Raw genomic sequence first — 144,179 nt, 5'->3', positions numbered from 1 at the left:
CTATGGCACTCCACCTATGTTCCCTGGGTAGTAACCTCCTGCTAATGAAGGCTACGGGTTGATCTAGGCCCTCTTCATTAAGCTGTGAGAGAACTGCTCCAATACCATGCTCTGAGGCGTCTGTTTGCACAACAAACTCCTTGGAGTAGTCAGGTGCCTGCAGCACAGGTGCTGTGCACATGGCAGCCTTCAGGGCATCAAAAGCGTTCTGGCAAGCCTCTGTCCAGATCACTTTCTTGGGTTGCTTCTTAGAAGTCAACTCCGTTAAGGGGGTAACAATGGTACCATATCCCTTAACAAACCTCCTGTAATATCCTGTGAGACCTAAAAAGGCTCTCACTTCAGTCTGGGTCTTGGGAGGCTCCCAAGCCAGAATCGTGTCAATCTTAGGCTGTAGGGGTGCCACCTGGCCACTCCCCACCTGGTGTCCTAAGTACACCACAGAACCCTGCCCTATTTGGCACTTGCTCGCCTTAATAGTGAGGCCTGCCTTCTGCAGGGCCTCTAACACTCTCCAGAGGTGTTGCAGGTGTTCCTCCCATGTGGAACTAAACACAGCAATGTCATCCAGGTAGGCGGCACTGAACTCATCCAGTCCTGCCAACACCTGGTTGACCAACCTCTGAAAGGTGGCAGGGGCATTCTTCATCCCAAAGGGCATCACATTGAAGTGGAAGTGCCCATCTGGGGTAGAGAATGCTGACCTCTCCTTTGCCCCCTCAGTTAAGGCAATCTGCCAGTACCCAGATGTTAAATCAAAAGTACTGAGGTACTTGGCAGCTCCTAACCGATCAATGAGCTCATCAGCTCGGGGGATGGGGTGTGCGTCAGTCTTGCTGACCGCATTGAGACCCCGGTAGTCCACACAGAACCTACGTTCTGGAGTGGCACCAGGAGCAGCAGCCTTTGGGACCAAGACCACTGGGCTGGCCCAAGGACTGCTGGAGTGCTCAATAACCCCTAGGGTTAACATTTTGGAGACTTCCTCCTTAATGCATGCCCTGACCCTGTCAGTCACCCTGTAAACCTTATGTTTAACAGGTGTACTGTCCCCAGTGTCCACATCATGTGTGCACAGGTGTGTGACTCCTGGGATCAGGGAAAACAGCGAGGCGAACTGTCCCAGCACATGGCGACAGTCCCTCTGCTGTTCCTCAGTCAGGGAGGGGGAGAGGATCACTCCCTCCGCAGACCCATCTTTCTCTCCTGCAGACAGGAGGTTAGGAAGAGGCTCACTCTCTTCCTCCACCCCGTCATCTGTCGCTAGGAGCATGGATAGCTCAGTTCGCTCAAAGTGTGGTTTGAGGCGGTTGACATGTAGGACCCTCAAAGGGTTTCTGGGGGATTGCAAGTCTACCAGATAGGTGACCTCGCTCTTTCTTTCCACCACCTCAAAAGGCCCAGTCCACTTATCTTGGAGAGCCCTAGGCTCCCCTGGTGCCATGACCCACACTTTATGTCCAGGCTGAAACTCAACCAGAGTGGCATTCTGGTCGTACCACCGTTTCATATCCTCCTGGCTTGCTTCCAGGTTCTCCTGAGCGAGACTCCTGAAGCGGGCAGTCTGGTTTCTTAGTGCCAGCATGTAGCTAAATACATCCTGGGGTGGTTTACTAGGAGCTTTCTCCAAAGCCTCCTTCACCAGACTGAGCGGTCCCCTCACAGGGTGGCCATAGATGAGCTCAAAGGGGCTAAAGCCAAGTCCCTTTTGAGGCACCTCCCTGTAAGCGAACAGAAGGCATGGCAAGAGAATGTCCCACTTACGCCTCAAGGGCTCTGACAGGCCCTGAATCATGCCTTTCAAGGTGCGGTTGAATCTCTCAACCAGACCATTACTTTGGGGGTGGTAAGGGGTTGTGAACTTGTAGGTTACCCCACACATCTTCCACAGAGACTTCATATAAGTGGATATGAAGTTTGTACCTCTATCAGATACCACCTCCTTGGGGAACCCCATGCGGGTAAAAACCCCCATCAAGGCACGTCCCACCACGGGGGCAGTGACCGTCCTTAGAGGAATGGCTTCTGGGTACCGTGTGGCATGGTCCACCAAGACCAGGATGAACCTGTTGCCCATGGCTGTCTTGGGATCCAGAGGCCCCACAATGTCAATTCCTACCCTTTCAAAGGGAGTGCTGACTACAGGTAAAGGTTGGAGGGGGGCTTTGCATTTCCCCCCACTCTTGCCACTTGCCTGACAAGTCTGACAAGACCTACAATAAGCAGCTGACTGCTTGGGCATCAAGGGCCAGTAAAAGTGGGAGACAAGCCTCTTATAGGTCGTGTCCTGCCCTAGATGTCCTGCCAAAGGCACATCATGAGCCAAACCCAGTAGGAAGGCCCGGAAGCACTGGGGTACCACCAGCATACGAGCTGACCCAGGCTCAGGAACCTTAGGCTCACTGTACAGGAGGCCATCCTCCCAATAAATCTGGTGAGTACCTGGCGCCTCGCCAGCCACCTGGGCTGCAGCCTGCTGCCGCAGCCCCTCAAGAGTAGGGCACTCCTTCTGCGCTGTGCAGAATGCTTCCCTGGTGGGTCCCCCTTCCTGCTGCCACTGCGACAGCTCAGGGATCTCCCCCAGTTCAGCCACCTGTTCCCCTGTAGGTTCCGGGGCATCACCCTCAGGCTCTGCCTCCTCCCGGACCGTGGGAACTTCTGGGGCTGGTTTCCCGTGCCCCCTGCCCTTCCTCTTCTTGGCGGTCCCCTGGGCCACTGTTTCAGGCTTCATGGGCTCTTGACTACCCTGATTGGCTGCCATAGACCGGGTGGATACGCATACCCACCCAGGCAGACCCAACATCTCCAAGTGAGACCTGTGTTCCACCTCCTTCCAAGGGGAATCCTCCAGGTCGTTACCTAGCAAACAATCAACAGGCATGGTTGGACTCACAGCTACTTTCCAGGAACCTGAGACCCCCCCCATTCAAAGGGAACCTGCGCCACTCTGCAGAGGTGCTCAGAGTTGTCTACCGCAACTACTTGGTGAAGTACCCGGGGATCAATCTGCTCTTCAGACACCAGGTGACTCCTCACTGTAGTCACACTGGCTCCTGTGTCTCTCAGAGCCTCCACCCTCTGTCCATTGATGGTCACCCATTGCCTGTACTTCTTAGTGTTATCAGGCACTAGGTTTCTCTGGACCATCTCACTGTTCCCTAGTGAGACAAGGGTAATTTCTGCTGGTTCCCACCCACCTGAAACCAACTCCTCCCCAAGCGCTACACTGGCCAAACCCTGGGACGGTGCACCAGTGGGTGCCGGTGTACTTTTGGGGTCCCCCCTCACATGACCCACCTGGTCATGCATAGCACTTACGTGGGGGACCACCTGCCACTGGCTTCCCTTTGGACAACCATGGCTTCTTTTCACTGGGGGGTTGGGAATCCTTACCCTGGGAATCAGTTTGGGGCCCTTTAGAGAACTCCCCCTGTTTGCCCTTACCCCCCCCTTTCTTCTGAGAGGGACCCTGCCCACCCTTGGCGTGGTCTCCCCCATACCTCTTTTGGACCCTGGTGCTCTCCCAGCGGTCCGCTTCCTGTGCAAGCTTCCTGGGGTCAGTCAGCTTGCTGTCAATGAGGTGCTGGCGCAGCTCTGGAAAACATAAACTGTACAAGTGCTCCCAAGCAATTAAATTGTAAAGCCCCTCATACGTGTTTACCTTACTGCCCTTCACCCAACCATCCAGTGACCTGCAAAAAGAATCAACACATTCCAACCATGTTTGGGATTCCTTTCTCTTGTAGGATCTAAACTTCTCCTTGTACTGCTCAGGGGTGAGACCATACCTGGTGAGTAAGGCCTCCTTCATGACAGGGTAGGTGAGATCCTGAGCATTCCCTAAGGCTGTCAGTGTGTCCCTCCCCTCTGCCTCAAAATGCTTCCACAGGGCTGCCCCCCAATGAGCTTCAGAGACCAGGTTCATGTGGAGAGCTGACTCATAACCCTTGAACCACAAGTAGATATCATCCTCCCTCTTATAATCCCTCACAAGGTCTTTTGGGATGTGTACCCTTCTCTCAGGCTGCACTGTAGGATTGCTGCGACCATCCCTACTGGGCTGACTCCTCTGATCTATCTCTTTTAAACTGAGCTCATGAGCCATTGCTAACTTCCTTTCCTCAATGGCCAGCCTTCTCTGTTCCATCTCTAGACTGAGCTTTTTCAGCTCCAATTGGTACTCCCTCTCTGCCTGTCTGTCCTGTAACTCTCCAGGTGTCAGACCCTTGGAGGATACACTGCTACTTGCCCTAGAGACTCTTTCCCTGGGAATAACAGGTCCCCCCAATATACCATTATGTACTGAATGCTCTCCCTCCTGATCCTCATCCTCCTCCTGATCCTCAGTGTGCCCTCCAGTGCTTCTGGTTGTCACCCAGGCCCTCAGCGCCTTTTTCAGCTCATCCTTCTTGGAAGAGCTCATTATGGAACAACCAAAATTTTTACAAAACTGCTTTAGCTGAGCCTTGTTATAACTATCCAATTGCTTCAGGTCAAAAACAGCTTCAACTGATGCATCTCCAAGTAGAGACATGATAAAAGGTTAAAAGAGTGCAAAGTTCCAAATGCAGAAAAGCAAGTTCTCAAATGAAGTTCCAGAAAAGTCAATCACCGGATCAGCGAAAAAAGAAACTGAATGCAGAGCAAAAACAGTCCAAATAGAAAAAAACAAAAATCACAAGACTAGTAGTATGTGGTCAAGTAGTGGTCTGAACTCAAACAGTAGTGTACACTTAATTACTGTATGTCAAGCACAAATACAAGTCCAAATCCCAACCGCTGATCACCAATGTTAGAAATGGGGTCTTTGGTTGACAGTCAGGTTACCCCCTGTTCAAGCAAGGACCCTCACTCTAGTCAGGGTAAAAGAGAATCACCCTCAGCTAACCCCTGCTTACCCCCTTGGTAGCTTGGCAGAGCAGTAGGCTTAACTTCAGAGCCCTGGGTGTAAAGTATTTGTACCAACACACACAGTAACTTAATGAAAACACTACAAAATGACACAACACCGGTTTAGAAAAATAGGAAATATTTATCTAAACAAAACAAGACCAAAACTACAAAAATCCGACATACACAATTCAAGTTATGAATTTTTAAAGATTAAACTAAAAAATAGCGCTTAGAAACAAAAATGCTTCAATGAGATGTTAACACGGTGTCGTGATGGAGTCGTTCCCAACAAGCCGACACCAGCGGCGCCGGACACGGATTCGTGTAGACCCCCAAGTACAGTACCTTTGGTGAAGAGTGAAAACAAGCCGAGGCGCGAAGTCGGGGATCGCAGCGTCTGTGCGAAACGTTGAATCCGTGCACTTCAAGCTGTGTCGGTCACGACGTGGTACGGCGACTTCCACGGAGTCGCGGACTTCAGCGGGGCTGCTGCGGCGATGGGCCTGCGAAGAGTGTCGCGTTCCAGCGAAGGTCACTCCGTCAGGTGCAGGCGGCGTTACCGGATTCAGCAGCGGCGTCGGTCCAGAGTCGTCCGAAGTCGATTTCCTTGGATTTCCACCAGCTTTCCTTTCAAGGGCCCAGGGACTGGATAGGGCACCACTTGTCAGAGCAGGAGTCTCTCCAGAGACTCCAGGTGCTGGCAGAGAGAAGTCTTTGCTGTCCCTGAGACTTCAAACAACAGGAGGCAAGCTCTAACTCAAGCCCTTGGAGATTTCTTCACAAGATGGAAGGCACACAAAGTCCAGTCTTTGCCCTCTTACTCTGGCAGAAGCAGCACTGCAGGTAAGCTCCACAAAGCACAGTCACAGGCAGGGCAGCACTTCTTCCTCAGCTATCAGCTCTTCTCCAGGCAGAGGTTCCTCTTGGTTCCAGAAGTGTTTCTAAAGTCTGTAGATTTGGGTGCCCTTCTTATACCCATTTTTGTCTTTGAAGTCACCTTTCTTCAAAGGGGACTCACACCTACTTGTGAAATCCTGCCTTGCCCAGGCAAGTCATCAGACACACAGCAGGGGGTTGGAGCCGGCATTGTCAGAGGCAGCACAGTCCTTTCAGATGAGAGTGACCACTCCACCCCTCCCTCCTAGCAGAGATGGCTAATCAGGAATTCAGGTTACACCCCAGCCCCCTTTGTGTCACTGTCTGGTGTGAGGTGAAAAACAACCCAACTGTCAAACTGACCCAGACAGGGAATCCACAAACACGGCAGAGTCACAGAATGGTTTAAGCAAGAAAATGCTCACTTTCTAAAAGTGGCATTTTCAAACGCACAATCTTAAAATCAACTTTACTAAAAGATGTATTTTTAAATTGTGAGTTCAGGGACCCCAAACTCCACATGTCCATCTACTCTCTAGGGGAATCTACACTTTAATCATATTTAAAGGTAGCCCCCATGTTATCCTATGAGAGAGACAGGCCTTGCAACAGTGAAAAACGAAGTTGGCAGTATTTCACTGTCAGGACATAAAAATCACATTACTATATGTCCTACCTTATCCATACACTGCACCCTGCGCTTGGGGCTACCTAGGGCCTACCTTAGGGGTGCCTTACATGTAAGAAAAGGGAAGGTTTAGGCCTTTCAAGTGGGCACACTTGCCAAGTCGAATTTACAGTGTAAAAATACACACACAGACACTGCAGTGGCAGGTGTGAGACATGATTACAGGGTTACTTGTGTGGGTGGCACAACCAGTGCTGAAGGCCCACTAGTAACATTTGATTTACAGGCCCTGGGCACCTCTAGTGCACTTTACTAGGGACTTAACAGTAAAACAAATATGCCAATCATGGAGAACCAATTACGTACACATTTTAAACAGGAGCACTTGCACTTTAGCACTGGTTAGCAGTGGTAAAGTGCCCAGAGTAACAAAAACAATAAAATCAGAGTCCAGCACCCATCAACAACCTGGGGAACAGAGGCAAAAAGTTAAGGGAGACCACACCAAGGATGAAAAGTCTAACAGGCCCTCATAACTTTTTGTTCACATAAGCTACCCACGTCAAATTTGCGTCTTTTTTTTTCAACATCCTAGGGATTCTAGAGGTACCCAGACTTTGTGGGTTCCCCTGAAGGAGACCAAGAAATTAGGCAAAATACAGTGAAAATCTTTTTTTTTTTTTAAATGGGATAAAAGGGTCGCAGAAGGCGGCTCGTGGTGTTTTCCCTGAACATGGCATCAACAAAGGGTTTGCGGTGGCAAGATCACCATTCTTCCCAGCTTTCAGGAACAGGCAGACTTGAATTAGAAAACCCAATTTTTCAATACAATTTTGACATTTTACTGGGACATACCCCATTTTTACTATTTATTTGTGCTTTCAGCCTCCTTCCAGTTAGTGACCAAAATGGGTGAAAAAACAATGCTGGATCCCAGAAGGCTAAACATTTCTGAAAAGTAGACAAAAGTATGAATTCAGCAAGGGGTCATTTGTGTAGATCCTACAAGTGTTTCCTACAGAAAATAACAGCTGAAATAAAACAATATTGAAATTGAGGTGAAAAAAACAGCAATTTTTCTCCACATTTCACTCTGTAACTTTTTCCTGCGATGTCAGATTTTTTAAACCAATATACCGTTACGTCCGCTGGACTGTTATGGTTGCGGAGATATATAAGGCTTGTATGATCATTGTTGGACCTTGCCCTTTGCTGGGTCATTCCCCAGACTTTTTGCTTTTTGCCTCCTTATTTTTCTGACCTTTGTTGGCTGACGTTTTGACTCTGAGCACTTTTTCACTGCTAAGCAGTACTAAAGTGCATGTGCACTCTCTTACAAATTTGGTATGATTGGATTAGACCTGATTGGCATATTTAATTTACCCATAAGTCCCTTGTAAAGTGGTATCCCTATACCTAGGTCCTGTAAATTAAATGCTACTAGTGGGCCTGCAGCGCTGCTTGCGCCACCCACTGAAGTAGCCTGTCAAACCTCTCTAAGGCCTGCTAGCGCAGAGCCTGTGTGCGCAGTTTCCTGCCACAGGGACCTGGCATCTAAATTTACTTGCCAGGCCCAGAACTCCCCTTTTACCACATGTAAGTCACCCCTAAGGTACGCCCTAGCTAGCCCTTTGGGCAGGGTGCCATGTATGTAGAAGGCAGGACATGTGCCATGTTGTGTGGCCTGTCCTGGTAGTGACAAACAGCCTAACTTGGTGTCTCTCTGCTGTGAGTGCTGCCCTCTCATAGAATTGCATTGGAAATGCCCTGCCTTAGGTGTAAGAGGTATTGTCTGATTTATGAGGGGTAGCGTAGGCATGTTTGGTATGGTTGTGACAGTGGTAAGAAATGCTGCTTACTGGTGTAGGTGTATTTTTTATTACTATCACAGAAATACCACTTCTAGAAAGTGCGCATTTATGTGTGCTTATGACTGGTGTTTTGCAGCTTGTCTCCAATCAACGTCTGGGCAGACTGACAGTTGGGGCTTTGTGCATACTTCTCAGACAGCCTGAACACAGGGAGGGGGGAGGTGACACAGGTGCATCTACATCTTGTAAAGCCTTCCTTGGCTGAGAGAAGGGAGAGGTGGGGCACACCTGCATTTGTAAAGACTGTGCCCTGGCCTTACACAAGAGGGTCGTTAACCCCCCACTGATGTTTGGAGCCTGTACTGAAAGGAGAGAGGGGGCACTCCCAGAACCAGTTGTAACTGGCTGGAACCTCCTCTCCCTACCATTGAAAAACACTGTAAGAACTGACTATAAATAAAGGGGAATTTTCCCCACAATTTGAACATTCTTGGAACTTGAAACTACACAGAACGCTGATGAATGGACTCACCAGGAAACCACCTTGGACTGATGCTGTTGTGCTGACCTGTGACCTGCCTGGTCACTAGGGGGAACTGCCATCATCTGCACCCCTTGTGCTGGCCTGTAGCTGGGCCCACCAGCCCTGTGCACTTTCTTGTTTTGGTTTGCTCCCAGGGGCAGGGTGCTCTGGCCCCTCACCCCTGCAAAACCCTCTCTACAACTTTGCCACCAGCCACCTTCCATTTTAGAGGAAGCCTCCCAGCGGCTCGGGAGAGGCTTCCCTCACTCGCGCACCACATCGGGTGCGGGTGAGTGTTCCCTCGGGCCCCCGGAGGGGTCCGAGAGTCATCCCTTACAGAAGGCAGGACACGGGGAAGGCGCAGGGAGCGCCCCCTTGCCCGGTCTCTGCACCAGGAGCAGGACGCTCCTTTTCTTTTACGGGGACATTTCGTTGCGGCAAGAGTTGAGGAGGGAGACCTCGATAGAGGTCTCTTCCCTGTTTTTAGGCCCCAACATTGTTTAGTGAGCAGCACCCGGCCCCCACCCCACGGACAGGGTGTGCGGAGGCCGAGGCCGGCCCCAACCCCGAACGGAGGCTCCCGTAGGGGCCCATTCTTGAGGAGAGGGTGCCAACCGCCCCTCTTCACCCCAAAACGTCGTGTGGCTCCCTGTTTTGCGTTCCGGAGCGCCGGGGGACCCCTACACTCCCCTTTAGGCACTGGAAGTGCCCACTTCTTCCAGGAACCAGGTACCCTTCAGGAAAACCAGGCTCTAGGAGCCTAATACAGACTTCCAACTGTTTACTATTTCCTACCTGTTTAATGGTTATGCATATATGTGCTAATGTTCCTTTTTCTAGGCATGTCTAGCTGATATGTATGTATATGACTTGTGGTATATTCTCTAATGTTCCTTTCATGGGTATTTAGGAATGGTTCATGACAAGTGCATATACTTTTCACTATACTTCCTGACTACTGCTTATGTTGCAGAATCCTGAGTACTTACGTGTTCTAATGTGACAACTGCATATTCTTGCAGAGTATTAGTAACTTGTTTAATCCTCTGACAACGGCTAATGTAGCAGGGTATTACTTACGTGCAATGTTGGTCTAATTATGTTTTGTACAATACAGATTATTTTTACATAGCTCAGTGTTGTGCTTACTTTGTGGTGTACATTTTGCGTCACGTGTGTTGTGTGTTGTGCAAACGCTTTACACATTGCCTCCAGGTTAAGCCTGACTGCTCGTGCCAAGCTACCAAGGGGGTGAGCAGGGACGTGTAACTCCCAAGCCCTGACTAGAGTGGGTAGGTTCTGCCTGGCTGAGGTGCATACCCTAGCCAACCAGAAACCCCATTTCTAACATTGGTTGTCAGCGGTGAGGATAGGACTTGCGCTTGCACAGTACCTTGTGACTAATTTTTGCACCGCAAATTGCACTTAGACCATTACATGTTTTAATTCTCTTTTCTTAAATTATTCTCCTGTTCTCTCAAGCTAGTAATTTTTGTTTTTTACTCCTGTGTTGTATACTCGCACTTTGGACTCTTGTTGTTTACGCTAGTGTTGTGCTCTTTACAAAATGAAGCCTACCTTTGACATGAATTATATATTGTTTTACACGATAGAAGAGTTAGAGGGATTCTGCAGGGAGAGAGTTATACCTTTTAGAGAGGGGGACACCCATATAGGGATCCTCAGGAGAGCCCTGTTCAGTTTTAATGAGGCTGACTTTATAGCACAGAAAGAGGCCCAAAGGGGAGATGGTTCTGAGGGAGACCCACAAGAGTAGTGAGGACTCTGAGGAAGAGGGTCCCCAGTCCACATCCCAGGGGGATAGTGACCCCGAGGAGTTGGACACTGAGGGAGAAGATGACTGGCCGGGGCGCCAGTAGAGAGAGAGGACCCCATAGATAGGGAGTCCCTTACTGGGTCCTTCCGTAGCAGCAGCGCCACCTCCCATTCCCTGTCACCTGAGGAGCTCAGAGATAGGCGGGAAGAGAGGGACCTGAAGCTGCAGCTAGCTAGGCTGGCTGTAAAAGAGAGACAGGCTGAGGTTGAAAAAATCTTAGCCCATGAGAGGATGGCAGAGTCTGAAAGGGCCTTTACCAGAGAAAGGCTCGCTCTAGAGAGCAGTCTTACAAATCTGGACTCACCGGTAATGCAGGTGGAGTCCAGTGGTGGCAGCATTTTTAGTGTTAGGCACAATCCTTACCTACCCACAGATTTGGTACCTGGGTTCAAGGAGGGAGATGACATACGTCAGTGGCTTAAGGGGTATGAAGAAGCTCTAGTTGCGTGCAGGATTCCTGAGACAGATTGGGTAACTGTCCTAGAGAGCTATATTCCTGAGGTGGAAAGGGATGTCCTACTGGCCCCAGAAGGGAGTGACAGGCAGGGGTATCCCCACATCAGAAAGGCCCTGATAGAAGAGTATGGTATCACCCTTGAAGACTACAGGTTGAGGTTCAGGTGGCAGCAGGAAGCGGTCTCACCAGTCTTGGGAGGATTTTATGGGGACTTGTAGCAAAGCAGTAACAGGATGGGTAGAGGGTAGCAGAGCAACCACTTATGAAGGGCTGTTTAGTCTCATTCTAAGAGAACACATGTTCCGTTGCTGTTTTTCAGAGCTATGCCAACACTTGTCTTACTTTAAGTTCTCTGACCCCAGGGAGCTTGCAAAGGAGGCTGACCTCTGGCTTAGTGCCAGGGGAGCTGGTCAGACACCAAGGGCCATCTTAGGTTCACCCCTGGAAGGGGTGGGAAAGGTTCTGGGTAATTCAGGCCAAATTCTGAGCGGGGAAGGTGCAGGATCCAGAGGGACCTGTCTTCTTACGCATGTCTTGCAAGGCACTGCGAAGGGGCCCAAGGCTGGAATTTAACTGTTCCAGGTAAAGATTTCAGTGGGGAGGAAGTAGGATTGTTAAGGACCTATCCTCTTACTCTATGCCTTAGAGGGCTCCTTATCGGTACACTGAGGCGAGAATTTAACCAACCCCGACAACCTTCTGAGCGGGGAGGGTGCAGGATCCACAGGGACCTGTTCTCCTCCGCAGGTCTTGGAAGGTACCCGGGAGGGACCCCAAGGCTGGAGGGTGGTCGTTACCAAAGACCAATCCTGTAAAAAGGATGTCCTAAAGTCTGAAGGAGAAGGGGGAACACCTGGGAACAGGGTTGCTCCAACTCTGGAGATCAGCAGCACCACCCCGCAGAGGGGGGTGCCGGTGCTTCCTTTTGAGGGTTTGAGGGAGGACACTCCCCTGACTCCTGTCCAGCAAAAGGGTATCATCCCTAGGTTGGAAGACCAGATCATGGGCAACCCCCTAGATCTGAAAATAGAGACTGCTGTAACCAGCATCTCTACTGATGCATTCTCTAGGGATTCAGTTCCTTCAAGAGGGGATTCACGGGAAGACACTTCCCTGACTCCTCTCCAGCAAAAGGGTAACTTCCCTAGGTTGGAATATGCATGCCCTAGGGATTCAGTTTCTGTAAGGGAGAGTTTGAGGGAGGACACTCCCCTAACTCATGACCACCCCAAGGGTACCGTCCCTAGGTTGGAGACCCAGTCCAAGGGTACCGTCCCTAGGATGGAAAACCAGGTCCAGGGTAGCTTCCTTGACCTGGAGGTGGAGAAGGCTGTCCCCAGTCTCTCTACCATTACTTCTAGGGGTACAACTCCTTCTCAGAGGAGGCGGAACCCTAGAAGGAGGGGCAGGAGGAGAGATTCTCCCCTTGGCCCTATTCAGGCTATGGGACCAGTCCCTAGGCTAGAAGGTCAGTGGGAGGGGGGTGACTCCTGAACTGGTGGGAAGGAGAGTGGAAACAGAATGCTATGCACCTGGGGCTACTGCCCCCCACTCTGAAGGTTTCAGAGGCCAGTGGCCCCGGGTTTGCCTGGGACCTGGCTCTGGCCAGAGACAACTAAGACGCCTCCATGGGTTAGCTTAGATTGTCTTGAGAGCATAGACAGAGGAATTCAACTGGGTTCAGATTGGCGTGGAACTAGATCATGTCCCTGCAGTTGCGGGCCAGGGTCCAGGTTCTATCGCCCTAATCAGGGAAGTCCATCAAGGTATTCATTGTTCTCCCCTGGCTTTGGGCTGGTAGGGGGTCATGTTGGACCTGGCCCTTTTACAGGTTCATTCCCCAGACTTTTTGCTTTTTGCCTCCTTATTTTTCTGACCTTTGTTGGCTGACGTTTTGACTCTGAGCACTTTTTCGCTGCAAACCAGAACTAAAGTGCATGTGCTCTCTCTTACAAATTTGGTATGATTGGATTATACCTGATTGGCATATTTAATTTACCTATAAGTCCCTTGTAAAGTGGTATCCTTATACTCAGGGCATGTAAATTAAATGCTACTAGTGGGTCTGCAGTGCTGCTTGCGCCACCCACTGAAGTAGCCTGTCAAACCTATCTAAGGCCTGCTAGCGCAGAGTCTGTGCGCGCAGTTTCCTGCCACAGGGACCTGGCATCTAAATTTACTTGCCAGGCCCAGAACTCCCCTTTTACCACATGTAAGTCACCCCTAAGGTACGCCCTAGCTAGCCCTTTGGGCAGGGTGCCATGTATGTAGAAGGCAGGACATGTGCCATGTTGTGTGGCCTGTCCTGGTAGTGACAAACAGCCTAACTTGGTGTCTCACTGCTGTGAGTGCTGCCCTCTCATAGAATTGCATTGGAAATGCCCTGCTTTAGGTGTAAGAGGTATTGTCTGATTTATGAGGGGTAGCGTAGGCATGTTTGGTATGGTTGTGACAGTGGTAAGAAATGCTGCTTACTGGTGTAGGTGTATTTTTTATTACTATCACATAAATGCCACTTCTAGAAAGTGCGCATTTATCTGTGCTTATAACTTTGGTGTTTTGCAGCTTGTCTCCAATCAACGTCTGGGCAGACTGACAGTTGGGGCTTTGTGCATACTTCTCAGACAGCCTGAACACAGGGAGGGTGGAGGTGACACAGAGGTGCATCTACATCTTGTAAAGCCTTCCTGGGCTGAGAGAAGGGAGAGGCGGGGCACACCTGCATTTGTAAAGACTGTGCCCTGGCCTCACACAATAGGGTCGTTAATCCCCCACTGATGTTTGGAGTCTGAACTGAAAGGAGAGAGGGGCCACTCCCAGAACCAGTTGTAACTGGCTGGAACCTCCTCTCCCTACCATTGAAAAACACAGTAAGAACTGACTATAAGTACAGGGGAACTTTCCCCACAATTTGAACATTCTTGGAACTTGAAACTACACAGAACGCTGATGAATGGACTCACCAGGAAACCAAAGCAAAACACAAACGCTGTGGGATAGCGTAACTGGATGGACGGAATGCAGAACCAATCAAACATTCACCCCCAGTCACAGATCTGGGTTTAATCCATCCATTATTTTGCTCACCATGCCACCCCAGTTTGAACCCAGCCATATGCAAATTCGTCTTGACCCTGTTCCTCATGGGAACAGTCCAGCCCGAACTGCCAGGCCAGGTTCTCCCTGGACCGGAAACAAGCATCCTGGGACCGGTTTCGGGGTTTCACCCCTCATCAGCCAGGCTAGCTTGAATCCAGTGGCACAGTGAGCCCGGGACCCACGTCTGGGCATACCCGGCGCACTTAGGGTGGCAAAAGCAAAGCAAAACACAAACGCTGTGGGATAGCGTAACTGGATGGACGGAATGCGGAACCAATCACACATTCACCCCCAGTCACAGATCTGGGTTTAATCCATCCATTATTTTGCTCACCATGCCACCCCAGTTTGAACCCAGCCATATGCTGTGCAGCAGCTGTGCAGCACTTAGTGCCAGTTGCAACGTTTAGGTTTGCGCAAGCACGCACGCTTGTCTTTCGCTGTATTGGCAGCAGCCCCAACATTCTGGACACAGGGCATTTGAGCCCCTTTGGGTTGGCCAGCTGACTAGGGGTTCCTGGTGGTTTGTAGGGCGCCAGGCCCCATTATGTGTTTGTGGTGCTAGGAAATGTATTTCTGGTAGTTTGATTTTCAGACCCTGTTCTGGCTACCTCTAAATTGTGTTTTATGATTTTGAGGTTCTGGCATACTTTGGGTTATGCTAGTGAAATTATGTTCCACCCTGTGCTTTTTGCCCATAATGATGCTGATACTTAGGAGATAAGTATCTAATATTAGACTGTTGAGATTTGGGGCGTACAATGTCTTTGATACCTATTGTGATGCTGTGCTTTATGTGGTTTATATCTCAGGATGATAAGTACAGTGATTTTCCTCTTACACCACTTCATCTCCTATTCCATCTTGTTGAATCAGCCCTGTTCTGAAGTAACAACCTATCCCTAATCGCCTCACTTTCCTGTCTCCACAATAACTCAGGTTCCTTCACCCGATGTCTGGATTACGTGCCCCCTTCTTGCCCTCATACTTCTCCTCACCACCACCGTCCTAGTAACACCCTTCCCTTTTCCCCACCACCCTCCTCCTCCACAATTTCCCAACATGGCCACCGCTCGAATGAAGTCTGGAATTAATTGCTACAAAATCATCTACCCTTCTAACCTGTCTAAAGCTGCAACAAAACGTTTCAAGCATAACACCATTGAATATTTCCCCGATTCCCTTTTTGTCGATCAGTTTTACAATGGTCGATATGGGGGGCTCAAAAATGATCTATTTTTTTTCACGCACGACATACCCTCTTGGTCTACCAGCTTTTACAATTCCTTTAACGTCACCTCCTCCTCCTCTATCCCCCATGGGAAACAGCTAAAAATTTCCCCCTCTGCGTGTTTTAACGGCTCCCTCACTATCTCACTCTATAACAACGGTACTGTTATGATCCAAGCCAAAGACACCTGTCTCTCTCTCTTTGACCGCCTCTTCCCTTCCCTACTCCCCTCCCCTGCTACCGGGCTATCCCTTGACTCTCCATCTAGCTCCACCAATTACTCCCTTTCTCCTCCCCTGACCCCCCCACTCTCCAACAGGCTGCACCCTGGGGAGGCACAGGTTGACCCTCTTCTCTCCCCTCAGACCTCCCCTCGCATTCTTCCCCCCTCACAGTTTGCCCCTCCCCTCTTCACTTCAGCCTTACCTCTAGCTAACACGCTCCTCGTCCATTCCGCACCGTCCCGGCACTCCATTCTCATCTCCTCCCCCCTATCCCTTCCAGCCACCCCCCTCCTTAGACCACCTCTCCTCCAGCCCTCTCCCCCTGTCTATGTTCCCTACGCTCCCCTTGTTCCCTCCTCCGCTCTTCTTTTCCGCCCACTCCTCCCCTCACTATGTACCCCGATTTCCCTGCAAATACATTCCATCTCTCTCCCTCCCCACTCTCCTCCAGCACTGCTGTGCTACCCCCTTTCCTCCCCTGGTAACCCCTTCCCTCCCTCGGACCGAGCAGAATCACTTCCTTTCTTCAACTTCCCTTTCTCCCAATCCCCCCCATTCTGCCCGATACCCGCTCCATCACAGCCACCTCACCTAGCTGCCAGGACCTATCCAACTCTATCCAACTCCCCCCCCTTCCTTTCATACCTCCCTAATCCCTATGACTCCTCACACTCCTCCCCTCTCCTATCGCCCCACCGCCCCACTCCTCTACTATCGCCCCATAGTTCTGCCCTTAATTCCTATCCTTCTTGCAACGCCAACAACGACAACTCTCCTCTCACCCCTGGTACACCAACTCCTGCTCTCACCCTAAACCTTTCCCCACCTCTGAACCCTATACCCCTACTCCCCTCCCGTTCCCCCACCTCTTCCTGCCGTACACTGCCTAGTGCACCCCCTCCTGTTTCCATCGAGCCACCCATTACGCCGTGCTCTTCCTTACTCTCTCTGGAAAAAAAGCTAGGCTCTCTAATCACCGCCATCTCCCAACTTGAAGCTACCATTTTAGTTTTAAGCTCCAAGATCTCGACTTTTCCACACACCTCAATTCCTTTGGCTAACACTCACCCTTCCACGAGATGCACCTCACCACCACACCCCACTATAGCTAAACATAGCCAGTCGTCTGCAAATCCACACAAGCACTCGAACGCCACTCTTCCTTCACTTCCACTTCCCAGTAACCCTGTAATCTACACTATTCCGACCATCTCCTCTGTCAGAACCACTCGCCCACCTAAATCCTCCCGAGCGCCCTCATATAAGCACAATATCCCTATCACCCCTCATAGCCCAAGTGCCCCCGTCACCAAAACAGTTGCGTCAGAGCTGCGCTGTCTGCTCCACAACTGCAGATCTGCAATAAAACACAAACTTGAAATCTCCGATACCATCAACCAGCACAATATTGACATGATCTTCCTCACAGAGACCTGGTTCAACGATACCTCTCACTCTATGTTTGATCTCCTTGTACCCACAGGCTATTCTATACTTAGAAATGACAGAATTGACAAAGTGGGGGGAGGTGTTGCGGTCATCTTTAGAAACTCCCTTCAACTTAAGGCTCTTCCTAACAGCTCCTGCCACACTTTTGAATGCCTATCACTTGAGCTTCAATTGCACCACCGCTCACCTCTCAGATTCCATGCTATTTACCACCCGCCTGGTAGCAGCCCTTCGTTTATGGAGGAACTCACGGACTGCATCAGCGACCAATTCACGCAAAGTGACAATCAGATCTTCGTGGGTGACTTCAATGTCCACTGGGGCTCGCCTCAAGACACAAATGCGAATTTGCTGGCCACCTTCCTCTCTGCAAACGATCTTATCCAACACTGCACAGAAACAACACACTCTAAAGGCTCAATCCTAGACCTTGTAATTTCTAAAGCAGGCTTGCTGACTATCGCTACCCCTATTCATGTAGACTGGTCGGACCACCTCCTCATCCCATTCTCTCTTCACCTATCACACTCTATAACTCTGGGCCAGCCTATGAGGGCTACTTCCTGGTTCTGTGACACTAAAAATATTGACCTCAGTACCCTCTGTAATTCTGCCTTGCTATCACTTCCAAGGCTAGACCCGGACCTAGAGGTCAACGAACTCACCTCCCAATGCCTCACAGTCCTTGCAGTCGAAATCAATAATGTCGCTCCTCTCCAAAGCAAAAAGAAAAGGCCCACTCCCTCAGCACCTTGGTTCAACAAATCCCTCTATGAAGAAAGGAAGCTCATAAGAGCCCTTGAGAAACAATGGAGACAAGCACCCTCCACTGAAAATTTGGCCACGCTTCGTTCAGCAAGATCCAAGTACCACAATCTCATCTTCCTTGGAAAAGCGTCGCACTACAAATCCCTCCTTGACTCAGCCAAAAATAGACCCAAAAAACTATTCGACCTCATCAAGAACCCTAACAGCTCTCCCCCAACCTCCAAATTGGAAGATTCCACAAAGAAAGCAGCGGAATTCGCTATATTCTTTGACGAAAAGGTAAAATCACTTGTAGATCAGGTCATTCATCCTACCCCCACAGAGGAGTGCAAATCCTTAACCATTTGGCAAAACTTTGACCCCATCTCTGACGATGCTCTCCTTAAATGCATCCTCGATACAAAGCCCTCTAACCATTCTCTTGACCCCATCCCTAGTGCCATTGCCATTGACTTCTATACTAATTCTCTTTCCTACTGGACCACTCTGGTCAACCTCTCCCTCAGTCAAGGCTCCCTTCCTGTGTCCTTCAAAACTGGGCAGGTCACCCCTCTGCTAAAAAAACCCACTGCTGATGCGAACGACCTCAACAACTACCGTCCCATCACTAACCTACCCTTTCTTGCGAAAATCACAGAAAAATGTGTAGTGAAACAACTCTCTCGCCATATCAAGGAAAATGATCTTCTTGACAATTTCCAGTCTGGCTTCATTCAAAACCGCAGCACTGAAACAGCCCTGCTGCTAGTGATTGATGACGCGCTGCGGATACTCGATTCAGGGGAGTCTTGTCTTCTAATTCTTCTTGACCTTTCTGCAGCCTTTGACACTGTCAATCACAACACTCTCCTTAACACTCTTCAACAGAGAATGGGCATGGAGGGCACTGTGCTCAAATGGTTTGCCTCCTTCCTCTCTGATAGATCCCAAATGGTCAAAATAGCTAACAGTCTTTCAGCTCCTGTAGCAGTCAGTCAAGGTGTTCCTCAAGGCTCCATACTTGCACCCACACTGTTCAATCTCTATTTAGAACCGTTGGGAAATCTGCTGAGTAAATCCGGGATCCACTATCATCTATATGCGGATGACACTCAGATTTACCTTAAGGTGGCCTCCAATCACGATCTCTCCTTCCTTAGCTCTACCCTCGACTCCATTCAAAACTGGATGGTAACCCATCAACTGATCCTGAATCCCTCCAAAACAGAATTCCTCCTCCTTTCCTCCTCCCTTTCTCATCCCCCAGTGCAAACATGGATGGATCAGATCAATCTAATGAACAATAAGCCCATCATTGTCGAGAGCGCAAAATCCCTGGGTGTCATTCTCGACAAAAAACTTAATCTACTCTCCCACATTAACTCCATTGCAAAGTCTGCTCGACACCAACTGCGCCTTCTGTGGGGGATTCGTCGCTTCTTCCCGGAGTACGACCTTAAAACCCTGGTCCAAGCGCTGGTTCTCTCCAGATTGGACTACTGCAACTCTCTTCTTACTGGCCTTCCCAAATCCCACCTTTCCCCCCTGAAGTCTATTCTCCATTCAGCAGCTCGTTTCATATATGGGGCCAAAAGAAGCGACCACATCACACCCATTTTATCCACCCTCCGTTGGCTTCCCATAGAGGCAAGATCTATCTACAAAACTGCATGTATCACCCACAAAGCCTTGCACTCCTCCTCCCCTCGCTACCTGGTGAATAAACTGAAACTCTCTGGGGGCTCCAGACCATCACGTAATGCAGAAAAGTTATTGCTTGAACCTCCCATTTTCAAGAAGGAAAGATTGATGGCCCAATCCTTTTCAGGCAACGCGGTGAGAATCTGGAACTCACTTCCGCCTCAGCTTCGGACCACCACCTCTTCCCAGGCCTTCAAAACTGACCTCAAAGCTCTCCTCCTTCAAAGACACTTCCTAAGTTAATTCAAGCCCTCTGTTTTCAGAAGGAAGTCCTTCCATTATAGGATATTATGTTCTCCATGCCTATAGAAGTGCCTTCCCAGGGTGTTTTTGTGTTTTGAGTGTCTGCCATTTAGTGCAGTATTTTACCTCAACCTGTATCTTGTACTCGATTGTAACATGCACACGGCACCATTCCTTTTCAACGTATCATTTGCTACCTCTTATATCTTGTTTGCTTTTGATACATGCACAACGGCCACCACTGCCTCATGTAACGTAACTATTGTTTTAGTGTTTTGAGTGTCTACCATTGATTGCAACTTTTTTACCTCTATTCGTACTTTATTTACTCTTGTAACCTGCACACGTCACTTTTTCCTCTCATAACGTATCGTTTGCTACCTCGTTTATTTTTTGCTCTTGATACGTGCACAATTATCACGATTGCCTCTTGTAATGTAACGCTTGTTTTTGTAACAGGCTCACTTGTAATTTGTCTCCTCTTGTATCTTTACTTTGCCTATTGTGAAGCGCTCTGACACCTTCGGGTAAAGTCCGCGCTATATAAAAACGCATTAAATAAAATAAAAATAAAATATGCAAATCAGTCTTGACCCTGTTCCTCATGGGAACAGTCCAGCCCGAACTGCCAGGCCAGGTTCTCCCTGGACCGGAAACAAGCATCCTGGGACCGGTTTCGGGGTTTCACCCCTCATCAGCCAGGTTAGCTTGAATCCAGTGGCACAGTGAGCCCGGGACCCACGTCTGGGCATACCCGGTGCACTTAGGGCGGCAAAAGCAAAGCAAAACACAAACGCTGTGGGATAGCGTAACTGGATGGACGGAATGCGGAACCAATCAAACATTCACCCCCAGTCACAGATCTGGGTTTAATCCATCTATTATTTTGCTCACCATGCCACCCCAGTTTGAACCCAGCCATATGCAAATCAGTCTTGACCCTGTTCCTCATGGGAACAGTCCAGCCCGAACTGCCAGGCCAGGTTCTCCCTGGACCGGAAACAAGCATCCTGGGACCGGTTTCGGGGTTTCACCCCTCATCAGCCAGGCTAGCTTGAATCCAGTGGCACTGTGAGCCCGGGACCCACGTCTGGGCATACCCGGCGCACTTAGGGCGGCAAAAGCAAAGCAAAACACAAACGCTGTGGGATAGCGTAACTGGATGGACGGAATGCGGAACCAATCAAACATTCACCCCCAGTCACAGATCTGGGTTTAATCCATCCATTATTTTGCTCACCATGCAACCCCAGTTTGAACCCAGCCATATGCAAATCAGTCTTGACCCTGTTCCTCATGGGAACAGTCCAGCCCGAACTGCCAGGCCAGGTTCTCCCTGGACCGGAAACAAGCATCCTGGGACCGGTTTCGGGGTTTCACCCCTCATCAGCCAGGCTAGCTTGAATCCAGTGGCACACCAGGAAACCACCTTGGACTGCTGCTATTGTGCTGACCTGTGACCTGCCCGGTCACTATGAGGAACTGTCACCATTTGCGCTCCTTGTGCTGGCCTGTAGCTGGGCCTACCAGCCCTGTGCAACTTCTTGTTTTGGTTTGCTCCCAGGGGCAGGGTGCTGGGGCCCCTCCCCCCTGCAAAACCCTCTCTACAACTTTGCCCACAGCGTTGTTCCAAAGTTGCTCTCTTTATTTCCAAAGGAAAATCACTGCCGCCGCCCAGGCTGCGGGCCTGGCTCTAGCGCTGTGAGAAACGCGCTTTATCTGGCCTCCCGGATCACCACCGCAGCCGGGTTAATTGATTACCTTGGAGCGCAGGGATCGCTCTCCTCTCTGTGCCCCCGGGACACAGCAACAAAGGACTCAGAGCAAGCTTGCACCTCGTGGCGCCCGAGGCACCTCCCACTTCCGGCAGCGCCCCCGGGCCATCTGCCACCTTCCATTTTAGAGGAAGCCTCCCGGCGGCTTGGGAGAGGCTTCCCTCACTCGCGCACCACATCAGGTGCGGGCAAGTGTTCCCTCGGGCCCCCGGAGGGGTCCGAGAGTCATCCCTTACAGAAGGCAGGACTCAGGGAAGTCCCAGGGAGCGCCCCCTTCCCCGGTCTCTGCACCAGGAGCAGGACGCTCCTTTTCTTTTATGGGGACATTTTGTTGCAGCAAGAGTTGAGGAGGGAGACCTCGACGGAGGTCCCTTCCCCAATTTTTGGCCCCAACATTGTTTAGTGGGCAGCGCCCTGCCCCCACCCCACGGACAGGGTGTGTGGAGGCCGAGGCCGGCACCAACCCCGAACGGAGGCTCCCAGAGGGGCCCGTTCATGAGGAGAGGGTGCCAACCGCCCCTCTTCACCCCAAAACGTCGTGTGGCTCCCTGTTTTGCGTGCCGGAGCACCAGGGGCCCCCTACACTCCCCTTTAGGCACTGGAAGTGCCCACTTCTACCAGGAACCAGGTACCCTTTAGGAAAACTAGGCTCTAGGAGCCTAATACAGACTTACAACCATTTATTATTTCCTACCTGTTTACTGGTTATGCATATATGTGCTAATGTTCCCTTTTCCAGGCATGTCTAGCTGATATGTATTTATATGACTTGTGGTATATTCTCTAATGTTCCTTTCATGGGTATTTAGGAATGTTTCATGACAAGTGCATATACTTTTTACTATATTTCCTGACTACTGCTTATGTTGCCGAATCCTGAGTACATACGCGTTCTAATGTGACAACTGCATATTCTTGCAGAGTATTAGTAACTTGTGTAACCTTCTGACAACTACTAAGGTAGCAGGGTATTACTTACGTGTAATGTTGGTCTATGTTTTGTGCAATACAGATTATTTTTACATAGCTCAGTGTTGTGTTTACTTTGTGGTGTACATTTTGCGTCATGTGTGTTGAGTGTTGTGCAAACGCTTTACACATTGCCTCCAGGTTAAGCCTGACTGCTCATGCCAAGCTACCAAGGGGGTGAGCAGGTGTTATCTTGGACGTGTAACTCCCAAGCCCTGACTACAGTGGGTAGGTTCTTCCTGGCTGAGGTGCATACCCTAGCCAACCAGAAACCCCATTTTTAACAATCATCAAGAGCCAATCTATGAGCTGCACTTTGCAATAGGTTTTTATTCTATACCGGGTATACAGCAATTCATTTGCTGAAATATAAATAGGTATCAAGAAAACCTTTGTATTTCTAAAATGGCCACAAGATAAGGTGTTGAGAAGTAGTGGTTATTTGCACATCTCTGAATTCCGGGGTGCCTGTTAGAAATGGGGTCTTTGGTTGGCAGTCAGGTTACCCCCTGTCCAAGCAATGACCCTCACTCTAGTCAGGGTAAGTCACACACAATCCAAATTATCCTGTGCCCTTAGCCTGGCACTGAGCAGTCTGGCTTAACTTAGAAGGCAATGTGTAAAGTATTTGTGCAATAAATCATACAATAACACTATATAGCACCACAATAATACACAACACAGTGTTTAGAAAAATATATCATATTTATCTGGATATTTGCAGGTCATAACGATAAAAGATGCAATAAGAAAATGTAAAGGTATTACTGGAAAGTGATATAAAGTGTCTTAAGTCTTTTTAAAAGTAAACAAAGTCTCTTTCAAGCGCAAAGTACCTGGTTGGAGTGAGAAATCTCCACAAAGAGGAGATGCGTGGAAAAATGGTGTGTGCGTCGGTTTCGCCCCTTCACACACGGACTTGCATTGTTATTTTCCACGTGGGGAAGACGTTGCATCGATTTCCACTGTGCAGACGGGTCTCCTCTTCGGGTTGCAGGGTTTTTAGACGCCCCGGGGTCTGTGCGTGGAATCCTGGGCTTGTTGACCGGCTGCGTGTTGTTCCGGTGGGCGATGCATGGAACTTTCTCCCTCACGGCAGGCGCTGCGTCGATTTACCCTCTGGAAGTCGGGGGGCGTTGTCCAGGCGGGCCGTGTGTCGAAGTTCCAGTCACACCGGAGCGGCGCATCAATCTTTTCCTCGCGAAGTCGAATGGCGTCTTTCCGGTTCGGTGTGCGGTGAATTTTTCACCGCGGAACAAGCTGTGCATCGAATTTTGCACCGCATAAGGAGTCCAGTTGCAAGAGAGAAGTCTTTTTGGTCCTGAGACTTCAGGGAACAGGAGGCAAGCTCTATCCAAGCCCTTGGAGAGCAGTTCTGCAACAAAGCAAGAGAGCAGCAAGACAGCAGGGCAACAGCAAGGTAGCAGTCCTTTGTAGAAAGCAGTCAGGTGAGTCCTTTAGGCAGCCAGGCAGTTCTTTTTCTCAGGGTGCAGGTTCTGGTTCAGGTTTCTTCTCCAGGAAGTGTCTGAAGTGGTAGGGCAGAGGCCCTGTTTTATACCCAAATGTGCCTTTGAAGTGGGGGAGACTTCAAAGAGTGGCTTAGAAGTGCACCAGGTCCCCTTTCAGTTCAATCCTGTCTGCCAGGGTCCCAGTAGGGGGTGTGGCAGTCCTTCGTGTGAGAGCAGGCCCTCCACCCTCCCAGCCCAGGAAGACCCATTCAAAATGCAGATGTATGCAAGTGAGGCTGAGTACCTTGTGTTTGGGGTGTGTCTGAGTGAATGCTCAAGGATCTGTCAACTAAACCCAGCCAGACGTGGATTGTAAGGCACTGATAGATTTAAGTGCAGAGAAATGCTCACTTTCTATAAGTGGCATTTCTAAAATAGTAATACTAAATCCAACTTCACCAGTCAGCAGGATTTTGTATTACCATTCTGGCCATACTAAATATGACCTTCCTACTCCTTTCAGATCAGCAGCTACCACTTCAACAATGTATGAGGGCAGCCCCAATGTTAGCCTTTGAAGGGAGCAGGCCTCACAGTAGTGTAAAAATGAATTTAGGAGTTTTACACTAACAGGACATGTAAACTACACAGGTACATGTCCTGCCTTTTACCCACACAGAACCCTGACTTATATGTAGAAAAAGGGGAGTTTTAGGCTTTGCAAGTACTTTTAAATTCCAAGTCGAAGTGACAGTGAAACTGCACACACAGGCCTTGCAATGGCAGGCCTGAGACAAGGTTGAGGGGCTACTTAAGTGGGTGGCACAACCAGTGCTGCAGGCCCACTAGTAGCATTTAATCTACAGGCCCTGGGCACATATAGTGCACTCTACTAGGGACTTATAAGTAAATTAAATAGTCCAATTTGGTGTGATCCAAGGTTACCATGTTTAAAGGGAGAGAGCCTAGCTGTGGATTTTGGCCTCTAGCTCAGCCGGCACCTAGGGAAGCCTAGCAAACCTGCACATGTTTGAAGACTAGACACCAAGGGGAATCCAAGATGGGGTGACTTGTGGGGCTCTGACCAGGTTCTGTTACCCAGAATCCTCTTCAAACTTCGAAATTTGGCCAAAAAAACACTTTTTCTTCTCATTCCGGTGACAGAAAGTTATGGAATCTGAGAGGAGCCACAAATTTCCTTCCACCCAGCGTTCCCCCAAGTCTCCCGATAAAAATGGTATCTCACTTGTGGGTGTAGGCCTAGCGCCCGCGAAAGGAAATGCCCCAAAACACAACGTGGACACATCAAATTTTTCCACAGAAAATAGAGGTGTTTTTTACAAACTGCCTACCTGTGGATTTTGGCCTCTAGCTCAGCCGGCACCTGGGGAAACCGAGCAAACCAGCGCATTTTTTTAAACTAGACACCAAGGGGAATCCAAAATGGGGTGACTTGTGGGGCTCTGTCCAGGTTCTGTTACCCAGAATCCTTTGCCAACCTCAATATTTGGCCCAAAAAATACTTTTTCCTCTCATTTTGGTGACAGAAAGTTCTGGAATCTGAGAGGCGCCACAAATTTCCTTCCACCGAGCGTTCCCCCACGTCTCCCGATAAAAATGGTACCTCACTTGTGTGGGTAGGCCTAGCACCCGCAAAAGGAAATGGCCCAAAACACAACGTGGACACATCACATTTTTTCACAGAAAACAGAGGTGTTTTTTACAAAGTGCCTACCTGTGGATTCTGGCATCTACCTCAGCCGTCACCTGGGGAAACCTAGCAAACCAGCGCATTTTTGAAAACAAGACACCTAGGGGAATCCAAAATGGGGTGATTTGTGGGGCTTTGACCAGGTTCTGTTACCCAGAATCCTTTGCAAACCTCAATATTTGGCAAAAAAAACACTTTTTCCTCTCATTTTGGTGACAGAAAGTTCTGGAATCTGAGAGGAGCCACAAATTTCCTTCCACCGAGCATTCCCCCAAGTCTCCTGATAAAAATGGTACCTCACTTGTGTGGGTAGGCCTAGCAGCCGCGAAAAGAAATGGCCCAAAACGCAACGTGGACACATCACATATTTCACAGAAAACAGAGGTGTTTTTTACAAAGTGCCTACCTGTGGATTGTTGCATCTAGCGCAGCCGGCACCTGGGGAAACCTAGCAAACCAGCGCATTTTTGAAACCTAGACACCTAGGGGAATCCAAGATGGGGTGACTTGTGGGGCTCTGACCAGGTTCTGTTACCCAGAATCCTTTGCAAACCTCAAAATGTGGCAAAAAAAACACTTTTTCCTCTCATTTCGGTGACAGAAAGTTCTGGAATCAGAGAGGAGCCACAAATTTCTTTCCACCCAGCATTCCCCCAAGTCTCCCGATAAAAATGGTACCTCACTTTTGTGGGTGGGCCTACTGCCCGCGAAAGGAAATGCCCCAAAACACTATCTGGACAGATCAAAATTATCAAATACAAAACTACCTGTTTTTGCAGGGGGTCACCTGCGTTTTTGGTCCTGGGCTCATTAGCCTTCTAGGGAAACCTACCAAACCCAGACATTTCTGAAAACTAGACACCCGAGGGAGTCCAGTGAGGTGTGACTTGCGTGGATCCCCCAATGTTTTCTTACCCAGAATCTCAAGCCTAAAATTTAGCTAAATAAATCAAATTTTCCCACATTTCTGTGTGGGATCACCACAGTGGTACACATTTCATACCACCCAATGTTCCCCTCAGTCTCCCTGTAAAAATGATACCTCATTTGTGTAGGTGGGCCAAGTGCTTGTGAAAGGGAAGAGCCAAAAACATGTCAATTTTGAGGGGGGTACAAAGGGGGTCTAAAAGAGCAGTTTACAAAAAAACAATTTTAGGCTGACAAGTGCAGCAGAATTTTTATCGGTATAGATGAGACAATGCTGGGTGGTAGGAATTTTGTGGATTCCTGCAGATTCCGGAAGGTTCCATCACAAAAACATGGAAAAAATGTGTGATTTCCAGCAAAGTTGGAGGTTTGCAGGGGATTGTGGGTACAAAAATGGTGTGCGGTGCATGTGAAACACACCACCCTGGAATCACCCAGATGTTTAGTTTTCAGATGTGTCTAGGTGTTGTGGATTTTTCTACATGGCAGCATCCCAAACTCCATAAAGTGCAGCCCTACCCATTCCAAGTGAGACGATTTTGAGAGTGAGCCAAGCTCTCATGGGCCAAATGTAAAACTAAAACCCAAAATAATCAAATGTCTTCTTGCTTGCTGTGGGATAAGATGTTTTAGAGTGCGGGGGAGAGCTGAAAGACTGTTACGCCCTTCAGTTGAGGTGGGGGCCTAACCATGCCCATACTGGTTGGTAGCCACCACCCCAATATTATTATTATTTTTTTTTAATTCTCTGGCATCTAGTAGACTTTTTGCCCCCCCGGGGTGTGGATCAGGGGTAATTGCCCCATCTGCCCACTGGTGGGCAGATCAACTTTGGCCCCATTTATTTGGGGTGGGGTATGGCCATACCCTCACCCTCTTATTTTTGAAAAAAACAAACTTCCCTGGCCTCTGGTGGGCTTTCTTCCCCCCTTGGAGGCAGATGGGCCTTCCAAAAATAGGCCCATCTGCCCCCAATGGGGGGCAGATATATCGAACAGTAATGTGCCCCCATGGGGAGTGACCCTTACCCAAGGGGCTGCCCCCTAAAGAAAACACATGCATACACACACACCAATCCCTGGTGCCTAAGTGGTTTCTGCCCCCATGGGGGCAGATTGGCCTAGCCAAAATTGGCAAAATGGTCTAAATACAATTTGCCCCCCAGGGGAGCGACCCTTGCCTAATGGGTCACTCCCCATCTCTAAAAAAAAAAAAAAAAAAAAAAAAAACACAAACATTTTTTAGCCCTGGCGCCTAGAGGTTTCTGTCCCCCCTGGGGGCGGATCGGCCTAATAACAATAGGCCGATCTGCCCCCAGGGGAGCAGAAATGGGCAAAAAAAAAATTGCCTCCCCACCTCCCTGGGGAGCGACCCTTGCCTACGGGGTCGCTCCCCTTGCATTACATTGGCACAAAAAAAAGATGCCCGGTGCCTAGTGGTTTCTGGGGACAGATTGACCTAAAATCGGCCGAGGGGCAGAAATGGCCTAAATACAATTTGCTTCCCGGGGGAACGACCTTCGTCTAAGGGGTCGCTCCCCTTGCGTGAAATTCACACAAAAAAACCCTCCCTGGTGTCTAGTGGTTTCTGTCCCCCTTGGGAGGACAGATTGGCAGATTGGCCTCATAAAAATAGGCCAATCAGAAATGGCCTAAATTTAATTTGCGCCCTAGGGGAGCGACCTTTGCCTAAGGGGTCACTCCCCACCTCTAAAAAACAAAACCAAAACAAAAAAACACATTCTTTTTATCCCTTTATCCCTGGCGCCTAGAGGCTTCTGCCCCCGGTGGGGGCAGAAAAGGCCTAAAATAAATTTGCCCCCCTGGGTAGCGACCCTTGGCTATGGGGGCGCTCTCCACCTCTAAAAAAAAAAAAAAATAAAAAGATTTTTTATCCCTGGCGCCTAGAGGCTTCTGCCCCTCCTGGGGGCAGATCGGCCTAATAACAATAGGCTGATCTGCCCTTGGGGGGGGGGGGGCAGAAATGGCCTAAAATATATTTGCCTCCCTGCCCCACACACCCCCCTCAACCGCCCCCCCGGAGAGCGACCCTTGCCTACGGGGTCGCTCCCCTTGCGTGACAATGGCGCAAAAAAAAAAAAGATCCCCAGTGCCTAGTGGTTTCTGCATCCCTTGGGGGCAGATTGACCTAAAATAGGCTGATCTGCCACTAAAGGGGGCAGAAATGGCCTAAACACAATTTGACCCTCCAGGGGAGCGACCCTTGCCTAAGGGGTCGCTCCACATCTGTAAAACAACAACAACAAAAAATCCCTGGTGCCTAGTGGTTTCTGCCCCCCTTGGGGGCAGGTCGGCCTAATTAAAATAGGCTGATCTGCACTCCAGGGGGCCAGAAATGGCCTGAAATAAATTTACCCCCCAGACGAACGACCCTTGCCTAAGGGGACGCTCCCCTTGCGTGAAATTCACGAGAAAAAAAAACCTCCCTAGTGTCTAGTGGTTTCTGTCCCCCATGGGGAGAGATTGGCCTCATAAAAATAGGCCAATCTGCCCCCAAGGGGGGCAGAAATGGCCTAAATATATAATTTTCCCCCTAGGAGAGTGACCCTTGCCTAAGGGTTCGCTCCCCACCTCTAAAAACAAAAACAAAACAAAAATAAATAAAAAAATTGATCCCTGGTGCCTAGAGGTTTCTGCCCCCCCCTGGGAGCAGATCGGCCTAATAATAGGCCAATCTGCCCCCGGGGGGGGGCAGAAAAGGCCTTAAAAAAAAATGCCCCACTGGGGAGTGACCCTTGCCCAAGGGGTCGCCCCTCTTATGCCAAGTTCCTATAAAAAATAAATCCCTGGTGTCTGGTGGGCATTTTAGCAGCTGGATTGCAAAGGAAATTCCTTTCCTTCCCTTTGAAGCCTCTCAGGCCTCCTCCACGTGATCGGAAGAGAAATGCTGAGCATTTCTCTTCCAATCGCGCTGGAAGCTGAGCTTCCAGCGTGATGGGAGGAGGCCTCTGTAATAGTCAGCGCGTGATCGCGCGCTGACGTCACAGGTGAGGGTGGGGGGGTCGGGGATGCTTTCGGGGGTTGGGGGTGTGGGGGAGGAACCCCACAGAGGGAGCGCTAGTACTGCCTCTGGGCTCTGTGCCCAGGACGTAATTGTTATGTCTTGGGCACACGAGCACTGTGCCGTAGGACGTAACTATTACATCCTGGGCACAGAAGGGGTTAAAACTTCTCCGGGAGAGAGATGACATAGCCGTGTGATTAGCTGTGTTCAATGGAGGCCAAGCAATATGACTCCTATTAAGTAACCTGGTCTCTGTGAGGGGCACCTGGCCATTGGAAACTGGCTCTTGCCGCAAGGTTTTCTTCAGAGACGTGAATGTGCAACAACACCAAACAACAATAAAGTTAAGAATTTAGGAACATAGGGCCAGATTTAAAAGGCCCTATCACCACTGGAGTGTGGTCATGCTTCGGTGGCGCTATACACTGCGCCATATTTACAAGATGGCGTTAAGCCACTTTTTGTGGTTTAATGCCACCATGTAAATATGGACCGTTCACATGCAGCACTTTGCTTGGAATGGGAGTGCAATGGGTGTTGCTGTGGGAATTTCAAAGCAACACCCCTTGCATTTGGATTCTGCCCCAGGTTTATGAGTTTTCGTAAACCTGAGGCAGAGCCCAAATCTAATGGCACAAGGAGAAAGGCTTTCATTGCTCCTCATTTTTTGATTTTTCTGCAGCACACATAGAAAAAGCAAATTGCCATTGACGATTGTTTTTGTGCAAGGTGTTCCTTCCTGCACAAAAGCAATCTCCCCCACATCGCAGACATTCTTGCACCAAGGCCCAAGTGTGACTGCATTGGCGCTCGGCAGCAAATTAAGTGCCAGCACAGGAGGCAACACCGGGGTGTGCAGTATTCAATTCAATATGTCTCATCCATGCATTTTGAAAATAACGGAGGGCGGTGCTGCCAAATGTGGCGCAGCGTCGCACTCCATTATTTTCTTTGAAATCTGGGATATAATTTCCAAAGCGAGTTCACTAAAAAGAGAATAAGCTATTCGAAAAATAGCACAATGAACATGAAATAAACACATTGGAATAAGGTGGAGTGGCAAAACTAAAATATTTCCCTGTGGTACTCCCTGTATGTTGTGAAGCATCATTCCCCAATTAAAATAAAGTACATTCCAGTAAATTTGATGGTTTGACTCTTAAAAATATTTCGTTCATGCTAGACAAATTATGGAAGGAAAACTGTCTTGGCATGACAAACTTGAAAGTTGTAGTTAAGAAGCATGTCACATAGCCAGGTGTTCCATTTTAATTATTGTGCTGTGTTCTCTAAATCCCCAGTCAAGATATTGGAGTGTATCAGATTTTCGTTCCTCTATAACAACGCACACACAGAGGCCCACCTTCTGGCAGCTGTGACTCTGGCTGCAATAACACAGATGTTCGGAGTGGCCATATGAGGGGAAGGGAAAAGGGCAGCTAGGAAGGAGATGCTGTAATAAAAAGACATAGAAGTGAATCTTCCTGCACTCCAGTAAGAATGTTAAAAAACTATTTGGCAATAGGAAAAGCAGTGCTATTTCAATATTATATGTATATATTCCTTAGCCCTAAGTATGTCAGCTATATTGAAAAGATTTGGAGGGACCCCCTGATGAGACCAAGAGTCCTACAGTCCTATGCACTGAAACAATGATGTTCAAGAAAAGCAATGCACAATCGAGGCCTGAAGACCGGTTTCAACTAGTTTCATTGAATCCTCTGCAAGGATAATGCTTCTCACTGCCCAGACACAGTTACATGTTCAGATACTACTGGTCTACTGGTTTTCTCACAGGAGGTCACAATTTCCTCTGACTCTATGACCTTCTGTACTCACCAATCCCCACAGATAAGTTTCATCGGATAAGCAGAGTCTTTGAAAAGCGCTTAGACTCTATGGCCCATATTTATACTTTTTGACGCAGGTTTGCATCAAATATTTTACTGCCGGCTAACGCCATTCCTACGCACCATACTGGTGCCTTATTTAAGGAATGACGTTAGCCGGCGATGCGGACTGGTCAGATTAAAAAAAAAGACTGAAACCAAGCAGCGCCGGGGTAGGGGAAAATGGGGGTTGTGCGTCAAAAAATGCCTCAAACCGGACTTGCACCATTTTTTGACGCATACCCCCCATTGAAATGACTCCTGTCTTAGCAAAGACAGGAGTCATGCCCCCTCCCCAATGGCCATGCCCAGGGGACTTCTGTCCCCTGGGCATGGTCATTGTGCACAGTGGCATGCAGGGGGGCCCACATTAGCCCCCCCTATGCCACTTTAAAAAAGAAAATACTTAGCTCAAGTTACCTGTACTTACCTGGGATGGGTCCCCCATCTATGGGTGTCATCCAGGTGTGGCCGAGGGTGGCAGGGGGTGTCCCTGGGGGCACGTAAGGGCACCTCTGGACTCCTTCCATGGTCAGAGACCATGGAAGTGAGCCCACAGGTCCCTTAACGCCTGCCCTGACCCAGGCGTTAAAAAACGGCACACATCAAGCTGCGTGCCATTTTTTTAGGCCCGCCCCCGCCTGTGCGTCAAAATGACGCTGGAGTATAAATAAGGCGCACAGGTCTTAAAGTCATTTTTTGGGCGGGAACGTCTACTTTGCATGTCATTAGCGCAAGACAGTTTCCCGCATCCAAAAAATGATGCACTCAGAGGAATTTTGACGTCCGCGGGGTCGGACGTCAAAGTATAAATATGGTGCAAGGTTTGCGAGGAATATGCGTCAAATTTTTTTTACGCATATTTCGTAGCAAACAGAGTATAAATATGCCTCTTTGATTTTGGCAGGTCCACAACAGGCTAACTCCTCTGCTACATGAAGCGTGTTTACAGGACTAAAGATTCACGTCAGACATGCAGACACTTCCCACCCAAGTCCCTATAAAGTAAATGGATATAAGAAAGCAGCTTATTCTTATTACTTCTGAAGTTCTAGTCACCTCTAAGTTGGGAGTGGGTTATATATCGGGAATGAGTCAAGCACAGAATTATAATGACCTTTGATTGGCAATGTGCGCAGAGTAAGTCAAACTAAAATCTCTGCACTGCCTCCACTCAAAATGGTCAAATTCCTGTTTCAGGGATATCATTTGTGCGAAAAACGTCATTTAAGAGTCCCTTTAACTATACAAATGCATCATGGAATCAGACATATATCATTATACCCATCTCCTTCTAACCCTAAGCCACTCCTCTGGTCAGCTTCAGTACTCCCCCTATAGATAAGTATTATCTGAGCTTCCACTTGGTCTTTCTCCTTCATTTAGTAGGTGAATGTCTCCTGTGTTTCTAGGAGAAGGGCATTTTTATAAGTGCACCAGGAATTGCCACCTGTAAGATGGGTGGAAAGCTTCCCTGGTATTTTTTTACTTTTTAATCCTGTGTGGATTTGAATCCAGCAGTTGGTTTCTTCAGCCTCAATAAAGAATACACGTGAAATGGAAACTAAGGTGTGCTCCACTGAAGGCCGGCCAAGGGTGTAAACCATGGCAGCTCAGTTTCAAGCAAGCTGTACTTAAATATTAAAAAGTTTGGCTAATAGTATAGGTAATCGCGTTCTAAATATTACTATTACTATTATAATACTTGCAAGCTGAAAATTGCTCAGAGACTTTAACAATTTTGGAGTGTTCATCCATGCAACTGTTTTAAAAGCAAAAATCTTTTCTTGCTGTTGCAGAAAACGCAAGCTTTCAAGCACATGACACTCTTTTAGAAGTTGGAGATAATTGGACTATTAGTTGTATGGCCTGCACCCTAATAGGTTCACAGTCCTCTTACTAGGACTCAAGAAAGCCATTGTAGCGCTCAACTCTCTTGCGGTAGCTGGGAAAAGCAGTCCAAGGCCTTCTCAAGCAGCTGGTGTGCTTTAGTAATCACCATTAACTGGCATGCAAGAATAAGACACACACTGCTAACAACTATGCAATAATTTACAAATATGTACATCAGCAGATGGAAAATGCCATAGATGACATTGTGTAATCACCTGTGACCCACTAAAGGGATCACACAACCACACCAAGTATGGTTTTGTTTTGGTTTTTTTTGTCAAGGTTTACGAGCAACAAAAACACATCTTAAAATGACCTTTTTGTACTTAAGTACAATTATCAAATATGATAATCCTGAATGAATCCACTTGTTATTGCTAAAAACATATATACTGTGAGCAGTAGTCACTGTTGCCATTCTGGGAACCAATAAAGCATTTGTTATGAGTAAAATCTGTGTCTTTGTATTTGTTTTAGATTTTTAACCATCAAACTGCAATAATAAAAACAACTCCTAGAGGGCATCACGTTGTAGTGATATTGCATTGCGGTCATACACTTGGCCCCTAGGAGGTGCTTCAAAACATGTATTTCCTTTAACCACCATTAGACCTTTTAGGCCACAATGAATGCAACCATTGCCGCTAGAGGGTGCAGCACTCCCAGCTGTAGAGCAAAAGCTCTATTTTTAGGAGTCCTTAAAAATGTAAGGAACATCCTGGAGTGATTAATGTTTTGGAGTCTCCCCAATTTAGGGTGGGAGCTCCTAAAATCCATTTGTGGAAGGGATTCTCCTTCCTGATGCCGTTGGTGGTGACCCTATCATTCTGTGGCCACCACAAGGGGAGAAACAGCTCAAAATACTGGCAAACCATATGAGCTCCCAGGGCATAATGGGGTGCTCCTCATAAGTGCAGTGAATAATATAGTATCAGCTCTCCTGCTAAGCCAAGAGAGCTGTAATGCTTTTTCTCTAGTTTGTTTCGAATTCTTTAATCTGCACGCCCACTCCCTTCAATTGCTGGAAGCCTCCTCCTTGTGCCATCACCTGGGCCCTGGCCTACTGTTAGAAATGGGGTCTTTGCACCCTGTCCTTTTCCTCTACCTGATTTCTAAGATGTTACAGATGAACCAACAACAAGAAGGGAGAACAGCCCACCATCTCAGAGAGGCAGAGAGGTGCATCGCAGGGTGTTGCCGCATTTTCATAATACCAGCACTTTTCGTAGTACTGGTGTTCTTCACATGGATGAGACATTGAAAGTTGTTTAAGGGGATAGAAGTCGCTTTGCTTTCTGTGTGGTGCAAGCAAGCAATAAATCTGAAAAGTGTAAAACAATAAATCATTAGTATGATTTGTATAACATTACAATTGATAAATGGCTAAGAAAGGTTTAGGACATTACTTGAGGATGGGCAAAATTTGTTGAATCATAACTTTGCTAAACTCACTACAGAAATACAACACCATAGCATGCAGCAGTGTAGGCATCACCAGCATATGTTGTGGTTTGATGTATTGATAGGATCAAGGAAGCGCTTGGCACAGGCCACTAGCATGCTGTTAGAAATTGGGTTTCTGGTTGGCAGAGGTATGCAACCTGTCCAAGCAGGAACCACAATCCTAGCCAGGATAAGTCAGATAAACACCATAAATTAACCTGTGCTCACCCTCTTGTAGCTTGGCACAGAGCAGGTGGGCTTAACCTAAGAAGCAACGTGTAGAGTATTTATGCAACCCCTCAAACAGTGACACAGTCAAAAGACTCCACATCAGGTTAGAAAAATAGATTTTAATTTAATGAACACAACTAGACCGAAATGACAAATATCCTATAAGTAGAAGCCAAGATTTGATTTTTTTAAAGAATAAACTTAATGGCAGTGCTTAGAAGCTTAACGCTCATACTAGGGTTGGTCACGCTAGACAGGGTCAAATCTGAAAAGTCAGACCAACCGCAATAGAGCACGATTCGTATATAGAGACCTGCCTCGGCCTGCTAAAACAGTACAATGGTTCTTAAATGCATTGACGTTGAGACTGAGATGATGGGAGCAGAGGAGGCGATGTGTCATGGCTGATCCTTCAGATATAGAATATGTGTCCGTTTTGAGCCACGCAAAGATGGAGTTGCGTCTGAAGCTGGAGTCGATGTGCCATGCAGTCAGCAATGAGGTGTCTGTGATCCTCCCAGCAGCAGTAATACATCAGCAATAATGGAGATGTGCCGGTTCAGAACGCCATAGATGTGCAGGTTCTGGCAGTTGCAGCATTTTATACCCACTTCCGAAGGCCCAGGACTGGAGTGGCACTACTTGGCAGGGCAAGACTTGCAGCAAGCAAAGTCTAGGTGGTGTTGTAGGATCATGAGAAGTCTTTGATGTGGATGAGACTTAGAACCAGGGACAAGCCAAGATGTTCTTGGAGTCACTCTGGGTTCAAGTGAGATAGGTCCTTCCTCAGCAGGACGGAGGTCAGAAGGCAGCAGGGAAGCACAGTGAAAAAGAAGTTCTTTCAGAGTAGCAGTCCAGAATGGTAGTCCTCGTAAGCAGCACAGCAGTGCTTCTTCCTAACCGACTTCTTCACAGGTTTAGCATTGTAGTGGGTTGGTAGGGTCAGAGGTCTAGTACTTATACCCAATTGTACCTTTAAAGGGGAGGTGACTTCAAAGAAGGGTCTTTGAAGTGCACAGAGGTCCTTTTATCCTGCCCTGCCTCCAAACCCACTGCAGGGGGCTATGTCGCCCTTTGTGTGAGGACAGAACAATGCCTATTCAGCTCCTCCCTGCTATCCTACCCATGATGGCCCATTAGAATATTTATGGCCCATCAGTCACACCTAAGCCCCTTTTGTGTGTAGCTGTCTAGAGGGACTGCACAAGCCAAGCTGTCACTCCACCACAGACTTATATTAGAGACAGACTGCAGACACAAAGGGCTAAAAAGCATGAAAATGCCAACTTTCTGAAATTGGCATTTTCTAAATCGTAACAACAAATCTGACTTTATCATTAAAGAAGATTTCTTATCACAATTCCATAGATACTAAACACAACATATCTACTGCTTCTCAATTAGGAATTACAGCTTATTAAATGTAACAAGGAATCCCCAATGTTAACCTAGGAGAGGGGTAGGCCTCACAGTAGTGAAAAACGAATTGGAAAGTTTTTCACTAACAAGACATGTAAAACTTAAAATGATATGTCCTGCCTTTTAATTACACAGCACCCTGCCCTATGGGCTTACTAGGATCTGAACTAGGGATGTCTTCAATGTAATGAAAGGGGAACACATTTTTTAAATGTCAAATTGACATGGCAGGATAAATTGCACATACAGGCTCCGCAATGGCAAGCCTGAGACATTTTTAAGGGCTACTTGAGTGCATGGCACAAGCAGTGCTGCAGTCCCACCAGAAGCACTTAATTTACTGACCCAGGCACTTGCAGTGCACTTTATTAGGGGCTTTTAAGTAAATTAAGTGCAACAATTGTGGATGTACCAATAAAACCATCTTTAGCACTGGGCATCACACACAACCTGCATATTAAGAGAGTGACTATCAAAGTGGTTTCGATAGATACATTCAATTGCAGATGGTGGACCGATGGAAATATGGGTACTATCACCACATCCAATTATATTTGAAAAATGTGCCATATGATAAAATATTAGTTTGGTATGTTGTAAATCCTGCAGAGATGCTAAGAAATGCACATAATCATTAATTTTAGACAACATAATATCAAGAAACCTATGGAAAAAACATGACAATGCCATTTGAGATACTCTCCCTGCTACTGGTGTTTCTCCCTGGTACCTTTCAGATGTTAAAAGGTGTAGGCAACACAGTACCTGCACACACAGTTGAATAGTATTGCTTATGTCTATAGGGGTCTGTAGCTGTGGATGTAAATCAGCAATTAAATACTAAGGGGCATATTTATACTCTGTTTGCGCTGAATGTGCGTCAAAATTTTTGACGCACATTCAGCGCAAACCCTGCCCCATATTTATACTTTGACGTCCGACGCAGCGGGCGTCAAAGTTCCACCATGTGCGCCATTTTTTGGAAGGGGGAACCTGCCTTGCGTTAATTATATGCAAGGTAGGCGTTCCCTTCCAAAAAATGACTTTATGGCCTGTGCGCCTTATTTATACTGTGACATAATTTTGATGCACAGGAGGGGGCAGGCCTTAAAAAACGGAGCCCAGCCTGATGGGCGCCGTTTTTTAACACCTGGGTCAGGGCAGGCGTTAAGGGACCTGTGGGCTCAGAAGGAGCCCAGAGGTGCCCTCCCATGCCCCCAGGGACACCCCCTGCCACCCTTGCCCACCCCAGGAGGACACCCAAGGATGGAGGGACCCATCCCAGGGAAGTTGAGGTAAGTTCAGGTAAGTATTTGTTTTGTATTTGTTTTGTGGCATAGGGGGGCCTGATTTGTGCCCCCCTACATGCCACTATGCCCAATGACCATACCCAGGGGACATAAGTCCCCTGGGCATGGCCATTGGGCAAGGGGGCATGACTCCTGTCTTTGCTAAGACAGGAGTCATTTCAATGGGGGTTGGGCATAAAAAAAAATGGCGCAAATCGGGTTGAGGCCAAAATTTTGCCTCAGACCTGACTTGCCCCATTTTTTTACGCCCAAGCTCCATTTTCCCCTACGCCGGCGCTGCCTGGTGTGAGTCATTTTTTTTGACGCACACCAGTCCGCAGCGCCGGCTAACCTCATTCAATAAATAAGGCGCCCGCATGGCGCTTTGGAATGGCGTTAGCCGGTGGTAAAATTTTTGACGCACAACTGCGTTGGTGTAGTTGTGCGTCAAAAAGTATAAATATGGGCCTAAATGACCTGACTACTGAGCATGTTTTCCTTAAATTTTTTCTCCTCATATTGATAGAACAGGGATACGCTAAGTCTAAAAATCCTTTCCTTTCACCTCTGTATATGTGCCAAAATTCCCATCTTCCTTGCCAGAAGACATAACGTCATCATTGTGAAAGAGCCTGCTTTATATAGATTGCAACTGGTTAACACCTGAATTGGTGGTGATTGCATATCCTAAAACCACATTTTGTGACTATATGTAATTTGTAAACGCTTCAAAAGTTTGATTCATTACTTGGAAATCTCTATTTGTTATTCCTTATTTGCAATCACAAAAATAATGGTTTCCAAAAGGAAGAAATCACAATTCATCCAGAAAAGGGCTCTTGAATTCACAAATAGGGATTTATATAATTATTGAACGCAAAAACCTTTTGTACATCTGACCCTGAATAAGTTTCATAATGTGACATAGATTTTTGTTGTTGCAGTTCCTACAATAGTTTGAACTGCACTACATGCAACTACAACAAACATTTGATTGCAACATGATAATCTCAAATTAAATTGTAAAACTGAACAGAAATTTAAGAGCATAGGCCCTCATAACAACATTGGCGACCAGTGATGGCCGCCAACATACCACCGCTGTGGCTACCAGCCATCTACGTGTATCATGACCGCCGACGGTATACTGCCAGAATGATGGCGGAACGGACGGCGGTAAGGCGGCGCTGTTGACAGCAGCACAGCCATGCCAGCAAAACACAGCAGACCGTATCATGACCAATTATTCGGCCTGGTGGTGTTTTGCTGGTGGACGCGCTTCTGACAGCAGCGCCGCGGACCGTCTCCAGCCGGAGGACCCCCTGCAAGCAGGTGAGGGGGGTGGGAGGTGTTGTGTGTTTTTCGGGGGGTGTGTATGTTTTGGTATGCATGCATGCGTGTGTGAGTTACGTTGGATGCATGCGTGAATGAGTGATTGTGAGTGTTTTGTGTTGTGAATGCATGTGTGTGGCAAGGTATGTTAGTGTGTGTTGTGGTGTGTGGGTATGTATGTGTGCATGCGTGGTGGTGGTGGGTGTGCGTGTGTGCATGTGTGTATATGGGTGCGTGTGTGGGTGTGTATATGTGCGGGGCAGGAGAGGGAGGGGGAGGGGAGGGTTGCAGTGGGGTCTGGGGAGGGGCGTGGAGACCTCTATCAGAACCAGGGAAGGAATTCCCTGGCACTGATAGTGCCTAATGCCATGGTTTTCATGGTGGTAAGTTTGTCACGAAAACTATGGCAGTCAGCCGGGTCATGATCCCGAGGGTGGGATTGTGGCAGCCTCCGGGCTGGAGACCGAAGTCTCCAGCCCAGCGGCTGTTACCACCCTGGCGGTCGGTGTGTTAAAGTGGCGGTCTTGGATGGCGGTTACCGCCAGGGTCATATTCCCATTTTTTTTCCCGACGGCCTGTTAGCGGTATTAACGCCACTTTAACACCGACTGCCAGGGTTGTAATGAGGGCCATAGTTCTTACACAACTTTCTTTCTGTTGAGTTTGCTCAGGTCCTGAGAAGTGTGGCAAAAAAACATTTAAATGAATATAGCGTAATGGAGTGCTAGAGGATTTTGTGCTTTAGTGTGCCCTTTGTATCTGTTTCGATGAGATAATGGAGATTATAATAGATAAAATGGTTTATATTTGAAAGGTGGCTTGTCCCCTGCTGTTAAAGCCATTGCTGCTGAATTCCGAAATGTGTCTACTTTTTAACAACGCATAGCATGGTGGTTTCCCAGTGGGATTCTCATCTATTTGTCCCATAATCTGCATGTTGGTAGAAAAAGCAAAAATAGGAAATAGTGATTAGTTCTTAGAAAATTACAAAAACAGTGCAGAAAAATATATTTTGTTTAGGAATATTTTCTGTTTAAAAAATCCAGGATTAGCGGATAAAAGCTATGGAAAATTTGTTATGAAAGGTTGAACTGTTCCAAAAAGAAAAAAATGTGGCAGCAGTTGGGGGAGCCTCTAAGGGTTAATCCATCATAATAATCATAGAAGTAGCAACCTGAATAAATATTTCCAAGTTATGTGTCTAATGTGTTGAACAAGTGAAAGTCTGCCTTTCTCCAATTTTTATTATTTACTGATAATGCCACATATATAGCTATTTATAGGTTATTCTAGATATGACCAATATGACCAATTTATGCACGTAAACATTTAATTCAGGTTAGGGCAAATTGTGTCTGTGGGCTGATGTTGGTCGAAGGAGAGCATAGATTATAGAATGTACTTGTTTGTTGAAGGAGTCCATCTGACCTCCTAGAAATCAACTATTTTATGCAAGATAATGGTATTTAGCAAATGGTGCTAAATAATTGTATAGGGAAGCTTTATGATTCAGTGCTTGTTTATGCTTGTCTGTATATGGCGGTCAGTTTACAGTGCAGAAAAGTGATGTAGTGTCTCTGTACATTCAATGTCACAGACAACTGTGTAAATCTCAGATAGCTTAGAGTGGTGACCAAAGTCAGGGCCTCATTCCGACCCTGGCGGTAAAAACCGCCAGGGTCGGGGTCCGCGGGAGCACCACCAACAGGCTGGCGGTGCTCCTTTGGCCATTGTGACCGCGGCGGTACAGCCGCGGCCAGAAACGGAAAGTCGGCGGTGTACCGCCGACTTTCCGCTGCCCATGGGAATCCTCCATGGCGGCGCAGCTTGCTGCGCCGCCATGGGGATTCCGACCCCCATACCGCCATCCTGTTCCTGGCGGTTTCGGCCGCCAGGAACAGGATGGCGGTATGGGGTGTTGTGGGGCCCCTGGGGGCCCCTGCAGTGCCCATGCCAATGGCATGGGCACTGCAGGGGCCCCCATAAGAGGGCCCCACTTTGAATTTCAGTGTCTGCTTAGCAGACACTGAAATTCGCGACGGGTGCTACTGCACCCGTCGCACCCCTTCCACTCCGCCGGCTCCATTCGGAGCCGGCTTCATCGTGGAAGGGTGTTTCCCACTGGGCTGGCGGGCGGCCTTTTGGCGGTCGCCCGCCAGCCCAGTGGGAAACCCAGAATGACCGCTGCGGTCTTTTGACCGCGGGACGGTCTTCTGGCGGTCCCAGCCAGGCCTGCGGCTACCGCCGCCGGCCGGGGTCAGAATGACCCCCTCAGTGTGTGTACAGATACATTTTTTAGAAAGTTAGATTTTGGGATAGAGAATTTCTATATATGCTAAAATCAGTAGCTGATCATTTGTTTCACGAATGTTTCAAAATACAGGTATTATATGTTCACTGGTAACAATCGTTTCTAAAACTATGTTATGTTCAGCAATGTGCACAAACACCCTCAATAAAGCATCATTCAACATGTTTAGGGAGCCACCAAAAGGTGTACTACTACAATTTACTAATAGTCCAGTTGTGTATTTATTCCCTAGAACAATCTGGGGCAGATTATTCAGAATGCTGACTTGGCAATTTGTACCTGGGTGAGATGCAGAAATTGGGTTACCCTTAGATCAAACAGATGGCAATTTGTATGAATCATCAACAGTAAAGCACTGCACAGGAAGGCGAATGCACCAGCTTTGCTGACAAACACCTGTCTGGAGAGGACACCATGCTTGTACTTTTAAATACTCTTTTGGACTCCTGTTTGTGGGGACATTTGAGAGTGGAATCACTGGGGACCATGAAGGAAAAGGTTCCCTTAGACTTTTGTGGACTGCTCCTGTGGTGGTAAACTCTGTCACGGACCCCCTGGCTCCTAGTGTTACCCTGCAAGTGGCCAGGAGATCATGGGGAATGGGAACCGCAGCCAGGAAAGGTAACCTGCCTAGAATGCCATGGGGTAATGCTAAAGGAAGACCCTTGGCCAAGGTGATTACCAGGATCGTAGACAGGAGAGCATGTTACAGGCTCTTTGCAGTTCACCACTGCTCGAAGGAGGCAGATATATTTTGAAGCTGTAAAAAAGAGTCTGCAAAATAGGCAGATAGGCAGAGGTCAGACATTAAGCTCTCCCTCAACAGATGAGCAGCAATTGCATAACAAACTCTAGAAATATGTGAAAAATGTACAGCCTGAAAGGTACAATTCTGCTTTTCCTCGTGGCTATCTCTCACAAGATAAGAACATTTTTTCTCTCTCTTTCTCATTGGAGAACTGCACAGCAGGTTTATTGTTCCAGTGGGCAATAGCACCCCTAACAAACCAATTATTTGTTAATATCTTAAATTGCCCCAGGAAGGACTAGTGTCTTGGGGGACCAAACCCACAATATCCATTCCTTCCCCCATCCCTCTTTTCCCTGTGGCACCTCCTTAACTCCCTGAGAAGGTCTGTACACCATAGATGTGCTCAAATCAAGCACCATTGAGCTTATAATACGGTTCCTCTGCAGACTGAAACACCTTCATCTGTCTCTCATTGGGTCTTCCAGGGCAGTGAGATGATCACTACCATTGCACACAATCACAGTGCCACTTATTTCAGGGGGCCTTGAATTTTGTATTGACAGTGAGATTATCTTGATTATCTCCCGTGCCATAGGAAGCTTCCATAAAACCAACTCTGTGCCTGATTTGGAGTTTGGCATACGGGTTACTGCGTCACAAACTTGATGGATATCCTGACTGCCACATTACAATCTCCATAGGCTATTATGGGATCGTAAGATGGCGGAAGGGATATCTGTCACATTTGTGATGGAGTAACCCCCTCCGTCAAACTCTAAATCAGGCTCTTTATCTGTTCCCTCTGCTTCACACCTGTGCCACAAAGAACTACAATCCTACCTGACATGCAGTAACGACAGAAATGCCATTGTGAGCAAGCGACTGCACCTGAAGAAGTGCTGAGTGTGGGGAGCTGGCAGACTCTACAATGGTCGTGGGGCTCCCGCACAGCCTCCAGGTTGTGAACCATTAATGGCCTACTTAGCGAAGGGCATCTAGCAGCCAAAAAAATAAATAGAAGAAGATCAGTGGATACTTGAAATCGAAAATACAAAGGGAAAAATAAAAATGCACAATAGCCACATCAAAGGATGTTGGAATGTTGCCCCATCAGGCCCCTGAGGGCTTTAAAAAAATGTGCATATTAGGAGACTGAGCTCAAGGGGCAAGGGACAAGAGGGTCTCCCAGAAACAGTGGTGGCCTTCCTCATCAGCTTTGTGTAACCAACCCTCAACACATTTTTTAGATATCACTCTATGTGTGAAATTAACTGAAGGGCTACTTGGGAAAAGTTACATCAGCTTTCCAAGAGCCGAGGCTTTTGCTTGAGGACGCTAATGTGCATAGATATTTGTTCATAGGTTCTGTGATTGCTTCCAACTGAAATAAAATGTAACTAAAGGCTCTGCATTATACTGAGTATTGAAAATGCTATTGTGCTATTGACATATCCTTGCTGAGGGTAAGTAAATGTATTTAAATGTTTAAGCACATGAAAGAGGATTGTAGGAAAGTCCTCCTTTTTGCTCTGGTCACCCCCACACTTTTTGGACAGGTACTGGTGGTTACTGACTCTTGGCTGTGCCCTGGGTACTGCTAACCAGTCCCAGGGCCAGTGCTCTGTGTAAAGTGGATATGCAAATTAGGCTAATTATAATTGGCTAAGTCAACCTACCTATAAGTCCCTAGTATATGGTAGGGCATGTAGGTTTAGGGACCCCAGCATAGGTAGTGGACCCATAGGTGCACTGCTGAGGTGCCCAGTGTCATTTTAACAGCAGGCCTGCCTTGCTGGCTGCTTTAAAATTAAAGTTATATGCAAATTCGACTTTGGAATTAAATGTAGTTCCAAAGTCTTAAACTACCTTATTTTTACGTATAAGTCACCCCATAGGTGTGCCCTATGTGCCCCTAGGGCTGGGTGCCATATAAGCAGGAACGTTATAAAAATAGTTTTATAAGCCCTGGTGAGGTCAAAACAGCCAAATTAGTTTTTCCCTCATTGTAGTGAATGGCCTACCTTGGCTGGAATGGGGAGACTTTATTTTAATTTTAAAAGATCCCTTAAGTGACAGATACAACGAGTTTGGTATCAAGTTAATTGTTATAATAAATCCCACAACTTCCAGTTGTTGGATTTAATATAACTTGTTCAGGTAAATAGTTTTAAACTTTACCTGAAAAGTTGCCAACTTCAGTCCTGCAGTGTTTTCGCTGCTGTGCTCTGATTGGCCAGGCTGCCTTGATGAGGTGTTAAGTGGCCTGGCTTCACAGAAAGAGATGTGCCTGTGGGAGGAGATCTCCCCTCAGCAGATGGTGAGGCAGTAAGGGGGAGGGCTGCCAAACTTGTCTTCAAATGGAGAGAAGGACATTTGGAGCAACCCAACAACACCCTCACATCCCGCAAACCCAGACAATTAGGTGCCCCCTTTATTACATTATGAGAGGGCAGGAGAGGGGTGTGTTTAGGATTTTTAGCCACACCAGTGGGTGGGCTCAGCCAGATGTAACCTCCAAAAATCACTTTCAGCCATGAAGGATTTTTGAGGACTGTTACCTCCTGGGATAGATTTTTGCCACACTTCCCAGGAAGTGGTCATCACAGGGGGAAGGACCCTGTACCTGATTTGGAGAACCAGGACCCCCCTGTTTTTCACCCAGGAGCAAGGATAAAACTGGCAGACCTGCACCCACACCTCAGATCTCCATCAGAGTCCAACAAGGAAGAACCACAGAAGAAGAAGGACTGCCCTGCTGGACCCCTGGCCTGCACCTGGACCCTTCACTCTGAAGGACTGCACCAGCTGCACACTTGGGCTTCACCACAAGAAGGACTTTGCCTGGCTTCAACTGGTTCAAGGAGGGTCTCTGTTTACTACAGGTGAAAAATTGCTAACCAGAGTCCCGTGCACCAACTCCTGAAGAAATCAACCAGCTGACCACTGTCCAGTGGCCAAAAAGGAGTTTGCCCCAGGTGCATTCTAGGAGTTGTAGTCCACACCCCCAAGGATCATCTCATAGCTCCTGGAACCTTGGGGTTAGCCATGGACCCCAAAAGAACCCTAAAGGAACATCTGGGAGAAGATCCAGAAGTTTTGCAGGAGTTTGGAGAACTTTTGAAAAAAAAAGCTCCATAGAGGGACCAACCCACTGCAGCAACTCTAGCCGGCTTGCCTCAACCGTGACCCGGCCTGATTTGCCGGTTCGTCCCAGTGAAGAAAATCTCCTAAAAAGAGACTTAGGGGGTTATTCCAACTTTGGAGGAAGTGGTAATCCGTCCCAAAAGTGACGGTAAAGTGACGGATATAACACCAGCCGTATTACGAGTCCATTATATCCTATGGAACTCGTAATACGGCTGGTGGTAAATCCGTCACATTTGGGACGGATTACCACCTCCTCCAAAGTTGGAATAACCCCCTAAGTCCGAACGTAGAAAGTTGACCGGGACCTCACAGCCAGCGTATCCGAGGAGGGCTCCAAGGACGTCGGATCAAGATCCAGGTTTCCCCCGGTCGAAGGATTTTCACCTCGAACAAATGACTAAGTCCGATGGTAAAAATCTCCGTGACACGTATCCGGAGAAGAGTTCTAGGAGGTCAGATTGGACTGGCAGGTTCGTCTAGCTGAAGAAAATCTTCAGAAAAACGACTAAGTGCAAAGGTAAACTTTTGACCGAGGCCTCCCGCGGGCTGTAGCCGAGCCGGGCTCCATCGCGGTCGGCCTTAAACTTTGACTTTGGACCGGACGAGGTGCGACCAGATGACCAGATTGACGCTTTTTGTTTCTAGGTGCTAGAAAACAATAATTCTTTAAAGAAATCATATCTCCTGTTCCCCTTATCCGATTTCATTCACTTTGGGTCATTTCAAAGATAAAAATATAATCTATTTAAAAAAAAAATGGTTTTGGATTTTTAAACTGTTTCCTGTGTTTTATTTAATTACTGATTTGTGATATTTGAATGCTTTACACTCTGTCTCCTAAATTAAGCCTTGTCGCTCGTTGCCAAGCTACCAACGGTTGAGCTGGGTTTAATTTACTGAGACCTAACTGGACCTAAGTGGAGGTTAGTGGCCTATTGCTAAGTGCAGGTACCTACCTGCCCTTACCAATAACCCATTTTCCAACAATGATACTCTCTTTAGGGCTTTTGAATGATAAATTGCATTGTGTTCAAAACAATCTGTTGGCTTTAACTTGTGTGTAGATACCCTGACTGGAAGTAGGCATGGCATTTATTTAATCCTCTCTTCATTTTGTGGTAAGGAATGATAGTGATGTTCTTATGGGTTAGGGCTTGATGGTACACAGATGATTAATGGTGCCTCCATTGCAGAAGTCTTCCGGGTGCCAATTGAAATTTACCTGGCACCAGGGGTGTTGTATTTATTGCATGCCTCTTGTTGATTATAGGGCCCTTTAAAAGGACTCAGCATAGACAGTTTTACTGCCCTTACACATTCATGAGTTAACTTGTGTGTAGTATTTATTAGTGTGTGTAATAAAGTACTTTTTAATAGCTAAGAAAGAATTCACTGGGCAACAAATTATTGAGCCATGTTTGTTGGGTTACTGAGCTCTGAGTCTGTAGCATCTCCCATGAGTAAGCCTTGCACTGTTTTGCATCTCTGTCCTGGGAGTCAAGTGCTAAAAAGGAGCACTTTGTATCCATCTGGGGGTCAACAGTACAGTCACCGCATAACCAGTGGCAAAAGTTTAGAGTTGTTACAATTGGGGTTAGTACCCTCTGCCTGCCTTGGGACTCTTACATACAAAATACATAATATTGTTGTTATATTATAGATATCTACATCCCTTTACAATTGTAAATGCATGAATTACAAAAATACATTTCTATTTGTAAGTCAAGTTCTTTGCATGTTTAAGTTGAACTTAACTGCACGTATGGCCATTGAATCAGCCCCATTTAATTGACCATTTTCTAAGTTGGACATCCTTTGTGTACGTTTGAATGAACAAGTGTTTTCTTCAGTTGTTCATTTCTTTTTAGACTCCCTGCTATTCTCATTTAGGTTGAGTAATTACTTTAATTAGCAAAATTAAATGCATGCATTTGAGTGCTGCGTTTAGCATATTTTACAGGCTAGCTGTTGCAATAAAAGCTAACCTCAGACAAAGCCTTATGCTAGACATAGATCATTAGAATTTTAGGACAGAGGATGACATTAGTTTGACAACAACAGGTAGTGAGTAGAACTCTGAAACTAGCTGGGATCCTGAACTGTAATGCGAAAACATTGTAATCTGAAGATCCTTCGACCACATTTATCAAAAACGTTACACAGCGCAGTGTCACCTTATTGTGCTGCATGACAGGAATAGGGCAGGAATGAACTATATTCAAAATAATACAGTGCATTACTGCCTCTTCCCAGCTCTAGTGCAGAATGTGCTGCCTTGCACCAGTGCAGGCACTCTTGCATCATGGTGGAAGGTTGCCTGTGCTGTTAGCAAGATTATGTTTGTGCAAAAAGGGGTCCCGTCCTGCATAAAAACAATCCCCTGAGGCAGAATGAAGCACACAAAGAAATATGAAAAAAAACAAGGAGAAATAAACATATTTCTTCTTGTTACACCTTACTTGGGGAGGCACAGCTGATTTAGCTCATTTCCAGGTCTACAATTTTTAGTAAATCTGGGAAATACATCAAAATCCATGGATGCCTCACTGGGGCAGTAACTAAACACAGTGATTTGCAATGCATTGCATTACTCTATATTTATCAAGCCAGTCAGGGCTGCCAAAGGTGGCCTTGCATGACTTGATAAATTGTATTTAAAGGTTGAGTAGTGCTTGCATCTCTGTTGGTTGGTGTAAAATTGATGCAGCCCATACATAAACCTACCCTTTAATATGTCATTGCATGTCCATAACCCATCAATCAGAGTGCCTTGTGTAAGCTTTTTTTCATACATGTGTCATACCAAGACAGAGCCAGATAACTTATGAGAGTCTTATTTATTGTAGGACATGCACCTCATAATTCACACTTGTTGTTTATAATAGAAATGTGAGCTGTGAACAAATGGCATAGATAACCACAACATATCATATCTCTCGCTCTCTCTCTCTCTATCTTCTATCTATATCTAACTATATATATATATATATATATATATATATATAGATAGATAGATAGATAGATAGATAGATATACATCTCTCTCTACATATATATGTATACAAATATATATATATATATATATACACATTCACTAAAAAGCCAAAGATTACAGATATGTTATAGCTAGGCTCATATTTTATATGCACAAATCTATAGAAATGCAGCTGTTATAGAGCTACAGTTATAGTTATAGTTATTTCAACTGACTATAACTTGTGCCCTATGGTTACTATGACTCGCTATAACTATGGTTACTATAATTTACTATAGAAGGTATATATATATATATATACATATATATATATATATATATATATATATGTATTACCTACTGACAGTCACCAGTTGATAGTTATATTTAAACCATGCCTTCCATAGGAAGAGCTTTTTTTGTTTTGGTTATAACTTTGGCACACCTTGAAGAATCTTCACAAAATTTTCAAACCTAATGACAATTGGTTCAGCTGTTGTGTTGAAAGTTTCAGGCTGATCCGGGAAGCGAGGATCAAGAAAAAGTGGGATCCCAAAATGCCTTCACTATGCATTTCCCATCAGGAGGATGAACGTGACTGGAGCCTGAATCGCTGGACTAAATTGCACAAAATTGTGCAGAAAGTTAGCTATTGGTCCAGAAAGTTTGCTTTTCTGACTTGGTTTCCGAGATATTAAACAAAAAATAGATATCTAGTGATGCGGTGGATCCGCGGATTCCCATGCCAAAACAAGAATCTGATTGGTTGGCCACAACCTGAAAGGGAAGTCATGGCCACCATTTGTTTTAATCTGGAAATGGTCCCTGGGGCTCAAATGTTGGCTGCAATGTACATGGAGGGGTCGGGGAGTGTCTACTCACTGACCCCATGAGAGTGATATAAATGGGGTAAAACAGTAAATTATGGTATTGAAATGCGTAGTTTTTGGTTTCCGCAAATCCACCCACGGGTGTCAGCGCGGACTCTGGATTAAGTCTGTAGGGATCCACATATTTAGTGAAACATCAAAAAAACATATCTAAGCATTTTGAGGCCATTAGTTAGTTTGTTTTTACATTTCTATCCCCTATGCGGTCAGGGAACCTTTACCCTGACCCCATAATCTACAGTCTAATCTGTATTTCAGTCCCGGGAACCGTTTTCTTGTAAAACAAAATGGCAGCTGCAACGGTCCCCAGGGCTGCAATGTGAGTGCAATACACAAAATGGGGTCAGAGTAAAGGTTACCTTAGGGCGTATGGAAATGAGTAACAGCAGTGAATAATGGATTTAAAATCCCTATACATATTGTTCTACTTTAACCAAGGTCCACAAATCCACCAGCGGGGCTCAGTGCGGCCCCCGGTGTAAATCTATAGGTGGATCTGCAGATTTTGGTTAAAATAAAAAAATATATATATATATATTCACTATATATATAAACTCTCACATCCCCTCAGATGCCTAATACAGACAGTCTTGCAATTATCTACACACCCAGAAACACATTTCCACACCCACTCACACATCCAGACACACTTTCTCACACCCACTCTAACACAGAGAGACATCCTCTCACACCTACTCTCACACTCAGTCACACACTCTCACACCCAGTCTGATAACCAGACACTCTGATACCCACTCTCACACCCACAGACACACTCACACACACACACTCACAGCTAAACAAACACTGTCACACCCACTGTTACACACAAAGGCTCTTATACTCTCACACCCAAACGCATACTCTTACAAACCACTCTCACACCTAGACACACCCTGTTACACCCACTCCCACAGACACCCTCTCACACCCACTTTCACACCCAGACACAATCTCTGGCACCCATTTTTACACCTAGAGACACTCTCTGATGATGAATAAGTAAGACAAACTGTATTCTAACATATACAAGGACCCTGTGTGTGTGATTCCTGAAAGTGTTTATACAGCTGGAAGTGCTGCAATAGATCACTAGGTGGAACTATCAGAGCCCAATCTTGATGCTGGGGTAGCAACTTGCACAATAAAACTCAAGTCTTATTGAACTCAGAGTTAGTGCAAAAATAACTTACTAAGGGGGTCATTCCAACCCTGGCGGTCGGTGTTAAAGCGGCAGCCAAATCGCCAACAGGCTGGCGGTCAAAAAAATGCAATTCCGACCCTGGCGGAAACCGCCAACAGAGACCGCCACTTTAACACACCGCCCGCCACGGCGGGACAAACAAACAGTGCAGCGGTCACCGCCAACAGGCAGGCGGGAGACAATGTACCGCCCACCCTATCACAACCCACCAATATGCCACCTTTTCCGGGGCGGTAGCCCCGCCGATAAAAACACGGCAGAAACAGACATTTGAAATGGAAAACGCTCACCTCCATACACCCCACGAGGAATCTGGACAGCATGGAACCCGAACTACACATCCTACCAGCCATTGTCTTCCTGCTCCTCTACCAGGAGCACGAACGCCAGCGCAGAAGACAACGGTGAGTACTGCACCTACGACACATGGGAGGGGGGAGGAGAAAATATTACGGGGACACACATACGCGACACACCCACCCCCACCCTCACCCATTACAACACACACATCAATGCATAGCAACAGATCACAGTTACCCCCCCAAACCCCCCGGAAGAATGCAAAGGCAAAAGGAAATGATTATAAATATAGAATTATATTGTAAGACTGAGTATAAAATATATCACACATCTATAACCTTATATACATAAATTGTCCAGTCCGATATGTCTATCAGCCATTGTTCGTGGGCCACTGGGCCAAAACACATGGGCAAAGCCCACACAGGATACCTGCCTCCAACCTGCCTGGACACTGCAGGGGCATCAGATAGGAAAACTACAGGCACCTCAGGGGGAAGAGAAGGGAGGGCACCTCAGCCAGATGAGTCCACGATGCCAGATCCACGATGGGCCTCCATGGCCACTGTGCCATCCTGGGGAGTGCAAAGCCACAGTCTCTCAAGTCTCTACAGTGGGTGGGTTGCCCACTGTTCCATCCTGGGGAGTGCAAAGCCACAGTCTCTCAAGTCTCTACAGTGGGTGGGTTGCCCACTGTGCCATCCTGGGGAGTGCAAAGCCACAGTCTCTCAAGTCTCTACAGTGGGGGGGTTGCCCACTGTTCCATCCTGGGGAGTGCAAAGCCACAGTCTCTCAAGTCTCTACAGTGGGTGGGTTGCCCACTGTGCCATCCTGGGGAGTGCAACGCCACAGTCTCTCAAGTGGATAACAGTCTCCACTGGTACTGGAGGGGGACTAGTGCCCAGAGTGCTTCGTGCAGCCCTGCCCGACACAGATGCGGGCCTGCCCCTTCCGCCCATGGGCCAGCGGTTCTTGAGATGAAGGGCCCAGTTCAGCGGTGCTTGAGACGGCGGTGCCCTGTTCAGCGGTGCTTGAGACGGCGGTGCCCAGCGGAGCAGTGCTTGAGATGAAGGGCCCTGTTCAGCGGTGCTTGAGACGGCGGTGCCCAGCGGAGCAGTGCTTGAGATGAAGGGCCCTGTTCAGCGGTGCATGAGACGGCGGTGCCCTGTTCAGCGGTGCTTGAGATGGCGGTGCCCAGCGGAGCAGTGCTTGAGATGAAGGGCCCTGTTCAGCGGTGCTTGAGACGGCGGTGCCCAGCGGAGCGGTGCTTGAGATGAAGGGCCCAGTTCAGCGGTGCTTGAGATGAAGGGCCCTGTTCAGCGGTGCTTGAGACAACGGTGCCCTGTTCAGCGGTGCTTGAGACGGCGGTGCCCAGCGGAGCAGTGCTTGAGATGAAGGGCCCTGTTCAGCGGTGCTTGAGACGGCGGTGCCCAGCGGAGCAGTGCTTGAGATGAAGGGCCCTGTTCAGCGGTGCTTGAGACGGCGGTGCCCAGCGGAGCGGTGCTTGAGATGGAGGGCCCAGTTCAGCGGTGCTTGAGATGAAGGGCCCTGTTCAGCGGTGCTTGAGACGGCGGTGCCCTGTTCAGCGGTGCTTGAGACGGCGGTGCCCAGTTCAGCGGTGCTTGAGACGGCGGTGCCCAGCGGAGCAGTGCTAGAGATGAAGGGCCCTGTTCAGCGGTGCTTGAGATGGCGGTGCCCAGCGGAGCAGTGCTTGAGATGAAGGGCCCTGTTCAGCGGTGCTTGAGACGGCGGTGCCCAGCGGAGCGGTGCTTGAGATGAGTGTCCTGGTCAGCGGATCCGGCCCAGGCATGGATGTCACTCGCCACCTGACATGTGGCTGGCGGGGCCTTCCTGCCCATCTGTCTGGTGGCTTGCGGGCCCTCCTGGGCTGCAGTACCCGGCCTGTGGATGTCCTCCTGCCCACCTGGGATGTGGCTTGCGGGGCCCTCTTGGGCTGCGGTACCGGGCCTGTGGGTGTCCTCCTGCACACCTGGGATGGGGCTGGTGGGGCCCTCCTGGCCAGCTGGCCTGCTGCCGGACCTGTCGGGCGTCCTGCCCTTCCCACCCTTCCCTGCACGCTTGTGGCCCTTTCCCACCTTTGGCGGTGTGCCAGGTGGCACCCGACTTCCTGCCGGAGCCAATGTAGGGATTTTGGTCCCTGGGGTCTTTGGTCGCTCGCGCCAGGCACTGGCAATCTTAGGATGCTTTTCCGGGGGTGGGCTGGCCGTGCCTTGGCTCCTAGATGAACTGGATGACCTTGAGGGTGGGGGACTCCACAGTCCATGGACAACAGTCTTCACAGGTCCTGGTTTTGTGGTGGCTGAGGTGCTGATTGGAGTCTTATGAGATGGACGGGGTGGGGGAGTTGTAGGAAAGAGGTCAAGTTTGGAAAAGAAAAGCAATTTGGAAAGAGAGGGACGGGTAGGTGTAGTGGGTATGGGAGTGAAGGAAGAGGATGTGGTTGTAGGAGTGTGAAGTCGGGTGTCTTTGGGTGCAGGTGCTTGGGCTGGAGGCTGTCGTGAGGTGGATGGCTGTTGGGTGGGTGGCTAGTTGCGTTTGTGTAGTTTGGAAGAGGGGGTGACAGACACACTGGTAGAGGACACAGGGGACGTGTAAATGGTAGTGGGGGTGGTGACTGCACGTGTGCGGAGTGTTCTGGTGGGTGTGCTGGTGATGGACGTAGTAGCTGAAGATGTTGTGCATGCAAGTGTGAGTGGTGACGTGACAGGGACGGAGGAGGGAGACGAGGAGGAGGGGGACACAGTGGAGGCAGTGGCTGTTGGTATGTCTGCATGTGGATGTTGCTTGTGTGAATGCTTGTGTGATGTGTGGTGCTTATGTCTGGATGAGCTTCCCTTGGGTGTTGAGGTGTGTGCAGGCTGGTCTGATGGTGTGTCTGGGATAGGCAGAGGTACAGGGGATTGGGTCTGGGTGGAGGAAGTTGCAGGGGGGAGGCTAGAGACAGGGACAATTGCTGCCATCAGTGCTGAGGCCAGAGCGTTGAACGATCGCTGATGGGCAGCCTGACCCGAATGAATGCCCTCCAGGTATGCATTACTCCGGTGCACCTCCCTTTCTACACCCTGGATGGCATTCAAAAGGGTAGACTGCCCAACAATGATGGTCCTCAGGAGGTCAATGACCTCCTCACTGAGGGCAGCAGGGGCGACAGGGGCAGGGCCTGAGGTGCCTGGGGCGAAGGAGATGCCCACCTTCCTGGGTGAGCGGGCACGGGGCAAACGCTGAGGGGCTGCTGGGAGGGCGGTGCTGGTGCGCTGGGTGGCGGCTGTACCTCCCTTCAGAGGACGAGTCGCTGTCACTGACATCAGCACGAGTCCCCGCTGTGGAGCTCCCCTCGCCCTCCGTCCCACTGGTGTATTCGGACTCCGTTGCATGGCCCTCCAGGGCCATGTGGGATGCAGCTCCCTCGTGCTCCGATGCCACTTCTCCTCCGCCTGATGATGCTAATGCACACATGAACAGGAAGACCACAAAAAAGGGGGGGGGGAGAAATGAAGAGTGTTGAGTGCATGGATTACCGCTACCGTTGGCGGACAAGACAGACACAGAAGCCCCCTGCACTACGCCGCGCACTTGGGATCCACTACGCAATCCGTGGGACATGGTATACAAGCCTATGGATGACAACTGCACACATAGATGACACAGGGCCATGGATACCTGTACTTGGCACCCTACAGAGGTGGGGGGCGGGGGCACAAGGCCATGCCTTATGGAGGGGCCTAGCCTACAGAAATCGCCCTGGCCTAGGGATACCCACAGCCCTCTTCCCCCACCCAGACACCTCCACTGCGCGCAAAGTCAGCAGAATGTATTTGTACTCACCCCCTTGTGTCTGCTGTGATGTCCTCACACACCCATCCAAATCGGGGTAGGCCACCGCCAGGATCTGGGACATCAGGGGGGTCAAATGACGACTGGCTCCCCTCCTATGTTGGGAGGCCATCCCGAGCTGAGCCTCCGCCGTCTTCCTGCTCCAGCGTCGGATGTCCTCCCACCTCTTCCGGCAGTGGGTGCCCCGTCTGTTGTGGACCCCCAGGGTCCGGACGTCCTTGGTGATGGGACGCCAAATCGCGACTTTCTGGTGGGCGCTGACCTATGTGACATGTACAGGGAGAGAAAAATTGTCATCACCTTCTGCATGCTCGATGTGAGTGGCCCCCCATCCCCATCCTTGCCATGTGGCACATGCTCTTATCTGTCGTTTGATGCATACCTCAATCGCTCCCCTCCCCACCATCTTTCATCCACCCCACTCAACCCAGGCATTGCCCACTAAGCATGGTCCCAGTATACTTATCTGTTGGTCTGGAGGACCGTAGAGTAGCGCATACTGGGGGAGGACCTCATCCACATGTTTCTCCAACTCCTCTGCAGTGAAGGCAGGGGCCCTTTCCCCAGTCGCATGAGCCATTGTCTCTTCCAGACCGAGGTCACAGCAGCACTTGCAGTGTAGGTCCTCTCCTGTCGAAGATCAGGTATCGAGTGATTAAGCAGATAGAAAATGGCGGTCACGCCCGCAGCGGTGTGTACCGCAGCGGTGTGTACCGCGACCGTTGGCGCACATCGTCATTGGCTCCTGAAACCCATAGGGTTCAATGTTAACCAATGCGGCTTTGCGCCACGGTCTTCGACCGCCTACCGCCGCGGTGTGCCACGCCAGCGCATTGACCTCACATCCCACTGTCGCACTTCACAGGTCAGGCAGCCGCCATTTCAAGGGCCCACATGGCCTAATTACCAACTGCGTCACACATACCTAGGCCTTGCACCAACACTCATACAAGCCATTCAATGCTTTGGGAATCGTGTTATGTGCAAGCTGTGGTTACGTACCTTTGGGTTGCTTGACTCTGTGCTCGCTGTTGTCCTTCAAAGGCACCATCCACTGGGACATGCGGGGAGATGGAGGAATCTTCCTGTGTACAGACCGCTGGTGGACCTGTCGACAATGGAGGAACGACATGTTATACAGACATACAGGCTTGACCGAGCCACTATACAGGAACTGTGTGCCCAGCTGGAGGCAGACCTGATGTCACCCATCCGCCAACCCACAGGGATCCCCCCTCTAGTGCAGGTGCTGTCAGTACTCCATTTCTTAGCAAGTGGGTCATTTCAAACAACAGTGGCCATATCATCAGGGATGTCCCAGCCTATGTTTTCCAAGGTGTTGTCCAGAGTGTTGTCTGCCCTGCTCAAACACATGCGGAACTACATCGTTTTCCCTGAGGTGGGGGATTTGCCTACAGTGAAGGGTGATTTCTATGCCCTTGGACATATCCCCAACATCATAGGTGCCATTGATGGGACACATGTTGCTTTGGTTGTGGTACTGAAAATTCTGGACCCGTGTTATAAACATCGTCGTATCACAACGATTTTGGTATCAGCAGACCGAGAATGATTAGAATAGTATGCACAAGCATTGTATTCATATTCGGGTAACGAAATCACCCGAATGTCAGTGTTTTCGTCCTGAACCCTCGTGTTCCATTTAAACGACAGCCATTTTGTGATTGCCCTCACATAGGCCAATGTCTAATGCTGAAAACGAGTCTGAAGGACACGTACACCTTTGCTGACTCCTCTGTGACCTGGGCAAGCTGACTCCACTGCCTGAAGCCAAACCTGTTCGGCCAGTTTCTTTCCCAGTGGCCGAATGAGATTAGTATCAAGGCACAACACATCATAAACCTTTCATCACACACAAACCATGCCTAATCTTACACACACCTGTCTCTGTTTCTTTCTTTATGACTTGCTTTACAAGGAGGAGGTGCCCGTTTATATTGGGGGTCCGTCGATATCTGATGAAAGTACTAAGCCTTGCCGGGTAATTGACTGAGGGCTGGACAAACTGAAATATGGGCTTGTCATCATAAACCTGCTATTTCTTTGCAGTGAAAACATGTGAATGGTCAACTGTAAAATAAGGAATGTTTGCCTAAAGCATAATATTTTGTATAAAAGAGAAGGTTAGCTTTGCAAAGGGAGCAGTCTCCTGAGAATATACACCGTGTTGTACTTCTAGGATACCTGTTACTGGCTGCAGCCAATAAACAAGATCTTTGACTTCACCAAGAAGACTCTGTGTTTCTGTAGTCTGAAACAGGAAGGACTCGAAGTCTTAGGGTGTGTTCCCTGGCACCGCTGGGTTCTGAAAAACCCAGTACTTCATGGTCCCCCCCAGCAGGAGTGAACAGGTGTACAGGAACCGGAAGAGTTATCATTCCATGAATGTACAGATGGTGTGTTTGGCTGACCAGTACATCTCCCATGTTAATGCCAAGTTCCCTGGGTCAGTGCATGACACCTACATCCTGCGGAATAGCAGCATCCCGTATGTGATGGGTCAACTCCAGAAGCACCGGGTGTGGCTATTAGAGGACTCTGGTTACCCCAACCTGTCATGGCTACTGACCCCAGTGAGGAATCCCAGGACAAGGGCAGAGGAACGGTACAATGAGGCCCATGGGCGGACTAGGAGGGTGATCGAGCGAACCTTTGGCCTCCTGAAGGCCAGGTTCAGGTGCCTCCATATGACAGGTGGATCCCTATTCTGCTCACCAAAGAAGGTGTGCCTGATCATCGTGGCCTGCTGTATGCTTCACAACCTGGCTTTGCGCCGCCAGGGGCCTTTTCTGCAGGAGGATGGTCCAGATGGTGGTGTTGTAGCAGCTGTGGAGCCTGTGGAGAGTGAAGAGGAGGAAGCCGAAGAGGACGACATAGAGAACAGGAACACAGTAATACAGCAGTATTTTCAGTGACACACAGGTAAGAGTACACACCGGCATATTACATTTACTTAAAGACTCCTACCTCTCTACTGTGTGACTTTTTCCCCCAGTGTATGGTAACTGTGTTGTGACTTTCCCTTCCGTTTTCAGAGATGTGGGCCCCACTGCGTGACATCTGCTTTGTTTCCCCATGGACTACAGCTGTGTGACAGCGGTTTGTTGGCATCACAATGTGAATGAACATTTTGGCACGGTCATGTCTAATACATTTGTTCTAAATCACAGCCAGACTCCAGATTGTTTTGTGCAGTAAGTGTTTTTATTCAAGTGCTCTAAATTGGATGGGTGGTTGCAAATCGGTGAGGGGTGATGATGGAGGATTGTCCATGGCAGAGTCCAGACTATCAGGTTCACAGGTGCATTGTCCAAATGCCTGTGGGAAGTGGAGCAGGGGCAGTTTAAGGTTGGACAGGGTGACAATGTGGGACAGTGGGATGACAATCAGGGCGGTATCCTTTGCTGGCAGGGGTCTTGACATCTTACTCTGTCTTCTTCCTGGATCTCAGGGCCCACTTGTGGGGTGGTTCTCCTTCTGTAGGGGGTGGGGTTCTGGTGGCCTGTTGGTCTTGTGTCGGGACCTCCTGTCCACTAGCGCCGGCGGAGGTGGTAGGCAGTTCTTGGTGCATGCTAGTGTCAGGGGCCCTTTGAGGTGCCACAGTGTCCCGCAATGTGGTGACTACCTCATTCAGGGCCACTACGATGGTGCCCATGGCGGAACTTATGTTTCTTAGTTCCTCCCTGAACCCCATATACTGTTGCTCCTGCAGAAGCTGGATCTCCTGAAACCTGGCCAGGACCGTCGCCATCGTCTCCTGGGAGTGGTGGTATGCTCCCATGATGGAGGAGAGGGCCTCGTGGAGAGTGGGTTCCCTGGGCCTGTCCCCCCCCTGTCACACAGCAGCCCTCCCAGTTCCCCTGTTTCCCTGGGCCTCTGTCCCCTGGACCGTGTGCCCACTACCACTGCCCCCAGGTCCCTGTTGTTGTTGGGGTGTTGGGTTAGCCTGGGTCCCCTTAGTGGTGGACACACCGCTGATTGACGTGTCCTGGGGACAGAGGTATGGGCCCGCTGGGTGGGTGCTGTGCTGGTGTTCCCAGAGGGGGGAAGGTCTGCTGTGGCCTGTGGCTGTGTGAGGGGAACCGATTGTCCCGAGGTCCCTGATGGACCGGGCTGGTCATCTAGATCCAGGGAGACAGAGCTGCTGTCCTCACTGTGGGCCTCTTCTGGGGGTGGAGTGGACATTTGTGGACCCTCCTGCGCGGTGACGTGGCGTTCGGGTTCTGCAGGGGTATAAAAGTATGGTTATTGCTTCTGTGTGTGCCATAGTGTGCAATGGGTGGGTGCCCGTGTACCCCAGTGCTGGCATTCCTTTGTGGGGGCTGTTGTGACGGTGGTTGGGGGGGGTTGCATGTGTATGTGCAGTGGGCATGCTTAGGTGATGGGTGTCCATGCTTTGTGGACGCATGCATGGCTAATTGTTGGGATGGGTGGGTTGTGATGGTGAGACATTTGCAAGGAGTAGGTGTGATGGGGGTGAGGGTGGGTGTATGAGTTGGCATGCAGGTGGGGTGGGGGGAAGAAGTAGTGAAGATTTGACTTACCAGAGTCCATTCCTCCACCTACTCCTGCGAGGCCCTCAGGATGCAGGATGTTCAAGACTTGCTCCTCCCATGTTGTAAATTCTGGGGGAGGAGGTGGGGGTCCGCCGCCAGTCCGCTGCACCGCAATGTTGTGCCTGGATACCATGGAACGCACCTTCCCCCGCAGGTCGTTCCACCGCTTCCTGATGTAGTCCCGATTTCTTGGGTGCTGTCCCACAGCGTTGACCCTGTCCACTATTCTGCTCCATAGCTCCATCTTACTGGCAATGGTGGTGTGCTGCACCTGTGCCCCGAACAGCTGTGGCTCTACTCGTACAATTTCCTCCACCATGACCCTGAGTTCATCATCAGAGAACCTGGGGTGTCTTTGCGGTGCCATGGGGTGGTGTGGGTGATGTGTAGGGTGGATTGTGTGGTGCTAAGTGTGGTGATGTGTATTGTTGTGTTGTGTGAAGTGCGTGCAAATATTGCTGCGTGACAGTGAATTGGGCGTCTGGGTGCTCGGATGTCTTTTCTCGGTGCGTGTTCACGAATCTCTAGGAGTGGAGGTTTGTGGGTGATGTGGATGTGTATTTTATATTGTATTGGGTGTGTGGGAGTGGTGTGTGTATGTGTATCAGGTGTGTGTATTTTGAATTGTCCAATGTGGTAGTGTTTTGTACAAGTGTGTGCATTTCGAGCGCGGCGGTGTGTACCGCCAATGGAATACCGCGGTTGAAAGACCGCCGCGTGGATTCGTGTGTCGTGGTAGTGTGGGTGTATTTCTGTTGGTGTGACAGTGGAGGTTTGGTCATCGCCAGTTTCTCACTGCCCTTTGGTGTGACGGACTTTTGTGGATGTCTGTATTTTGGCGGTTTGACTGTTGTGGGTCAGAATGACCGTGGCGGTTTGCCGCGGCCACGGCGGTGTTATGGCGGTCTTCTGAACGGCGGTAAGCGCCTTTTACCGCCGAGGTTGGAATGACCACCTAAATGTATTTTAATAAACCACAGAAATATTAGTATGGCCTGAGGGGAATACTCTATCACTAGCGTGTCGGAAATCCCATCCACCATATTATGATACCATTTTATCCTATGGAGATCAAAGTACAGTGGGCGGTATATTTGTCACAATTGTGACGGAGTATTCCCTCTGTCGAGATGTAAATCAGACCCTTAGTTGGCAAACTGCTAAGACCAAAGAGTGTTTATACTTACCACTTCTCTAACTGTTCAAGCCTTATTCAAGCTTTGGCATTCTGAAACAGAGTTATTTAACAGTATGACTGCTGTGAAAATTATTTTAATGCTGTAAAAGACAACATTGAATGTCCAATCTTTCCCAACTACCTGAAAATGCTAAATGAAGAAACTGAAAAAGAAGAAACAATTGTTACTGAGATAGCAAAGAATAGGTCACAAAGTAGGCAAAGTTTCGAACCTCTCAGTCATGATCTTCTTGGAAAGCCAGTAACCAAAACTGAAGACGCCATAGCACTGAATGAGGAATAGGCAGCAGTGCAATAAGCAATAGAAGAAAATTGTGATGTGGAACAGTTAGTTGAACAACTAAACTATGAGCAGACAGAAATATATATAGAAATGAAAGAAAAAAAGAGCATTGATTATTCCACAAAAATAATCAATGTAAATGTTCAACATTTAAGCCAATTCTATTGTACGTCAGTGGACGACCTGGCTCTGGGAAAAGCTTTTTAATCTAAGTTCTAACCACTTTCACATGGAGGACTACAGACACCATTTTGTCATGTGTAGTTACAACACCTATAGGATTAGCTGCTTGCAATAATAAAGGAATTACCTTCCATCTACTACCTATGCTCCCTGTTGAACACAAAAGTTAACTGGAGCTGGAGTACCAAAAGTTATCTGGTGAAGCTTGTTACAAAGGTTTCAGAGTTTTGATGAATTTGAAACTTTTAATCATAAATGAGGTGAGCATGGTCTCAAATGTAATGCTTGCCTTTGTCTATTTGAGAATGCAGCAGGTACTGAAGAGAGAGTAACATATAATTGATTTTGATGATTTATTGCAACTTACCTCTGTGAAAGGATAGCCTGTGTTTAAGACATTTCTACATGAAGAAACTCTAAAATCTTTAGAAAGTATTGGAAATGTATACATGTGGTTGAATTTCCAATGCAAAGAGCTAATTAGAAACATGCATTAAGCATCTGATATGCGATATGCAAATGTTCTGAAGGATATTAGATTAGGAGTACTGTCAAAAGAAGGAAAACATTGCTTGAAAACTCGAAGGGGATTACTCAGTCTCAAATGTGACGGATATCCCGCCCACCGCATTATGAGTTCATTACATCATATTGAACTTGTAATTCGGTGGGTGGGATATCCATCACATTTGGGATGGAGTAATCCCCTCCGACGAAGTCGTAATCTGGCCCATAGTTCCTTCACAAATTCTGCAGCACAGCTAATGTTTGTGTTTATTCAACAATAACAATCCATTGTGTGTCTAATACCTCCTCTTCAGAAATGTACCTCTTTTAATGAACAATTGCTACAACTGGAGAAAGAACAACTATTGGATCTCACAACAATTGATAAAATGAAACACCAAAGTTTGACAATACTGTTGACTGTCAAAATTGGATTATTTAGAGAAGTCAGTTTCCAAAACTGTGGGATTAGAAAGGTATTTACATGTTTGTTGAAACTATAGGGTAATTTTGCAGTGTAATTTAAACACTGGGAAAGGTTTAGTTAATGGTGCCATGAGTAAAATAATTGATTTCCTTTTCTATCCAAGCAGAAATAGCATTGAATACTTAGCAGTTAAGATTAATCAACTTGAAGGTGTAAAACAGTTAGCAAGATCTGTTGCACATTTCTTGCTTGTCAAAGGCTTGAATGCACTGAGGACAACGTTCCCAGCATATGCTGTAACAGTCCATAAATTTCAATATTTCAGTGTAGATGCAGAATTCATTAACATTGGTAGCACTGTTTTTAAGGAAGGTATGTCATATGTAGCATTGTCATGGATACAAACTTTTTCTGGTTTGAATCTTTTAGAGCTTGATGGCAGCAAACGCTGATTCAAGATACGTAAAAGAGTATAATTATTTAAGAAGCCTGTTTTTTCCTCATTTAGGACAGTATCCAGTTTACGAAAATCCTAGAATCTTAGCAAAATAAAAGTCTTTAAAGAATAACAGTGGAATTCCTGAGAGAAAGTGCAAAAAAGACAAGAAAGGAGATTTGGAAAAAAGCAATCAAAGTACTGGTGAAATAGTGGGTTACCAGTTGTCAAACCCCTCTGGAATTAACTGTTATACCAATGTAATTCTAAATGGTCTAATCACTTTACCTCATCTGGTTCAAATAATTAAAAAGAAAAATATAAAAGATTGTGCTCTGCACTCTCTACCTAGTTGCAACACCTGTGCAGTGATAGATCAAAAACATATTCTGTATCTTGTATCAGTGATCTTGCAGATCTGTATACTGAATTTGTACAATTAACTCGAAACACTCGAGAACATGCACAATAATTTTTGATGGTTGTACTGGGTATTTTAGAAGAAGAGATGGTATGGTACCTATTGATGACCTATGTGGGCTTGATTACCCGTGGCAACACAGTTGTGAAAAAGTATTACTTTTAATCAAAAACATGAATCAAGATTTATCTACTAAAGTCTACCAGACTGTGAAGCTGTCAGTTTTGACAAATTGTTTAAAGATGCATCACAGATTAATACATGCCCAAAATGTCACTCAGAACCTTAATCAACTTTGACCATAAGAAGAACTTGGAAATATATCATCCTAGTGCTACAGTGATACACAGCAGACGGAACTAAATTGGAAGCACAACTCACACATTTCAAAGCTGCACAAATCTCTGTTTCTAGTTAAACATATAGCTGCAAAGCCATTATTTATTATGAAGGAGTAACTATTACATCTGGACAGTACACCATCTATTTAAAATTATACAACTGGATGGACAGAGAATAATGACAACAGCTTTACATACAAGCAAGATTACCTTATAAACGACTAAACTCTTAACTTCTCTTTGTTTAGCCAAACATTTAATTTAATGAGGACTACTACTAAAAATGGAATAGATCACTTCTGGGACTTTTAATGTAATACGTTAAGACATATGGCCTACAAAGGGTGATGTCTTCATAAGGGATTCCAGACATTGAAATGCACTAACTCCTAGAACAAAACAAAACAGATATACATATATATTTTACCTAGTATCGGTTGACACTAGGTATTTATAGTTTGGACCAAGCTTCTCTAGAAAGAAACATTTTTGATTTACTAATAACTTTGGTGCTGGTTGAGGAATCTTGACAAAACTTTCCAAGAAAATACGATGCTCACTTGAGCTGCTGCTGTCCCAATACCCTTCTTCCCCATTCATTTTTCCATAGGGATTTTGAACAGTGATAGTGCCAAAAGTACTGCACTGAATTACACCAAATTTGGCAGAATAGCATGTCCTGATCTAGAAAGTGACCTTGTTTTGTTTTGATGGAAATTCATGCAGTAGTTTTAGAAATTTGTATGTATTGGGATGCAAATCTGTTGCAACTATGTAGCAGAGCGCTGTGAATCCGCAAGCCGCTCAGAGGAGTATGATTGGCTAGCATTAAGCTTTTCAGAAAGTTGTGGCCACCCTTTTATCTACCGCCAACAGTCCTGGGGGATGGATTTCTGGGGAAAAAACAATAGAAGGAGTAGAGCCGAAACTCCGTCACGGCATTCATCTGGCCCCCATGTGTCACGTTGCGATGAAGAACCCTGACATAAAAGAAAAAATATATATAAACGCATTCATTTTTATGCACTCTGTGACAGCCAGGCACTCATTCATCTAGTCACAGACATAATCTGACCATCATGCAGCCACTTTTACACCCAAGAAGACTCTCAAGTGCCCACCCACAGACCCACTGACAATTATAGACACACTCACAAGCCCACTCAGATACTCATCTACCCACTCACAGACCCAGTGAGACCCTCTAACACCCACATAGAGAGCCAGTGCCACTGATACACCCACTCAGAGATGCACTCAGACACATACACACACTCACACTCACTCCAACACTAACACATTGACTGACAGTCGCAGTTGCACACTTATTTTATACACCCTGTTATAGTCCTACTCAGACTGTTATGCACCCTCTCACATACCCACTCAGACACTCATGCATGCACTCACAGACACACTCAGATACTCAGACCCCTACTCACAGTACTGGTCACACACTCATGCATGCAGTCACAGACCCACTAATACTTACATTCCCAGAGACCCACTGAGACATCACACAGCCATTCACACTCACACTGAGACCCTAATACACCCAGTCACAGACTCACTGAAATGCTCAAGCACCCACACACATACATAGTGACACTTACACACCTATTCACATACCCACTCAGACTGTTATGCACCCAATCACAGACCCAGTGAGACTCTTTAGCACCCACTCACAGGCACTCATGCATCCACTCACAGGCACACTTAGGCACTCACACACCCACTCATAGACCCACTCAGGCACTGATGCACCCACTCACACAGCCACTGAGATACTCATGCACCCACCAACAGACCTAATCAGATCCTAATGCACTGACTTACAGACCCACTCAGAAACATGCGCATCTAGTCATAGACCCACTCAGATACTCATACACACACTCAGACACCTACTCTCACACCTAGTCATACACTCATGAACCAGTCATAGATCCATTGACACTTATATATCCCCCTAGATACCCATTAAGACTTTACACATTTGTTCACACACCCATTCAGACCCTAATACACCCAGTCACAGACACACTGAACATCTCAAACATCCACTCACAGACATAGTGACACATATACCTACTCACAGACCCACTCAGACTGTTATGTACACACTCCCAGACCCAGTGAGACTCTCAAGTACCCACTCTGAGACCCACTCAGGAACTCATGTACCCACTCACATACCCAATTAGGCATTCATACACTCACTCACAGACACACTCATACACTCATGCACCCACTCATCAACCCAGTTAGAGTCTCATGTACTCACTCACAGACCCACTCAGGTGTTCATGCACCCTCTCACAGAGGCACTGAGACATGCATGCCACCACTCACAGACCAACTCAGACCCTCATGCACCCCCTCACATACCCACTCAGAAACTCATGCATCCAGTCACAGATCCACTCAGACACTCATGCAGCCACACACAGACACACTCAGATCCTCAGATATGCACTGAAAGGCCTAGTCACACACTCATGCACACAGTCACAGACCCACTGGCACGTATACACATACTTAGAGGCCCACTGAGACTGTAGCACAGCCATTCACAGACCCACTCAGGCCCTAACAACATGCAGTCACAGACCCACTGATACTCTCAAGCACCCACTTACAGATCTAGTGCACGTATAAACCTACTCACAGAACCAATCAGAATTTATGCACCTACTCACAGACCCAGTAAGACTCTCAAGCACCCACTTAAAGACCCTCTCAGGCACTCATGCACCCACTCACAAATCGAATTAGGCACTCATACAGACACTCACAGACCCAGTTAGACACTCTTGTACCTACTCACAGACCCACTCAGGTGCTCATGCACCCACTCAAAAAGCCACTGAGACACTCATGCTCCCATTCACAGACCCACTCAAAAAACCATGCATCCAGTCACAGACCCAATTAGACACTCATGCATCCACTCACAGACACACTAAGATACCCACTCACAGACCTAGTGAGTCACTCATGCATGCAGTCACAGACCCACTGACACTTATGTACCCACTTAGAGACCCACTGAGACTGTCATACAGCTGTTCACACACCCACTAAGACCCTAATAACCCGTTTGCAGACCCACTGAAACTCTCAAGCACCCACTTCCAGACCTAGTGATATTTATACACCTACTAACAGTCCAACCCAGACTGTTATGGACCCACTCACAGACCCACCTAGGCATTCATGCACCCACTCACAGACACACTCACACACCCAATGCACCCACTCAGAGATCCACTAAGAAACTCATGCTCCCAGTCAAAGACCCACTGAAACACTTATACATGTACTTAGAGACACATTGGGGTTCATTCCGACCTTGGGGGCGGCGGCATGCGGCCGCCAATGCGGCCGCAGTCCGCGGCCCCCATTCCAACATTCCCGCTGGGCCGGCGGGAATGAGGCCGCAACACAGAAGCCGGCTCCGAATGGAGCCGGCGGTGTTGCGGCCGTGCGACGGGTGCAGTTGCACCCGTCGCGCTTTTGACTGTCTGCTATGCAGACAGTGAAAAGCAGCCCGGGGGCCCTGGTAGGGGGCCCCAAGACACCCCTTACCGCCAGCCTCTTCCTGGCGGTGAAAACCACCAGAAACAGGCTGGCGGTAAGGGGGTCATAATCCCCAGGGCATCGCTTTACCGCCGCGGTCGGAATGGGACACGAAAGCACCGCCAGCCTGTTGGCGGTGCTTTGGTCATTTTCACCCTGGCGGTCTCCGACCGCCAGGGTCAGAATGTCCCCCATTATACTTCCACTGAGGTTTTAAGAAATGACATGAAGAGAGTGAAAGAAAAACATATGAACAATATTTTGGTGTTATGCATTGAACATGATATCTTGGTTATTAAATGTACAACGAAGTTGCGACTATGAATTTTTTGTGAAAAAAAGTCCAGATTTTCTTTTTAATTTAAACAGTGTTTGGGGTATAGGGTGGTTCTAAAAATAGCCTTTGCGTTTGTTGTGTTTATACGTTTAGGACATATAAGAGCGGATGCAGAGTGTCAGTAAAGTGAATGCCATCTCACCTATATATGTCATTCATGTGAAACTGGAGGTTATTATTGTAGATATAGCACATGTTATGGTCTCTCAGGAATGCAGAAACAGTTTTATGAACATGTTTCCTGTCAATCAGTGGGCAAAATTGATTTAACCACTTCCATTTCTGTCTCTGGCATATGTTAGAAAACATAAAAGGAAGTGTATAGATAAAGGTGCATTAATTGAACAAAGGTATCCTTCATTAGAATTTTCAATCCTACACCAGTGAGTGTGCCCAAGTCATTACCACCACGGTGCACAATACTGAGGTGAGGTGGTTGGCAATTTCTAATGCTTTCAACCGAGGGAAGCAATTGATGTTACTTTAATCCTCTCTGGCCAAACCAAGAAATATCCACATTAGGCAAACCCAGGTCCCTCCTAATGTCACTCTTTCTAGCATACTCACTAGCCCAGGAAATATAGTGGTGACCTACAATCCACGCTCTGAGTATTTTGAAGGGAAGGAGCAGTAGCAGAGAGGAGAAGGCTGCAGCTAAATGAAGGAGTTTCGAAAATGTGAGGTGAAAATGGAGAGGGCACTATGTATTTAAAAAAGAACAAATTTGATTGGGTGCTGTAAAAAGAGTCATTGATAAAAGTAGGTTATGAACGAATAAAAGTGAGTCCATTTGTGATTGGTTCTATTTTGTAAACACATATTCTCATTTTCAATATGGTAGCATTTCATAGTAGTAAACCACACCTGCTAATCCATATAGTAAAGCTAGACTGCTGCTAAGAAAAAATATAGTGATCTTTTGAACTCTGATATAATAGAGTGTTCTGGAGGGGTTTGCTATGCACCTGGGGATTTTCAGTGTGGGGGTAGAGAAGTTCTTAAAGGACACATTAATGTGGAGTACTACTTGAAATTAAATATTTTTCCTAGACAAATATAGGGGGTTATTACAACTTTGGAGGAGGTGTTAATCCATCCCAAAAGTGACGGTAAAGTGACGGATATACCACCAGCCGTATTACGAGTCCATTATATCCTATGGAACTCGTAATACGGCTGGTGGTATATCCGTTACTTTACCGACACTTTTGGGACGGATTAACACCTCCTCCAAAGTTGTAATAACACCCATAATCTCTGTTTTTTATAATACAGTAAAAAAAAGTAGAAGAAAAAAACTTTAAATATATTTTTATGTGGGGGTCTGCACAGGGCGGTACAAAATAGTCATGAATCCCGCAGCACACATTAGAAAATTTGGCTTGATTAATTTATTTTTAAATGTATATGATATGGTTGAAGAGCGTTTGGCCAAATCCTTGAAAATATAAATTGACTGGTTATGTGGAAGGAGTTATGAAGAGCTATAGTTTTTATTTTATGTATGTTACTTTTGAAATCTGAGATTTATTAGATATAGGAAGAATGGTGTGTGATTATAATGAAAGGCATTTGGAAGGGAAATTGTAAGGGTATGCTGCAAAGGACTGTAGGAAGTGGTCTGCAGTATTGCCCATCCCTATTTTAACATAAGAAAAATTTCGAGTACCTATAAAATAATAATTAATTTATTACATTTGACATTGTGATGATGTAGATATTTGTGCGTACGTCTAATGAAGAGAAGCTTCGACCATGGTGCATGACTGGTTAGGTAGTGCAAATAAATATTTTTTATGGATGAAATGACAGCATCCTAGAGAGAAATAATCCAAATATTACTTTTATTTGAACAGATTGTTTCTGCATTATAAAACATTTGAAAAATGCTAAAGAAAACACAACAAAAAAATAAAGTGTGGATGTTAACTACTAACAACTTATGAAAAACAAAAACAACGTGTGGACAATGTCAGTAAAGACAAATGAGTTGCAGGTAAGCAAACCAAAACAACTATAAAAACTGTATGTGGGAATCTGAAATCTTTGCAAGATGAAGAAAAGAAAAAAGAAAGAGGAAACTTTGAAATCAGGCAGTGAAAATAAAATTAGTTATGAAAATGAAACACAAATAAGAAAGGTAAAAGCTCAACCAGAAGACACAATTTAGAACCATATTAAAAATATGAAGAAACACAGAAGGAAAAGAGAACTATTAAAACAAAAAAAAATGAGGCTATAGTTGAGAAGGCATTTGCTTTGAAGAGGAAAGTTTTCATTTTGATTATCAATAGGATGAGAGCCTTGGATAAAATGGTATTTAGGTATAAAGAGATGCAACCAAAGAAAAAGAGTTGTTAAGAAAAGTATTATTTGCCTGAGAACACATTAGTACATGCAGTGGACATATCTGGTCGATGTTATGAAATGAAGAAAGAGACTCCAATAGAAAAAGAGAAGATTGTTCCAAGAAATATGGAAGATGCTGTAGCTGAAGAGGTTCACTGAAGGGGTAGATATGGCCTTGTTTACTAGTGGAGCTGTAGCAGTATTTGTAGTGCTCAGCAACAATCTATTGACTTATTAGGATCCTTTGTGGGTTTTCTTTGTAGAAGTCTAAAGCACAAAAATTCAGTTTTGCAAGGATAAGACCCATGTAAAGAAATAAAGTTTACTAATTTACAAGGGCATTCTTTAGCATGTTTATCAAAGAAAAAAGTTTAGTTAGGAGATTGTACTATGTGAGGACTCCAGCATTATGTTTTGGTGAGGTCAATAGAATACTTTTGCATTGTACTGTTCGAGAGGTAGAAAAAGGTTGTGAGGCTGTGCAGTTCCAGTTCTTTAGTCCTGAAGAAGATTGCAGCGAGGCTGAGGAATTTGTAGGTACAGATATGGAGGAAGAGAGTGCAGGTATTGCTGCTGAGAATTTTGAACAAGGGATTATAAAGCTTAAGTCAGCTAATGCTGAAAAGCCTAACTTTGTTTGCATTTGCTGTAGAGACCCTTGCGTTAAAAGTCAAACACAAAAACTGAAGGTGAAAACAGAAAAAAGTGTCAAGAACTTGCTTTTTTTTCTAAACTTTGTTTATTGGTATTTTTCAAATGAAGTACAGTCTTTGGACAGGAGTGATATCCCCTGCTGCATGGTACATGCAAAAGGTCCGACATTTCAGCTGGTTCCTGATCAAAGTTACAGTTGTATTACAACCCTTCTGGGCTTACTGATAGCATCCAATATTTTCAGTAAATAAATCTGTATTCACATAGACCTGCAACAACTACCCCACATTGGCCAGTAATCATTTGCTATCATCCGTAATATTACCATTCAAGCCATTAACATAACTAAAGGGAACATTAAATAATGCGCTGGAGGAACAGTTGCATACTGTGGTATACAACAGGTATTCAATACTAGCCAGGTTATCTAAGTTGGGAGATCATTATCATGACCGTGACCCATCTTTCTATCCTGTAGTTGAGCAGAGTTCCCCTCGGTTGGATATAGGTGTTGTCTAGGGTTTACGGGTTGAGGCAGTATAGGTGTGGTGGTGTCATGGCAGTGGCCCCTGCCCATCTACCTCCGGTAATAAACACACCGAGTGATCTCTGCTGTATGACATGGGTCACATCACTTCCCTTATATTCCATCAATTCAGGGATGGGGCCTACTCCTAGCAGGGCATACCCTCCTCGGCTTCCAGTTCCCCACCTCCCCGGTCTCTGTGTCTCCCATGTCTCCCATGTCTCCAGCACCTTGGCCCACAAGGGGGCAATGGGACGTGCATGCACTCCCCGAGCCTCTTCTCTCCGCAGTGCATGTCGTTCAGCCTGTGCCCATATCAATGCATCTGATCTCCAGTCCACCAGAGCCGGGCCCGTAGGTGATTTCCAGGCCATGGTGATCCAGCGCCTGAGCAATACCAGGCCCAGGCCAAGAACCTGCTGCCAACCGCCCTAGAGGTGAGTCTGGAGTGTAGACCCAGTAGGCAAAGGGAAGGATCCAGCTCCAGCTGCCCATCCAGGACCCTCCCCAAAGCTCCCAATGTCCCCCACCAGTACTGCTGTATCTTGGGCCCCCCCATGTCATGTGGTCAAAATCTGAATCCAAAGCATTGCACTTGGGGCATCCCCTGGGTTCGCCGCCATATATTATCCTTAGTCTATGTGGAGTGAGATATGTTCTGTGTATATAATTATATTGGATGTAACAGAGACGTGTGTTACGCGATACCCTACGGGGTTGTGGCAGCACCTTCCGCTACTCTGTGTTTGTCATCCAAGGGTCCCTTCCAATTTCACTCTTAACGCTTGCAAATACTTCAGAGTCAACTCACTATGGGCTCTATAGAGCCTGGTAACCGAATGGGCACCCTCTCCCATTGTCAATAAGAGTTGGAGTACCTTGTGCACCTCTGGTTCTGCATTCACCATGAGCCATAGTTCCCTTATAGCGCACGTCAGCATCTGGTATAGTAGACATTGTCCCCCTGATACTCCACTCTCCTTAACCAGATCCATGAATAGCAGTAGGACCCCTTCCCGAAAACAATCCCACACTGTTGTCACCCCTGCCCCTGTCCAAGTCCTCATTTGGCTCCTCGAGAAGGTGTGAGACGGTGCCCCCAAGGGTATCCTCGTCAGTTGAATTTCAGGGGAATAGGCCACAGTCACACCCATACATCTCAGGCACCGTCTCCAGCAGGACAGTGCCACCAGCAGCATGACATTTCGTGCTGGCAGGGTGATCGGGGGGCTGAGTATCAGCACTGGCAACAGATCTCTTCTGACATCGCCCCGGGATGTGGTCAAGTCTAATCGATCCCTGTCCGTGAGCCATCTAGATACCCACTGAAGCTGACTCAACAGATAATATATAATTCAAAGTCCGGTACCCCCAATCCACCTCCATCCGTGGGGCGGCAGTGAATGGAAAGAGATGTTCACTGTCAGCCCCCGTCCCAGGGGAGCTCCCTAAAGAGCGCATCTAATTCTTTAAACCAGCTCACTCGTATAGTCACTGGGAGATTAGTGAAGTAGTACAGAAGACAGGGCAGCATAATCATTTTGGATAATGATATTCGAGCTATCATGGAAAGCCTAAGAGAGCACCAGAATGCCGTGCATGATCGTAAAGGACCAAAGCGTTTTACCCAGGTTGCCATCTCAGAGGTCTTGGATGTCATAGAGTACTTGTATTCCCAAGTATTAGAACATGGGGGACCATGGGATATTGGAAAGGAAGGCGGAAGGGTGGTCCGCACCTGCGGCAAGTGGGAAGACGCATGTCTTTTTCCGGTTCACCCTGAGGCCCGGCAGGCCGCCAAATTCGTCAATAAACTTAGCACCCAAGGGATGTGGGTGCTCCATACCGCAGATAAATTAGTAGGTCATCTGCATAGAGAAAGATTACATGATCCACAGAGCCCCATTCCACCCCCTACTGCACCCTTACAAACGGAACCGAGCTGCTAGAGGCTTGATGGCAAGTGCGAACAATAAGGGCGAGAGAGGGCATCCCAGTCTGGGATGTCCATCTGATACTGTCCTGCTAGTCCACACCTTCGCCAATGGGAGGCAGTACAATAGTTCAACCCATCGCACCTCTCCCCCAAGCCCATCCATATAATTACCGCCCGCAGATAATCCCATCACAATGAATCAAATGCCTTCTCGAGATCCACTGACAGGAGCACAGCACGAGGGTGTTGCTCGTTGTGAGGTACGTGCAAGAGTGAAAATAACCGTCTAAGGTTCAGAGATGTATTGCATGCAGGTAGAAAACCATTCTGGTCCTCATGTATGAGGAGGGGGACATGCAGAAGCAGTCGGTTAGCCGTAGCCTTACTCAGGATCTTGAAATCGCAATTGAACATAGACATGCGTTGAAGGTCAGTCACTGAGGCCTCGTGCAATTTGATTTTGGGCAAGGGGGCCACTAGTGCTTTTCTCAATGTCTCAGGGAGTATGCCCCTATCTTATGCCTCAGTGTAGGGCTCTACCAATAGGGGTGCAAGGTTATCTGCGTATGTTTTATCAAACTCCACAGGGAGTCTGCCTGTGCCCAGCGGTTTGCCAGCGGCCAATTGTGTAATGGCGGTCTTTACCTCTTCCAGAGTTATTGGCTCACCCAGGGGGTCGATGTCTGTCTGCGCAAGAGTTCTCTGCGGGAGTGACTCTAAGTGGTACCCCAGTGACTGTGGCAAGTCTTCCTCGGGCTGTCTATAAAGGGTCATATGGGATGTTTTAAATGCCTTGTTTATCTCTGATGCTGCGTGCATATGCCCCCATCATCCCCCCGGATGCTCGTGATTGGGGTGCCCTCCCCTCCGGGGCATACCGGCCATGATAGCTTTCTGCCAGATTTACCCTCTTCTGCATGCAATGACCCCAGGTACTTCTGATAATTATGACAGCTCAGCCTTTCCTGAGTCTGGTTATATGACTCTTTTGCTTTAAGGAGTCATTGTCGTACCTCCTGATTCACGCCTTGTTCTTTGTCTACATCATGTATTTCCTTCACTAGCCAGTTTAGTTCAAGCTCAAGTATTCATCAGATTACTACCAAGTGTCCCATACAGTGTCCCTGTGTCGCTACTTTTAAGGTCTCCCACTATGCGTATCGTGCTACAGTAGATCCCTTGTTAATGCTAATGTGTTGTGGGACCTAAGAGTGTTGCGTCTTTATAAGCCAAGTCCTCTACTGCCATGTCGGAATGGGTGTTCTAACTCTGGCGCAGCACCAGGTAAGCAATAACGGGCTGTGGTCTGACAGTTCGCCTTAAGTATTCGGAATGGATGATCTCAGGGCTAATGGTCCCAGTGCATAACATCCGGTCAATTCAGGTGTGCAGTTGGTGGAAGCCTGAGTAGTATGAGTAGTCTTTATCATGATGATACTGAGCCCACCAGACATCCTCCAGCCCCCAGTGTGTTACCCACTCGTTCAGTCCCTTTGTCGTCTTATGTGCTGCCGCACCAGGCAATGGGGGGAGAGAGCGGTCCATCGCAGTGCCCAGTACACAGTTGAAATCTGCCCCAAGTAATAAGTGTCCCCCTGAAAATCTAGCCGGGCGTCCCGAGAGGGTCTGCAAAAAGGGATCTGCTCCTGGTTGGGGCATACACACAGCCCAGTATGACATGTCGAATGAGCAACATGCCGTCCACTAGTACATATCGACCTTCCTGATCTGTATCTATGGCCATGGCCTCAAACAGGACCCCAGCCCTCACCCACATCAGTGCACTCCGTGCAAATGGCGAGTATGTTGTAGTAAATATGAGCCCTCTCCATCTGCGTCACAGCCTGTCCACCTCTTGTGTAGTAATGTTTGCTTCTTAAAGTAATGCTATGTTCACCCCCCTTCTTTTTAAATATGCCAGGATCTAGTGGCACTTACTAATAGTCCCCATCCCTCGGATATTCCAGGTTACAAGCTTGCGGTCCACCATCGGGGTAGTCAGATTCAGGGATGGACACCCATTCTCCCCAATAACAGAAGCCCATCGTCTGCTCCTCTCGGTCCCAAATCTGCATCAAGTCAGCAATATCTAACCTTCTACGCGCAGCAAAAACTTCAACCACAATCCCCAACACCCAGTCCCCAGGGCAATACGGCAACCGTCGGTTGGCCAGTAAATGTGAAGTAAACATAACAATAGCATCAAGTAGTATAGTGTTCTCACCATATGTGAAGTAGCGGTCAAGAAGCAGGGGGTGTCCGTGGCCGTCATGGCCCCAAGTTCTATCGGAAACCCTCTTTGTGGGGTCGGTGACATGTGGCCAGAATCATCCCAGGTCATCTGCTTTTTGCGGGGTCACTCTTAGGGGTCTCATCAGTTTGGTGCGAGTCTGAGTCCATTGGATGTGTACGCCGGTCCAATGCTCCTCCGCTAGTGTCGCCAGCCAGGTCTGTGTTCGTAGTGATGCCACTGCTTTTAGGGTTGCCTTTCTGTCCATTATATTCTGTGTCAGATTCAGTCCGGGTCTCGATCTGGGCCTATTTCGCTGTTTCCTCATTTTCCTGCATTCACATTGTGTTGTTATTACCATTTTGGTGTGACCGTCTCCACCAATTTTGTGCAACTCCAGCCATGTCCATGCTTCCTCTGGGGTTTGGAAGAAGGTAGTGTGCCTCTCTTTTATCACCCGCAGCCTGGCCGGGCCCAAGAGCGAGTACTGGATGCCCTCCTCATGCAGTGTCCACTTCACCACTGCGTAGGAGGCCACCCTGGCCTGAATGACCGCAGTGAAGTCTGGGAAGAGGGTTACTGCCCCATTTTCCACCTTGAAGGGCCCAACGTCTCTGGTCTGTTGCAGCAGTATATCTCTGTCCCTCTAATGCAATAACTTAGCCACTTCTGCATGTGGGGGGGTCGGCCAGGGGCAAGTGGTCTCGACGGCACCCAATGCGCCCTCACCAATGCAAAAAAGTGGGTGAGTTGATCTTGGGCTACCTCTGTCCTCAGCCATTTCTCCAGAAAGGCCACCATATCGACGTCCTCGTTGGACCTCTGGGAGACCAATGACCCGAACGTTATTCCTCCAATTCCGACCTTTTGCATTCTCTGCCTGTCATTCCAGCTGGTGTATATGTTCGGTCACCTGTAAGATGGTAGCTTTTATCTCCTGGTAGCCTGGAGCTAGGTCCATGAGCATGGTAGCAATGCACTGGACTCTGTCTGCTAACCTCTGGTGGTCAGCAGGCCCAATTCCACAGACACCTGGACTATTTCACACTGAAGCGTTGTTTTGGATTCCTCTATGGCTCCCAGGATCTTGTCTAGTGCAGCATGTAAGGAGCTCGGGACGGGGTTCACCATGTCCGTTTGAGCCATGTCACTTACTCGGCACCACCCCTGTGGCTTAGCTCTAGTACGGCTTTTAGAAGTCATTGGTGTGGTGAGTGGCAATGTCAAAGGAGGTCTGGTAGGAGCCTCTACAGCTTTGTTAAAGTCACTCTCTTCCCCCCAGGTTGGGCTGTCCAACGGGGGATCCGGTGTAGCTGGGCGCACAGTCGCCCCTGGCTCTCTTCCCCATTGTTCTGCTCGCTCCACTCCGGGACATCGCCCAGGAGAGCTGAAGGCAGATGCAGCCTCTTACCACTGATGTTGTCTGCTATCCACCTAATGCCCCCGGGGGAACAGCGTCATGGCCCTCATCGGGTCTCAATGGTGTTGTGATTTTTTGTAGGGTCTGAATCAGTGTGCCCCTTAGGTGGGTCCCATCTTACTCTAGGGGCTCTGTGCAGGGGCCATGCCTATCTCACAGTCACCATCTCCATTTTCCCCACACTTCAGCACTCTGACTTGCCCGGCCGTCCAATGCCCCAGAGGGCACCCTTCTCGATGGCTTCACTACTCGCTATGAGTGCAGAAGGGTCCGGTCCGGCCCGGCCTCTCCCCCAATGATCTCTGCCCATTCCCAGCCTCTCATAGACTCCCACAGGCATCGGTGAGGATTTAACCTCCGTCCCTCATTGCGTCACATCCAGGCCCCCGGGCTCTCTAATAAAGCTCTATTGCAGGGCCTCCTGCAGTGCCCCCTCCTCCATCTGGGACTCTGCCAAGCCCTCTGGCCATTCCTTTCCGGGCCTATGCTGTACTTCAGGCACGCCCTCAACTGACGCGGCTTGAGTTCATGCAGGCTCGGTTTCCCCGCTACCCACTCTCCATTCTGCCGCCTGTCCTGGGATCCCTCCTAGTGTTTCCCCTCTCCTCTCCAGCATTTGGTGCCAGTCTTCAGACCCCCGACGGGGCAGTACAGACAGGATATTTATCGCGTCTGAGTGGAGGGTGCGTTCATGTGTCCGCCATCTTTGCTGGTCATACCATACCCTACAAGTGTCAAGAACTTGCTATTTATTTATTTGTAGAAGAACATTTTGATTTGTTCATTCTGCAAGTTATTTGTAAGCGATGCTATGATGTTAGGCGATCACAGAACACCAGCTAGAGCTGTGGATAAAGTATTAGAACTTGTGAGTGTTCCACAAGAAATGCAGGACTTAAACGAAAACGTATATGAATCTATACTTATACAATCAAGACATCAATTTGAAGTCATTCTATATTTGGAACCAAAGACAGATGAATTGCATACAACAGAGTTATTGAAAGGCTTTAAAGGAAGAGTAGTGTAATTGCCATTAGACTTTAAACAATGTTGAAACTATAGGAGTAGAAAAAGGCAATGAAGAACCACTTATTATCTTTGGAAATAGTGTACCTACTAATAATAAAACAATTTGGAAAGAGTTGGTTGACATTATTAAAGTTAAACAAGCTACATTGTACCTGGTACAAAACAATGTTTATTATAAAAGTATTGATGGTGTCACTGATGTCAAAATCTTGATGATGATGAGAGTTTGCCAGGAAGTGGACAAATAGAAAAAGTAGATCTATCTCAATCAGAAAAAAATCATGAGCAGAACAGCATCCATCCATCACATTCCAAAGAAGTAATTGTTGATGCTATAGATCTTTACCAAAAGAAGCAAGCTAAGGGAGCTCCCATGAGTGAGTGGGAAAAGAGTTAAGAGGCTCGCTGCTTTCCCCACTCATTTCCCACAGTAGTAGGAGGTCGGTACGATGTTCGACCCATATAAATACCAGCAGCTGAATAACAATCAACACAGTTATATTCAGAAGATCCAAAATTCAGACAGTGTATTCCATCCATATTTCACCTTCTATTTGAGAGAGACTTAAATGGTCTTTCATATGTAATGAATCATATTCTATGAACAGGAGTTAATCCTCAAAATATGTCTGCAAAAGATTTTGTTAACAAAGTTCAAGAAAAGGATGAAAACTTGGAATACCACTTAATTAATTTATTAGCACATCTACGTGGTATCAATGAATACTGGTTCCAACGTCATGGAGAACTGAAGTGTATGCTAAGTAACCTAGGACCACCAACCTGGTTTTTGACATTGAGTTGTACAGAGTATGCATGGGATGATCTTGTTGAATTATTTAGAAAAGCCAACTCTTATCTAAAAGATATTAATTTGAAGAAAGCTGGAGAACTCTGCTCAATAGATCCTGCTAATGTTTGTAGATATGTCAACCACAGGTTCCAATTTATGCTTGCTTTTATCTGTAACAAATCCAATCTTCCTCTTGGAGAAGTGAGTGATTTATTTTGGCGGAAGGAGTACCATGCAAGAGGTGCTCCTCACTTTCATCTGCTAAAATGGATAAAAGATGCACCCAAATTTGGAGCTGAAAGTGAGGAATCTCTGTTGTCTTCCACAGAACAGTATGTTACATGTACAATACTAAAAGAGACTGCTAAAAAAGTGCTCAGGGAACAATTTTTGCATTTACAAACACATAGATATAAGTTGTACTGTTGACGTACATACAGGTCAAAAGAACAGTTTTATATAAGATGTTGATTTGGATTTCCAAAGCCTGTTACGTCCAAAGGAAGAGTAAATAGCTTTTTGTCTTCAGCGAGCATACACTGACATGGAAATCAGCAAAGAACACATATAACTTAAAAAGAAATGATCATTCCAAATATATTAATGACTACAACCACAATGATTTTAAAATATTGAATTCTAGCAAAGGCATTCAGGGCCAGATGTATGAATCTGGCCCATTGCGATTTGGTAATTGGGATTTTAAAGAAATTGCTATTACCGACTCGCAAAGGGCCATGTATCACATTTGCGATTCGGTAATTGTGATTTCTTAAAAAACGCAAATGCAGTTACCGAATCGCAAATTGCGATACTGGCCCCATTCGCAGCTATGGGCCTGTTGGCCCAAAGCTGCAAATTTTTTGCATTTCCTAAATTGCGATTTCTGAAACAGAAATCGCAATTTGGGAAATGCAAAAGGCCAGGGTGCTGGGGGCCTAAGGCCCCCTCTCCTGCACCCCCAATTTTTTTTTAACATGTAAAGTACACACATGCCAAAAGGGCATGTGTGCTTTACATACTAAATTTAAAAATGCAGTTTTACTGCATTTTTAAATTTTGCACCAGGTTACCACCTGGTTGCAGACAATGGTATTTTGCATGTGCACAATACCATTCTGCGAAAAATCGCAATTTGCGATTTTTTGCAGAATTGCCTTGCGACCTGGAGTTTGTGAATCGCAAATTGCGATTATCAAAATCCAGGTCGCAACGCAGAAAATTGCAATTTTTGCGATTTTCATTTTGTGGTCTGCGAATGCCTTTGATGCATTGCAGACCACGATTTTGCACTCGCAAACGGCCGATTTCGCAGTTTGCGAGTGCAAAATCATTTGATACATCTGGCCCTGAGTTTGTTGCAGACAATTCCATCACTGTGGCTCGGTATTTCACATCATACATTACCAAATCTCAAAAAACTGAAATGAAGGAAATGTGGGAAAAGATTTCTGCAGAAAAGACACTTAGCAAGAAATGGTATTCCTTAAATTTGAAAATGCTTTCTCATAGGGAAATGGAAAGTTATAAGGGCTTTGGCAGATTAAGTTCAGCAAGTTTGTTCTTAAAATCAAAAGGAATTTTGTGGGTTAGTCTTGTTCTATCTACCACAAGAACCATGAGCAGAATGAGACTTACATTGAAGTAAATGGTAAAATAGAACATGGATTGCAACATGAGAAAAAGGAATGCAATTGCTCATCTTTCAAGCCAATATTATTATATATATTAGTGGACAAACTGGCACCAGAAAAAGCTTTTTAAATAAAGTTATCCCTACTTATCTACAGAAGCGGACAGATTCTAAATTATTGTGCATGGTAACAGCACCTACAGGACTAGCTGCACACAATATCAAAGGAATAACTTTACATAGACTACTAATGTTACCAGTTCAACATGAGAATAAAATGTAATACCAGACGTTATCAGGTGAAGCTTGTCATGAGGTAGAAGAGTTTTGAAGAAAATTAAACTTTTGATTATTGATGAGGTGAGTATGGTTCCAAATGTAATGCTTTCCTTTGTCCACCTTCGAATGCAAAAGATTTTTTTAAGGACAGATTTATGAAAAGAGGTGCTGCACCTAGTACAGTGCCACATTTCCTGTGCCCTTTAGCGCACCCCTAACACCACCTTTGTAGCACCGTATTTAAAACATGGCGCAGCATGGCGGTATTTAGGGTGAATAGCATCATCATTTTTTCAGGATTACTGTAAAAAATTATGACGCTAATCCTGCAATGCACACAGAGGCCCATTGTAATCAATGGGAGACTCTTTTGATGCCTGCACTTAGCAAAAGAATGCCAATAAAAATGGTGCAAAGGAATCTCATAGATTCATTTGTGCCATCTTTGCGGCACCCCTAGTGCCGGAATGCCCCCCTTATATACATTATGCCTGGAGCAAGAATAATGTGGTGCATGGGGTTACAAAGCGGCCCAATGCAAGCATTGTGCCACGCTGAAAAAAGGCAAGGCATGACGCTAGTGTGGTGTTGGAATGGAGCAAGGCCACCATAAATCTTGCCTTGAAAGCAAATGTTTGGATGGAAAATATTTGCTTATTTTTGGAGACCCATTACAACCTACTCCAGTAAAAGGACAACCTCTTTTGAAAACTCTGTCACATGAAGAGACTCTAAATTCATTGGGACATATTGGTAATGTGAACATTTTGCAATATTTCCAATACAAAGAACTTGTCAAAAATATGCTTCAATCCTCTGACATGGAGTAAGTAAACATTCTAAAGGGCATTATAGTAGGAGTACTCACACAAGAGGGAAAACGTATGCTGCAAAGTCAACTTATACGAATAATATTTTCCTCCTAAAAGACGGCAGCAGAGCTCATGTATAACGTTTGAACAGATAGTTTCTTTGATGCCTACTTTTCAAGAGTGTGCTGCATGTAAGGAGGAATTACTAAAACATGAGGATGAAGAAGTTGTGGAGAAAATTGCAATTGACAAAATGGAACATCCAGGAATAACTGTAGTTGTGAGTGAAAAATTGCAGGATAAATTAGACTTTTTGGAAAAATCTGTATCTAGGACTGCTGGACTAGAGAAACGTTTATGTGTTTGTAGAAACTGCAGAGTCATTTTAAGTTGTAAGTTAAATGTGGAAGAATGCTTGGTAAATGGTGCCATGGGTAAAGTTGTTGATTTAATTAATTTTCCTAAACGTGATAAGGTTTAATTTGTAGTATTGATGGTGTGCGGCATATTGGACGAAATGTTGTATGCTCTTTGCTTGTAAAAGATTTGTATGTGCTACAAAACAGTTTCCAGTTTGTCTTGTATATACAGAAAAAATCTTCAAATCTCAAGGGTTAAGGGTTGATGCATCATTCATAAATATTGGAAGTACCGTTTTAAAGAGGGAAAGTCATATGTCATGAGTTTGGGTGTTATCTAGTTTGCTTCTATTTTTTTTGTATGGGAACAAGCCTAGTGAAAACACAAATTGCATGAAAGAGTACAACACATTATGGAAGTAAATATGTTTGTCATTTAGGACAGTATCCTGTTTTTGAAAAAAAGGTATTATGTTGTAAATGGAAATTGTAAAAAATCAGACAAGATCACATAAAAGGCAGAAACCACTGCTAAAGAGGAAGGTGTGAAGACATTAAAAGATGAAAAAGATTGAGATATTGTTGGTTACCAGTTGGATAATACTAGAGGTGTTAACTGCTATGGTAGTGTTGTTCTCTAAGTTCTCTTCCATGTACACATGTTGGAAATGCAATCCAGGAAAACCACATAACACTTTGAGCACAGCTCTATATAATTACCTTCAATGCATATCTCTTAACAGAACTGCAACACAATTTGTTTCAGGAATTAGATAATTAGTAGACCAGTATAGTGGATTTGTTGTATTTACTTTAAATACTCAGCAAGATGTACAGGAGTTTGTTATGTTGATCCTTGGAACTTTAGAAAAAGAATATGTGAATATTGATGATATATATAGACTCAGGTATACATGGAACCATGAGTGTGATAATTACTCTTTCTCATCTACAGCTGAAATCCCATCTGAGCGATTTTTGTACTTAACTCTGCCCGATTCTAAAAGTGTGTTTTGATAAATTAATAAAAAGGAGTGACCAAAATATGACCTGTCCAACCTGTAAATCAAATGTATTCTCTTCTACAGAGGAGTGGTAAATACATTATAGCAATGTTTCAACGATGCAGAGCCGATGAACAAAATTGGACACCGAGATTACAAACTTTAAAGCTGGACAGATTTAAATTTCTGGTACAATATATTGTACTATGGTTAACATCTTCCATGAAGGTATAAATATTACTTCTGGACATTATGCTGTATATTTGAAGAATCAAAGTGGATGGACAGAATACAATGATAGCAGTCTCCATTTTAAACTCAAACTACATTTCAAGCTTACTAACTCATATTTATTTTTTCTTAACCAAAGTTCTAATGTGGATCAGTTGTACGCTATTGGACACAGTATGTTTTTTATAAGAATAATTACTACTACAGACATCTTATGGCCTAACAAGGGTGATGTCTTCAACAACATTTAAAAAAGTGTCATGTGCTTAAAAGGTTTCCTAATACTTTTTCAGAAAAACAATAGGTACACAGATTTCTTTTTTGATCATTCATTAATGTTTAAGATATAATTCGGCCTATCACAAGTGATGTCAAGAAGAGCTATGAAAAAGTCAACTGTGGATGAAGTAGTTGATACTGTTTCTATGCAAAAAAATGTTTTGTACCAGGTATAATAATTATCACCAGATTTGTGAGATTTATACTTTATTTCAGTATAGCATTTATAGGATCAGTTAATTTTATTGAGGAATTATACTGAGTGCAAATTATACTTATTTAAAAAATATTGAAATGTAGACTTGTTATGCATAGTATTGTTAATTTTAAGTACAGACAATGTTGCTTATGTTTTATTTTTCAAGTCCACATAACTGTTCCCCCCACGGTTCAGTGATGAGCAGCTATGCACAATTCTTTTATAGTGAAAAAGTATAGCAGCTGAGAATAATGGAGAAGCAAACATAACATGTCTACATAATGTGAGTAATTCCTGCATTGAAAATTAAAAGATGCTTGTCATTTCTTAATAATAATATAATTTATATTGCAGGTTTTTCAAGTTTACATAGATATAATAATTATATCAAATGTTAACTATTATTTGTGTTTATTCTCTTTAATACAGACCAGAGGACTTTTTTTAGAACTAATAAAAGTAAGTAATTAATTCTTGGTTCCTTAACACATAAACTGTGCATATACTAATTCCCCCCGTCACTCACTCTTAGAGCCAGTTTTCCACCCATTCACTCACCCACTGAAATCCTTATGCACCCAGTCAATCATCTATATATCCACTCATACACCCTAACACTAATACATGCAAGAGGTCATGCACCCAGTCAGTTACCTATAAAAGCACTCATGCATCCACTCACTCACCCATAAATCTAGTGATGCCCTGTGAGTTACTTATAGAGGCACTCAAACATCCAATAGGTTACCCATGGGGCCATTATGCACCCAGTAACGCATCTATACAGGTACTTCTATATCTAATGAGTCATCTATAAAGTCACTCAAACACCTATTCACCCATGCATACACTCACTCATGCACCCAATCACTTGCCCCTATAACAACTGTGCCACACTATCACTCACCGAAGAAGCCAGTCAACCACCCAGACACTCATCCATAATACCACTCTCACCACCAATCACCCACCCACACAGCTACTGATGCATCCATTGACTCACCTCTATAGCCACTCACACACCCAGATACTCACACATTGGGCAACCCATACACCCAATTACCCATACAGCAAATCACACATGCACTCATTTACCCATACAGACAGTTATATACCCAGTCATTCCTCTATGCAGGCACTAATCGATTCATTCACTCACCCATACAGACACTTACACACCCATTCAGTCACCTTTGCAGTCATTCACACACCCAGTCACTCAACTGTTCACCCATTTGTGCACCCACTCACTCACCCATACAGCCATGGACAGTCTCAGTGACTCACCCATACAGCTGCTGATGCACCGAGTCTGTCAACTATACAGACATGCAGCCGGACACCCACCCATTCATCAACTCACACAGTCATTCACATGTACAGCCATTCACATACCGAGTCACTCATACATTCTTCAGCTCATAAATGCAGTAACTCGCTCATACACCCACTCATACACGCAGACCATTTATTCACTCACACATCCACTTACTGACCAATGCAAATATTCATACACTCACTCCACCATACACCCTCTCACACACTCAGACACTCACCCATTTAGCCACTAATGCACCCAGTCACTCACACATACAGCTACTGATAAACCATGCCACTCACCCATAAACCCAATTGGACATGCAGTCACTTACCCATACAGACACTCAGGCACCTAGTCACTCACCCATAAAGTCACTCATCCACCCAGTCACTCATGCATACACTCACTCTCACAGCCAGTCATTCACCAATAGAGCCACTCACATAGCCAGTCATATAAACATACAGACATTCATCCACCCACTCATTTATACAGCCAATCAAAACCAGGATACTCACCCATTCATGCACTCATGCTCCCAGTCACTCACCCGTACAGCCTCTCACACAACTAGTCACTAACCGATACAGACACTCACACACATAGTCACTCGCCCATACAAACACTTACACACTCAGTCTCTCACCTTTACAGCCACTCACACACCCAGTCACTCACCCATACAGCCAATCACACAGTTAATCACTCAACTATACAGATAGTCTTTGACCAAGTCATTTACCCATACAGATAGTCATGCACTGAGTTACCCACTCATACAAAAACACATGCAGGCATTGATGCACTTTTACGCATATTAATAAAGCCACTCACTCACTATTGTTTAAAGTAAAAGAGATGGTTCTAAGAAGAACCATTGTTTTGAGATTTTGAAATGTTTTTGTGCTTTTTTGTGTGTTTTGAATAATGTTGTGTGTTTTTTGTATTTACTTTATTAATGTAGAAAAAAGGAACATCACTTGCAACAGTAAGTGAGGACACTCAGAAATGTGTGTGAGTATCGTGATGGTAGAGTGAATGGGAGTGTAAGTGGATGTATAGGTGAACAACAGTGTGAATCAGTGGGTGTATGGGTGACAGCTTGGGTGTCTGAGTTGCTAAAATGATGAATAAGAAGTTGTTATAGTGGCTAAATGAGTGATTGAGCTGGTACACAATTGTCTGTGGGGACGAGTGACACAAGAATGAGTGAATCTATGTGTGTATATATGGTTGTGTAAGTGATTTTATGTATTAGTGAGTGCATGTGTAAGTGAGTGCATTACTGATTGGCTGGGTGAGTTAGTGACTCTATGAGTGAATATGTTATTGTAATAGCCGTTCTGCGGCAGAGTAAGGGTGTGTCTCAAGAACTGTATAGATCACTGAGTACCTATGATGGTAAATCTATAGTTTAGTGAGTAGGCATATAAATATCCATATGGGTGAGTAGGCAGTTGTGTCAATGACTGTGTGGGTGTGTGAGTAGGTGTGTGAGTAGTTGTATGGAGGACTGATTTAGTGTGTGTGACTATAGGTATATGACTGGGTGTGTAAGTGTCTCTATCGCTGTATGAGTGTCTATACTGGTATGGTTTCAGCTGTATGTGTGCTGCATATATGATTTAGTCTTTGCATTAATATGTATGGATGAGTTGACATGTGATAGTCTTTATTGTGCAGTGTGGAGCTGTGTGGGTATTTCTACGGGTCCTTCAGTGGATTTGTAACTTGTTCTGTGAGAGTCAAGTGTGAGAAGGTATATGGGTTGAAAGTGGGTTTACTTTACCCAATAGTGAGTGAGTGGCTTTATTAATGTGCGTAAAAGTGCATCAATGCCTGCATGTGTTTTTGTATGGGTGGGTAACTCAGTGCATGACTATCTGTATGGGTAAATGACTCGGTCAAAGACTGTGGATGGTCTCATTAATGATGTCACCAGTAATGCCATCGGTGATGACACTTGAGATGTCATCAGTGATGTCATCAGGTATGTCGCTGACCATGTCATGAGTGATGTAATCTGTGAGGTCATAAGCAGTGCATTACGGGGGTGCAAGTCATAGTTAGCTGGGGTAACTGTAAATGTTGAATTTCTTTGGTTTGTTACAATTGAGTTGTGAGCCTAACTATAACGTTCCTGTAACCTTTGTTTTTTTAGTGACACATATACATCTATATATATACATATATATATATATATATATATATATATATATATATATATATATTTATATAACCTAGTGGTAGTTATAGTTAGGACCTTTTTTCCATAGACAGAACGTTTTTTGTTTTCCCAATAACTTTGGAGCGTTCTGGTGCACCTTCAAGAGATTTTTTTAATGCACACTTTGGTCACTTAAGCTACTGTCTTGAAAGTTTCTTCGTGATCTGCTAAGCAGGGGCAGATAAAAAGGGGGGGTCTGAAAACACTTTTTCTTTAGTCTACATCAGTGGTTCCCAACCTTTTGATTTCTGTGGACCCCCACTTTAACATTAATGGAACCCCGGGACCCCCACTGAATCATCATGGGAATCCGGGGACCCCCGCCTGAGTCATTACTGGAAGCTGGGGACCTAATTTGTCAATATTTGTTAATATTTTTCAATTTTCTAGGCTCTCGCGGACCCCTGAGAAGGCTTCACGGACCCCCAGGGGTCCCCGGACCACAGGTTGGGAACCACTGGTCTACATTAATGGGATTTTTCAAAGTTTGGAAGACGACTACAGCCCAAACCACTAAACGGCATTACATCAAATTTAGCAAAAAGCTAGCGCTTGGTCCAGAAAACACACTTTTTGTGATTTTAGTGTAAATCCATTCAGTAGTTTTAGAGATATTAAAGAGTAAAAACTATAGATATCTGGTCACACAGATACTCAGCGAATCCTCCGCAGATCGATCCACTGAGTCATAAGTGAAAAGAAGGATCTAATTGGCTAACTGGAACTTGTCAGGGAAGTTGTAGCCACCATTTTCTTTTATTGGTGGATGATCCTCAGGGCCAAAATGCGGGCTGCAATGGAGATAAAAGGGTCAGGGTAGAGGTTTTTATGAACCCATGGGCTTATTTCAATGTGATAAAACATTAATTAATGGCTTGAAATTGTCTTAAACACTTTTTTTTTCATTTGCTGAAATCTGTGGCTCCATCCGCGGGGCCCAGCATGGCCCCCAGTATAGATACATGAGCGGATCCACACATTTCACAAAATATAAAAAAATATGTAGTTACTTTAACACTCACACTCACAGCCACACAGACAATCTCACATCCACTCGCATACCAAGTGAGACTCTCTCGCACCCTCTTTCACACCCAAACAGACACTCTCACATCTAATCTCACACCAAGAGAGACACTCTCACAACCACTCTCACATCCAGGCAGACACACCCCGTCTAACACCAAGAGAGCCACTCCCACACCTATTCTCACACTCACTGTCACACCCAAACTCTCTCACACTCACTCTCACACCCATAGACACACTCTCACACCCACAATCACTTTCATATTCACTCTTACACCCAGACACTCTAAAACACACTCCCACACTCACATACTCTCACATGCATTCCCGCACCTCTCTCACACCTAAACACTTTCACATCCCTTCTCACACCAAGAGATATACTCTCACACCCACTTTCACACCAAGAGAGAGACTCTAATACCTACTCTCACAGCCAGAGAGACACTCTCACACCCAGACAGACACTCTCACAGCCAGTCAGTCTCACACCCAGCACCACACTCACATACTCTCACAAGCATTCTCCCACCCAGAGAGATACTCTCACACCTACTCTCACACCCAGACTGACATTGGTATACCCTCTCTTACTTGAAGACACTCTCACACAGCCTCTCACATCCGGAAATTCTCAAGCATAGTCTCATATGACAAATGGAACTTGAACTAGTTTTGAATTGAAATGCACATAGCTGGCCACAACTCGTCAGGAAAGTTGTGACTGACACTTTGTTTTTTGGGGGAAGGGTCCCCAGAGCCCAAATAGGGATCGCAATGTAGACCTGCTATTTTTCTTTTACAAGGAATTATGGTGCTCTAAAAAACAGTTATGAACTTGTAACCTACTGCTGCAAAAGAACATTGCAAAGTAGGCTACCACAATAGTAGAGACAGAGAAACATGGGGGTATGAGGTAAAAGAATACTAGACTGTGTCTTTGTAGTTGCAGTTTTATTTTTAAAAAATTGGTTAAAAAGTGTTTAATTGTGAATAAACAATTTTATTAAAAGAGGAATGTCTGTTGGAGTATTTTACTATATTTTAGGAAAACTAAGTTTGTACTACAGTGTGAATTAGTAGATCCATCCGCGGAGTTACACAGGTGGTCGCATTGAGAGCAGCGGAGAATTCACAGATCTATAATATTTCACTTTTTAATGTCTTAAAATGAATGGGAATGAATAGGATGTCCATAACAACTAAAAATAATATAAAGGATAGCTATGTTATAAAAATAATGAAATTTAGAATAAATAGTAAAGAAAGATTGCAGTTCTCTTTTAGCACATAAGAATGAACCCTCAGCTAGCTTTTTTGGTACACTATTGAGGAGACTAGGTTGTTATTATGAGGTGAAAGAAATTCTTGTCTGTAAACACAAAATTGTGAACTATACTAGGATGTAAATAGACCATAGAGTAGGATTTCTTTTAGTTAAAAAGGTAAAATATTTATTTGTAAGTTTCACTGACTTTGACGTGCAGATACAGACTCTTATTCTCAAACATATATTGAGTCTCCAGGCCATACTGTAATTGGTATACCTATTAATAAAATTATGAATTCAAAGAGTAGGAGAGGCAATTAAACATACATGCACACACTCACGGAGCAGTTATATATATATACCATACACCCCCCTAAACCATCATCACACAAGGTCGGACACACAGGAATGCAAGCACTGGGGTACAGGGTCACCCACCCATTGCACACCATGGCACACACAGATGCAATAATCATGCTTTTACACCCCTGCAGGACCCCTACCCAACGTCACCGGACAGAAGGGTCCAGACATGTCCCCACCACCAACAGAAGAGGCCCACAGTCATGACACCAGCTCTGTCCAACTGGATCTAGACGACCAGCCTGGCCCATCTGGGACCTCGGGACAGTTGGTTCCCCTCACACAGTCACAGGCCACCACAGTGCTTCCCCCCTCTGGAAACTCCAGCACAGCACCCACCCAGCGGGCACATACCTCTGTCCCCAGGACACGTCAATCAGCAGTGTGTCCACCACTACAGGGAAACCAGGCTATCCCACCACCCAAACAACAACAGGGACCTGGGGGAAGTGGCAGTGGGCACACGGTTCAGGGGACATAGGCCCAGGGAAACAGGGGAACTGGGAGGGCTGCTGTGCGACAGGGGGAGGACAGGCCCAGGGAACCCACTCTCCACGAGGCCCTCTCCAACATCATGGGAGCCTACCATCATTTCCAGGAGATGATGGCAACGATACTGGCCAAGTTTCAGGAGACACAGCGGCTGCAGGAGGAACAGTATTTGTGCTTCAGGGAGGAACTCAAATCCATCAGTTCTACCCTGGGCACCATTGTAGGCGTGCTGAAGGAAGTCATCAACACCAGGAGGGACACTGTGTCACAACAAGGGGCCCCTGACACTAGCCTGGACGATGAACTGCCCACCACCTCCGCCGGCGCTAGTGGACAGGAGGCACCACCACAGGACCACCACACCTTCACCCCACCCCCTGCAGATGGAGAACCACCCCGCAAACGGTCCCTGAGGTCCAGGGCAAAGACAGAGAACGATGCCAAGACCCCCGCCAAGAAATGAGAACACCCTGATTGTCATCCTTTTGTCCCACCTTGTCACCCTGTCCATCCTCAAACTGTCCCAGCTCCACTTCCTATGCCCCCTTGGACAATGCACCTGTGAGACTAATAGCTTGGACTCTGCCATGGACATTCCTCCACCCTCACCCCTCACCATTTTACAACCCCCTCCAATATTGAGCACTTAAATAAACACCCTTAAATCACAAAACAATCTGGAGTTTGTCTGTGATTTCGAATTAGTGTATTAGCAATTACAGTGACAAAATGCTCTTTCAATTGTAATGTCAACATACCTATGTCACACAGCTCTAGTCCATGAGGAAACAAAGCAGATGTCACACAGTGGGACCCACATCTGTGAAATTGTAAGGGAAAGTGAAAACTCAGTGACCATACACTGGGTGAAAAGGACAGACAGTAGAGAGGTAGGAGTGTTAAAGTACATGTATTAGGCAGGTTTGTCTTCTTACCTGTGTCTCACTGGAAGTATTGCAGGATCACAGAGTTCCTGTTGTTGATGTCCTCTTCTTCTGCTTCCTCGTCTTCACTGTCCACAGGCTCCACAGCTGCCACAACACCTCCATCTGGACCATCCTCCTGCAGAAAGGCACCTGTCGTCGCAAATCCAAGTTGTGAAGCATACAGCAGGCCACGATGATCTGGCACACCTTCTTTTGTGAGTAGAATAGAGAACCACCTGTCATATGGAGGCACCGGGACCTGGCCTTCAGGAGGCCGAAGGTCCACTCTATAATCCTCCTACTTCACCCATGGGCCTCATTGTAGCGTTCCTCTGCCCTTGTCCTGGGATTCCTAACTGGGGTCAGTAGCCATGAGAGGTTGGGGTAACCAGAGTCACCTGCAAATGGCGAGGGAAAACTGTTAGACACACACTAACTCTTAGGGATATCCCCAGACCCAGACAACTATTCCCACTGATTTGGTTCCAGGTGCTCACCTAGTAGCCACACACGGTGCCTCTGGAGTTGCTCCATCACATAAGGGATCCTGCTATTCTGCAGGATGTAAGCGTCATGCACTGAGCCAGGGAATTTGGCCTTATCATGGGAGATGTACTGGTCTGCCAAACAGACCATCTGCACATTCATCGAATGGTAACTCTTCCGGTTTCTGTACACCTGTTCACTCCTGCGGGGGGACCAAGGCCATATGTGTCCCATCAGTGGCACCTATGATGTTGGGGATATGTCGCAGGGCATAGAAGTCACCTTTCACTGTTGGCAAATCCTCCACCCGAGGGAAAACGATGTAGCTCTGCATGTGTTTCAGCAGGGCAGACAACACTCTGGGCAACACGTTGGAAAACATAGGCTGGGACATTCCTGATGCTATTGCCACTGTAGTTTGAAATGACCCACTTGCAAGTAAATGGAGTACTGACTGCACCTGCACTTGAGGGGGGATTCCTGTGGGATGGCGGATAGCTGACATCAGGTTTGGCTCCAACTGGGCACACAGATCCAGGATTGTGGCACAATCAAGCCTGTAGGTGATGATTACATGTCTTTCCTCCATTGTCGACAGGTCCACCAGCGGTCTGTACACCGGAGGATGCCGCCATCTCCTCACATGTCCCAGCAGACGGTGCCTATGGAGGACAACAGCGAGTACAGACTCAACCAACTCAGAGGTACGTAAACACAGCTTACTCAGAAAACTATTCATAACCCGAAATTTGCCTGTATGAGTGTTGAGCCAAGGCCTAGATATGTGTGACGCAGTTAAAAATAAAGCCATGTGGGCCCCTGAAATGGCGGCTGCCTGACCTGTAAAGTGGGACAATGGGATATGAGGTAGTTGCGCTGGCATTGTACACCGTTGCGGTAGGCGGTCGAAGACAGCGGTGCAATTCTACATAGGTTGACATTAGACCCTATTGGTCCCAGGAGCCAATGATGATGTATGCCGGCGGTGACGGTACGCACCGCCGTGGACGTGACCGCTATTTTCTATCTGTTCAATCACTCGATACCTGATCTTCGACAGGAGAGGACCTACACTGCAAGTGCTGCTGTGACCTCAGTCTTGAAGAGACAATGGCCCGTGAGTCTGGGGAAAGGGCCCCTGCCTTCACCACGGAGGAGTTGGAGAAACTTGTGGATTGGATCCTCCCCCAGTACACGCTACTCTACGGTCCTCCAGACAAACAGGTAAGTACACTGTGAGTATGCTGTATGGGCAAAGCCTGTGTGGAGTGGATGAAAGATGGGGGGGAGAATGAGGTGTGCATGAAACTCCGGTGAGTGCATGTGCCACATGGCAAGGGTAGGGATGCGGGCCAATGACTGTGACAGTGCAGTTGATAATAACTTCTCTTTTTCCCCTGTACAGTTCCTGTAGGTCAGCGCCCACCAGAAGAAGGATATTTGGCGTGCCATCGCCAAGGACATCTGGACCCTGCGGCTCTACCACAGAAGGAGCACCCACTGCCGTAAAAGATGGGAGGACATTCGCCGCTGGAGCAAGAAGACGGCGGAGGCCCAGCTGGGGATGGCCTCCCAACGTGGGACGGGTGCCCGTCGTACCATGACCCCCCTGATGTTCAGGATCCTGGCGGTGGTGCATCCGCAGTTGGATGGGCGCTTGAGGGCATCACAGCAGCAAAAGGGGTACACTCTCATTCTGCTGATTCAGCACGCAGTGGAGGTGTCTGGGTGGGGGAGGTGGGCTGGGGGTTCCCCTAGGCCAGGGTGAGTTTGCTAGTTAAGTCCCCTTTTTTAGGCAGACCCTGTGGCACCCCACCTGGGTACAGTGCCAGCTACACCTAGTCAGGCTCCTGTGACATCCATGTGTGCAGATATCGGCCATAGACTTGTAGGCCATGTCCCAGGGATTGAATAGTGGACCCCAAGTGCGCAGCGTAGTGCAGGGGGCTTCTGTGTCTGTCGTGTCCACCAACGGTAGTGGTAATGCATGCACCCAACATGTCTTTCGTCGGTCTCCCCCCCCTTTTAAGGTCTCATTGTACTTGTGTGCATTAGCATCATCAGGCGGAGGAGCAGTGGCACCAGAGCAGGACGGAGCTGCATCCCACATGGCCCTGGAGGGCGAGACTACGGACTCCAAATTCACCAGTGGGACGGAAGGCGAGGGGAGCTCCACGACGGGGACAGGAGCTGACACCAGTGAAACAGACTTGTCCTCTGATGGGAGCTCCCTTGCGGTGGCAGGCCCATCTGTGACCCCACATCTACAGGTACAGCCACCACCCCCCCTCCAGCACTGCTGTCCCAGCAGCCACTCAGCCTTTGCCATGTGCCCACTCACCCAGGAGGGTGGGCATCATCTTCGCCCCAGGCACCTCAGCCCCTGCCCCAGTCACCCCTGCTGCCCTCAGTGAGGAGGTCATTGACCTCCTCAGGTCCCTCACTGTTGGGCAGTCTACCATTTTGAATGCCATCCAGGGTGTAGAGAGGCAGTTGCAACAGACCAATGCATTCCTGGAGGGCATTCATTCTGGTTAGGCAGCCTTTCAGTGAGCTTTTCAGACTCTGGCCTCAGCACTGATGGCAGCCATTGTCCCTGTCTCTAGCCTCCCCCCTCCAACTTCCTCCACCCAGACCCACACCCCTGTACCTCAGCCTATCCCAAGCACACCATCAGGCCAGCATGCAACACCTCGACACACAAAGGAAGCTCTGGCAAACATAAGCACCACACATCTCACAGGCACTCATGCAAGCATCACACACATGCAGACATACCAACATCCACTGCCTTCACTGTGTCCCCCTCCTCCTCATCTCCCTCATCCCTCCCATACTCGTCTCATCTCACACCTGCATGCACTACATCTTCAGCCACTACGTCCAACACCAGCACACCCACCACCACACCCCGCTCATGTGCAGTCACCACCCCCACTACCATTCACACATCCCCTGTGTCCTCTCCCAGTGTGTCTGTGAGGCCACCTCCCAAGGTACACCAACGCAGCCACACACCCACCCAACAGCCATCAACCTCACGACAGCCTCCAGCCCATGCACCTTCACCCAAAGTCAACAAACAGACACCTCCTACGACCACTACCTCTTCCTCCACTCCCAAACCCCCTCCGTCTACCCGTCCCAGTGTTCCTAAGAAACTTTTCCTGTCCAACCTTGACCTCTTTCCCACACCTTCCCCACCCTGTCAGTCTCCTAGGGCCCGACTCTCCAGGTCCCAACCTAGCACCTCAGCCACAACATCGGCGGGACCACTGGTGCCAGTAATCACCGGATTATGGAGTGCACCAGGCAGCAGGGCAGCCAGTGTGGCAAGGAGCCACAGCACGGACAGTCCCCCACCTGTCAAGCATCAAAAGTTGGCCAGTGCCCGGCAGGAGAGGGGGAAGACACCAGCCACCAAAGCCGTTCCCAGGGGTACTGGTGGGAGTGTGGAGTCAGCTGTGAAACCTTCCAAGGTGGGGAAGGGGCACAAGAAAACCGGCAAGTCTGGGAAGATCAGCACGGTGGAGAAGACCGCCATCAGGCCCGCTGCCCAGGAGCGGACTGCCAGCAGCCCCGCTGCCCCAGACAGGTCCGCCAGCAGCAGCCCGCTGCCCAAGACAGGACCGCCAGCAGCAGCCCCGCTGCCCACGACAGGACCGCCAACATCAGCCCCGCTGCCCAAGACTGCCCAAGACAGGACCGCCAGCAGCCCCGCTGCCCAAGACAGGACCGCCAGCAGCAGCCCGCTGCCCAAGACAGGACCACCAGGAGCAGCCCCGCTGCCCAAGACAGGACCGCCAGCAGCCCCGCTGCCCAAGACAGGCCCGCCAGCAGTAGCCCCGCGGCCCAAGACAGGACCGCCAGCAGCAGCCCCGCTGCCCCCGGCCGGACCGCCAGCAGCAGCCCCACTGCCCAAGACAGAACTGCCAGCAGCAGCCCCGCTGCCCAAGACAGGACCGCCAACAGCAGCCCCGCTGCCCAGGAGGCGAGCGCCATCACCCACACTGCCACAGACAGGACCCCCAGCAGCTGAAGCACTGCCAAAGACACCGCCACCACAAGCACCGCTGCCAAAAACACCGCCGCCACAAGCACCGCTGCCAAGGACACCACTGCAACAAGCACCGCAGGCCCATGAGCGCCAAAAGCTCTGACGCAACTGAGGCTGCCATGAGCAGTATGAAGCACTCTGGGCAGAAGACCCCCTCCAGAACCAGTGGAGAAAGACATCCATTACCTCAGTCCTTGGCAGGATGAAGCACTCTGGGCACAAAGCCCCCTCCCGAACCAGTGGAGAAAGACATCCACTACCTCTGTCCTTGGCAGAATGAAGCACTCTGGGCACAAGGCCCCCTCCAGAACCAGTGGAGAAAGACATCCATTACCTCAGTCCTTGGCAGGATGAAGCACTCTGGGCACAAAGCCCCCTCCCGAACCAGTGGAGAAAGACATCCACTACCTCTGTCCTTGGCAGAATGAAGCACTCTGGGCACAAAGCCCCCTCCAGAACCAGTAAAGAGATACATCCACTACCTCTGTCCTTGGCAGGATGAAGCACTCTGGGCACAAAGCCCCCTCCAGAACCAGTGGAGAAAGGCATCCAGTACCTCTGTCCTTGGCAGGATGAAGCACTCTGGGCACAAGGCCCCCCTCCAGAACCAGTGGAGATTGACATCCACTTGAGAGACTGTGGCTTTGCACTCCCCAGGATTGAACAGTGGGCGAACCACCCACTGTAGAGACTTGAGAGACTGTGGCTTTGCACTCCCCAGGATTGAACAGTGGGCAAACCACACACTGTAGAGACGTGAGAGACTGTGGCTTTGCACTCCCCAGGATTGAACAGTGGGTAAGCCACCCACTGTAGAGACTTGAGAGACTGCGGCTTTGCACTCCCCAGGATTGAACAGTGGGCAAGCCACCCACTGTAGAGACTTGAGAGACTGTGGCTTTGTACTCCCCAGGATTGAACAATGGGCATGGGGCCCCCCTCGTGGATTTGGCATCGTGCACTCAACCGGCTGAGGTGCCCACCCTTTCCCTTCCCCCTGAGGTGCCTGTTTTATTTCTATCTGATGCCCCTGCAGTGTTCTCTCTGTCTTGTTCGGGTATCTTGTGTGGGCCTCGCCCATGCATTTTGGGCCCAGTGGTCCACGGACTTTAATGGTGGAATACCTTCAACTTATATTATTGGTGTATATATTTGTTAATAGTGTATATATGTTTTTTGAATACTGAATTTTAATATATTACAATCGTTCACCTCATTTCCTTTTGTCTTTGCATTCTTCCAGGGGGTTGGGGGTGTAACTGTAATGTATCATGCTGTATTAGTGTGTGTGTTGTCGTGGGTGAGGGTGGGGGTGGGGGTGTTGCGTGTGTGTGTCACTGTTTTTTCCCTCCCCTGTGTTGTAGAGGTAGTACTCACCGTGGTCTTCGCCACCGGCGTTCGTGCTCCTGGTAGAGGAGCAAGAAGATAAAGGCTGGAAAAATGTGGAGCTCTGGTTCCATGGCGTCCTGGTTCCTCGTGGGGTGTGCAGAGGTGAGCGTTTTCCCTTCAAAGTCCTGTTTCTGCTGTGTTTTTGTTCGCGGTAAATCCGCCCCGGAAAAGGTGGCTGATTGGTAGGTTGTAATTCTGTGGGGAGTACATTGTCCTCCGCCTGTCTGTTGGCGGTGACCGCCATGCTGTTTGTTTGTGCCGCCGTGGTGGTCGGAGTGTTGAAGTGGCTGTCTATGTTGGCGGTATCCGCCACGGTCGTAATTCCATTTTGTTTACCGCCGGCCTGTTGGCGGTCATACCGCCGCTTTAACACCAACCGCCAGGGTTGTAATGACCACCTTAATCTCCCACACCGCAGGCAATTTTGCCAATCAAAATCTAGTAGTTTCATTAGAATAATAAAAGCCTACATGACAATATTTGCAGCAATATTCCAGCTGCTTGTACACTGAGTTACATACTCTTACAATCATCTTATTTACTTAAGCATATGATTGAACACTGATTGATGTACTGCTATGCTCTCTCAGACATGTAGAGAAATACTAAGACATCCTACTCACCTATCTAAACAAGTACTACTTTAAACATGGGTCAGGCCTACTAATGTAAAATGTAACTGGACACTTTTATTGTGAGGTAGAGTTTCCATTAAAAATGGTGCTTGACAATCCTCAAAGTATAATTTTACTACACAAAAATGAGCACTCAGCTGCTATCTAAGTAGAAGATATAGCAGGGTGATTTCTGTTTAAAAGAATTACATATCCTTCTGTCTCACTAACTTACAGATACACTTGCAGAGTCCAGTGCTCACTTTTAAATGAAGTGTTCAAGCTATTGTAGTAATGACGTAGCTTTTAGCAAAAGGGCATATCCACTGTCACAGCCACTGTCCCACCCAGAGACACTGTCACATACACTCTCACACCCAGAGATACAACCTACCACCCACTCTCACACCAAGAGAGACACTCTCACACCTGCTCTCACATCCACTCAAACACTCAAACTTCCATTGTTACACCTAGAGAAAAACTGTCGTACGCAGCCTCGCATCTAGACAGAGTCTCTTACACCCAGTTTTATTTCCATGCAGAGAGTCTCACACACACTGTCACACCCAGACTCACACTTTCACACCTACTCCCACATCCTGACAGACACTCTTATGCCCATTTTCTCACCTAGGTAGATACTCTCACATACCAGAACAGAGACCTGCACACACTCCTACACCCATATACACTTTAGCCACTCCCACACCCAGATAGACACTCTCACACCCACTCTCACACCCAAGCCCACACCTAGACACTATCACACTCAGGCAAACACTGTCACACCCAGTTTCACTCCTATAGAGGGACTGTAACAACCAGTCTCATGCCAAAACATGTTCACAGCCACTCTTGCACCCAGGCATTCTGACACCCACTCTAACATGCAAACACACAGTCTCACATCCAGTCTTATAGTGACACACATAGTTTTATAGTGAGTTTAGAAAGATAGTGAGATGGTTACTTACACATTCAAGCACATGCCTAGGTAGTATCAGAGAAGAATTGCGCACAGGGTTACATACTATTGTACTTACCAACACAAAGAGTAAACTATCCACAGAGCCACTCAGAGACACATTTACAGATTCATAGGGTTAGTAAAAGATATACTTTCATATTTACTTAAACGTCTGATTGCACACAAATGAGGGACTCATACATTCACTCAGATATGTAGCCAGGTACTGACACAAACTAGTCAAACATAAAGACAAGCTACTTCTTAAAACATGACTTCACCCTACTACTGCACAGGTTGAGTGAGCACTTTTACTCCTATTTTGAGTTGACATTAAAATATATTTATAAAGTTTTGAACTCTACTTTTCATATAAATAATGTATTACTCTGTTAGATAATCACTAAGACATGTATTTAGTAGGGAACATGCTGGCAGAGCAAATTGGTTCTAGTATGCAATTTTATGTTGTTTTCTATAGAAGTACATTTATTTTTTGTTAAATTTGCAGATATTCAGTTGTACTGGAAAAAGAATCAGAATGCCTAATAAGAGAGAAACAAGAAGGAAACAATACTACTTAATTGAAACTGACAGTAAAAAGATAGATCAAGTGCAGAATGTGGACAAGCAAAAGAACAGCTGGAAAGAGTAATAAGGACTGTCTAAAAAATGTATGTTGAAAATTGCAAACTGAAAACCATTTGCCTAATGAAAAGAGGAATTTTAAATCAACTGATAAAGAGGAGGACTACATGCTAGTAGAAGTAGAAAATGTAATAAGGGAAAAAAGAAGGTGACTTCGAGAAATAAAATTGTTTAAGGAAAAAGATGAAGAAGTGTAAGAGGATAGGTGCTATGGTTAAGCAAAAGCAACATCCTGAGAGTTTTGTGCACAAAGCAATACTGTGTATGAGAAAAATAATATCAAGGAAAGGGTGTATTAACAAAAGTAATTTTTGTAAAGTTTTCAAAGGTAAATGGATGCACACATCACCATTTTTTTTTAAGAGAGCTTCTTGCAAGGGAATACATTAGTCCATGCAGTGACACAAATGGCCGCTGCTATGAAATGAAGGATGGTAGTCCCATAGAAAAAGAACAGATAGTTCCTATGAATGTAGAACAAGTGATAGCTAAAGAAGTATGAGGAAGGTGTAAACACGCTCATGTGAAAAAGGGAGCAGTATTTGTACTGTCAAACAGGAATAAATTGATACATTCAAATATTTCCTACGAGAATTTTCATAGAGGAGTCTCAAAAACAACATTAAAATGCTTCAAGAATTAGATCCATGCAAAGTTGGAAAATACACTAACTTAAAAGGTCATTCATTGGCATGTCTTTCAAAGAAAGTTTGTAGAAGAACTTTTCATCTTTTTAGAAAGTTAGCTGTGCATCATTTAAAAATGCCTCATTTAGTTTGGACAATTTACTATGAAAGAGCTCCAGCTTTATGTTTAGGAGATTTGAATAGAGGTCTGTTACATAGTAGTATGGCAGAAGTTGAGAAAGTTTTTGAAAATATTCAGTTCTGTTTCTTCAAGCCTGAAGAAGATAATAGAGAAAATGAGGGGGAGCTGTCAAGAGCTATAGAGGAAGTGGATACAGAGATAAGTACTGAAAAATATACACAGAGGACAGAAAAGTTTAGTAGACTGTGTTTTGAGAAACCAAAGTACGTTTGTATTTGTTGTCGCTGCACTCATTACAAAAAACAAACTCGTAATGTTGTTTGATTTTCGAAAAGGGAGCAAAACAGCAATGTTGAGTGGAAGGAATTTAGTGCATATCTATTTGTGGAAGAACACTTTAATTCAGACTCAAAGGAAACAATATGTAAGTATTGTTATAACAAATCAGAAAAATCTAAAATGCCAGCTAGAGCAATTCATAATAGATTAGAATGAATACCAATTCCAGAAGAACTTAATAAATGAAATGTGTTTGAATCAATTCTAATACAAACTGCGCATCCATTTCAACCAATCTTTCGAATACAGAAAAAAACATGGAAAATGCCTCCAACAGAACAACAGAAAGGACTTCAAGGAAGAATTGTGATTTTAAAAAACTGTTCAAACTGTGGGTGTTGAAAAAGATGTAGATGAACCACTCTATATATTAGTAAATAGTCATCTCACCAAAAATAAAACAAAAATCCAGCAAGAATTAGTGGAAGTGAATAAAGAAAAAAGCTACAATATATTTGAAAGAAAATAATGTATTTTATGAAAAAATTAATCTTAACGGAGAAGTGCGCAATATACATGATGAATTAATATAATCAAGTGGACAGATAGAAAAGTGGATAAGCAGAAGTCATAAGAAATCTATGAACACTATAGTATTCATTCAAAATACATTGTTGGGGATGCTATTGAACTGTTTCAAGTGAAACAAGCTAGAGGAGCTCCAATGAGTGTGTTGGAAAAAAAAGTTTTAGAGGCTTGCTGTTTTCCACATCTTTTTCCCACAGATTTAGCTGCCTGCTACGATGAGTGACCTATACAAATATCAGCAGCTGAATATAGGTTAACAAGACTATATTCACAGGACCCTTGGTTTCAACAATGTATTCTCTATATATTCCATCTGTTATTTGAGAGCGACTTTTTAAGACTTGTTGGAAAATGGGTTATTGGTAAGGGCAGGTAAGTACCTACACTTAGCAATAGGCCACTAACCTCCACTTAGGTCCAGTTAGGTCTCAATAAATTAAACCTAGCTTAACTCTTGGTAGTTTGGCAACGAGCAACAAGGCTTAACTTAGGAGACAAAGCATAAAGCATTCAAATATCACAAAAAAGTAATTAAATAAAACACAGGAAATAAAAATAGGAAATAGTTTTAGCTTTAAAATAACACCAAAACGAATAGAAGTGGATAAAAGGAACCGGAGATATTAATTTTTAAAGAATTAAGCCTTTTAGCATTTAGAAACAAATAGCGCCAACCTGGTCATCTGATCACATCTCGACAGCGGGGCAAATTCAAAGTTTAAGGCTGACCGCGATGGAGCCCTGCATGGCTACAGCCCGCGTGAGGCCTTGGTCAAAAGTTTACCTTCGGACTTAGTTGTTTTCTTAAAGATTTTCTTCAGTGGGTCCAAGTCGCCAGTCCAATCCAACCTCCTGGAATTCTTCCTCCTTGAACCAGTTGAAGCCAGGCAAAGTGCTGGTGGAAGTTCTCCTCCCCAAGACACATCTCTTTGTGTTCAGGCCAGGGTACTTCACACCTCATCAAGGTAGCCTGGCCAGGCTGCCAAAGGCTGGCCAATCAGAGCAGAGCACTGCAGGGCTGAAGTTGGCAACTTTTCAAGTAGAGTTTAAAACTCTTTACCTTAACAAGTTATATTAAATCCAACAATTGTAAGTTGTGGGATTTTGTATAACAATTGATTTGATACCAAACCTGATGTATCTGACATTTTAGGGGACTTCATAAATCAAAATAAAGTCTCCCCATTCTACCCTCCGGCGGCCATTCACTTCAACGATGGAAAAATGAATTTGACTCTTTTACCTCACCAGGGCTTATAAAACTATCTTTATAAGGTCCCTACCTATAGTTACATGGCACCCAGCTCCAGGGGCACATAGGGCACACCTTAGGGGTGACTTATATGTAAACAGCAGGTAGTTTAAGACTTTGGAAGTAATTTCCATTCCAAAGTGTAATTTACATTTAATTTGAAAGCAGCCAGCATGGCAGGCCTGCCTTTAAAATGACACTAGGCACCTCAGCAGTCTGCCTATCGGTGCGCTACCTATGCTGAGGTCCCTAAACCTACATGCCCTACCATATACCAGGGACTTATAGGTAGGGTAATATTGCCAGTTATAATTAGCCTAATTTGCATATCCACTTTACACTGAGCACTGGCCCTGGGGCTGGTAAGCAGTACCCAAGGCACAACCAAGAGTCAGTAACCACCTGTATCTGTCCAAAAAATTTGTGAGTGACCAAGGCAAAAAGGAAAACTTTCCTACAGGACTCTCTTATGCTGTGAACCATAATGTTAAGATAGGCGCCAACCTGCAAAATCTTTCTGCAAGGGAGTTTGTTGAAAAAACACAAGGTAAGGATCAAAATCTGGAGTACAACTGAAATAATTTGATTGCATGCCAACGTGGGACTAATGAATACTGGTACCGTCATCAAAGAGAACTTAAATGTATGCTTCAAAACGTAGGTCTGCCTACATGGTTTGCATTGCTTAGGTGAGCAGAGTATGCATGGGATAATTTACTAGAATGTCTAAGATAACCAAACTCGAATATTAAGAATATCCATTTGAAGACAGCAGGAGAACTTTCCTCTTTGGATCCTGCTAATGTATGTAGGGATTTCAATCACAAGTTTTAAGCAATGCTGGGTTTTATATGCAATACACAAATCCTCCTCTGGTGGAAGTCACAGATTTTCTGGGGAGAAAATGATACCAGGCAAAAGGTGCTCCTTCAATGCAAATAGTCTTATGGATAAATGATGCACCAAATTTAGAACTGATACTGATGAGTGTGTACTTTCTTTCTTAGAACAGTATGTTACCTGTAGTATCCCAGATGAGAATAATAACAAAACAATACAACAGCAAGTTCTAGAGTTTCAAACACATAGATGCGTCAAGTATTGCTGCCGAAGACAGAGATGTAGGGGAACGTTTTATACAAGGTGTCATTTTGGATTTCCAAGGCCTCTCATTTCAAAAGGAACAGTAAGCAGCATTTTATCTGCGGTGAGGAATACCTTACCAAGAAAATCACCAAAAAAATACATATACTATGAAAAGATCAGATGCCTCTAAATATATTAATGATTATAATCCTGTCATTCTGAAGTTATGGGAAGCAAATATGGACATACAGTTTGTTGCTGACAATTCTATTGCTGTTGATTGCTATGTCACTTCATACATCACAAAGTCAGAGAAAACAGTTGAAGGAGACGTGGGAGGGGATTTTTTAGAAGAATATCTATGAAATAAATTATACAGTTTCAGCATCAAAATGCTCTCACATAGAGATAGGCTTATTTGAATACTCTGATAGGTTGAGCTGAGCTAGCATGATCTCAAAGGCTAGAGGAATTGCTTGAGTTAGTCTAGGCCTTGCCAGCATTCAAGTCTTGAAATCGTACCCAGAAATTCAGTACTTCAGTATGATGGATACCTCTACCCAAGAATCAGTCCACACCTCAAAAATATGAGTCCTTATGAAATTCTGCAGCCCTTTAGGTACAAAACCATTGTTTTGGAAAACATTGATGAAGGCAAATATGTTGTAGCTGATTGTGATGGATGTTTGGTTTGGAATCCAAAAGGTAACTTAAGAAATTATAGAGAACCTACTTGCCACAGTGCTGAGAAAGAAGCTGAGAAAGAAGAATCTTTCTACTTAGCACTTTTCAGGTTATTCAAACCTTGGCATTCTGAAAAAGAATTACTTGGACAGTATGACTGCTATGAATACTCTTTCAATGCTATAAAAGACTGCACTGATATTTCACAACTGCTTGAACTTTTTAACTGAAGACATAGAACAAGAAGAAACAATTGCCACTGAGATAGCAAAGGATAGTTCTCAAAGCAGCCAAATGTCTGGACATCTCAGTCAAGATCCTCTCGGACCGCCCATAATTCAAATCGAAGCTGTCATAATGACGAATAAGGGTGGAGACAGCAATGCAGCAAGCAAAAGATTAAACTGTTGACTTGTAGCAGTTAACAGAACAACGCAATGAAGAATAGAAAGAAATATATATGTAAGTTAAAGAAAAAAGAAAACATGGATTTCTCCACGAAAATAATTAATGTAAATGTTCAAGTTTTAAGCCAGTTCTTTTGTATGTCAGCGCACAAGCTGCCACTGGAAAACATTTTTTTAATACACATTCTAACCACTTATCTGCAAAAAATTACAGACTCCATTTTATTTTATGTTGTAATAGCCCCTAATGGATTGGCTGGACCCAATATCAAAGGAATGGCATACTAATCTACTTATGCTTCCTTTTGAACACAAAAATAAACTGGAGTACTAAAGCTGTCTGGAAATGCTTGTCACAAAGTTTCAAGAGTGTTGAAGACATTTTTATTTTTAATCATCGATGAAGTGAGTATGGTCTCAAACTTAATGCTCGCCTTTGTACATTCAAGAATGCAACAGTGTTAGACCTGGCATCCTTGCCGTGGTCTCCCCTATCTTTTTTTGCTTCTGCTTCCCATGGTTTGACTGTGTGCTGGACTCAGTTTCTACTCTTTTTGGAATGCTGGGCACTTTACTACTGCTGACCAGTGCTAAAGTGCAAGAGCTCCTGTGTAAATTGTATGTGTAATTGGCTTTTCCATGATTGGCCTATTTGATTTACTAGTAAGTCTCTAGTAAAATGCACTAGAGGTGCCCAGGGCCTGTAAATCAAATGCTACTAGTGGGCCTGCAGCACTAGTGTGCCACCCACATAAGTAGCCCTGTAAACATGGCTCAGACCTGCCACTGTGTGTAGTTTTAAACTGCCAATTCGACCTGGCAAGTGTACCCACTAGCCAGGCCCAAACCTTCCCTTTTTATACATGTGAGTCACCCATAAGGTAGGCCCTGGGTAGACCTATGGGCAGGGTGCAGTGTATGTTAAAGGTGGGACATGTACTGATGTGTTTTACATGTCTTGACAGTGAAATAATGCCAAATTCAGTTTTCACTGTTGCAAGGCCTATCTCTTTCATAGGTTAACATGGGAGCTGCCTTTAAATAACTTTTAAGTGCAGTTTCTCTTTGCGAGTAGGTTGAAATTTGGAGTTTGGTGTCTCTGAACTCACAATTAAAAAATACATATTTTGGTAAAGTGTGTTTTTAAATTGTCAGTTTGACAATGTGATTTTTAGAAAATTGGCATTTTCTTGCTAAAACCATTCTGTGACTCTATCTATTTGTGGATTCCCTATTTGGGTCAGATTGACAGTTGGGCTGTTTGTGAATCCCCTCTAGGCAGTGAGACAAAGGGAGCTGGGGTGTTGCCTGCATGTCCTAATGAGCCATCTGGGCTGGGGTGGAGGGAGGAGTGATAACTAACACCTGATTGGGCTGTGCCTGCCCTCAAACCGTGCATTCTCCATCTACCTGGTGTGTGTCTGGGGCCTGGTCTGGGCAAGGCAGGATCCTGTAAACATCAGAGACTTTTCTTTGAAATTTGCCTTCTTCAAAAGCAGAAAGGGTTAGAAGTACTGGACCAAAAACTCCAGATGTTTAGATTACTTCTGGAATCAAGAGGAAGCTCTGCCAAGGAGAAGAGCCAAAGAGCTCGAAGAAGAGTACTGCCCCTTTGCCTGTGACTGTGTTTTGCTGGGTTGGCCTGCAGATGCTGCTCCTGCCTGAAAGGGGACACAGATTGGACTTTGTTTTGCATTAGTGCTTGAGAAGAATCTCCAAGGGCTTGAACTGAGCTTGCCTCTTGTTTTGAAGTCTCAGGGCCATCAAAGACTTCCTCTGCCAGCACCTGGACTCTCTGTTGAGATTCCTGCCCTGCCAAGTGGTGCTCCATCCAGTCCCTGGGCTCTTGTAAGGTGATGTTGGCAGAACAACGCCTAAAATCCACACACAGAACACTGTGTTGGGAAAATTATTGATGCACCACCTGCAACGCGGCTGAAAAACAATGTGCTACCTGCTTCTCAGCAAGAACTGACAATCATCCTGCATAACGGCTGGGAGATCAATGCATCGTACCTAGAGAAGGGATGCAACACCCGCTTATGGCTGATGATCACGATGCAAACCCCATATAGTGTGGTTTTACAACACCGTATGGCTGGATTTCTCGTGCATCATCGCTGGGTGTGAAAGTCATCATAAACCTGGGTGGATTTGAGTTGTCCTGTCCAGAAATCAACATATTCCTCTCTTTCGGGGGAGAAAAATGGCGCATCACCTACCCAACTGAATGAGAAATTACGCACAGGCCTCACTTGCAAGTAAGAAGTCAACGCATCTCTGACTTTTCCAATGCACACTCGCCCGTGGAGTAAGACTCTTATTCTTTTGAAAATTCATATCTTGACTTGTGTATTTTGGATTTTTGTCATTTTGGTCTTGTTTGATTTAGATACATATTCCCTATTTTTCTAAACTGGTGTGGTTTCCATTTTGTAGTATTTGAACTGTATTACTGTGTGTGTTGGTACAAATACTTTACACATTGCTTCTGAGTTAAGCATTCCTACTCGATCCAAGCTATCAAGCGGGTGAGTGCGGGTTAACCAGGTGTGTTCTCCTTTGCCCTGACTAGAGTGAGGGTCCTTGCTTAGACAGGGGGTAACCTCACCGCCAACCAAAGACCCCATTTCTAACAAACAGATATTGAAGACAGAGTGTGATGTCCTTTATGGAGGAAAGCATCCATTTGTTTTTGGTGATTTATTACAACTTAGCCCTGTGAAAGGGCAGCCTGTGTTTAAGACACTCTTACATGAAGAAACCCATAGTTCTTTAGGAAGAACTGGAAATGTAAACATTTGCTTGAATTTCCAGCACAAAGAACTAATTAGAAACATGTGTCAAGCATCTGATATGCAATATGGAAATATTCTGAAGGATATTAGAGTACAAATACTGTCAAAAGAAGGAAGCCTTTGCTAGGAAACATGACTTACAAAGAACATATTTCCTTCCAAATCATCTTCAGCAGTGCTAAAGTTTGAATTCATTCAACAACAAAAATCCATTGTGTGTCTAATGCCTATTCGTTAAGAATGTACCTCTTCAATGAAGAACTACTTCAATTGGAGAAAGAACAAATATCAAATAATAAACTGGAACATCAACATGTGAAAAACTACAATCAAAACAGATTTTTTTTAAAAGTCTGTTTTGAAAACTGCAGGATTAGAAAAGTGTTCACGTGTTTTAAAGAACTGTTAGGATAATTTGCAGTGTAATTTAAATGTTGAAGTAGTATTAGTTATTGGGGCCATGGGTAAAATAATTAATTTCATTTTGTATCCAAACAGAAGTGACATTCAATATCTAGCAATTCAATTTGAGGATGTTGAAGGTGTAAAGTAGATAGCAAGATCTGTTGCGATTTTCTTGCTTCTAAAATACATGTATGTTTGCAGAAAGCAGTTTCAATATCTCTATTATATGCTGTAAAAATACCTAAGTATCAAAGTCTAATGGTAGATGCAGCATTTATTATTATTGGTAGAATTTTTTTAAGGGAGTTATGTCTTGTGTAGCAATGTCATGTGTTAGAACTTTGTCAAGTTTGTATCTCAAAGAGTTTGATGACAGTAAAGTAAATGCTGATTCCACTTGCATAATGGAGTACAAGCATTTTAGAAGCCTGTGTGCTCATCCTTGAGGGCAGAACCCAGTTTACAAAAACCCGACAATCTTAACTAAACAAAAGATTTCAAAGGATCACAGTGACATTCCTTAGAAACAGAGGAAAAATTAGAAGAAAGAAGTATTGGAGGAACAAAATACTAACAATGGTGGTGAAATTGTAGGTTACCAGTTCTCCTCTGGAGTCAGCTGCTATGTCAGTGTAGTTCTCAATTAACTATTTTTTTTACCTTCTCTGGTTCATGAAATTAAACAGAAAAAGGATAAACGATTGTGCTCTGCACTCTTTAGCTTGTTAGAATGGTTGTGCAGTTCCAAAACAAAAACATTTCTTTTATTAGAGATCTTGCAGATCTGTGTACTGGATCTATAATATTCACTCAGGATAATCCTGCTTGCCATCTTAGAAGAAGAGATGGGGAGATTTAAGAAAAGTGGTGCTTCACCCACAGTAGCACCACTTTACTTGCGCTTCTTAGCACCCCACTATCATCACAATGTGTGTGCCATATTTAAAATACGGCACACCATGGCGCAGGGTAGGGGCAATAGCTATTGATGTACTGTTCAGAGTTAGCACCAAAAGTTTGGCGCTAACCCTGAACCGTACTTAGGGGCCCCTTCTAACCAATGGTGAACCCCTTTTTTGCCCCCTTCTCTGAGCAAGAATTAAAAATGCTGGAAAAAATGACTCAAAGAAATCTCTTTGCTCCATTTTTTCAACCCCCCTCCCTAGTGGGGGAACTCCCTCTTGCATACATTACCCCTGACTCAGCATAATGTGGGACAAGGGGTTACAAAGTGGCTCAATGCATGCATTGAACAACTTTGTAAATATGGCTCTGCATTTTTGGCCATCTAACGCCACATTAGTACCCAAAAAACTATGCTAATGTGTTGTTAGATGGCAGTAGGCCCTCTTAAATCAGGGCCACAGTACCTACTGATGACCTACTTGGACTAAGTTACTCATGGCAACATGAATGTGAAAATTGTTTCTTTTCTTCAAAAACAGAAATCAATTCAGAATGATTTATCTACGTGACTCTACCAGCCTCTAAAGTTGTCATTTTTGATAAATTGTTTAAAGATGTGCCACAAAATAATACCTCAGAAAATGCAAGTCAGATCTGCTATCAACTTTGAACAGAAGATAAACTGGCAAGTATATCATCTTAATGCTACAGTGTTGCAATGCAGATGGAACTAAATTAGAAACTCAAATAACATTTTTAAAGCTGGTCATATCAATATTTGTGGAAAATCATATACTTGTATTGCCATTATTTTTCATGAAGGACTAAATATTTCACTTGAACACTACACCATCTACCTAACAAATAAATCTGGATGGACGGAGTGTAATGATAGCCACTTTCCATTCAAGCAGAGTTTACCCTACCAACTGCCAAATTCTTCTTTTCTCTTTATTGAACCAAAGTTCTAACAAAGATTACTATTTAAAACATTAAATACTGCAGTTCTGCTATTTCAAGTACAACATCTTAAGACATCATACTGCCTACTAAGGGTTATGTCTTTATAATGGATTTCAAATCTAGTTACTCTTGCAAGGAAACAGCAGATATAACAGTAACTTGGAAACACAGATCACATTTTACAAACCAAGACAAGGGTTTGCTGAATAGAAAATGGAAGACTAGTAATCTTCTGTTTCAAGAACACTTGGAAAACTATAAAAATAATACTACAACTGATATATCTACTCCTCTTCAGTGGATGACTATTTTTCATTACATCATGCAGACTACCAAGGGTGATATTTTAATATGCATTTTCATCTACTACTATGACTCACACATATTAATTAGGAAATAGAGATATGAGAGTTTGGTAAATATTTGTAGTGAGTGTGATACACAGTAAAGTTAATTTTAAATAATGTGCTAGGTAGTTATATTTTTCTTTTCCGGTTGATATGACTGTTTTTTCTCCCAACAGTCACTGATGAGTATCTATACACACTTCATTTTTAGTACAAACGTATAGAAGCTGAAAACACTGGAAAAGGGAACATGAGATGCTTAAATAATTAATGTAATTGCTATACAATGATATATATTTGTTGTTTTCTGTTATTAACAATAACTTTTTTATTACAGATTGTGAAGCTTTAATTTATAAAATAAGAATATGAAATGCTAACTTTTATTTATATTTTCTCTCTTTCAACACGGATTAAAGGACAACTTTTTTTCCAGGTGGTGCCTAAGTTAACTATAACTTGTTCCCCCGCCATGCACAGTTTTTCCATAAAAAAATGTACATGAATAATATAAATGACGCTATCAAGGATGTCATGGGTGCTGTAATTTGTGAGGTAATTAGCAGTGCATGGCAAGGGCATGTGTTATAGTTACTTGAGACAACTGTAACTATAACAGCAATATTTCTCTGTTTTTGTACATTGAAAATGTGAGGCTACCTATTACATCCCTGTACCCTTTGGTTTTTCAGTGATTTTCTATGTTTTTTTTAATTCAATTTCTTAACAATAACTTTCCTGTAACCTTTGTTTTTTTCTGTGAATTTCTAGGATTTTTTTGTAAAGTAATTTTCATTACAATATGTTAATCCAACCTCTGCTGCGCACAGCCTTCGGCCATGAGTAGCGGCGGTTGGCCAAAGGGCCTCAGGGCTGCACGTCCTGGCCTGGTCACCAGTAGGTAGTTATAGTTAGGACCATGTTTTCATAGAAAAATCATTTTTGACTTGCCTATATCTTTGGCACAGTTTGACAAGTCTTCACAAAATGTTCCCAAAAAAGAGTGCCAGTGCGTCTTGTTACACATGGGACGTTTTGGGGTGATCCGTCAAGTGGGGGCTGAGAAAAAGGGGCTGTCAAATAAAAATGGGTTTTCCGTGGCAATTCCTTTAGGAGTTTTGAACACAACTACAGCCCAAATTGCTAGATGAAATTACACCAAATAGTGCAGAAAGCTAAATTTTGATCCACAGAATGTGCTTTTGGTTATTTGGTGTAAAATCGTTCAGAGGTTTTGAGATATTGAAGGGAAAATAAATATGTATATCTAGGGCTGCAGACGCCCCCCAAATGACTCTGTGAATAGTAAGGTCTTGTGCAGAGAAGGGCAGAGCTCTGATTGGCTGGCAACACCTCAAATCAGGAAGTGTTGGCAGCTATCTTGGGACTCGGCTTCAGCCAGAAAAAATGTGCTAAAAAGAGAAGGGTCCAGTGTAGGGGCACCCTGACCCTTTAGCTCTGGTGCTGGGGTCTCAGACTGACACCCCCAGGCCAAAAAGAATTAAAAAAAAAATTGCCATTAAATCATGATGACGTCGCAAATTCATGGCAAGTATTTGAAAAACAAAAAGACAAGGGTGGGCTCCTGTGCTTGTCTTATGAAGGCCCCAGGTGGGCTAGGTCCTGGGAGCATATAGAAATAAAGGAGGGGACACAGGGGGCCCCTCTCTTAGGTCATTTTTATCCTCAAGGGACTGCCACCTCACTGGAGCTAAAGTCACATAGAATGCACAGGCCCGGGGACGGCCACCTCTGTGGGGGAAAGATCATAATCAATGCAGGGGAACCACAGCCCCGGTGAACAACACCCCTTCAGGGTTTTAATTATAATGAACACGGGGGCCACTTGGCCCCCACACATCTTTGGGGAACGTCACCTCCCCACGGGTTTGATCATAATGAATGAGGAGGCCGCACAGCCCCCCCTCTGCCCCAGTGTCAATCGTGTGGAGGGGGTCACTAAGCAACCCCGCAGCCCTGGGGACTGTAACCTCCTGGGGCTGAATTTAAAGATGGGAGGGGGTCTGTAATGGATACCTATCCCCAGGGACCACCACTTCCCCTGGTCTACTTCACAGTGGACGGGGTGGCCCAGCCCCCCTCATGGAGCCAATAATGGCCCTGGGGACCGCAACCTCCCAGGGCAGACTCCTGCTATGTCTCGGGGTGCCCACCCCGTAACACAGCTGTTTGTTCTCACTTCTCAGGAGCTTTGGTAGCTCCTGCCAAGTCAGAGCAAACTCTCTACTTTCTGCAAATGGGAGCTGTCAAACAATAAGCTCTCTGCTTGTAGGAGCAATTCCGGCTCCTACTGGATGCGGGGAGCCAGCTAGGACCACGGGGCCTTGAGGCTCCACCCAAGGTCCTGTCACTCTCTCTCTCTCTTTTCCATCCCATAATGGGGCATTATGATATGTATTATATGGCTCCATTCTACTGGCAGTCACCAGTAGGTGGTTATAATTAGGCCTTCTTGTCCATACACATAGCGTTTTTCGGATTGATAATAACTTTGGTTCAGTTTGACAAATCTTTACAAAACAAAAAAGTTAATTTACCTGAGCTCCTCCTTGGAAAGCTTTGGGGTGATCCATCAAATTAGGGCTGAGTAAAAAGGGGATCCAGAAGCTTAAAATCCTCATGCATTTTCCATAGACTTGTTTTAGACATGGCTACAGCAAAAATTGCTGAACACAATTACATCATATTTGGCAGGACGCTAATTTTGGTCCAAAGATTGAGCTTCTTGTGATTTGGTGTAAAGGTCAAAAGTAATTGCATATTTTGTCAGCTGGGCTCTCTATAGTCCTGTGAGCCTCCCCTGAGAGTGGAAAAACAAAAATGGGGCCCTGTGATTGGTTGAAAACAAATTTTTCCAGTGAGCCTTCAAGCTTTTGCTGGATTAAGAGGCTTTTGCGAGTCCTGCAAACACTGGTAGCTGACTGTTGGAAAGTTAGAAATTAAATGGTTGCCTGTTGAAAATGGCTGTCTCTCCAGGGTCCCCCCCACACTTGTTGCCTTTCTCATCCTATTTTTGCTGGATTTGTGCTGTTGTTGGCCTTAGGACTCTGTGCACTTTACGACTGCTTGCCAGTGCTAAAGTGCTTTTGCTCTCTCCCTGAAACATGGTCTAATTAGTTTATATCCAATCAGCAAATTTAATTCACTTATAAGGCCCTTGTAGGGTGGTATAACATACACGCAGGACCTGTAAATGAAATGCTACCAGTGGGCCTACAGCACTTATTGCGCCACCCACCTAAAAGCACTCTAAATCTGGTCCCAGACCTGCCATTGCAGCCTGCATGAAGTGTTGCACTGCCATGTTGACTTGGTATTTCAAACCCCTCGCCAAGCCTTGAACTTCCCTTTTATTACATATATGTCACTGGTAAGAAACATTCAGTATAGTTGCGCCACTTCAGAACTGAAGTGGTTCTCTGGCTTTTCTCTCTTTCGTGGAACAGTGCACTTTGTATTGATATTACTGGTAAGTTAGGCCCTATAGAGGCAATTAGGAAGGGTGCTATGTAATTAAATCATAGAACATCTATTTTTGAAGTTTTACATGTTCTAATAGTGCAAAAATCCCAAATTTATTTTTCACTACTGTGAGACCTACCCCTCCCATATGATACCATTAGGGATTTCTTATTACATTTAATTAACTGTAATTCCTAAACAGGAGGAGGTAGATGTATTATGTTCGGTACCAATGAACTTGTAATGATAAACTCTATTTAATGGTAAAGTCAAACTTATCATTAGAAGTTTGAAAATGCTACTTTTAGAAAGCTGGCATTTTCTTGCCCTAAGCCCTCTGTGCCTGCAGCCTGTCTTAGCTCACATGACTGCGTGTATCTGGCAGTTAGGATTTTATGAGTTCCTCCCAGACCGTCACACAATAATGGGATTAGCATAGACGGACTGGGCCATTAACTGGCTTGATAAGGGGCCGAGCTAACTCAACCGTCCTTGAACCTACATAGACTGCGCCCTGTCTCCACACAATAGGCTCAACAACCCTCAATTTTCAGTGCAGCCAGCTTGGAGCCAGGTTAGGGGAGGGAGGAAACTCCTAGAACTTAAAATAACCTTTCCATAAACGTCTCCCACTTCCTAGGAGCAGGTCACCAAGGTATAAAAATAGGGCTCTCGGAACCACACTTAAGTACACTTCTAGAATTGTGGAAGGTCTCTCAGAGGACTTCCTGATGCTGTGACCTCCTGTGCACTCTGCCTGACTGCTGCTGTACCTGTAAGGATTGCTTTGCTGCCAGGAGCCTGCTTTGTATCCTCAGAGGCCAGGCCGACTATTGAGCCCTGTCGCGCTGCTGCGCGCGGCACAAGCCGTATATTCGGCTCGGGCCGTGGCATGCGGTTTAAAGACGCGCCGCATCGCGTCCCCAGCCTGCTCTGCACCTTACGAGGCCCCAAATTGGGCATGGGGCCTCATTCTTTTTTTGCGCACCTCGCTCTCAGGCATGTCTGACCTCCCCCACTCACCTGTTCTTCTTTTCTTCTTCTTCTTTTTCCTGTTGTCTTATTGTGCCTTCCTTTATGTTTTCTCCCTTTCCCATATTACCCCTCTCTTCTCAGCATTCCTTGTTTCCCTACTCTCTATGGCTCCTAGTCCATTCTGTTCTATGTGTTTTTCCCTATCTAATATGGTGTCCTTGTACTTCCTGTTGGTCACTTCCTGTTTGTTGGTATTTAAGGGTTGTGATTCTTTCTCTCCTTGCGCTGCAACACTTTCTGTTTGTTTTTATGGTATCTTCACTCCTGCTTCCGTGTATCCTGTGCTGGTTCTCGTCTGTTCCAGTGTTTTTTCCTGTATTTTGCTCCTGTTGTTACCTATTCATTTTGTTCCTGTTGCAGGAACCTATCTTTTTGAGGTTTTTTTCCCCTTTCTGTTTTTTTTTTTCCCTCTGGCACTACTTCTGAGGGACACGGCCTGCTCTTGCCGTACCCATTGCCTGCAGCACTGTGGCTACCAGAAAGAGTCGCCCCTACCTGGGCCAAGGCGGAACATTCAGGGACAAGATCCTCGCCACTATTTCTGCAGACTCCAGGTTAAAGCAGCACGTAAGTCGTGACAAGTCCTGCTTCTACATATGCACCTAGGTCTCCCAGAAGTGACTGTAACTGTCTGTATCACTTCTTAAGCAGCTATACTTTCCATTGGAACCATGGCGAGGACAGCTGAGACAGCCACGTCACCCCTGGATGAAGCCCTCAGTGATTAAACCACCCCAGGATGTGTGCACAATAAGAATGACTCTGGCCCATCTGGGATACCTGGTGAAGCCACAATTGTCAGCCTTACCCTCCCCACATTGACTCCCCCAGCCCTGTAGCATCAACATCACAAGCAACCATTTTCCCCCAAACCTGTATTCCTGAGACTGTTTCTATCATTGTGTGCCCCCAGTACAGGTACCAGAGTTACAAGAGGAAAGCCCTGACAATGAAGGACCTGCCACCACTGGTAGTGGCCAAACATGGCCAAAGATACTGCCCGGTAGGGGTAGGGTGCCTAGGAGAGATGGCGTGGGCCAGAGGACTGAGGCTGCTAGGCCTGATGAACCAGGTACTTGCCATGATGGGGGAGATCAAGCAGCTGCAGAGGGGGCAGCCACCAGGAAGTAAAGCAACAGTGGGAGGAACTGAATTTCAACATGGTCTCCCTCACAGGGGTGCTGAGAGACATCAACACCACCCTGAGCAGGGTCTGTCCACAACAGCAAAACCCTTCCACTCGCATGTAACATCAGCCCCTTCTACATCTGTGGCAGCCAGTGGAATAGAGAGGGGTAGGACATGCCTCAGACACCCCTGCCTCTGTAGCTGAAGAATCCCCAGCAAACATGGGCATCCACCAAAACAACCAGAAGGTGCAGATGCCAAGAGTATAACCACTGCCGGGGAGTGATCCTCTAATGACTGGTTCCCCTTGTGTGCCCCTGATACACCCTGTTGACTCTTCTACAACCACTCTCCATTTTTCATGGATATTAGGACATCAGACTTGAGACTCCAAATGTTGTAGCAACTACCCTGATGATAATATCCACCTTGACTGCTTTGATCTCATTCATTTTATTTTCCTCTGCACTTGTAAATAAACACAAATAAATCACAATACATGTTTGAGAGTAATATTTCAACTATTTTGAACAGTTAACTGTGAATTTTCTTGAATACACATCACACACTCCAATGGAGCAAATGTGGGAATAAACAGGTCACATTTACTTTTGATTCTGGGTTAAATGCATACACAATCCTACAAGTGAAGAATCATCAATACCCATTTATAGCACTGTGCAACACATAGGCTGATCACATGCCAATGATCACACAGTGAAGTACATCTTCACAATTTAGTGTGTTAGTAACTAACATCCCACAGACCACTGGAGTGAGGGACATGTCAGACTTTGTCTATCCAAATTGGCAAATAGATGGTGAACATTTCATCAGCTAAACCCTTATCACAAACCCATACCATACCTACAAATGAATATACCCCAATATATAAACAGAGGTCAATACAACTGTCCCTAGACAGGGATCATCCTACTCACCATGGTCAGGTATCTGTAGGCATGGTACTCTCTTATGTCAGTCTTCACACATATACTCAGTGGCCTGCAATCAGGAAATGCAGTGACAGCTAAAGACAAGTAAGATAGTACCATTATCAGACCAAAGAGAAGTTGACTGAATGGATTGCACAGGAAGACATTTGTCATAGACACATGATCACACACCTGACACCATTGGACCCACATACCATGGCACACAGGTCTAATGTGTGGAACAGAACACAGCCATCCCACTCTCCTGAGAGTCTGGGCATGGAACTCATACAGCACCACTATAATGTCAGGCAGTACCTGGATCAAACCATGGCCACTTCAAATGGCAGACCAGCTAAACCCACATGCCAGTGATATAATCCAGAAATGCCCACATGAGGATGACATTGTGAAGAGATCTAGAAAATACCAATTTTAAACAAGGATTTTAGACAGGTAAGGATCAACATGACCTAGAAATACATGTCCCAAGTACAATGGCAACTCAAAATGTGCATTGTGAAAAACACTAACAAAAAAGAACATCATGATAGTTTAAACTCCATTTACTATTTTGTAGTAAAAGCTGGGCTACGTCTTGTAAAACAATGAATAACATGTGATTGTCATAGAAATACTTTTCAAATATCCATAACCCCACCACTACCAAACGGAGTCAATCAAATTACAGAATAACACATACCTTCAGTCAGGTGAAGTACTGATTGATGAGATCTGCCCGGATGTCTCCAACTTCATCCTCATCATAGTCATCCTCACCAGGTGGGACTGCTAGCCTCCCCTCATCAGGGATGTTTTGTGCTTCAGGGTGAGGTTGTGGAGCATGCAGCACAATGATATGACACACTTTGGCAAGTGAGTAGACATAGAATACTAACACACATGACATATGTGACTTACCAACCAGCCAGGTCCTCTCTAGGTTGTGTTGTGTCATCAGCTCTAGGATGGCGCTGTTCCGTATGATGAAGGAATAATGGACTGAACCTGTGTACTGTCACATACTTGGAAATGTAGAGGTCTGCAAAATTGAATACTTGGACATTATTAGAGTGGAAGATCTTCATGTTCCTTCTTACATACCTGTTCATTATCATGTGGGGGAACAAAGGCTAAATGGGTACAATCAGTGGCTCCCACTATACGTGGAATGTGTGCCAATCCATCAAAATTTGCCTTCACATGGACCAAATCCTCACATTGTGGAAATCTTATGCAGCTGTCCAGGTGTTTTAACAATGCAGAGAGTACATCGTTCAAGACCAGACTGAACAGAGGCTGAGACGTGCCTGCAGTTATGGCCAGGGTATTCTGAAAGGACCATGTGGCTAGGAAATGCAGCACTGACATGGCTTGTACAATGGGTGGTCTGCTATTTGGATAATGAATGACAGACATCAGATCTGAATCCATCTGATGGCAGAAGTCCATAATTGAATGCCTATCCAGGTGGTAGATCTGAGTGACATTTTGATCCTGCATGGTCTGCAGGTCTGCTACTAGACAGTACACTGGAGGTTGCCTGACCATTCTCCTTTCAGGGTAACTCTGTGAGGAAAAATGAGAAGGTATGTCCATCACTCACTGTGTCACTTGAATGTTTCTAAACATTTGTGACATTGCATATGATAAAGTAGGAACATGGTACACAGCACAGACCAATGCTAATGAAGCAAACTTAGTGGAATCTCATCCCCTTTCCTCAATTATGACATGGAAATGTAAACGAATGATTCAGGGAGCTTCTGTCATATGGGCATCCAAATATGCCTTGCATAAAAAAAACAAAAAAATAATATCTAGTCAGTTGCCAGGAGGGTGCTGACTCTGCAACTAAAGATACCTAACTTCAACTTATCACCACAACATGTCACTTCTACCTGAACATATATACATGGTTACTTAATGGCAGCACTGAAGACAATGAAGTATATATGTTTCAGACCTTGTGAAGCATCATGAAATTGACTCTTTGGACCATCTAAGGGCCTTAAAATGGGACTGCCTGACCTTGTTATGTAGACATTTTAGTTATAGTTCCATGTATGTTAGTTTAACACACTAGGCCGCTGTGCACTTTGACCTGGATATATTTTATTCGGCTTTGCATTGTTATTTTTACAATAACCAGTTTTACGCTCTTGTTTTATTATCATCTTTCTAACTGTTTTGCTTAGCCCAGCACTGTGTTCTCAAACAAGACATTCTTGATCACTTTGAGCTTCAGTCAAGGCTACAGTTTGGTACATTGCCGGTGAACGTTGTAGAAGTTTAGTCTCCAACATTCGTAGAAAATACACATCCTTACGTAGGGACATTTTCTCAGAACATTAGCTGTGTTATTATAAAAACACTTCCTAGTACAATTACACATTAAGAGGGAGTTTCCAACCAGGGAACCACAACTGTATGCTGATTGCTGAATGCTTCACTGCAGATGCTAATGCAGACTACAGGCCTTTTGCTCAGGTATGAGGGTTGATGTCCTCCCGGGGGAACCAAGGTTAGAATTAGAGCTTAACAAACTGTGCTCAGATTATGGCCTAGATAGGAAATAGTCCATCGATTCTAGTGACAATAAGATAGCGTTATTCTTATGCTTCACTCTCCTGGTCACCATTTTAATATTGTCAGGTTGTGTCGTCCTGGTTATTGCAGCTCACGTTTTTGATATCTAAAATGCAGTCGTTTATTTAAACCAGTCTTTAAAACTCATACTGCTTTTTGTTGTCATTTATATATGAGACCGAATTGTGAATGAGAGAACCGGATGCGACCTGAGTGACGACAACTTCCTGAGAAGTATGATATGTTATGCGCTCAGCTGCCCAATCATCTCTACCTCCTGGAAGGGACGAGGCACTGCTAGTTAGCCGGAGCAATACCCGGATTTGGAGCGACAGGTGCCACCCACAGTGGGTGAGACTCCCACACCATGAACGATCTTGCTGCTCAAAACCCAGTAGTCTCATTAGAATAATGAGAGCCTATGCGACAACCTACTGTACTTGACAGTAGGAAATGACCTGTGACCGCTGGCGGACGTCGTCATGGCGGTAGGCAGATACTACCGCAGTGGACATTGCCATTGAAACACATTTCTGTCTATGGCAGTCTAGGACCAATGGCGATGTCCCCCAGTAGTGACGGTCTCTGATGTGGCGGATGTGACCACCATCTCATACATCATCTCTCACTTGACTCCTGACACTGCTTCAAGCAAGACCACCATGACCTGAGCTGCTGTGTACTGCCTCTGGGAACAGGGGCCCTATCACCTGCCACATAATACAGGTGACAGGGCCCCTGCCTTCTCTCTCTTGAGGAGCTAGATAAACTGGTGGAGGAGGTCCTACCGTTATATGGGCAGCTCTATGGTGTGCCAGAGCAGCAGGAAAGTGCATCATGTGCACATATGTCTCATTAGCTAGACTATTGTTTAATATGCTAAGTAAAGGCCGATGGGCAATGTTTCGGGTTGTGTCCCTAAAAGTTCTTTGGGTGCTAAAGTTGTGCTAGAATGGGTGACTTCCTGGGCATGTACTAATGTTTGGTGACAGAGTTCTGAGATATTGTGGAGAGTGTGTCGCTTATGTTCCCTGAGCCACCTTGAGACTGTTGCACATGCTTAGGTGAGGTGTTATGACAAGCTTCACCTCCGAAAAGTCTTTTTTCATGTGTGTTGAGTGTCTGCTAATATGTGATAACATGATAGCTGGTGATGGAGATGCATGTTGTCTGCCTATTTTCAGCTCACGTATGCCCTCAATGTATATGCTCATCAAGGCCATCTCTTCCATACTCAAGGCCTCCCCTACCTACCTCCAGCACCCATGCCCCTCCCCATGCCAAAAAGAGGTCCACCCCTCCCAAAATGGTCCAAACCGCTCCCAAGCCAAAGTCTAAAGAGCCATCCAAAGCTCAAGTCCAAACCCCCCTCCCCCACCACCCCCAAGAATCCCTGAGGTGCCTGACTGCTCCCTTGATGCCCCTTGATGGAGGTTACATGGCAGTCAGGAGTCAAGAAGGGGAACCATTATGTGCCTTTGGTGCATCTGGACAATGTACTGGCCTATGGCCTTGCACATTCCCTTTTATCGAAGGTTTTAAAAAGATTAAAGCCAACTAGTTGTTTATCTTTTGGTTCGATATTTATCCTACATTTCCTTTCCTAAATTTGAGATGCTCTTGGGTATCATTGGTAGTGTGCCAGTATTTGTGTGTGTGTGTGTGTGTGTGTGTGTGTGTGTGTAATGCTTTTGCTTCATGTATTGTTAGAGCTGTATGTGAGGTTGTGTGCAGTGCTTTTGTCACCGAGGGATAGGTGTGTGTGTTTTGTGATGGGATATATATGTAGAAAAATATGTTGTTGTCATGCTATTGTGTTGGGTTTGTGTTGATATGTATTTATTGTTGTGCTGTGTGGCTTTGTGTGTTTTGACTGTTTGGGTCTGCGTGTATTATGCATGGCAAAATGCGTTTGATGTGCTGTGTGTGTGTGTGATGTGTGTGGATTGCTAGGTTATATGATGGTGTAATTGTCTGTGTTCCATCACAGTTCATTGTGTTGCATGTGTTTTGAGTCCCTGGCCTATGTTGGTTGTTAGTGTTTGACATGTCTTCATATTTGTGCAGTTGTAGTGTTGTTGTGATGTGTTGGTATGTTGTATGGAAATGCTGGGCCTGTGCTGCCTTGTTGTGCGTAACTGTGTGTTATTGATGTGTGGTGTGTGTGTGATGGCTGCAGTGTGCGTGATGTGTACTTGGGGGTGTCTTTGATGCAGTATGTGAGTGTGTGTCACTGTACTTTTACATGTGTGGGCAGCCCTCGCATCCCCTCCCTACAGTGTGTTTTGTAATTGTACAGTATTTGACACTTTAAAAATGTAACATGTGAGTGTGTGTACTTACTGTTGTTGTTGTCTTGTCTGTGATGATTACGTTGTCTTTCTGCGAGCAGGAGCAACAAGATAATGTCAAGGTGTGATTCCAAGGCGTCTCCAGAAGTGTATGGCTTCCTGGAGTTGAGTGTCTCCTTTTATACTGTTCATTTCCGCCTAGAGTACTGTGATGGTTCAACTGCAGCAATTATGTTGGCGGTGTGCAACCTTGTAATGAGTTCGGAGGAAACATAGTCACAGCCAGAATGTTTGTGCCTCCATTCGAATGCATCGGTCTGTCCTGCCTGGTGGTGCTGGTGGTGCTCTGGCAGTCTTCTGTATGCACCACTGCCAATGTCATAATTTGGCGGTCTTCACTGCCAGGCGATTGACGGTCGGGCTACAACAGCCAACATGGTGGTCACAGGACCGGAAAACTCGTAATGAGGCCTAAATCTTCTGCCATTTCGACAGTAAAGTCTTTAAGCATAGGATTAGCACAGTGCCATTTACCTGAGCAGTAATATGCAAATGCCTTTTACTACTCCAAGCACAGTATTAGAACATTGGGTTGGTAAAATCCCATCTAAGCCAATTTAGAATGAGTAAAACCAAACTCTGCTACAGTTTTCAATATCATTATAGCTCTTTTAGGGAATTATCTTTGTGCAGACACAAGGGAACACCCAGTGTCAGTCAAAATAATACCCTTTCAGGCTAAGAGTGCTACATAAATTAATCAAATTAGAAGCAGAGAACTCCTGATAATTTCTATGTTTTGGTGGAGGGAAGCTCCTGTACAGAACAATGTATAATACCAGAGACACCCTAAATCTGCTGATCTCAAATGGTTGTATTTCTAGCAGGGTTTTTAGACATATGATTAGAACAGTGCTATTCACACTGATCTGGAAAGAGGCTAAATATTTTGCCATTTCTCCAGCTAAGTCTTGGAGCATAGGTTTAGCATGGTGCCACCCACGCAAAGCTGTAAAATGATTAAAGCCACTCCAGACTTAATACTACACCTTTGGATTGGTAAAATCTCATCCAAGCCAACCTGGAATGAATAAAAGAAACCCCTGAAACCTGTTTTACTATCATTATAGCTTTTCATAGAGGTTTAGCTTTGTCTAGAAATCAGGGAGCACCTAGTGTAAATCAGAAAAATACATTTTCAGGGTTAGAGGGCCACATAATTTATGCAAAAAAGAAGCAGAGATCTCTGGGTAGTTCCCAATTTTAAGTAGAGGACAGCCCCTGTATAGAGCATCCTACAAGACTGTCACATCCAAATGAGGTAACTGGATTTGGGCGGATGATTTGCATAGATTGTGGGGTACTAAGTACAATTCCATACCATGTAACACCTGTCGGCCTAATCTGGGTTTTCCAGCTAACTAGCAGTACCTCACCTCTGTCGAAGAACAGGAATGATTGTGGCAAACAGGTGTATGACAAGAAAGACTCCTCAGGTCAATCAAATCTCATCCCTTTCTCTCAGTTGCATTAGTCTCACCCAGGCAAAGACAGACAGAGGCAGAATATAATTCAATAGGGATGTATTGAAGTAACTGCATCTTCGATAAAATGGCATGTATTGCAATAACTAGGATTATAAAAAACAAAAAAAACAAATTGTGACAAGGAGAGTGAAACACACAAACAGTCCCACCATACTATTACTAGGAGTGATATATAGTTCTCCTACCTAAGATATGTTAGAGCACAGCATAATAAGCCTTAATCCACACTACAGGTTCCCCCCTGGGAAGACATCATCCCTCAACCCTAAGTAAGGAAGCCTGTAGTCTAGAAAGACACCATCCCGTGTAGGCCAGTGGTTTGGTAGTCTAAGCAATCAGTTGTAGCGAGGCAATCAGCACTCAGCATGAAGTCGTGGTCATCTGGCTGAAATCTCCCGCTAACGTGAATGGGACAAAGGCGTGTTTTTATAATAAAACAGTTGTCATTCTAAGAAAGGGTCCCCTTGTAGGAATATGTGTGTTTCTATGAATATTGGAGACACAGCGTACCACTTTTGCCGCAACCCTGTTTGACTGCAGCCTTGAAGAAAGCACAAAGTGAAATAACGGTCCTACTGAGGACGTAATGCTTTCTTAGGCGAAAAAACAATTATATAGAGAAAAATAAAACACCACCACAAATGTGGCTACTGCTAGAAAAATAAAGCTAAGCTGAATAAAATGGAGCTGGGCTAAATGGCACAACAGCAGGCTTAGTTTGCTCCAATAATGTCTCTAAAATATGGCTAACATAGCTATACAACACTCTCCCCTTGCCGGTTCAAAGGTGGTTCAAAAAGCCTACTAACAAAAAATAAAACCTAATAAAATGTAATTATGAAGGCACATAAACATAACTGTCAATATTGACAAGTTAAAAGACACTTGACCATGAACGAAAAGAAGGACAATTTAAAACTTCAATAGTGGCGCCAAAGAAACCCAAATTCAAAGTTCAGTGTCATTTTGAAAATCACTAATTATGTCAGTGACAATTGACGCCAGGAAATGTTCCACTTCAGCAGGTGGAAAAGTATCCAAATCATTGCCAAGAAAAACCACAGAGCACTCATTTTACAAAGCCTGAGCTCCAGCTAATGTCGAAGTAAGCCTCAGCAAGGCCTACTAGTGCAAGGGGTTTGCCCTTCTCTGCAAAAAGTCTTCAGACCATATAGGAAGAAGTTGGCACAGAAACTGAAATAAAAGACAACGTTTATTAAACCTCATGAGGTGGTACTACAGTTCAAACAGCACCCTTCGGCAATGTTTGAAGTAGCACACTGAACTAAGAGAGCATGGTCCTTTTATACCCATGCAGGGGCTAAAAGAAGGTGGTACAATTATAGAAGCAAGACATACATACATAGTTCATATGGAAATGCACAGTCGACAGGTAGGAGGGGCTAACAGTTTCAAGGACTAGTTGACACATTACTGTCTGTTACTGATTACTAACAGCTGCAGATCTTACTGGGCATGTGCGAAAGTGGGAGATGCTAAATATACCTTGTCACTAGACAGATTTTCAAGAGTACTTAACAGAAATGTAGGACAGAGCACATGACGAGCACATGGCAGAGAAAATGGCTACCATGAATACAAAATGGATTCCGCAAAATGTTCACAATAGTTGCTAAATACAAGATGTCTTCTGCTAATGCTTAATCTAATCGCTATTGAATTACAACGGATGACCCTTTCAGCATTAGCTGAAGACATTTGTCTTTCTGGGATAATCTAAATATTCATCTTGTATATTTAGGCTCATAATTTCAGCTATTTCCTTATCTAACATGTGTTGTGCTTTCATTTCTGTAATATTTCTTTTGGTAGGCATACAAGCAGTAATACACATGGAGCAGAACATTGGACCACACTGAATACAGATACAGCATGTGAAAAATATTGCAATCATTACACACAGGATAGTCAGTAGTTTCCAGCCCCAAGCGGAAACAAGAGCCCAAAACCATCCAGAAAAAGTCCAAGTACCAGTCTCTGTATGGATTTCTGTAGCAATGTTATGCAATTTAGATATTGCATCATATACTGAAGGTGAGTGATCTGGAATGAAAACGCATCAACTACTACCGATGATGCGACATGCACCACCTCGATCAGCTAATATCACATCTAGTACCATACGATTTTGAAGCGCGACAGTCCTTGCAACTTGGAGCTCCTCGGTAATATTCCCAAGTGCCAGAGCTGCCTGATTGGTAACAGCTTCCACAACCCTAGTCAATTGTCTCACTTTCCTACTGTTTAACGCAGCACCCACAAAGGAGAACAACCCTAAATTAAAATCAACATATTGCTGCAGGCTAGTGTCCGTTTGGTCTACCTCATTTGTACTTATTGTCCTTTTATATCTATTTTTAATGATGTCATTGAACAGTTTAAAATCTCGGTGATATGATGCAGGGGCCAAAAACACAGGGGGTAATAGAAAAGATACATAACACACACCTGACCACCCAACAGGTAGTTGGTAATATCCATAGTTACCACAAACAAAAAATGTATTATGTGAAACTGTAAAACTACTATTATTTACACACGCAATAGTTAAAATCAAGGTACAATCACTTATCCCCACTGGAATTCGCCCAATGCTATGTATACATAAATCTGCTTTAGTTTTTGTAACAGAAATCACAAATTGGTCTTTTTTGTCAGAGTCTCTTATATTTGTAAAGACATATGGGCGGTGATTCTAACCGCAGAGGGCGGAGGGCGGCGGTCGCCGCCCGCCATGCGGTTACCGCCAAATGACCGCACCGCGGTCACAAGACCGCGGCGGCCATTCTGGCTTTCCCGCTGTGCTGGCGGGCGACCGCCAAAAGGCCGCCCGCCAGCACAGCGGGAAAGACCCAGCAACGATGAAGCCGGCTCCGAATGGAGCCGGCGGAGTTGCTGGAGTGCAACGGGTGCAGTAGCACCCGTCGCGAATTTCAGTGTCTGCTAGGCAGACACTGAAATTCCTTTTGGGGCCCTCTTACAGGGGCCCCTGCAGTGCCCATGCCATTGGCATGGGCACTGCAGGGGCCCCAAGGGGCCCCGCGGCACCCCCTACCGCCATCCTGTTCCTGGCGGGAGACCCGCCAGGAACAGGATGGCGGTAGGGGGTGTCAGAATCCCCATGGCGGCGGAGCGCGCTCCGCCGCCATGGAAGATTCTCAAGGGCAGCGGAAAGTCGGCGCCCAGCGGTGCACCGCCAGCCTGTTGGCGGTGCTACCGCGGTCATTCGCCCTGGCGGTTTTTACCCCCAGGGTTAGAATGACCCCCATGGTATTGAAACATTGTCCGGTTGATACTCTTCCCATTCCGATTTAGTTCCTTTGGCTTGGGGATACCCATCTTTGTCTTGGTAGCATACTTTATTAAGGCAAAAAAGAAGTCCGGCCTCTGTACGTTTTCCTGATGCAAACAAAAGTGTATACCAAGCTTGACAAGAACCATTGTGTGAAAAAGGAAGAGGAATGAAAGTTGTTCCTCCTTTCTTTTGATGCTCAGGTATCATTCCAAATACCCAACAGTTAGTAGTATTTGTAGCATTATGAGTATGATGCAACATCTAAATGAAAGTATTATTGAAGTACGATTGATGGTGTTTCTGCTCCTGATAGGGAAGCGTAAAGTAATAGTAATAGTGATCCTCTGGTACTGGAGTAGTGGCAACAAAAAACTCACGAGCAGGAGCCTTCTTTTCAACAAACCAGGTGATTATTGTTATAACCACCAAAACAACAACAAACCCCATAGTACTAATGATCAGTTTGTTATTCATTTTAGCAACAGTGATAATCGACCCTTTCAGAAATTAATTAAAAACAATTGTTGGAGCTCTTATTCCTGGGCAGCCGCTGATTTCTTCACCACGCATGGCTGACACCCCCTTTGCCACATTGGCTCTCTGTTTCAATAACCCAGGCCGGTAGTTCAACCAGTTTTCTCCCGCACTACGGGGTCTTTCTTCGGTCTCAAATTATATCGCGACACTCCAGAAATCGATGATCCGGGAAGAACTCTGCAGATTCGTCAGGTGATATAGTACAGCCTTTCTCAATAGTCAAAATCTCTTGATGATCGGTCAGCACAGCAGGTTCCACCAAGGTAGGTAGCACTCTATTGCAGTGAGTACTATGGACCCAATTCTTTCGGTTTGTCACTCGAACTGCTGTCCTTGTCGCAAGGAGCACCTGCTCTGGGCCTCGCCACCTTGGTTCCAAGCTGCTTAATCTTTCAAAGGACTTAATCTTCACCTGGTCACCAGGTCCGAGTTCATGGCCTTCACCTGTAGATCTGTCAGGAAGTGCTTCTCAAACCCAATCCTTTAGGAAGAACATACAAAGGCGCGGCCTCCCGCATTGGTTTCACGTGAACTATCATAGTCTTATCTGTTCGGAAGATGGAAGCTTGCACCCTGCTGGTCTGAGATGTCCGTGCAACTACGTCCACTGCCCTTTTCTCCTCTTGCAAATGGACTGCTACAACACATAATTTCACCAAACGCCTAATTGCATCAGCCACCTGGGAGAAAACAAAAAGACCTTCACGCATTTGCTTATGATCAGCTGCTACATCATCGGGCTCTAACTCATCCGAATATTTCCAAAATAGTTCAATAACTTCTGTGCCAAATGCCTCAGCAAAAAATCGCTGCTCCTTTTCCGTCCACCCTTTCATGTTGTCTAAAAGTTCAGAAGCAGAGACAACGCTACAAATTGTTTTACGAGCAATAGATCTAAGCTCAGACGCACGGTCAGGAGGCAACATAAAGCGACTGTCTCGTATCTTCTGTTGCTCCAAACCGGAGACCTCAGCTAACTCATGAGGGGCAGAAGGAACGACATACGGAAGTGGAGGGCGATCTAGTAACAAAAAATCATTGTGTGGTTTATTAAGGATAGGATAGAGAGGTTGTCTAACAGTGTATTGGTCAGTTACCTGTAATTTACATTCTTTCTCTTCTAGCTCCTTTAAGTCATTTATTTCTTTGTTTCTAATTTCCAATGCTTTCACATATACATTCTTCCGCTGCTCTTCCTCAAGCAAGGCTTGCTCACTTCTTTCGCCCACATTCGTACACAGTCAAACATATCTTGCCTAGACCTTCGCTTACACACACATTGTTCCACATACTCAATCTTTCGCAATTTAAATGACCCATGCATCGGCCAACGTAACTCAGGATCCGCACGAGTGTATTTATTCCATAATGTGCTATATATTATAGAAGAAAGACCATGTTTAACATACATATCTCTATTGGGTGTCCCCTCTGGGGGTGCCAGTTGCGATTCTTCCTGTCTCAAATTGGTACCATTACAAAAGCAACACATCCTACGAAGTGCGCTAAAAACAGGCATGCCAAAAATAGTGCAGAATATGCAATATTATAATCAAACTAGCTCTTAAGGTGCCATTCAAATCAAAATTAAATTGGAGAAAATTCTCCTCATTACCTGCCTATATAAATTGCAATTTATATATCAATTGAAAGGACACAAATTGACTAGTCACCCGAAACACGAGAGCCACAGTAAGTGGTGCTAAACTTCATTACCAAACAAAGGCATCAAAACCCACAGCAAGTGCCGTAAAACAGTTCTTACCAATCACAGGGCATCCAGGTTCCAACTGCCAAGTTCTAAAATCGACCAATTGGTCACTGCATGACGAATGAATAAAAAGGATCTCAGTTGAGGACCTGGATGGTCAAATCAGAAAGAAGGGAAAAACGCTGTGGTTGCCAAGACTCTGGTCTCCTCAGGCATCGATCGTCCTCAGCGAGATCCCAATCCTTCGTCGCGACCAATCCTAGGGCGTCCGAGTCGCCGATGAGTCCCTGTTCGGGCGCCAATTTGTCGAAGTAAGCCTCAGCAAGGCCTACTAGTGCAAGGGGTTCGCCCTTCTCTGCACAAAGTCCTCAGACCATATAGGAAGAAGTTGGCACAGAAACTGAAATAAAAGACAAAGTTTATTAAACCTCATGAGGTGGTACTACAGTTTAAACAGCACCCTTTGGCAATGTTTGAAGTAGCACACTGAACTAAGAGAGCATGGTCCTTTTATACCCACGCAGGGGCTAAAAGAAGGTGGTACAATTATAGAAGCAAGACTTACATACATATAAGGTCATATGGAAATGCACAGTCGACAGGTAGGAGGGGCTAACCGTTTCAAGGACTAGTTGACACATTACTGTCTGTTGCTGATTACTAACAGCTGCAGATTTTTACTGGGCATGTGCGAAAGAGGGAGATGCTACCTATAACTTGTCAGTAGACAGATTTTCAAGAGTAGTTAACAGAAAGGTAGGACAGAGCACATGGAGAGCACATGGCAGAAAAATGGCTGCCATGAATCCAAATGGATTCCGCTAAATGTTCACAATAGTTGCTAAATACAAGATGTCTTCTGCTAATGCTTAATCTAATTGCTATTAAATTACAACATTGAGGGAGAAGCATTCCGTGTTGTGCCCAATGTTGAGTTAAGAGTTGCTGCATCCACAAAGGGCAACTCATAGACAGCTTCCCGTAGCAAACAACACACTAAACCTGCTCACCTCAAATGTCTGTTTCTCTAGCAAAGTTTTTTGCATAGGATTAGCACAGTCCCATCCACACCGACCCCATATTACAACTTAGAGAGGACATTGGGGTGGTTGGCACTTGTCTGGCATGGTTCCAGTCATTTCTGGAGAATCACAGTGAAGCTGTTTTGCTGACCATATATTGCCTAAGACAAACCAAATCTTAAATGAGACATGCCACAAAGCACAGCCTTAAGCACTTCTCTGAGACATGCCACAAAGCACAGCCTTAAGCTCTTTTCTTTTTAATACATATAAGGCACCCCTGCCCTCATTAGTGGCACCTTTAGGGTCCACAATATATCTCATGCAAATGACACTCAGCTCCTTCTTTCAAGGGAGAACGATACCCCAGGGTCCTGCAAGGCCTCAAAAACTGTTTGGCAGCCATTTTCAAGTAGATTGGGGCCAGCAATATTCAGTGTAACACTGGAAAACCAAAAATCATGGTATTTGCGTCTCCTTCTCCAAGTTGGGGCCAGGAATGCTGGCTAGAGTAAGCTGACCCCTACTCTCCACCTACCACTCTAGTATGGAATCTAGGAGTTAAGTTAGATTCTAACCTCTCCATACCCTTGCAGATCTCTACTGTAGTTTACTGTACTCCTGCCATGCACAGAATACTTGAGATTTGCGGGGGAGGCCTTGAACACACCCTCCCGGTAGAAGTTGTGGCAGGGGGCATGCTGCTCACCACCAGGAAAGCACAAGGAGGCACCCATAATCAGCATACTTTGCCCACGGACGTGCGAGGATGGGCTGAGCCACCCCCACTTTTTGTTTTCAGATTAATCCTTGGAGAAATTTTAATGATTGTTTGGAGACTAACTGTTTGAGGGGTCTCCTTCTTTTACATTACATTAGTAAACATGGGTAGGTGTAAGATATCATCAGTTACGCCAAATTCAATTCCACACTGGATGGTTACCTGCAAAGAGCGGTGGGTGCTCTCAGCAAGGAGATCGAATTGGCTGAGAGAAGACTGGCTTTTTCGTTATCTCTATCATAGAGTCCGACCTCAGCGCAGGATCCTGTTTTAGCCCCTAGCTCATTGCAGGATTTGGGCAATGAGGAGGAAGGGGCGCAGCAACCGATGCTGGCAGCATCCCCATCTTCTACATCTGCTCCAAATGTTAATCATGGACTTCCACTGACGGTCTGTGACCCTCAGATCATAGCAGGGAGATTAACACCTATAGTGAATTCCAAGCCTATTATTACAAAAAGAAAAAGAGTGGAGAGTTTGACGAGATCTAAAAAGCAGAAAATCGCTGTCCATAAGATTGACTTAAACCCTAGTAGGGAGGAGGCCGTGGGGACTTGCCAATCGGCAAATGTGGCCAATGAAGGGTTGCTGTCTGGGTAGGAGGTCCTCCTATCGAACTATAGGAATATGATTATTGATGCTATACACCCAATACTGGTGTGCCCAGAACAGATTAGGACCAAAATGGGTCAATGAACGTCCGTTTCAAAAAGTAATTCTAGGCACGATTTTCAAATGTTAGCAGGTCAGGCCCTCCCAAGAACTATTGTTGATAATGAGAGGGACCAGGCTAAGTTAAGCCCCTTGTTATTTGTCGATTCCACTGTTACTTCTGTTCCTGTTAGCGCTACATTTTCTACTAATAGTCCAGATGAGGGGGCTGGGTCTTGCTCTAATATGCAACGCAAAGAAGTAAACCATTTATCCAAAGGCAAACCTTCACAGTATAACCCACAACCAGTCCCCCAGGTCAAGGGGGTTTCTGTTTGTTTGCATTTACCCCCTGAGTGCACCTGGTATTCAATGGTTTTAACCGGGGCCCCGCCTCTGGCTGTTGATTTACCCAAAGACACTCAAATTCTGATGACTAAAGCAGCGGATTGGTGTAAGAAAAACACTAAATGTCACCACACAATAAGCAACAATATCATTATGGTCCGTAGAGTAAGTTGGGTAGGCCCTACATTAAAGTCAATTGAAGGGGGCTGTATCGTGTTAAACTTTAAGAACCCCAATTGGGTTAATTCCCTGGAATCTCGGTTGAGTCATATAGACAGAATACAAACTAGGATAATGATCAGACCCTTGGCTTTCTTTTACCCACCCCCATCAGATCTTTTCTGAAGGTGTGAATATAATGGGTCACACAAGTACAATAGGCTGCCCAGTCGGCTACATTTTTAAAATCCATGTGTTAACTCTAACCATTATAAAGCCCTCTCAGACCTACTAGATATTGATTGACATTCGACTTTGTCAATGTCCAGTAATCTTAGTGTTGTGACCACTAGAGATTGCCTCCAAAGCTAGCGACTCCAATCTTGGCCCTGCCTACTCGCCTTCAGGGACTTACTATGATACGAAATGATTAAGGAAATATGTTGGGCCTGCAGTTTTCAACCTGGAATGTGGGTGGGCAAGAGATAAACTTGATAATGAGGATTGGCTGAAATATGTTGCTAACTATTGTAAGCTGTCAGGAAACATGGGCTCTTAACTCTGTTTTGTTGAATGGGTATACGTCTTATTGCTTGCCCGCCACCCCCTTGTCGGCGGGAAGAGGAAAGGGGCATTTAGCAATTTTTCTTTCTTGTGCCTTAGATATCCCCTAAGCCACTGGGGTGGCGTCTACTCACAATTTTCAAATTGTGTATTTGCAAATAGCTAAATTAGTAAATTATTATTATAATCAATTCTCATCCCAAGCCACAGGAATAGTTGAAAATGTAGAGAAGAAGCTCGCAGCCTTCTGTGATACACAACATTTTATGACCATTTCGGTAATTTGATAATAAATGCAAACTTGTTCACTCAGTGGAAGTAAATATCTGGACTTCCATGGCAATTATAAATCTTTAAAAACTGGATATGAATATCCTTAATGCGGTTTATAATTATTTTATTACTTTTATCCGCAAACAGAAATGAATATTGCTTATCTCCTTAAACGCAAAACAATTAAAGCATAGACAAAAAATATATATGTAGGTGCTCCTAAAATAACGGTACAATGAAAGTGAGTAATGTGATATTAAAGTGCCAGCGTGTTTATATACAATATATACAAAATGTGGTTTAGGATTATACAAAAGTGAACTTCAACCAGACTCCTTTACTCCAGGTGTCTTGAAATCACCATGTCTATTCAATCAAAAAATAATATAGTTGACGTTTCGACCCTCTGAAAAGACATAAAACAATCACGGGTCATCATCAGGACTGAACAGTTCTTTTTAACTGTAGCACCTATTGTTCAGGGTTTTAACCACAGATTTTCATAAATGATTCTTAGTAATTTACAGCAAAACCATCACCATTTCTATAGATTTTGATTTTACCAGCAAATTGCCTTTTAATTGCTCGAAATTCTTAAGCTGGAGGACACGTAGCTAAATGTAAACTTTAAACTTAGTTCCGCTTTCGTCTGCTGTGCAGAAAGTCACTTAATTACTCTATCTGATTTTGAAAACATTTCGGTAATTTGGGCAGGCAATTTTAATATTGTGAGATATCAATTCAGTGGGATCATGTCTGTGGGTTTTCTAACCTATTTGAGAATCTTAGTGGCCACTTTTTACAGTCTGTATATGGCAAAGCTATAAATAGATTAACCCTGTCTTATAGCCTGGTCAACACTTCAGATGTAATAGTTAAAGATGTAATAGTTAAAGATGATAACAGACCCCTACTATCACAGGAAGAGGTAGAGGCAGTACAATCAATTTTGTTTTGATATCTTCTAGTTTGGCGTACAACTTGAATTGCTTCAAAGTTCATTGGCTACCATTTAGTGATCATAACCCTATTCATATTGTCCTGACTGGTAATTACTCTGTAAGATCAGCAAGATCTACTTGTCCCCCTATCACTCACACAAAAAATAAAGGGGCTCGTCTAAAATGGAATACCGGGATACATTTTTTAATAATTTAATTACAAATATGGAATCTATCTTTCTCTGCTGCCTGTCACTGGATAGTGCATCAGAAGACATCCTTAAGAGTTTTTGCAATATCAATGGTGAGGTAGCAAGTTAATTAACTTCTAAAAAGCAGATAAAAGAGCGCCCAGTGAATTCTTAGTTTAATAATGAGTGTACTAAGGAACTCGAAGCGCTAAAAAGGCTACTGCATACGTACTACCCAATCAAGAGGCCATAACTAGCTCTAGAAGGGCCTATAAACAGGCTCCTTTAAAGAGGAAGTGTGAGCCTAGGATCAAGGCCTTGGGAGATTTGGATAGAGCGACCAAACAAAAAGATGGCAAACTTTTCTGGGAGACTGTTAATCTCCTGTTTTTCACTAATGAATTTTCCTCTGGAATTACGTGTTACATTAGCAGCCAGGACTGGACTGACCACTTTGCCGATATGTTTGAATCCGGAGAGGTTTTTTCAACCCAAAGGGAAGTTGCAGTCTACTTCAAATGGGAGTGTTGTACCTGGCTTTTTGACAGGGTCATCCCCAAACTTTTTGCCTCCTTCCTCCTATTTTTTCTGACCTGTTGTTGTTGGCTTTTAAAAGTACTTGCCAAGCCTAGAACTCCCCTTTTTCTACATATAAGTCGCCCCTAATGTGTGCCCTAGGTAACCCCTAGAGCAGGGTGGTGTGTGGGTAAAAGGCAGGACATGTACCTGTGTAGTTATATGTCCTGGTAGTGTAAAACTCCTAAATTTGTTTTTACACTACTGTGAGGCCTGCTCCCTTCATAGGCTAACATTGGGGCTACCCTCATACATTGTTGAAGTGGCAGCTGCTGATCTGAAAGGAGCAGGAAGGTCATATTTAGTATGGCCAGAATGGTAATACAAAATCCTGCTGACTGGTGAAGTCGGATTTAATATTACTATTCTAGAAATGCCACTTTTAGGAAGTGAGCATTTCTTTGCACTAAAATCTTTCTGTGCCCTTCAATCCACATCTGGCTAGGTTTAGTTGACAGCTCCTTGTGCATTCACTCAGACACACCCCAAACACAGGGTACTCAGCCTCACTTGTATACATCTGCATTTTGAATGGGTCTTCCTGGGCTGGGAGGGTGGAGGGCCTGCCCTCACACAAAGGACTGCCACACCCACTACTGGGACTCTGGCAGACAGGATTGAACTGAAAGGGGGCTTGGTGCATTTCTTAGACACTCTTTGAAGTCACCCCCACTTCAAAGGCACAACTTAGTATAAAACAGGGCCTCTGCCCTACCTCATCAGACACTTGCTGGAGAAGAAACCTGAACCAGAAACTACATCCTGCCAAGAAGGACTGCCTGGCTGCTCAAAGGACTCACCTGTCTGCTTTTCTACAAAGGACTGCTGCCTTGCTGTTGGCCTGCTGCCTTGCTGAACTCTTGTCTGGCTGTAAGAGTGCTCTACAAGGGCTTGGATAGAGCTTGCCTCCTGTTCCCTGAAGTCTCAGGACCAAAAAGAGTTCTCTCCTTCACTTGTACGCTTCGTGCGGCGAAATTTTCGACGCACAGCTTGTTCCGCGGCAAGAAAAACGCCGCACACCGACGCTGATCGACGCGACGCCTTCGGGACAACCGAAACTTTGACGCACGGCCTCGCAAGGACAACGCCGCCCGACTTCCAAGGAGAAATCTACGCGACGCCTGCCGTGAGATCGAAACTTTGATGCACGGCCACGCAAGGACAACGCCGCCCGACTTCCAAGGAGAAATGGACGCGACACCTGCCGTGTGATCGAAAGTTTGACGCACGGCCTCGCAAGGACAACACCGCCCGACTTCCAAGGAGAAATCGACGCGTCGCCTGCCGTGAGATCGAAACTTCGACGCGCAGCCCCGCAGAACGACCCGCAGCCGGAAAACAAGCAGGAAAATCCACGCACAGACCCGGGACATCTGGTAATCCCTGCGATCCACAGAAAGAGACTGTCCGCGCGCCGGAAAACGACGCACGACTTCCCCGCGTGAAAAATAACGACGCAAGTCTGTGTGTGCTGGGGAGAAATTGACGCACACACCAGTTTTCCACGTATCTCTTCTCCTGTGGCCCTCTGAGGAGATTTTCCACCAGAAACCAGGTACTTTGTGCTTGAAAGAGACTTTGGGGGTCATTCTGACCCCGGCGGCCCAGGGTTGGCGGGAGCACCGCCAACAGGCTGGCGGTGCCCCGCAGGGCATTCTGACCGCGGCGGTTTTGCCGCGGTCAGAAGTGGAAAACCGGCGGTCTCCCGCCGGTTTTCCGCTGCCCTTAAGAATCCTCCATGGCGGCGCAGCTGCGCCGCCATGGGGATTCTGACAGCCCATACCGCCATCCTGTTCCTGGCGGTTCGCCCGCCAGGAACAGGATGGCGGTATGGGTTGTCGTGGGGCCCCTGGGGGCCCCTGCAGTGCCCATGCCAACGGCATGGGCACTGCAGGGGCCCCCATAAGAGGGCCCCACTTTGTATTTCAGTGTCTGCTTTGCAGACACTGAAATACGCGACGGGTGCCACTGCACCCGTCGCACCTTCCCACTCCGCCGGCTCAATTCTGAGCCGGCGTCCTCGTGGGAAGGTGTTTTGCACTGGGCTGGCGGGCGGCCTTTTGGCGGTCGCCCGCCAGCCCAGTGCAAAACCCAAAATACCCTCAGCGGGCTTTCGACCGCGGAGCGGTATTTTGGAGGGGGGAACTCTGGCGGGTGAGAATCACCCCCTTTGTATGCTTTTTAAAGACTTAAGACACTTTGGGGGTTATTACAACTTTGGAGGAGGTGTTAATCCGTCCCAAAAGTGACGGTAAAGTGACGGATATACCACCAGCCGTATTACGAGTCCATTATATCCTATGGAACTCACAATACGGCTGGTGGTATATCCGTCACTTTACCGTCACTTTTGGGACGGATTAACACCTCCTCCAAAGTTGGAATAACCCCCTTTATATCACTTTTCAGTGATATCTCTACAATTTCACATTGCAACTTTATTCTTTTTGACCTACAGTTATCCTGATAAATATTATATATTTTTTTAAACACTGACAAACACAGACAACTCCGTTCATCCCAGCTCACCCTCGCAGTCATTCCCAAGATCCGGAAAAGCACAGCAAAAGAAGGATTGTTCTCCTACCTCTAAACCGGGGCTTGGAAATCTTCAATTGAGCAGCATGCCCAGAAACAACACCTTGAGACCCTATGGGTGATTAGCCACGCTTTAGAAATGATTGATTGATATGGTCTGCTGGGGCTGTTTACACTGTTGAGTTCCCTGATATTGGAATGAACATTGACTGCAGTAAGCTCAAATCTGTGCGGTCTTCCATCCCTTACAAAACACTCATACAGTGCATCTTTACAAGTTTCGAACTTCCCCACCTTTTAGCTTTTGAATTCAGTAATGGAGGCACTTTTATTTTGTTGCCTGGGCCTATTTTCTGTCCCTGTACGTCCCTGAATAGGTATATTTTAATAGTGCATCACGCAGACACCTCACTAAAAGAACTGTTTATTTTATAAATAGAGACACATCCAAAACCTACGAGCAATAAACATAACCATACAATGCCGTTGTTATCTTTGAGTGTGATTGTAACATCTCACTCTGTATCAGATTCAGGAAACCATTGTTACATATGTCCCTGATAACAGTACTTAATAGTAAGATAAGTTATTGAAGCCTGGACTGCTGAATCTGTAAAGGAATTTGGCAGCATCTAACTGCTGTGCGACTTCCCCAAAGACAAATCCCATCTGGAAAATTTCGATTATCCATTGCCCTTCAGCTTCTACAAGCATTAGAGATAGCCTATTGGATTTGTTTAAGTGCACAAAGAACTTCATAGATTACTTCATAAGTGTTTAAATTAACTACACAAATAAAACGAAGGCTAAGAAAACCTAAGTGGACACTCTTTGCCAGTTTCCAACTGAAATAAAATTATTGGTATCAGCGCAGTGTCTGATGGTGAAATCTTTCTGAGACTAATTTTAGCAAAAAAGTGGTGTTTAGAAATATTAATAAACTACCATTGTAGAAAGACTACACAGAAACAACAAACACACGGAAATGAAAATATAATTTACTTTTCCACTGCAAGGGCTTTCCAAGTTCAAAAAAGGTATTCACAGCAGGGTCTTGGGCAATTACATTAATAGGAGGAGCAGCAGTGAAGACTGAATGAAGATGAGAGTGATGATATTGATCATGCCGATCACTCTGTAATTTCTGTTAAAGCTTTTCCATTGAGCGTAAGCATATGTACAATAGGTCATAGCATATATGCCTACATACCCACGGAGGACAATATATATATATATATATATATATATATATATATATATAATACCTCATGAATAATTTAATATTGATTTGCACAAACACCAGCAAAATATATTGACAAGCTCCTCAACCAAACTAAGTAACACTCCTGCAGACAGCAAAGCCAAGCAAATATTTTCTATATCTTTAAAAATTCAAAGGATGAAGCATTTTTCCAACACAAGTTTACAATTGAGTTTAACTATTACCTTTCGCAGCAAAAATCATTGTAATCATTTAAACAAATGTCAACCCTGACCCTGCAATTATAAAAGGGACAAACTCAATTCTTAGCAGTTTTCTCATGAAAAAGGGGGGGTCGGTATAGTTTTCTGTACATTGGGCTTACTGATTTGTGGCAGGGCATGAGTTACAGTTAATTTAGGGCTGTTTGAGATGACAATAACTGTTGAATAACGTTTTTTTTTTGTTTAAAACATTGCGTTATGTGTCCCTGACTATTTGGCCAAACTATAAGGATACTTTAAGCTTTGTTTTTTGAGTGAATGTCTACGTTTTTTCAAATAAAGTAGGATACAATTACTATCTCTAACATATCTAAAGTCTCCACATACCTTGTACCTAAGGTCTCATCATTTCATTGAAAATCTAAAGGTACATAGACAATTTTTCCTTTAAGCCCTTTCACTAGCTCTGTTGGTGGTAGTTTCTACTGTATGTCGGATGTATAGTTTAAATGAGAATCGATTCATAAACATTTAGGGCCCAATTCACCAAGGTAAATGTTGATGTTTGGTCTAAATTTAGAACAAACGTCTAGGTTTACAATTTTTGGGAATTCACAGAGAGCAGTTCCAAGTAGTATCTTTACATCCACATTCAGGCTCGAGCATAGATGTAAAGATGTAAAGATACTACTCGTAAATGCCCTTTGTGAATTCCCGAAAATCGTAAATTTAGGCGTTTGGTCTAAGTTTATAGAAACGTCTAAGTTTACCTTTGTGAATTGGGCCATTACTTGTTGAAGCTTTTCTGGGATAGATACCAATTCTAATCTGTTATGTATTGCTCTCGCTGGCATTTCATTATCCTCTAACTTATCATACATATACATGTGTGCGTGTATATATATATATATATATACATATATATATATATATATATATGTAAAAATTCACTGAAAAAACAAAGGTTACACAGAAGGTATAGTTAGGAAATAGAACTAAAAGAACTTTAGAAATTCACTGAAAAAAACAAAGGTTACAGGGACGTTATTGTTAGGATCTGAATTTAATTGTATAAAACCATAGAAATTCAGCAGTAATATTTAGAGTTCTTTCAAGCAACTATAACTTGGGCCCTAAGGTAACTATAACTCGCACCCCCACCATGCACAGTTTCTTCTTCAATAATTTGAGCGATAATCTTTCATTTATATTTTTAATGATGTTATAGCAGTTGTCATAAGTGCTGTAATATATAGGGAATTAGCAGTGCATGGCAAGGGCGTGAGTTATAGTTACCTTAGGGCACGATGTATAGTTGTTTGAAAGAACTCTAAGAATGTCGCAAATTCATTGAAAATTTTTCTTTTAAAAAATGCTGTTCTGCTCTGGCGGGGTCCCTCCCTCTTGATGGCTGCTGACACTTCCTGGTTTGAAGTCAGAGCCCATCAGAGCTGTGCATTTCAATGGACAAGCTCTTTATTGTTCATGAAGTCTTCGCAATCACAGATATACAAATTTGGATTTCCTTTAATGTCTTAAAAACTACTAAATGGACTTACACCAAATAAGCAAAAGCATAATCTGTGTAGCGAAAGCATAATCTGCGCACCAAAAGCTAGTTTACTGCAAAATTTGTAGGTTTTGCAAGGGGGACATCTAAGCTGCACTCTGGGTACATGTTATAGTAAATCCAACACTGGCATCAGTGTGGGTTTATTATTCTGAGTTGTTTCATACCAAACAGTCTAGTATTCCGAGAGTCCATCATATAGCTGGAGAAGTCATAATGACCAGTGTCCATCACTTGTACTTGCTATGGCTTCCCTGTACACTTACTATGTCTTAAGGGTTTCTAAAGACACAGTAGAGGCATATCTACTCATGCAACCATATGTTCTCACATGGTACATAGTGCACCCTGCTTTAGGGCTATGAGCCCTGCCAGAGGGGGAATTTACCTATAGTGCATGCAGTGTTAGTGGACAGGGCACTCTTTGTGAATGCCATGTTGAGTATTCAACTTTTAACTGCACTTTGTCATGCGCCTGCAAAGGCAGTCTGAATGAGGCTGGTGTGAAGCCTCTCAGAGTAGCACAATTGGTGCTGCAGCTCTGGGGGACCGTCTTCGATACCGATGCCCTGGGTACTGGAGGTACCATTTACTAGGGACTTACAAAGGTAGCTAAAATGCCAAAACATAGTACATTTTTAGGGAAATAGATGTGGCCCTGGGAACCCGTTTAGCAGGAGCCTATGGCACTTACAGTTTGAAACCACATCATTTGCCAGGCAAAAGTCTGAGGCTAACCATGCAAAAAGAGGCCCCTTCTCACGCTAACCCCCAAGCGAAAGGGGATGAAACCACCCTTCCCCTAGGGAGTCTTCATTCTCTAAGTAGAAGTACTTGGAAAGGCCATCTGCATTGGCATGGGCAGTCCTGTGTCTGTGTTCTTCTTTAAAGTCCATTCCCTGCAGTGATATGGGCCACATCAGCAGTTTGGGATTTTCACCTTTCACCTGTTGAAGCCACCTGAGAAGCCTGTGGCCTGTTTGAACTATGAAATGAGAGCCAAACAGGTACGGCCTCAGCTCCTTCAAGGTCCAGACCACAGCAAAGGTTTCGCTCTCTATGGCACTCCACTTTTGTTCCCTAGGGAGTAGTCTTCTGATTATAAAAGCAACAGGCTGGTCCTGTCCATCATCATTGGTCTGGGCTAGGACTGCTCCTATCCTATGTTCTGAGGCATCTGTTTGGACAAAAAACTGCCTGGTGTAATATGGAGCTTTCAGGACTTGGGCACAACACATTGCACCCTTCAGAGTGTCAAAGGCCTTTTGACAAATCACTGTACAGTTGATTTTTTGGGGGCATTTTTTGGGGGGCACTATCGTCCCATAATCCTTCCCAAACCTCTTATAGTATCCAGTCAAGCCACCAAGGTATGCCCTGATTTGAGTCTGGGCAATAGAAGCTTACCAAGCCAGAATTGTCTGGATCTTAGGCTTTAGGGGTTGAACTTTGCCTCCACCTTCCAGGTGGCCCAAGTACACAACCTTTCCCTGCACCTATCTGGCACTTACTGGCCACGATAGTAAGGCCTGCCTTTCCCAGGTAGATCAGGTGATCCTGCAAGTTGGAGCTGTACATAGCAATATCATCTAGATATGCTGCACCAAAGGATTTTAGCCCAGCCAGGGCTTGGTTACCCAACCTCTGTAAGGCCGCAGAGGCACTCTGTACCCCAATAGGCATAACAGTAAACAGATAATGCCACTTGGGGGGGGAGAATGCCGATGTTTTCTTTGCTCCAGGAGTCAGTCTAATTTTCCAGTACCCAGATGTAAGGTTAAAGGTAATCAGGTATTTGGCTGCCCCTAATCTATCTATGAGCTCATTAGCTCTTGGAATTGGTCTGCATCTGTTTTTGTGACTGAGTTGAGGCCCATGCAGTCCACACAAAAGTTCTCTTCCTTTGTATCTCCCTTGGAATGAGGTTTGGGGACTAAAACTACTGGACTAGTTCAGGGACTCTTAAAGGGTTTAGTGACACCCAGTTCTAGCATCTTTTTTATTTCTACGTGGATGCTCTCTCTCACACGGTCTGACTGCGTGTAGATTTTCCTTTCGACAGGCAAGCTGTCACCAGTGTCCACATCATGGGTGCACCGGTTAGTCCTACAGGGGTCAGGGAGAATAAATTAGCATACTGGTTGATGACTTGCCTGAAATAAGCCTACTGTTGGCCTGTGAGAGTGTCTGATAAAACTATTCCATCTACAGAACTATCTTGTAGGTTGCTGGAGAGGAGATCAGGGAGAGGTTAACTCTCTTCTTCCTGTGTCTCGTCTGAAACCATGAGCATGGTCACATCAGCTCCATCAAAATAGGGCTTCAAGATGTTGACATGTATTATCCTTTTGGGATTTTTTCAAATGTCAAAGTCAGCCAGGTAGGTGACCTCCCCCTTTCTCTCAAGTATGGGATAGGCCTGAGACCACTTGTCTTGGAGAGCCCAAGGAGCCACAGACTCCAAAACACCAAATTTCTGCCCTGTTTAGAACTTCACCAGTGCAGCTGTTTGGTCATGCCAGTGCTTTTGAACCTCCTGGCTGACCTGAAGAATTTTACTTGCTTTTTCCATGTACCCAGCCATCCAGGAATGTAGGCCAAGCACACAGGCCACAATGTCCTGTTTAGGCTCTTTGAGAGGCCTCTCATAGCCTTCCCTCACAAGACCTAGTGGTCCCTTGACAGGATGGCCAAACAAAAGTTCAAAGGGGGAAACCCCTACTTCCTTTTGTAGCACTTCCCTGTAGGCAAAATGTAGACGTGGAAGTAATACATCCCATCTCATTCTGAGTTTTTCAGGAAGAATCCAATCATGGCTTTCAATGTCTGGCTAAACCTTTCAATCTGTCCAAGTATGGAGTAGTGAACTTGTAAGTTACTCTACACTCCTGCCACATGTGTTTTAAGTATGCAGAGATGAAGTTTGAACCCATGTCCAATACTACCTCCTTAGGAAAGCCAACTCTGGTAAAAATACCCTGGATGGCCTCACTGCAGGGGCAGTGATGGAATGACTTCAGGGTTCCAAGTGGCATTATCCACTGCAGCTAAATTGTACCTGAAGCTCTTTGAGGGGCAAGGGCCAAAAATGTCAACCCCTACCGATTTGAAGGACACCCTAACCACAGGTAGTGGGATTAAGAAGGCCTTCAGGTAGCCCCCTTCCTTGCCACTGGCTTGGCAGGTGAAACAGGACAAACAAAATTCCTTCACCTACTGGGACATTCCAGGTCAGTAAAAGTGATTGACTAGCCTGTTCCAGGTTTTGTTTTGGCCCAGATGCCCAGCTAGGAGAATGTACTGGGCTAGAGAGAGAGATGGAAATCTCTGTTCTGCTGAGGCACTACCATCCTCCTGGTTGCACCAGGCTTGAGGTCTATGGCCTCAGTAAGCAGAAGTCCATCCTCCCAATAAACCCTGTAGGAACGGATAACACTACCTTTTTCTTCTTCTGTGTAGCTTTCTGCCTCAGGCCTTCAAGAGTGGGACAGGTTCTTTGACCCTGGCATAGATCCTCCCTGGAGGATCCCCCAGTTCCTAAGAGCTCTGAGTGGTAATGCCTAATCTCAGCAGGCTCAGTTCCCTCTGGGGATAACAGGTTTTCTTCCTGAGAAGAGGGTTTCTGACCTGCTGGACCCCCAGTCTTCTAGCCTTTTGTTTTGGAGGACTGGTCCACTCTTTCAGGATCCAACACCTCTTTTTCTCTCTGGTGTTTGCTCTGTGTCCCTGTGCTGACACAAACCCATTCTGGGATCCCAAGCATTGCTGCATGAGTCCCCAGTTCTACTTCAGCCCAGGGAGATTGCTCCAAAGCACTTCCAAGCAGACTGTCTACAGGACTGAATTAGGACACAACCACTTCTTTCTGTCCAACTACTCCCCCCATTCAAAAGATGCCACAGCCATCAGGTGGATTTTGTGATATTGTCATCACTGGTGACAGAATACATTTTACCTTCCAGATACTGATCTGAGAGGACCAGGTGCTGGGCCTCCATAGTGACACTAGCCCCAGTGTCCCTCAAGGCTTCTACCATAGTCCCATTAATCAAAAGGTGCTGCCTGTATTTTTGTATATTAGTGGCAAGGCAGCACAGGACAGATCTACCCCTCCCGAAGTAACTAATGTTGCCTCTGTGGGTTCACTGACATGGTCAGGCCACACCTTATGATCCCATTTGGAGATTAGGAACCACATTCACTGCAGGTGGACTAGAGGCAGTTTTCATGTTTTTAGAACTAGGATCTTCAGTTTAGTGCCCTCTATTCTTGCAATCACTGCACCAAGTCTTGTTGGGATCAAAGTTTACACCTTTGTACCCACCCCTAGGCTATGAGGAGTTTCTGGGATCAACCCCTGAACAATTCTTTGGGGGCCTGATAAAGACTCTTTGTTTCTATTTTGTTTCCATTTTTCCCTTGCAAGGCTTTTCACCTCCTTCTTTTGGTATCCCCACAGGGGTTGTTTTGGTCACCTTCGTCTTAACTCAGTGGTCTGCCTTCTTCCCCAAGTCTTAAAGAGAATATTGACCTAGGTCTACTAGGAACTGATGTAGTTTCTCATTGTAACAATTACTCAAAATATAGTCTTTCATAATTACATTAGAAACCCCCTTAAAATCTTTTACCTTGTTACCTTCTAATCAGCCACCCAGCAATTGTACTGAATACTCCACAAGTTCTACCCAGGACTGGCTTTGGGTTTTTCGAGTCTCCCTTAATTTATTTATGTATTTTTCAGTTGTTAGCCCAAATCCCTCAATCAGGTTAGCCTTCGTGAGGTAATAGGACATGACATCTGCCCCATTCATTGTCAGGAGTCTATGCCGGCATTGTCCTGAGAACAGTTCTATGTCTCAGGCTATGCAGCCTCTCTGATAGGGAAAAAAACTACATGGTGATATCATCACCCCCTGTATAAGGAGGAGCACCTGCTTTGTGGAGTTTTATGTTGAAAAACTTCTCCTTCTCCCTAGTTACTTGAGTGCTGCAACCAGACATGGGTCCTAGGACCCACTCTCCTCTTTTTATCTCTATTTCCAAAAGTTACGCTTCTGAAGACAGCCTTTTGGTCAGCCTAGCCAGACCAATATCCTCCTCTGATGGGGCTCCTACTTCAGAGTCAGAGGATCCTACCTCTTCCTCCTCATCTTCTGCTGAGTTGTCTCGATTTTCTGTTTCAGAGGGTTCACCCTCATCCACTGTGCTTGCAGTCTCATATTCTGTCACACGCGGTCTAAGCTTTTCTGTGGTAGCATGAGCACCAGTGTGAATTTGGTAACATTTGCAGAGTTACAGGTATCCCAATTCTAGCCAAGCGGTCAAGTCGATCTCCTTTGCCTGGTTCTCTGCATCAGACATTTTTTGCACTAAAGTTGGGACCTTTTTAACTTTTGGAAGAACTTTTGCAAACTTTCAAAAACTTTTGCAAACATTTGGGAACTTCTTTTAAGGCCTAACTATAGTAAATACTTTTAATTTCTAATCACTGTTTTAGAGATCTAACCAGCGCCCTAGCAAATAATTTTAAGATTTAGACAAAGTCCAATTGCAAAATACAACTAGGCTAAAGACAATTTTTAGAGTTATTTGTGTGATCACTGAATGACAAAGCGGTATCAGCAAATGCAAAGTCTTATGTCCCACTGCTGCCACCAAATGTAGGAGGCTGGCTCTCTATATTGTGTAAGAAAATGACGTTCACTGCATAGAGAGTCCAAGCAACCCTACTTTGGTATCCAGAGGCTAAAACTGGACCACCTTAT

The sequence above is a fragment of the Pleurodeles waltl genome, chromosome 8 (assembly GCF_031143425.1).
Source record: "Pleurodeles waltl isolate 20211129_DDA chromosome 8, aPleWal1.hap1.20221129, whole genome shotgun sequence".
NCBI classification, from domain to species: domain Eukaryota; kingdom Metazoa; phylum Chordata; class Amphibia; order Caudata; family Salamandridae; genus Pleurodeles; species Pleurodeles waltl.
This window is presented reverse-complemented; position numbering follows the sequence as displayed.